The sequence below is a fragment of the Colius striatus genome, chromosome 13, assembly GCF_028858725.1.
Source record: "Colius striatus isolate bColStr4 chromosome 13, bColStr4.1.hap1, whole genome shotgun sequence".
Classification (NCBI taxonomy): domain Eukaryota; kingdom Metazoa; phylum Chordata; class Aves; order Coliiformes; family Coliidae; genus Colius; species Colius striatus.
The window spans coordinates 6342505-6455807 of NC_084771.1; the positions used below are offsets into that span (position 1 = coordinate 6342505).

General features: G+C 47.8%; 8 protein-coding genes across 13 annotated transcripts; 4 read left to right on the plus strand and 4 right to left on the minus strand.

Moving 5' to 3' along the window:
• The first annotated feature begins 1825 nt into the window (after nucleotides 1-1825).
• On the plus strand, nucleotides 1826-31780 carry SEPTIN6 (septin 6). 6 transcript variants are annotated; one of them, XM_062006380.1, is made up of 11 exons: nucleotides 1826-1894; nucleotides 8374-8488; nucleotides 15574-15769; nucleotides 16867-17053; nucleotides 17274-17435; nucleotides 22304-22400; nucleotides 22638-22806; nucleotides 23310-23442; nucleotides 24100-24290; nucleotides 26206-26249; nucleotides 28709-29408. In XM_062006380.1, exons 1-10 carry the CDS (start codon nucleotides 1868-1870, stop codon nucleotides 26207-26209), a joined length of 1281 nt encoding a protein of 426 aa, XP_061862364.1. In that variant the 5' UTR covers nucleotides 1826-1867; the 3' UTR covers nucleotides 26210-26249; nucleotides 28709-29408. The 6 variants fall into 6 exon arrangements, with proteins under 6 accessions (XP_061862364.1, XP_061862361.1, XP_061862363.1 ...); XM_062006377.1 differs by lacking the exons at nucleotides 26206-26249; nucleotides 28709-29408 and adding an exon at nucleotides 29807-31780; XM_062006379.1 differs by lacking the exons at nucleotides 26206-26249; nucleotides 28709-29408 and adding an exon at nucleotides 31269-31780.
• A 784-nt stretch (nucleotides 31781-32564) lies between these two features.
• NKRF (NFKB repressing factor) lies at nucleotides 32565-40990 on the plus strand. The gene is made up of 3 exons (XM_062006937.1): nucleotides 32565-32957; nucleotides 35936-36057; nucleotides 38236-40990. Exons 1-3 carry the CDS (start codon nucleotides 32758-32760, stop codon nucleotides 40221-40223), a joined length of 2310 nt encoding a protein of 769 aa, XP_061862921.1. The 5' UTR covers nucleotides 32565-32757; the 3' UTR covers nucleotides 40224-40990.
• Nucleotides 40991-42889: 1899 nt separating this feature from the next.
• Nucleotides 42890-51982, minus strand: UBE2A (ubiquitin conjugating enzyme E2 A). Its single transcript, XM_062006938.1, has 6 exons — nucleotides 51644-51982; nucleotides 51282-51362; nucleotides 51160-51185; nucleotides 45686-45775; nucleotides 44623-44711; nucleotides 42890-44337 (listed from the first exon to the last, which is right to left on the minus strand). The coding sequence occupies exons 1-6, from the start codon at nucleotides 51685-51687 to the stop codon at nucleotides 44209-44211; spliced, it is 459 nt and encodes a 152-aa protein (XP_061862922.1). The 5' UTR covers nucleotides 51688-51982; the 3' UTR covers nucleotides 42890-44208.
• A 1570-nt stretch (nucleotides 51983-53552) lies between these two features.
• Nucleotides 53553-56266, plus strand: STEEP1 (STING1 ER exit protein 1). The gene is made up of 7 exons (XM_062006649.1): nucleotides 53553-53760; nucleotides 53865-53982; nucleotides 54083-54124; nucleotides 54213-54351; nucleotides 54781-54870; nucleotides 55019-55111; nucleotides 55799-56266. Exons 1-7 carry the CDS (start codon nucleotides 53637-53639, stop codon nucleotides 55859-55861), a joined length of 669 nt encoding a protein of 222 aa, XP_061862633.1. The 5' UTR covers nucleotides 53553-53636; the 3' UTR covers nucleotides 55862-56266.
• Nucleotides 56267-58123: 1857 nt separating this feature from the next.
• Nucleotides 58124-60072, minus strand: SLC25A5 (solute carrier family 25 member 5). Its single transcript, XM_062006519.1, has 4 exons — nucleotides 59899-60072; nucleotides 59319-59805; nucleotides 59061-59201; nucleotides 58124-58508 (listed from the first exon to the last, which is right to left on the minus strand). Exons 1-4 carry the CDS (start codon nucleotides 60007-60009, stop codon nucleotides 58351-58353), a joined length of 897 nt encoding a protein of 298 aa, XP_061862503.1. The 5' UTR covers nucleotides 60010-60072; the 3' UTR covers nucleotides 58124-58350.
• A 1591-nt stretch (nucleotides 60073-61663) lies between these two features.
• On the minus strand, nucleotides 61664-81025 carry SLC25A43 (solute carrier family 25 member 43). The gene is made up of 5 exons (XM_010203464.2): nucleotides 80711-81025; nucleotides 77623-77864; nucleotides 76422-76594; nucleotides 64956-65090; nucleotides 61664-63907 (listed from the first exon to the last, which is right to left on the minus strand). Exons 1-5 carry the CDS (start codon nucleotides 80980-80982, stop codon nucleotides 63704-63706), a joined length of 1026 nt encoding a protein of 341 aa, XP_010201766.2. The 5' UTR covers nucleotides 80983-81025; the 3' UTR covers nucleotides 61664-63703.
• A 6232-nt stretch (nucleotides 81026-87257) lies between these two features.
• Nucleotides 87258-95831, plus strand: LOC104552590 (uncharacterized). The gene is made up of 3 exons (XM_062006415.1): nucleotides 87258-87324; nucleotides 93522-95037; nucleotides 95614-95831. Exons 2-3 carry the CDS (start codon nucleotides 94218-94220, stop codon nucleotides 95748-95750), a joined length of 957 nt encoding a protein of 318 aa, XP_061862399.1. The 5' UTR covers nucleotides 87258-87324; nucleotides 93522-94217; the 3' UTR covers nucleotides 95751-95831.
• Nucleotides 95832-102288: 6457 nt separating this feature from the next.
• PGRMC1 (progesterone receptor membrane component 1) lies at nucleotides 102289-107363 on the minus strand. The gene is made up of 3 exons (XM_062006416.1): nucleotides 106936-107363; nucleotides 104734-104889; nucleotides 102289-102629 (listed from the first exon to the last, which is right to left on the minus strand). The coding sequence occupies exons 1-3, from the start codon at nucleotides 107255-107257 to the stop codon at nucleotides 102529-102531; spliced, it is 579 nt and encodes a 192-aa protein (XP_061862400.1). The 5' UTR covers nucleotides 107258-107363; the 3' UTR covers nucleotides 102289-102528.
• Between the last annotated feature and the right edge of the window lie 5940 nt (nucleotides 107364-113303).

Here is a 113303-nt window from a genome sequence, read left to right on the forward strand (position 1 = left end):
AAGCAACAGATGATTAGGTGCTCCAGCTCATGAGAGGCTCCAGGGCTGAGACAGTGAATATTGTCTTTTTGTTTCCTGTGCACACAGTAGGAAGTTTAAGCATTGTTAAAGCCATTAGAAGTGTCAAAAGAAAAAACAGATTTTGGCCACTTTTGTTCAAGAAACTGTAAAAAGTAGAAATTACCAATCTGCATTCCCTTTTCTCCTGCCCTAAAGGGTGTTTATTTTCCAATTTATCTAATATGAAAGATATTCCATATCTTAATTTACCCAGTTCTGCCAAAAGACTTAATTTTAATATAAAACCTGTCTTCCTGCACACACACTACAGAGAAGCAAAAATAGGATGTCCTACCGCAAAACCTGAGAAACGGTCTCCAGAGCATAAGCTTTGTTAGAAGTGCAAAAGAATGAAGCAAGGAAGAAATCAAGTCAGTGTCTTGGTAATATTCTCCATGGCCTCACGGAGTTTGCAGAAACAATTTGGATACATGTGACACATATTCACTTTAGCAGCTGTCAGTTCGTCGTGATTTGGCACACCTCTGGGCCAAGAGGGGCCGTCCTGCCGCGGGACGACTCGGCCTGGCTACGGCCGCTCGGCTTCCCAGGTGAGCGCGAACCAAGCGCGCAAAGCGCCCAGGACTTTGATTTCACTGCTCAGGCGGGGATCTTCTGAGGCTGGGAGAATGTGGGGCGTCTGAGCTAAGCCACCGAGTCCACCCCGACCTGGCCACGGTGCCAGACGGCTCTGCCCGAGCCACGTCCAGGGGCGCGGCCCGTGTGCCCGGAGAGGCCCCGGGGCAGTGGGGCGGGTCGGTCCACCCGGGGCTGCCCGAAGTCAGCGCGGGGCACGCCACTGCCGCGCCGCGAACGGGCCGGGCTGGGCCATAGGCAACGGCCGCCGGACATATCGCGGTCTGGCAGCTGCTCTGGATCACCTCGGACAGCCCCGTCCGTCCCTCCCGCCGCCGCCCCGCGCTGTCCCCGGGCCCCTCAGCCCCATCTCTCCGGCCGCCCTGCGCTGTCCCCGGGCCCCTCAGCCCCATCTCTCCCGCCGCCCCGAGCTGTCTCCGGGCCCCTCAGCCCCATCTCTCCCGCCGCCCCGCGCTGTCTCCGGGCCCCTCAGCCCCGTCCCTTCCGCCGCCCCGCGCTGTCTCCAGGCCCCTCAGCCCCATCTCTCCAGCCGCCCCGCGCTGTCTCCAGGCCCCTCAGCCCCATCTCTCCCGCCGCCCCGCGCTGTCCCCGGGCCCCTCAGCCCCGTCCCTTCCGCCGCCCCGCGCTGTCTCCAGGCCCCTCAGCCCCGTCCCTTCCGCCGCCCCGCGCTGTCCCCGGGCCACTCAGCCCCATCTCTCCCGCCGCCCCGCGCTGTCCCCGGGCCCCTCAGCCCCATCTCTCCCGCCGCCCCGCGCTGTCCCCGGGCCCCTCAGCCCCATCTCTCCCGCCGCCCCGCGCTGTCCCCGGGCCACTCAGCCCCATCTCTCCCGCCGCCCCGCGCTGTCTCCAGGCCCCTCAGCCCCATCTCTCCGGCCGCCCCGCGCTGTCCCCGGGCCCCTCAGCCCCGCGCCCGCCACGCTGTGCCTGCGAACCCGCCCGCAGCCCGGGCTGCACCACGGCGGGCGGCCGCGGGGAGGGACTGGCAGCCCCACGCCTGCCAAAGCAGAGCGGGACGGAGACAGCGGGCCGGTACCGAGGAGCCCGCGTCGGGTGAGGGGACCGCGGGGAGAGGTGGGAAAAAAAGGGCGGGGGCGCTAGGGGCTCGAGGCTGGGCGGGGCCGGGGGCGCGGCAGGTTCCCCCCGCGCGGCGCCGCGATGGGCGCGCCCGGAGCCGCCCGGCCGGGGCGGGCTCTGTGGCGGGCTGGCAGCGATGGCGGCGGCCGAGGTGGCGCGGCAGGTGAGAGCGGGCGCTACCGTCGCCACCGCGCTCGGGCGGGCCGGGCACGGCCGGGGCGGCGGGCGGGAGCGCCGGGCATGGCCGAACGGGGAGGGCCGGGGCGAGCGGGACCGGGCCGGGCCAGACGGCGTGGGCCGCGGCCTGGGGCCTCCCGCGGGCTGCGGAGATCGGCCCGAGGCGGCGGTGGATTGCTCAGGAGATCGGGGTTTGCGGGCCGCTCGAGCCCGAGGTCCCTGGGGAAGGGGAGGTTTGCCCCCCCCATCATCCGCGACCTTGGGCTGCTCGCAGCGGAGTGAGCCCCGGGGGTCCTGCCTTGCCGGTCCCTGGGCTCCGCCGCGCTGCGGGGCCTCATCTAGTGCGTTCTCCCGGGCTGGGGGCCCTTCACCAGGCCAGGGCGCGGGAGCAGGCAGAGCGAGCCTCGGCATCCCCGCCTCTGCAGGGATGCTCTGACTATGCCAAAGAACTCCTCGTCCCGTGCTCGTCCGAGCGCGATATGGGGAAGGTCGTCGGTCCAGTGCCGTGTGCCACGGGGGAGACATGGAGTCCGCACCGAGCATCGGCACCACATCCCCACTGCGCTTTGTCCCTGTCGTGGCTACCCACGGGCACACCCGCCACCGCTGCTCTCCTGTGCCCCCAACATAGCCCAGAGATCTGTGTGCCTGTGGGGAATTATCCAGAAGAGGAGCAGAGGGAGTTGAGCCATCTCTGCCTTTGTTAGAGAGACGCTGAGGAGGTATCTGTAAGGCGTTTGGATGCAGAAGTGTTTTGTCTGCCATTTGATGGGCTTCCAACTTTGGTGTCCGTGTGTTAGCATGGAAATAATACTTGAGAGGAATGCTTGCCCTTTCGTCTTCAAAGCCATAGGCTTGAGTGTAGGCCCAGTCTTGTTGAACGGGTAGATGCAGCCATTCCTTGCCAGGCAGTGATGTTATTTCCTCCTGGACATACCCATTGCCTTGTCTGTGACTGCCAGGGTATGCAAAGTGACTCACTTGCTCCTCTGTCTTTCAAAGAAATTGAGCTCTAGGTTTTACTAAGATGATGTACAGGAGTTTCAGACATCTGCTTGTAGCCTGGAATGAATTATGATGCAGCACAGCCTCTCCTCAGAGGCAAAAGGGAAATCCAGCTTTGAGACAGATGTGAACATAGTGTGCTGCAAACTGAAAATGTCCAGACAGATGATTTGTCAGCCCAGGTCTTGGGCATCCAGTGTTTTGGGGAACAGTCAGCCAAGCTATACCATCCTGATGGTACAGAGGGCTGCTCTAGGTGTGCTGACAAAGTCAAATAGTCAAATGTGTGAGAGCTGGGGAGAGTACGTGAGGGAGTTGAGGTCATCACCCTGCCTCAGTCTTAGCAAACCCTTGTTCTAAGCTGGCATTTATTGTGGAGATGGTCAGTGAAGTCCCCTGAGCAGGCAGGGCAGCCTTTTCTGCCCAGCTGAGGCCCCTCTCCTGTCCTCTGCTGGCATGGGGGGTGTGCAGGATTGAAATGCTGGGACTCACAGGGAATTTGCCAGCCCTGCTCCCCATGGGGGGAGGACAAGCGCAGAGAACTGGCTTGCTGGGCACTGTCTTAATTCACAGTCTTTCTAGCACAGGTCAGAAAAATCTTTCAGGCTCCTGATAGAGAGATGTATTTTTTTTTTAATTGCCGGAGGAGACTTCTCCTGGGAAAGTATCCAAACAGTGTGGTGTTGCTGCAGCCCTTTGGCAGGGGCATAAAGAAATGTAATCTTAGGAGCTGTCAGAATTTGAGATCTCCGCAGCACTTGACCATTTGTGAGTGTTGAATGGTTGAATGATGCAGCGTGCCCAAAGAGGGTGGTTAATGGTCAGGAGCCTTGGAGAGACATTTCTTGCTTTCCATAGTGACTGATTAAGAAATATTTCTCTCCCATATTTTCTGATGTTTTTCTTTTATCTGCTTCCTCACGATTTATTATCAGCTGAGCAAGGAAAAGAAGTAAAAAGCCTTTGCCTACACTTTACATTCCTGCTTTGCATCTGTCTCATGGAGGATGTTTATACTGTCTACTGGATAATTCTCCCAGTGCATAAGAGAGTTACACACTTGTACAAGTGAGAAGTAATTGGTACAAGTGTTGTTCTAATTTGCTGTTTAATCAAGAACAAATGCCATCTGGGGAAGTGGATGCCATAACACCAAGGTCAGGAGAAGGGATCTGGCTTAAAGATAGTGTGACAAACTGTGATGTAGAAACCTGAGTTCAGGTTCTGCCTTGCTTTGCAATTTGTCATTCAACTTCTTGTGCAAAGGTTGTCTGAAGTATAGGGGTTAACCCCTATGGGTTTCAGCTTCACTGGGTGGCAGAGGGGCAGGGCAGTGGCTGCTGTGAGTATTGGGAGCAGTGGTGGAGCTCTGTGAGTGTTGCTTGGTTTGTTTCTGTTGAGGGATGATGCTGTTGTGTTTGTTGCAGTCATTTGGAAAACTTCCGAAGGGAATCTCAAAGGCCTTGGCATTTGAAGTGGTTCTCGTGGGGAGAGATGGGAGATTGTGTTGGAAGTACTAAATGTCAGCTGTCAGTGTCCTAAACAGAAGCACTTTTCAATTAGATGCAGAATTGTTGTACTACAGTCCTTGTGAGTGGTTTCTTGTTGTGCAGGCCTTGTTTGGACACAGGGCTCCTGGAGTTCAGAGCTGTAGCGTTCTTCATTTGCTGTGCTCTGCCTGAAATAGCTAAGTTTTCCTTTGCCTCGGTGTCCTTTTTCATTGTTCCTTTAGTCCAGGCCACCAGAAATTGTCCTGAGTATGCAGCATTGACATTTGCAATGAGCAGCACCATTGCATGTCCCTGGTAGAATGTTCTGCTTTATCTGCACAAAGCAACAACAGCCTCTCTGGGCTCGGAGGACGTGGGGAGGTGGTAGCACTGTACCTAACTGTCGTGTAAAGCAGATCAAGGCAGAGATGCACATTCAACACAGTTCTCCTCTGATCATTTTTTTCATCCCAAGGACTCTGTAGTGGTTCAAACACCTGGACACTTAAGTCTTGCCAGTCTGATATAAGCTCCTATTTAATGTGCAGAGCATTCAGGCTTGGGGTCATTTTTTAGAACATCTTTGTGTTTTCCATATATTTCATGTAGTTCTCTGTAAAAATTAGAGCAGTGGTTTCTGTGGCATGGAGAGGTCCTAACAAAAGATGTGTAAATCCTCCAAAGAGAAAGGAAAGAATAAGATAACCTGTCCAAGTGGCTAATCCTTATTTTCTCTCTGCAACAGCCCTGGCTGGTTATGCAGCAAGAGAGTGTGTTGCTCTTTTTGTTCTTGTTTGTGACAAACACACTTTGCTTCCTCCCAGGCAACAACAGCCCATTCTATCCTAGGGGGTCATTCTGTGTACATGTAGGGGGGGAAAAAAGCATCTGGTATCTTGGTGTGGTGCCAGCATTTGCAGTGACTTCCCAGAGATCCCATCTCTGTCTTCGTTCCAAGAAGATGGAAGGAGCACTCTCAACCATCCAGTGTTCACTGATGCCCATGGAAAAAGCCCTCACACAGACAATAGTTAGACCTTGCTTACCTTGTTGGTACCTCTGTATGTTTTAAACTTGACCTGAAAGATTTGATTTGAAGATAAATAGTAGAAGGTAGCTTTTGAACACTTTTTCAGCCAAAAGCTTAGAAGCTTAACACATTCTCCTTCAGTGTTGAAGAAGGTAATCCAAATCTACATTTAATGTACAGGCAGGATGACTAATGGCTGTGTTCGTATGTTGTTTATGGTGCTGCTGTTTATATATAGCAGCATTCTGGGTACAGAGACACTCCTTGGTGTGTGAAGAGGTGGCTGACTTGTGCTGTTTCTTGGGGTTCGGATAGAAAACATTTCTTTTCTCTCTGCAGGTTTGGTAATTGTTGACAGGTTTCTGATGTGTGTCCAAAGCAGTCTGACCTTCCAACTTTTTTTTCACCACATCTGATCTCTTGATACTTTGGCCAAGCAGGCTTTGGGTTTTTAGCCAGAGTAGCACAATATACCTCATGGCCATGTACTTAACATGAAGGCTCAGCTGCTGTGACTGGAAATCGGATTTTGCAGTACTTGTTTCCTGGCCTGTAGCAGATGTGAGATATAGTTTAACTGCATTATAAAACCACAGGTGACTAGAAAAAGAGGCTACAGGAAATGACTTGCGGGCTGAATTCAATGCGATGGTAAATGCCTTCTCTCAGCCGAATGTGCCTCAACTTCTACCGTTTATTTTGTTCCATCTGGATCACACTTATATTTAGGGATGAGGAGAAGATTCGTTCTTAATGAGAGCCTACACTCCCACCCACACTTCCTGGGGAGAGCAGTGTTCAGTCTTCCAATGGTGCAGTTTTAAGGCTATTAAAAATACACTTGATAGGCCTCCTTCCCCAGGAGGAGGCTGCCTGTGGTTCTCTCTCCTGCCTTTACGGACTCCTCTGTCCACTCCTCTATTCTTCATCGAGGCCATGGTGCTCTTGCTGCAGATCAGACACTGCCATGAGATCGCTCAGTGGTGGAATTTTGTTTAGGAGAGTTTAGGTGTGTGGTCACAAAATCTGTGTGCCTGAAGGTCTCCCTTTCTTCTGCTTTAGCTGTTTGTGACTTCTTTGGCTTCAGAGCTGCATCCTCAAATGTCAAAACCAGAATCTGGTGGGGCATTTGAGTGTCTCCCTGGTAAACATGTTGTTTGGAGGCAAGGTGCTCAGTTAATTGATAAAATACCATATTTGTTGAACATCTTGGCAGGAAGAGTCAGACTAATACACAAAATATGGTTAAAGGGAAACATTTACACATCACAGGGTGGTAAATATGGTTAATGGCTGAAGTATTTGGAGTCTTATATTGGGGAAAGAAATCCATACCAGCAAAACAATAATAAGGCAAGTAATTTTACTCTGACAGGTTTCTATACCTTGGAGATGGTTTCCTAGCCTAAAATACCAATGTCATTAACAGAAGAGGGAAAACCAGTATGCCTGTCCCTATGAACCTGCTTTCAAGATATGTGGAAACATGATTCTGAAAGAGCAAGTTAAAAATTACACCCTATAAACTATTGCCTTTTGGCTCTAGTATTTCTTGCAAAGTGATAAAAGACCAGGGGGGAATTTTCCAGTTTTGACATTAAAATACATTGTTAAGAAAAGCCTTTGCTCTGGGGAAGGAAGTACCTCAGGGTAGGGGGCTGCAGGAGAGGAACTTTACACAGAAATACTTGGGGTTAGCACCAGCTCTCTGTTTTGCATGATGCTATTTCTGGGGCTGAGCCTTTGCGTGTAGTTCATCACTGTCTGCTGTGCAGGTTTGGAGCTCGCAGTGCCTGGGTGTACGTTGGCTGTTGTTCAACAGCCAGATGAGAATGTGTGACCCCTCTGCAGCCATGCTGGCTGTGGAGCTGTGCAGGAGCTGGAGCTGTGCCCTCCTGCTTCCCTGGGGCAGAAAGGGGACACCAGGCCGGGGAGTCGGGGTTAGTGGTATCTGGCAGTGGAGAGAGCTTCTTATGAAGGCACTTGGATGACTGGACAGGAGCAGCTGCTGGCCCCTAGTAGATAGGTTTGGGTACCCCTGCTCCCAATCCCCTGCACAGGCTCCTTTCTGCAGGGGCTGCATGATTATGAGCAGCTCAGTTCTGGACACTTTTTCTCAAATCTGTTTTCCTGTTCTGTTCCTGGCTGTGAAAGATGTGCTTGGAAGCTCAGACAGCAGTGCTTAGAACTGGAGAGGACCTGCTACCTTGCACAGTCAGGCCACCTGCCTTTGCAAGCAGCTTCCCTGCAGCTTCCTTTAATGATCCCTGATTTTCTGGTGCTAATGGCCGCTTTACAGATTGGGACAGGCTCATGTTTGCAGCCTGAGATTTTCATCTTGCCAACAATATGGAAGATACTGCTGCGTTTGATGGCTTGAAGACTATTCTCTACTGTTTCTGTGGACTTGAGCTTTGCAGAGGCAGTGTGCTGGAGTTGTTCAATTACTAGATGTAGGTAGAGTTTTCCTAACTGTTTCTAGCTAGTTTCTGTAATTGCAGCCATGAATGTGAATTCCATGAGTCACAATTCCCCTTAAGAGCATTGTAACGGGCTTCTGGAAGGAGATATCATTAATAAATTCCTTTGCACAGGGGATTCTTCTTGTTCTCAATATAAGATGAGACTTCAGCATCTACGTAATTTCTCTAGAAACAAATGTTTTGCTGCCTGTCTTTCAGCAGCTGTGTTTGGGTATATGTTTTGCACAGTTCAGTATTTTTCTGACAGGGCTACTTTGTAATGTGTGGCAAATGGAACGTTCTATTTGTGCCTTCTGGGTCTGTTTTGGAAAAGAGGGAAGCACACCAACACAATTTATGGTCTATGTGCAAATCTCTGCTTGGACTATGCAGTTGATTGGACTTGGGAGGTATTAAGGGTTTACACAGATAAGTGTATTTGGCTTGAAAATGACATATCTCTTTCATTGTCTTTCAGGGTGAAGGCTGTCGTACTGTCCCACTTTCTGGACATGTAGGATTTGACAGTTTGCCTGACCAGCTGGTTAATAAGTCAGTTAATCATGGGTTTTGTTTCAACATCCTGTGTGTGGGTGAGTATTTCCATTTTGGGAAGTTCTCTTGCTGAAAAGCGCTTCTCTGCAGCTGATGTAGCTCGTAGGTAACAGCGTTAACAAGGTAGCTTTGATTTCAATTTCCTCAACTGTTCTGTCTGTTTTCAGTAACAAGATTTACTGGTGTCTTGGGAAATCCCTGCTGGGATTATGCAGGATGTCTTTCTACCAAGCTGTGAAGCATAGAAGCAAAATGCCTTTTTATTTTAAAAAGCCTCCCAGGCTTTTATTACAAGCTTTATTTTCCTAGTGTTTCTGAATTTCGTGTTTCTAAGGAAAAATAGGTACCCAAGCCAGAGAACTTTGTTCCAAGATCTTGTTTGGTTAGGTATTGAGTTGTTATTATAATTAACAAAATACCAGTCATGGTCCTCTTAAATCACTAAAAGCTATTTTTTTTCTCCTCCCTTCTGTGCATATTTGAGTTAAAATAGTCTGGCCAAGCCTTAGCTGATCAGAAAATTATCCAGGCTGCCATGTGGTGTGGATCTCAGCTAGGGCTTGGCACTGGAGTAGGACCTGGTGTCAGTCTCTGCAGCGTCTGCCCGTCTCGCAGGTCTTCCCCGGCATTAGGATCCCAAATGGTCCCTCTTCAGAGGCCAGTAAAGTAAAAATCCTGTAGGGCTTTGATACAGTACTTTGTAAGGTGGCTAAGGAAATTAATAATGGGGGACACATCATTGCATGGTAGGTCAAGTTTGATTCACTGATGCCAGTGCCCTGCCTCTGAGAGCAAGAGGTTACTGAGGGGCTGTGGCAGCAGATATTCCCAGCAATGCCTGGTGTGACAGAGGGGAAAGCTGCAGCTGTGAGTGGATACCTCCTGGGGACTCAGCTGGTGGTCATCTCTGCACTCAAACAAAGGTTGTCTGTCCTCTCCCATGAGAGATCCAGCCCATGATATGGACCCAGTGTTTGCCCAGGACAGGGTTAAGTCTGAGAGGAGTGAGGAGAGGGGAGCTGGGCCCTGTTAAATGAAGCTGAGAAGAAAACTTTCCCAGACAATGGTGTTCCTATGAGATGATAAACTTTGCTGACAAGTGGAGGTCACTGTCAGGCTGAATTGCTCGGTGATTTCCAGAGTAGGTGAATGTGATGTGACCTACTGAAAGTCTTGTCTCAAAGACTGAGGTCTTAAAGTATTTCCTTTTGCACTTATCGAGGTACTCTGGGTTTTTTTCTACAAGTTCTAGGTGTAGCCCTGGGTGCCTGCTGTGGTTACATGTTCACTCCAATGTGTGGAGAGGAGCTGGATGCCTCTGCTTTCCTTTCTGCAGGACAGAAATGGAATTCATTAATCATTTGTTGATCTCAATAACAGGGACTTGCCAAGATCAATGTCCATTAGTTATTAATGTCAATCTTTTATGAATAGCAATAGCACAGACATGCTCAATCTTGTAATAAAGAAACTTTATAGAAAAATGTAGTAAGCTGCATTAGAAAAAGATTTTCAGATCTTGAGTTGAGGAGGTTGGCCTTTGAAATGTCTTTTAAGAGTTGTATGGTGCCTCTGATAACTTGTAGCAACTCTTAAACATCCTGGAGGAAAAATACCCAAAACAATAAGTAGATCAACGGATCCCATAGTCAGTCCACTAAGCATAATAAAAAGGCACTTCCTTGCCCCCATTTTTTATCTGTATGTGGCATCTGTTGGAGGAAGAATTCAATGACAATTTTGCTCTGCATTGTACTGGATCTGAGCCACTGATTCCTCCAGTTCTTGGTGGAGGAGCCAAGGAAAGCTTCAGAAATAGCTCTCAGCAGCATATCCAGAGTGGAGCAATTTTTAGCTCTTCTGCTGAAAGCTGTCTCCCCTTTGAGACTAGAGCCAAAGATAGAATAAAGGAGCAAACCTTTCACAAGAAGTGAGGAATTGTGGGTGGTTTCTCTGATACTTTTTATTCTTCAGCACAACCATTTTCTTCCTAAAGCTTCTTTGACAAAATATTTGTTTCTGCTTAGTTTGGTGCAAAGGCTGGAGAAATATTTGATGCCTGAGACCTTCTGTGCTGACTGTATTTCTCAGTGAGATGGAGGAAAGAAAGAGGAAGACTAGGCTGACATTTGGTGAGGTCGCTCACACCAAGCAAGCAAGCCCCTTGGTGTGTGGGAGCTCTCACTGGCCAGGGAAGGGAGGGATGTGCACAGGATGCAGAGCTACCATCTGCTCTCCAGCAGGCAGCTTTCTGTGGGGTGATGGGCTGTACAGCCTGGAAGTTGCCCAGTCATTGGTTTTGTGGTCACTGGTGCAACAAGCTGAGGAGAGAACAGCATTTCTCCAACTGAAAAGCCACCAGTCTTCTGCTCTCCTGCCCCCTCCCTGCTGATCTGCTGGGGCAGAGGACCACAGCTGAGAGCTGTGTAGTCCTCTTGAGGTGCTTCAGCATCTTCTAGTGAGCTGCTGTTGCTCCTTTTGCCCCCACAGCACAGCCTTTGCCTTGCAGTGGGTGAATCGGGCGGCTTCTCCGTACGCCTGTCAGACTGAAAGAACTATTTTTTTCCTCTCTCCATAGGAGATGGTCTTGTCAGCCTGAGCTGCCTCGGGGCTTGTCCAACAAACCTGCCACGTTGGATTAGCTCTCATTTCTTCACATGAAAGGGCAGTGCATGCATGGGCATTTTCTTTAAGACTGAGTCCTTTGATATCTGGAGCCACGGTTGTTAATCTTGTGGAGGACAGGTGTTGCTCTCTCCTGAAAGGGTGTTCTTGTGAGAGCTGCTATGTGCCTTTCAACAGGGAAAATTTCAAAGGCTCCTCTGTCCTCCCACAGAGTCAGTGGAGAATGATATGACTGAGGCTTCTTAAATCCTGAGTAATATGGAGAAGGTAGCCAGAAAAGAGTTGTTTGTTGTTTCACTTTTCATGTACTAAAAAAGCAAATTAAATTGCCAGGCACAAAACAGGAGGTACAGCTTTTGTGGTGTATTATTCAGCTTGCTGCTGCAAGGGCCTTAGGATGCCACAAAAAATCTGTGGAAGGAATAAGCCCTGAAGGTGCATTCAGCACAAAGATAGCCATTTGCTTTGGTTTGAGAAGCTGAGAGCTTCCTAAAGGAAGGAGCATTTGTTGTGAGTGCAGCTTCTTCTGTTCCTCTATATGTCAGAGACAGGTATGGTAGCACCTCACCTCTACCTCTCACTTCATCTCATCTCCATCTCACCCAGAATAAGGGGTGCTGGGGAGCCCTCATGTTGCTTGCCTGAGCAGTGTGACATGTCTCTTTGCAGTACCACCAACTGGATCATTCACTCCTTCCAGTCCTGCTGGTCTTTTGGCATGGGCTCTGCCTGCTCACCAGCTGGAGAGCCCTAGAGAGTGTGAGCCATGTCCTGCCCAGGTGGAGTAGGGAGAGCAGTCTGGTCCTTGTACAGAGCCTCTCTCAGGTAGCTGAAGGGTCACAAGCTGAAGCTTGCAAAACACAGCTGTGGTTTTGCAAGTGGTACCACTGCCCCATCAACGAGAGATTTGATGAACCATTTCTGCAGAGCACTGGAGAGGCTTTGTAGTGAGGCAGGGAGCGTGTCTGAAGAGACTGAGCAGAGGTGCCAGGAGCCCAGCACAGTGTTTGTAGCCTGACAGGCTGTTGGGTATTAAGAGTGGGTTCCAGGCACTGATGTGGTTTTACTGCATGTCCAGAAGTGTGGAGTTTCTTGACATTTTTTTTCACCTTGGCTTTTTTTTTTCACCTCTCTGAGAATCATCAACAGCAAAAATCTATCCCATGATGACAGGCACAATGCTACAGCTTTTCAGTAGCTGTCAGTGCTTCCTGGTGCAGAACTCCAACAATAAAGGTCAGTCTCCCTGCTCCTGCTCCTGACAGCTCTTTGTCATCCCTGCTTCCGGAAAGCAGACCACTGCCAAGGTGTGTAACCCCGAAGTCTAGTTGTGGAGATCGAGTCACATATGTGCCTATCAGCCATCAGGAAATCTCCCTGCCATGGATGCCTCTCACTTGGTTTGCATACACTGCTGCTTTTTCCACAGTAATTCTGGCTCCCTTCATCCCCATTCATTGTTTCTGCTTTCTGGAGAAGATTCCAGCGCTGCTGGCTTGAACAAGCACAGACTACTTGTCCTTTTCATCAGACCATCTGTTCCATCTGGACTCCTGTCCTTCCAAGAAGCGCTTGGCACCGTGTACATCTTCCAGCCAGCAGAAAGTTGCCTCTGCGTGAAGCAGAACTCAAAGGAGATACAGAAATCCTTTCTGTTGTTTTGCCCTTCAGAGTAGCACTGATCCCCAGCTCTGGTCACATTTAAGACCGCAAAGCACTTCATTAACACCCTTCAGTCTCCTACCATCTCATGTCACTCCATTGGTGTTAATGTCATGTTTCTTTTAGCTGAGATAATCATTCCTCTCTCATCCATCCTCCTCTCCCCTGGCAGGCTTTAATGCCATGCCATGTCAGTGGGGCTACACAGTGTGAGGATGGGTGTATCTGCTGGCTGAAAGTCAGTTCTGGTGTGCAGACTTCACATTTGAGATGCTGTGTCAGTGGCTGGTTGTTTCTTGTTTTGCACATGAAACTGTAGATGCTCGGATGAGCAACTCCCACCTATGGAAAAATGCTTTACCAGTTCAGCTCTTCCCCTCCCAAAAAGGATAACCTCACTGTGTGAATTCAAAGTTGCCCTTGCTGCCCCTGTGTAGGTGGCATGAGATGTCTTAAAAATTTGCCTGCATCTCCTATGCACTTTTCCTGGCCCCTCTGACAAAGTCACTCCTGCTGGAAACAACACAATGGATGGATGTAAAGTAGGCAATGATTAGCAGGTTCAGGATGCATTTAGACAATAGTCTCAGCCTCATATGAACAACTTTCACCCTAAAGAAGGGGGGTAGGAATGAGAGGTGGCTTGTGGGGTGTTTTGTCTGGCCGGAAGCCTGTGTGATTCACAGCACCTTGTGTATCCGCTGCAGAGAGCAGCTCCCTGCCCTGGTCACTGCTGCTGTTCCTCTCTGTCACCCTGCCCTGCAGCCCTGGAACTTCAGGGCATGGACTGTTAGATCCTACCCTGGCGAACAGTACAGGAAGAGGCTTTGCAGGCTGCTGTGTGGGCAATGCTCCCACTCCCCTGGGCTGGTGAGCTCCCCTGTTATGAGATGCCCCATCAGGGATCCTGGCATTCACCGGCACCTAGCCAACTCCTTGCTTTGTCCCACCCATCCTTTGGCAGGGGCTCTGGAAATGCTGCAGCCTCCTCAGGCTGTTGAGATTTTTGTCTTTTTTAATGCTGCTATTTTCCTGGAGTGCCTGAGAAAGGCCTGGCAGGTTGTGCAGCCTGTTGCTGTTAACTCTCACAATCCCTATCCAAACAGTGGGGATGCTCTCGTCAGCTGTGCTTTGTGCACCTGCATCCCAGCAGCGGCAAACATTACCCCAAAAGCCCAGACTCTGAAATTCCAAGTCATCAAAAGGCTTGTTGTGCTCAACCATCAGTCTTCTGGGTGGTCCAACTCATTTTTCCTGTGACAGAGATCACCTTGTGCTTTGCTGGGCCCCCTTGTGTCGGTTTGCTCTGGTCATCGGTGCTGTACATACGGCCAGAGTGTTAACGTGGCACAGGGGATTGCAGCAGTGCCAGCTCCTGGGGCTGACTCTTCAGATTGCAAACAAGGTTGGTGTGAAGAGCAACTGGGCTTGTGGCTGTTGTGGCTGTAGCTGGGATCAATCCGGGACAGAGCAGAGGCTCTTAGCTGGCTCCCGGGCAGCTGCAACTCAAGGTGTACGTTGACTTTCAAATGTTAATGAATCTTGCTGCCTGTGGAAATCAGAGACTACTCAATTCCCAGAGCAGTGGATGTTTGTCCTGCCCTGCCTGTCATGTACTTCATGAGAGAAGTCCCTTCTGAGGCTGAGGAAGGAATTTGCCTACTTGCAGGGGTGAGGCTCAGAGATTTGGACGGGAGGAGGATGGAGAGGAGTTTCCCCATGTTGAATTAGGCATTTCATGCAAGTTTGGATCTGTTGCAGAGTTCTAAACCTACAAAAACAAGAAGCTTTTTTCTTCTGAGCAAAGTAGGAAAATGATGAAGTTGTCTTGGTTGAGAGCTGAGAGCTCGGGGAAGGAGGGGAAGGCAGCTCCAGCCAGATGTAGCCTCCCTGGGGTCCTGCAGCGGGCTGGAGGAGCAGCCTTTGCAGCGGGTGGGGTTTGGCCAGCCTGGCAGCTCAGAGATCAAGGTTTCCATGAAACAGAACAGCCCTCACAGGCAGCAAACCAGACTGCTTATGCATTTAGCACAAAGTCAGGTCCTTTGAGCTCGGAAAGCTGGCTCTGCTGTCGGTGTGGTAAGGGAGGCTGCCCTGTAGGATGAGTGCACAGAGTGTTTTGTTCTCCCTGGGATAGAGCTAAAACAAATTTAAGTCCAATCTCTGGGATTTGTCTCTTCATTCCAGACAAGGAAGTAGTTCCCTGTTGATTGATGTAATCCAAATAGCCATTCAATGCAGCAGAACTTTTGGAGGCAGATTTTGTTGTAGAGCTTTTGTAACCCTTAAGGTATGAAAACCAGATATTACAGAAAATGTTCCATCCCAGTCTAGAAGGCTCATTCCCTACCTCAAGTCTCTTGTGGGTACAAGAAACTGACTGCACAACTTGCTGTAAGGCTGGAACCAGCTCTGTGTTTCTGCACAGGAGGCTGTTCCAGTGGCTGCTTATTAGGGACATATTGATTTGGAGAATCTTTTTTTTTTTTGAAAATGGCAACCAGCCCCATCTCCCCTCCCACTTTTTAATGAAAACAGCATTTTCTGTAATGTAGTTGTGGCTTTATGCAGGATCTGAACAATGTTTTTCCCTTTGCCTTTTCACATCTTTCTTTTCATCTCTATTTTCTAATGATATTAATGACTATTAGACTGTGAAATGTAATTTGCCTGAAACACAGACCTCCTGTTGTAAATAGCATTCTGCTTGCCAGACGGTCCCTTTGGAGCATGAGATCTGCTTTCATCTGCTGCAATTTCGCTCCTGTTAACATTTGGAAGCTAAAGGCCAAGCCACATTAGTATTCAACAGAACATTTCAACTCTTTTTCTCCAACAGGGGAGACTGGCCTTGGTAAGTCCACCCTCATGGACACACTTTTCAACACCAAGTTTGAAGGTGACCCTGCATCTCACTCACAGCCTGGGGTCCAGCTGAAGTCCAGTACATATGACCTACAGGAAAGCAATGTCAACCTCAAACTGACTATTGTGAGCACAGTGGGCTTTGGGGATCAGATCAACAAAGAGGACAGGTGAGTGATGGGGGAGATAGGCTGTATCATGACCTGGTTTATTTTTCATGTAGGGTCTCTCATTGTGCCATAGTTGGGCCAGACTGCACTGTAAAGTTTCCCTTCTTCCTTCCTATATGGGTTGTTATTGTCATCACTTTGGGATGGCACAGGTAGAAGAGGTGTGTCAGCACTGCTCCAGCTATTAAAGTAGTTTTTCTCGTGCTGTCAGAGCAATATTTGCCCTGCTGACAGCCTTCTGCCCAAATTAATCTGGTGGAGAGCTCCAGGACATTCATGCTTGTTTTCTTGTGCTGTCTTTACCACAAGCTGCTGACCAAACATGGTCTAGTGACCACTTGGCTTAACAGCCACTTCTGGCAGGGCTCTCCTGTGGTGCCAAAGGAAGCAACCATAGATGTGCAGTGAGATACCTTGGGGAAGTATCTTGGCAGCTCAGGTGCCAGCTTGGCTGGAGCGTGGTGGTTAAGGCATGTGTGATTCCACCAGATCATCTCCAAGGTGCATCTTCCAGATGAGATTTGCTTTGTTGTGGGTCAGTTGGACTATTGTTTAGTTTCACAGTGCACCAAAGTCCTTTCCATCATGGTCTGACAGGCTCTGTATTTCAGATGGCCATGCAAGGCAGTTGCAGGGATTTCCTACCACAGAGCACTGGGCAGAGGCAATGCTGAATGGAGATGTGTCTTCCACCTGCAGGACTCAGGGCTGTGAGAGCAGCAAGCCCTTTGCTCCCCGAGTACACACAAGGGTTACACACTCCTGCAAAATTGCATTATCCCTCCTGTTATAAACCTCTCACCCTCACATTTATTGAGAATCCACTCTCCCTGGAGGGGATGGTGTGTCCTGTGCTCTGCTGAATCTCCACAACTGTCTTTTTGTCAAACAGGCTGCTAGGAGTCTGATGTAGAACCACATCTCCTTGTCAGTGGTGCAACCTGAAAATTTCTTATGCCTGGGGAGGACCATTGAGAGAATTGGCCTTGGGAAGTGAAATCTAACAAGCAGCTTGTTTTTTCAAAGCAACAAAGGAGCACTGTCTGTTTACCTCTTTGACTGCAAAATATTAAACGATTTGTTTCCTTTCACCAAAGCTATAAGCCCATCGTTGAGTTCATTGATGCTCAGTTTGAAGCCTACTTGCAAGAAGAACTGAAGATAAAAAGGGTCTTGCACAACTACCATGACACCAGGATCCACGCCTGCTTGTACTTCATTGCTCCCACGGGCCACTCTCTGAAATCCCTGGACTTGGTAACAATGAAGAAGCTTGACAGCAAGGTAGGCACCTTTCACTCTTACAGGGCAGGATCACAATGTGCATGGTGGAAAGGCTGCTGCTTCTCCAGAGCACCTCTCCCCACCTTCTGTAGCCCCTGTGCTCGTGATGACGGTTGGCAAATAAATCCTGTGGATTTACTGAGCACTTTCAGGCTTTTGTAAATTGTATTACAGGTCTGGAGCAAAGCTCAGGACTTCTTACCACTTTGTTCCTTTCTAGGTGAACATCATTCCCATCATTGCCAAGTCTGATGCCATTTCCAAGAGTGAGCTGACCAAATTTAAGATTAAAATCACAAGTGAGCTGGTCAGTAACGGGGTTCAGATCTACCAGTTCCCAACAGACGACGAGTCAGTGGCAGAGATAAATGGAACGATGAACGTAAGTGACTCGGTGCTTCCTGCTCTGCCACAACAGCACTGTCACTGGGGTTGGGGTTGGTGGCCTGTCCTGTGCTGCTTCTTAAAGCTATTTTCCTTTTTATTTTGTGTCTTAAAACCAGAAGGTTTCACAGTGATTGCATCCTTGGGGTATAATCCCAGGCTAGCACAGCTTTGTGGTAGGCTCTCTGGTAGGCTTTTCTAGTCAGAAAACAGACTGTCTGTAACCCCTTCCTTGTGTAATGCTACTAGGAAGAAATTTATCCCAGCCAAAACCAAGACACTAGGTCCTTAGTCTGGTTTGGCCTTTTGGCTCTGCTGCTGTTGGCCAGAATGAGTGGACAGGAGAACACAAGGAGGATGGTGAGAGCAATGGCTTCCCTTGAGCTGCATCCATGTGCTGCTGTGAGAAATAACACACAGGGGTGGGAGCAGAGGCCCATCCAGCCCATCAGCCTTTCTTTTCCCTCAACATCTGGTTTTGGTCACTTTTGGAATGTATAGAAAATGAATGTGTCATACACATTCACTTCCCCCAAATCCTTCTTCTGTCTAACCCCATTCAGCTCAATGATTTCTTTAGATTTCTTCCCATGAATCACCTGATGTCCCTGTCCCCAACCCCCCAGGTGACCTTCCAGGATCATATGGCACAGAGTTACACAGCTTAACCAGCAACATGTGAAAAACAGTACACAGCTTGGGCCAAACATGTCTCAAGATACCTGCAGGTGCTCTTTCTGTCTCTGGCACTCCCAGAATCATGGGTGGCTGTCTGTGGCTCCCTAAAGACAGAGCAAGTTGTCCCTTGGCCCCTCTGGCAGCACATCCTGACCATGCACCCATTTTCCAGAAGGCACTTTATGGGAAAGCAAATAGTGAAAGTTGCTTGCTTAGCTGCTGTTGATGAAGTACAGGTCTATCTGACATGCTTTTATGGCATTTCTTCATCTGTCAGTGGTGACTTCTTGGTCAGAATAGTTTTGTGATGGCATCTTTCTCAGTGCTCAGTGATCTCACTATGTAGGAATACAGTTACTCCTGGAAACAAAGATGCAACATCACACCATCCTCAAGGAACCGGAGATGTGACAGTAAGGAAGAGGTCCTCTCTCCTTGGCTCTTCTGAGCTTCTCTGGATTAGTTACTGGGGTTTTTTTAGTATTACTTAATTACAGAGAAAATTGAGGCTGGTCTTTTGATTACCTAATATTTTGCCTATAACCTGCATCAGTTGTCTTTAGCATGAAAAGTAAAATTGGGCTTTGAAATATGGAAACTCATATTTTCATGTGCATTTTACTTTCTTATATCTGCTTGTGGTGGCTCACTATTTTTTCTAGGGCACTTTGTATTCCAAATTGGGGGTTGGACTAGATGATCTTTTAAGGTCCCTTCCAGTCTTTAAGATTCTGTGAAATTGGCTTATTAAACAAATTAAATACTGCCTGATCTGTCAGGAATTGATCAGCTGAAGGATTTAAGATCTGTGAAATAAAAGTATTTAACCATGACCAAAGGTAGCAAGTATTTAGAAAATGATGAGATTAAACAAATCTTCAGAACAAGACACCTGATCTTCCCTTTTTGAGAATCCCACCTAGCATATGTTTACAAGGTCAGAGAAGAGACTGTCCAAAACTCTTAAGATCTCTTCCCTTCTAGATTTATTCTTAAATAATAAAAACAAGCTTGCCTATTATTTCAACTCACTATTGGCTTTTCCATTTTGACTGAATTAGTCTAATTACTGAAGAAAATATTCTCCCTGCACCTGCTAGTTAAATGAAACCATGTGCAGCAATATCAGCTCTCTCATGTAGTAGGAGCTGGAGCTTCCTTGCTGCTGGAAGAAGGCAATCATGAGCACTTTCTCCCTGGCAAAGACAGCAGCAAACAGCTGGTACCAGTGGAGGATGAGGCTGCTGTTGAGGGTAACTGGGCCCACGGACAGCTGAGGCTCAGGCTGTGCCTGCATGGCCATGACATGGTGTTTCTACCACTATCTCAGGTTGCTTCTCTTGCTCCCATCACTCGCTTTGTCCCTTGGAAATCTCTTTCCTTCACTCTCCCAGAAACCTGGACACAAAACAAATAAAACAGCTGTGGGAGAGGCTGACCATGGGATGCTCCTCATGGACAGTCTGAAGAGGACAACGGGGAGGTCTGGCAGCTCTCACCCAGAAGTGACAGGATGGGAAGAGAAGAAAAATGGGCAGCTCTGGTGAACTGTGGGAGGAGATGGTCACTAGTGGGGAGCATGTAGGCACTTGATTGATTCTGTGTCCTGGAGGGGGAGCAGCTGTCCCAAAACACCAGGCACCACAGAACTGCAACAGCTTTTCCTCTGGAAATAGCACTCTATAGACCTGAGAGGAGGTTGTAGCCTTTGTGGGGCTTAATATCTGGGGCATTTCAGAGTTTCCAGTGGTTGGACATGAGTACAGACCAGTTCCACTGCATCCCAAAGTGAGGAGCCCAACCTGCAGTAGGTGAAGAACCCACCCATGACAGTAGCCACTATGTCCCACCATGTCCTGTTCCTCCTGGAGCAGCTGAAGGTGGCATGTGGCCCTTGCTCAGCCCTGGGCTCTCTGCTTGCCCTCTTTCCCCCATCTTCCTCTGCCCGAGGGTGGCTGCACAGCAGGATGCTGTGGCACATGCAGGGCCTGTTTGCAGCTGGTACAGAGGCAGTGACCTGATGATGATTCTTCTTGATGCCATGTGGAGAAGTGTTTGTGGATAATGCTGCTGCTCGTTTGTGACCTGTTTTGAAGGCAAGAAAAATTACAGCTTGTACAAATGAGGCAGCATATTATTCCTTTGAAAGCTGGCTAGAGGAGTTTCCCTCCTGTTATGGTATGGAGGCTGTTGAGACAGCTCTGCTTTCTTGCCCTCTAGTATTTGTATCCCCTGCCCGTTGCAATTAGACAGCCTTCTGCTAAAATCAGATTACTTCAACCTGGGAGACACTTTCCTTTTTCTGCTGCTTGGCCTGTGCTGCAGGGAGCTCTCTCTGAGCAGGGCAGAAACAGATCTGTGCTGGTCACTGTCCCTCAGGCACCGGTGTGTCAGTGTGATTGCAAAGGTAAGTCAGCATGGAGAGTGACCCGGGAGACCCCAGTGCCCAGAGCCTCTGCATGGCCCAGGATGGCCCCATCAGACTGACCACGAGCACCACTCACTCTGTGTGTGCCCCATGTGAGAGCTGGGAGGCCAGGAAATGCAAGCTGAAGAGCCCACGTCTGTGAGTGCTTGCAGGCAGTTCTGCTCTTTGCACTTTGTATGAGCCACACTCTGAAAGCAGAAAACATCATGTCTGAAATGTACCAGCTGTCATCAACTTGTCCAAGTTTTCAGATAACCTGTGGAATTAAAACTTCACTGTATGCTCTCGAGGGCAGTTCAGGGTCATTGGTCTTCCTTATAGTTGGCTTCCTGAGGGTCTATTAATTGTCCAGAACTCGGAGCCCTTTAAAGCCCTTGCTACCAAATGTCCCTGCACAGAGCTCAGAGCAGGGGGTGCAGGGTGCTGGTGACTTTATTTTTGAAGTGCTGAAACCTTGCACTTCACTTCTTGGCAGCATGCACTTGGTTCCCAAGAGCAAGTGGAGGTGGGAAGAGAACTCACTTATTGCACAACAGAAAAATGCAGCAAAGTACGATAGCAGTGTCTGGGGGGTTCTTGGCTGCCTGGATTTGGGGAATGAGGAGAGTATAAGGTGAGGTCTGAGCTTAGAGAGGTGTTGGAATGGGTTTGTTCCAACTCTGCTGAGCCTATGCTGGGTTGAGTCTCTTAGTCTCTGCAGAGGGCAGAAATTATCTTCTTTACTAAGCAGTGACTTTTTATTTCTGGGTTTTTTAAAAGCAAATCCCTGTTGTTCTTAGTCAGCCTTTGGGTGCTTGTAACAGCTGCACTCTGAGGAGTGTGTCTCGGCTTGTAGAGCGTAACAAGGCATGGCTGAGTGAGTGGTACCGCTCTGTCTGCTCTCCCCAGGACCCCTTCTCATGGATGTGATCGCTGGATTAGGCCTCCTTTGTCCTCTAGCTGTGCAGTCATCAAGTAATGGCTTCAGATAGCATCAACATGAATCTATTTGATAAAATCAACAGGATTTTATAAAGCCATTGGCACTCCTTAGGGTTTCTCAGAACCAATTTTGATGAAGGAGTGCTGTGGGATTTGGGAGAGGGGGTGTTGAGGGAAGACAGCCATAGGAAGCCTGAGGCACTGTGGAGTGTTAGCACAGGGCAAGCTCGGCACAGCCCTGGGGAACAGAGTGCTCCCCAGCTCAGCCTGAAGGTGGAGGCTGACCCTGTGCGGGGGCCTGTTCAGCCCTTCCTCACCAGGGCTGAAACGGTGGGGAGGAAAGAGCTGTTACTCTGAGAGCAAAAGAGGGGCTTCAGTCTTGTGATCCAGCAGAGCTGTCTTGTGCTTCAGCGTGAGCTGAGGGAGTGGTGGGGGGAATAAAGTCACGAAGGCTCCAAGACTTCTTGTATTGCTTCTGTGCCTGTGCAGATGTTCTCCTCAGCCACGGCAAGCCCCGGACAGCACCGCACTCAGAGCCGCGCAGCACCTTGTCCCAGCTGTCGTTCTGATGCCAGTCTTGCACTGGCTCACCTCACCTGAGACCTTGTGGCTGGGAGGATCAGCCAGGTAGAGGATATAGAGCGGTAGCACTAACAAGGTTTCCAAAAAGGACCTTCCCTTCTCCCCCCTTGTCTTGGGCTAGTGACCAGTGACTAGACTCCCTCAGATTAGTGTGTGCATAATGACTGTCTTGCTCAGTGGCTGTGCTAATCTCTGTGTGCTGGAAAGTCAGTTATAGTGGAAAGGGACTAACGTGGGGATCGTGAATTGTGTTCCAGGCCCATTTGCCATTTGCAGTGATCGGGAGCACGGAGGAGCTGAAAATAGGAAACAAAATGATGAAAGCTCGTCAGTACCCCTGGGGCACAGTGCAAGGTGAGTTGAGCCCTGGGATTTTCATGGCATGGATGGTGACACTTATGCCAGGAGGCAGTGGGCTCTCTTAAGAGGAGCAAAGGCTTGCTGGACTTATATATCTCACTGGGAACTATAATGAGAGGTTTCTCTGCTCGGAAGGGCTGTTATATCTGTTGGAGGAGTAGACAGGTGGGCAATGAGGGAAGATACCTTTGTTTCAACCCCCATCTTACTCCTTATTGTGTCTCCTTACAGTGGAGAATGAAGCTCACTGTGACTTTGTGAAGCTGCGGGAGATGCTGATCCGTGTGAACATGGAAGACCTCCGTGAGCAGACCCACACGCGCCACTATGAGCTGTACCGGCGGTGTAAGCTGGAGGAGATGGGTTTCAAGGACACTGATCCAGACAGCAAACCCTTCAGGTGGGATCCTTGGAGGAGGCAGGAGAGCTTGAGAGAGGCAATGTGTGTGTGCTCCCATGTGTGTGTGTTTGTGTGTCCCTTGAGAGAGCATGTAAAGAACCAATGCAGCAAGAAAACCTGTCAGGACAGATAAATCCAGACTTAGTAAAGGTGTTGGTGGAGTGGGAGAATGTGAAAACACATGAGAGCTTGTGCAGGATTGACTATGAAACTGCAAGTACAGGAGTAGAAATATCTGTGCTGCAGGGATACAGCAGTGTCCCTCTGAACTAGTGTTTATTGCCAGCTGGTCTCTGAATTGCCCAACATTCAACATACAGAAAAAGGCAATAACTTACAGATCCCAGAAACAGTTGGATAAAGAAGACCTTGGGCACACATGAATGAATGACCAGCAAATGTGCTGTGAGCAGGCAATATTCATGTTGAGGGCCTGATTTCAGAGGCTCAGGGGAAGCAGAGTTTGTCCCAAGTTACATCACTGGACCTTCCTTTCTTTTTAGCTTGCAAGAAACTTATGAAGCCAAAAGAAATGAGTTTCTGGGGGAACTGCAGAAAAAGGAAGAGGCAATGAGACAAATGTTTGTCCAGAGGGTCAAGGAAAAAGAAGCAGAGCTGAAAGAGGCTGAAAAAGAGGTAATGATTGCAGTGCTTGGCTCTTCATGGGTTGTGAGTGATAGATCTACTCCCAAATAGGTTGCTGCTGCCAAAGCGCTTTCTGCAGTGAGTAGTTTAGGGCTTTCTTAACAAGAATTCTAAAGTTTAACTTGGGATCATGGGAACATTAAGGTGTTCATCTTGTAGGATCAAACTAGATCACAGTGCTTGTAGTGTACAACTTAATTGAACCATGAAAGTGCCATACTCTTGATTCTGATGGAGAGTGGCAAAATTCAAGGAAACAACCACTGATAAAAGCTTGTTACATAACAAATAGACCCACACAGCTTCCTTAGTGCTGTGAAAAATCTGATCATTCCCTGCCTTTTAAAGAGGCAAAAGACCCCTGGAGATGGATCAAAATCTGTTCACGATTATGCTCCCCCAGTCCTCTATTGTTAGTCCGTGCAGTGGTGCATCACTAGCACACTGCCTGGTCTGCAAGCTGTTGTGGAAGGAGGCTGTTTGCTGCCCTTTGTCTGTGCGGTGTCAGCTCAAGAGGCTAGAAATGATGTAGAAACCAACGGGGACTTGGAGGCTTAGATCTCATGGGATCATTCCACCTTCCTCTTTTCCTGTGAGCAGAGTATCTGGTAGTGCTGGGCTCTGCTCACCTCTCTCCTTTCCCTCTAGCTGCATGAAAAGTTTGATCGCCTGAAGAAGTTACATCAGGATGAAAAAAAGAAGCTAGAGGATAAGAAAAAGTCTCTGGATGATGAAGTAAATGCGTTTAAACAAAGGAAGACAGCAGCTGAATTGCTCCAATCTCAGGCTCAGCAGGCTGGAGGATCGCAGACTCTTAAAAGAGATAAGGAAAGAAAAAAGTAAGTTGCTAACACAATGGTATTTGCTCTTTGATAACGGTTTTCCTTTGCTACCTTTCTGGATATTCACATCTCTCTCCCAGCCCAGCCAGTGCTTATCGGGGGAAGGTTTGCAAACAGAGTGCATCCCTAGTAACACCAAGCAGTAGCTGGAAGCATTTTACGTTTAGCTGTCATCCTGAAGAGCAGGGAGCAGTGCTAACCTCTCATTGCTTGCTGACAGCATGGGAGAGGATGAAGTTGATTTTTATTTCCTGAGATTCCCTGCTCCTCCCTTGGTCTGGCAGTGCTTATAATGGAGGGGAACAACATTGGCTGCCAAGGCTACAGTGTGGGTAGCGGGGAGTGTCCTGCTGACCCCAGAGAGGAACATGTCCTGTCTCATGGTCTTATTTGTTTAGGCTGGGAAAAAGCTTATACTGTGGAAATTATTCAGGGAAGCTAATAGCCTTGAATTCTGGAATCTGCAAAATGTGAGGCTGCAAATGAGGGGCGAGGTCATAGTCCTTTGTTAGTGCCAGCACTCTTCTCCAGACCTAAACCAGCTTTTTATCCTCCACAGAAACAGTGAAGGATACTGCGTGGCTTTAGCAGGAATTCCCTATGCCAGGGACTGGTGTGGCAGGAGCAGGCCCTCTTCAGGGTCCTGCGACCTGGACTGCCTGCAGTGCCCATGCCAGGCCCCTCATCCTCTGCAGCAGGTCAAGAGCTGTACAGCTGAAGCGGTGCGCCCGCTTCCTTTAGCAATGAGCGCTTCCTGTAGCACGTTTCCCAGGATGGAGTGCTGTGCCACTTTAGCATGTGTACAAAGAGAAGTGTGCAGATAAACAAGGGTCTGGCTTCTATACTGCTGCCATAATCCCCTCTCTGCACATCCCTGGAGCAAATCAGGAGTAAATCTTGCCCGTGCTACACAGTCGGATGTACCTGGGGAAGTGCTCTTAATGTGAAAAATCTGGCACATGCCCAGAGAGCTGACAGGACTGTGTGTCAAGGAAAATAGCCCGTGACTGTAAAGCTTGGAATCAAATGAGACAGGAGAGGAAAAATCCAATAACCAGAGTGAGATCCTGTTTTAGTCTTTTTAGTTTTGAGCTGGAGCTGCTTCAATGTCAACATTCTTTTGCAATGAGCAATTAGCGCTGCCCTTCTCTCGCTTGTCTGTTCTTTTTCCACTGCGCAGTTTGATTTGCTCTTTTGAATTACCTTCAGGGGGTTTTAGTATCTTTTCATACTGAGGAGCCTGAGACTGACTGGGGACAAACTTCTCTCCCCAGCCTGGACTGTGCAAGGAGGACACAACTGAGTTCTTTCATGCTTAGAGCCCTCAGACATCTGCACACTGAGGACTGCAGACCCCAGCCCTGAGATCAGTCGGGGTCAGGAGTGCAGAACAGGGAGTCAACATGCCCTATAGTATGAGCTATCAGTCACAGTGGCCCAGGTCACACTCTTGTTCCTACCAGCACTTCTGCTCTCAGAAATGCTCCTTGGCACCAAGTACATTCAAACAGAAAAGCATTGCTGCTGTCCTTTTTAGTTAAGGACACAGAAAGCTCCATCAAAGAGGTAGGTCAGTGCCTGAGTGAGGCTTGGAAAGATACTCAGAGGACTCTCTCTCCTCCAGGAAAATAGCTGTGTTAGCGCTGCTCTGTAACTCTGTAACTTCTCCAGTTGTCCTTAATCACTCATTTCAGTATTTAGATCATAAATATCTCTAACAATTCATGAATTTTCACAAGCTGTAGCTTAATTGTATCTTGTTTATTAGTATCTGGCCTTTTTCTTTCACAGGTGGCTTTTAAACACAAGCTCTGTAATTTGCACTAATCATGACTTGGTTTCTTTTTTTGGTTGTTGTTTTTGTTACACCATTATCATCATTATTAGCTCTTAAATGTGTGCTGTTTTACAGTTAGCTGCTGTTTGGCTGCATGGTGCATGGGGCACATTGTCCTGGTAAGCGTCATTAACTAATATAGACCTCACAGTGGGATCAGTTACAGTTCCAAAAAAAGCAGATCCTGTCCAAGTCCAGAAGACTAAAAGAATTATCTCTGTCTCTCTTACTATACATGGTCTACCAGTCTCTCTTTATGTATGCAGCCGTAGAAAAAGGATGCAAAGAAGTTTGTCTTTAAAGATTCTGCAAAGTAAAGTGCAGAGAGACTCACTATTAGAACATGAAACATAGAAAAATAAGAATTAGGTCCAATTCCTTCCTTCCAGCACTTTGCTGGCTCCATTTCCTTTATTCCATCGCCTTCAGAAATAAATTATATTCTTTAATCACGTAGGCCATGTTGACACTATGGCAACAATTGCTATGGAGATGTGGTGCTGATGATAAAACCCAGCTAGCCAGGAAAATGTTGTTTCCCTTTCTCCTCCTTCCCTCCTACCCCTCCAAGTTGTAGAATTAACTTGGGGTTACAGTGCAGGTGAAGGTAGATGAAAGACCGGTTTCTGTCCTCCCTTTCACATACTAACAGATGGTAAAATCTCCCAAACTTGAAGCTTTCCTTTGTCCCAAAGCACCACAGAATCACCCAACTGTGTGTGTACATGAGAGTGTTTGTGTTTGTATCTGTATGTGTACATGAGTGTGTGTGTGGTCACTCATTGTTATTTGCAGATAATGAAGGCTCTGGAGAAAAACTCAGGACTTTACAATATTTTTAACAGCCAAATGGGTCATCTGTGGGTTGGATGGTCAGTTGTAGCAGACAGACACAGACCTCCACATTCCTGGGAGTCATGCTAAGCATGCCCACAGTTGGCATAAAGCTAGGGGTAGAAGAGGGCTATATTCAAGATATATCCAGGAAGCTCTTTGCCCCTGAATAAGGCCAGTGTCTGAGTTTCTGAGGTGTTTTGCCAAGGCATGGAGAGTTCCTACTGGAGCAGACCCTTGCCAGTGGTGTTACACTGTGAGTCTACTCACAGTGTGAGTCCACTTGCTGTGACTCAGATCAGAGTGTCTGCTTTTGTGTGAGCAGGGATGTAATGTGGCCACGTAGTCATGGGCAGGCTTGCAGAACAGATACGGGTTCCTGAAAGGGTTAACAAACCTGCCCATAAGCAAGTGTCAGCAGCGCAAAGTGCCAGCATCTATTGTAAAGTGAAGGCTCATTTAAACAAAGATGTGTAAGAAATGCACCTGCCTGGCAGGAGAAGCAGCATCCTCATTAGGGTTATTAGTTAAACTGATCATGACAGTGGTCTGCTTACAGCTCAATTGAGTGTGTTAAATTGAGGCTTTTTAATTTGTAGTTGATTCTCTGGTGAGAGGAAAAAGAAAGCTCCCACAGGAGTGTCTTGCTTCTCGACAGAGCAGCGATACTTACTATCCAAGGCAAGGATGACAGCAGCTCAGGCTGAGGTGCACAGGTCTCTTGGAGCAAGAACTTGTTGGAACAGCACCACTTAACTATAAAACACCCTAAAAACACAGCCTGAAGTCCACCCTTCCCTGCAGACAAAGCCAGGATTTACATTCTATCCAGGAAACAGTCCAAACTAACTTACGGTCTGCCCTTAAATAGGGAAAAGCTGATTCCAGGATTCCTTCCCTCTTGGCTCCACCAAGGGAAATGGAAAAGCAAGTAAACATCACGCTGGCAGTGAGAGGCATTTGAATTTAATTGCAGCAGGACATTCCACTTAACAGAAGAGCTTCAGAAGGGTCTTGCACTGACTTGAACTGGAGCTTGCAGTCATCTTGAGCAGCCTGTTTGAATGAATGTCTCTACTGCCAGCAGGAACTGCAAAACAATGAAAAGAACAATGCTCTGCTTATCTGGCTCTGAATGGGGCAAAATAAGCTCAAAGAATAACAGTGTTCACTCTGGTGCTGAGTACGAAGGCACAGCTAAAGTGCAGTTAGAGTGAACATTACTGATTTGTGTTGGGTTTGGATTGCTTTTGGCAGCCCTCATAAGTGTGCACTGTTGTGTGCTGAGCTTTGACTCCAATGCAGTTCTTTGTTCCCCTATATAAATGTAGACAGTGCCTTTTCAGTGAGCATTTGTCCTTGCTACATTAAATATGTATATATGGTACTTTTCCAGAATTCAGAAAAATACTCTCCATATTGACCCATAAAGTATTGCAGGGCTCCCCTGTTTCACAAGGATACAAACAGCTCTCAGTGATCAGTCCTGTAGCTCCCAAAACTGTGAAAGGACTGTTTTAGAAAACAAGTTTGCTTCATCCCACTGCTGAGAGTGTGTGAGTGTGTGTGTGTGTGTGCATGTGTGTGCCTGCATACAGCATGTTCTGTGCTCCAATTAAACCTCATTAACACTGAGCAACGTTTCTCTGTGTGTGTGTGTGTGTGTGTTAGGAAACATGCCTTTGTTTTGATTTTTGTCATTAATCCATAAAACCATTAATCTGCCTTTTTCTTTCATTTTCAGTTCGGGTTTCCTGTAGAACCTTTCCCTTCACACCAGAAGCGAATGCCCCCAGTGGGTTAACACAATGCAGCTATGCCATTGTGCCTGTTTGCTCACCTTTGCTCATTGCTCCCTTCCTGCCTCACCAGTTTGTTTTAAGCAAGAGTCCACACCCTTGGCCGTTCCGGGTTACAGTGGTTCTCGTGCAGAACTCAGCACTAGCCCGCATGGAACTGGCAAGAGGTGCTGATTGCTGACACCTCGGCCCCTTTGGGCAGCAGCAGGCTGCTCGCAGGGCTACTGGCCTCCTCTCAGCTGCCTCTGTTTTGCATGAGGGCTGCGTGGCCCTGCCCGGGACCACTGGGGACGCACCCCGCTGCTGCCGTGGGGTGGGATGTGCTGTCTCAAGAGACTGGCTGCCCCCCTCCCCTTTTTAATTTGCTGTGCCTAACCCCTCATTACCCCTGTGCTGCCCTGTGTGACTCAAAGCATTTTAAAGGACTTTATGCAAAACTTGCCGTCCTCGCAGGCGTGGGCCTGGGCCCAAATCTCTTGTCCCTCCCAGGCTTGGGGGATTCTCAAACTTGGATCCACGGTTTGCAACTAAGTGTTCTCTGAATGCTGCAGGGGTCAGGAAGGATCTCTTGCCTTGTCTCCCTCTCAGTGTGCTGGCCTGGATGCACATCCTGGATCCAATCTCAGGGAAAGCTGGACACCTTGCTGTACATATCAGTGTTTGTGAAGAAAGACGATGCTGTTTCTTTGACTTTCTTCTCAGTGATTCCAACAGTTTCTTGGTTTAATGCAAAAAAAAGTATTCACTTTGGTTTTTTTTAACGGCATCTGTTTAGAAGTGTACAGATGCTGACAGGTTGCTCCTCATCATTTCTGTTCAGCACAAGCCTTGTTTTACTGCAACATTTGCACTAAAAAGGAGGGTGTTTTGCCCACTGGGGCCAGGCATTCACTCTGGCCAAGTGCAACCGTGTTTTGCCTGCAGGTGTCTTCTCTGTGTATTTCTGGATGAGTTTTGTTTTTAAATAAAGACTTCATCAGACAGTGAACTCTGGTTAACATTTACTTCTTTTGTTTTTTGTTTTCTTTGCCCTTCTTTTACAGTAACCCATGGCTCTGTACTGAGTAATTACCCCTGAATACAATGGGCTGGAATGGACCTTGTTAAATCGGAGGGTCTAATAAAACGTGACAGCATTTCAGCTGTGACCTTTCCATGGTGTTACCCTTGCTCTCTCCTATCTCCTCATTGTGATTCTGTCTTTACTATGTGCTGGTGGTTATTGCTTTTATTAAACAATGTACAATTAGTCCTGGCAAGGTTTTGGATGCTGCAACTTTAAATCCTCCTTTTTTTTTCCCTTTTTTTTTCCTTTTTTTCACTGCAATGAATGGATTCCCCTTCCTCCTGCTCCCTCTTCACCCAGATAAATAAGGGCTGTGGAAATAAGTTCTGTGAGTTATTTTTGCTGGCGAAATAACAACGCAGTCTAAATGTATTTATTGGTGACGTTAAAATGACACCACTGCCTTAGTGTGATTGTCCCGTAGTTGAGAGACACAAAACTCTTTGCTCTTTACACTTGGTGTCATTTTCATGACATCATCTGTCTTTTATTATCATTATTATTATTATTATTTGCTTTTCTTTTTTCTTTTGCTAATTCCTGCTACCCAGAGACTGGCATGTAATCCATGTTTCCATTTCAGACTTGCTTGTCATGACTCTCATGTTTCAGTCACACTGTCTGTGGGCTGAGTTCTCTGTCTGTGGGTGAATTCACGTGGCCTCACCCTCCTGAAAGATCAGGATGCATGCTGCCAAGTAGTTTTTAACAAAGGCCCTTCAGATCCTGGGTTGGGGGAGGATGAACACACCTCAGACTTAGCCATGACAGGTGATGCTGGTTTTGGCACAAGCCACCGCTGAGGATGGGACTAGAGAGGTGGTCTGGGTTCTGCCAACGCCTCCCCAGCAGTTTCAGCATACAGCATTGCTCCGGTTGCTGCTCGAGCCATAGCCCAGCTCACACGGCGGCCTGGCCCCCCCTTGCCAGCAATCAAGGCACTTTAAACTCTTGATTGCAATTTGTTTTCTCAGATATTTTGTTTCACCATAAACAGTTTTATTTCCCATCTTCAACTGCTTTGGTTTGGGGTTTTTTAAGCAAGTTAAAATGATTTGAGCATTGATTTCTTCCACTGGTGTTAAATATCGGCCTGCTCCCAAAACCACTCAGGATCAGTCTATGTGATTTCTAGATCATCTGCTCAAAGATCCATTTAATGTGGCTTTTTTTTTGCCATATTTCAGCTCATTAGCTGTCCTTCCTGACCATTTGCCTCATTAGAATGTTAAAGTGATGTATTTAAAGCCTTGAAAGAAAAAAAACCCCTTTTTACTTGCAAGACTTCCTCGAAGCCCTTGAGGTACCCCAGGGAGGTTCCCTCTCTCCTCTGTCAGCTGTTTTCGTGTTGCATCTCTTTTTCCTGCTTTTTCAGTGTCTTTCTCTTTTTTGCTAATCTTCTTTTTTTTTCTCTTTTTTCCCCTTTTCTCTCTCTGTAGCTTTTTTTAATCTGTCTTCGCCAGCTGCACTGGGTCTGAGGGAGAAGACTGCCGCTTCTGCAACGAGTTTATAAGGGTCTGGGGAAGGGGCGGGACAAAGCTTCAGTGTTAGTGTCTTGGAAAGAAGCTCTTTTACTGACTTGCATGGTCTCTAAAATTGAAGTGTCTTGTAATTCGTGTGACAAGACAGGGTTCTACAGGGGAAACCGATTGTTTGCCTGGAATTGTGAAGAGCAAGAGTTGTGATCTTTGGACTAACGATGTAGCGAATACATTTTCAAACATTGGTATCTGGGCACATGTGTTTTTTTTCTAATTTTGTCTTTAATAATATAAATGTCACAGGCTTCCACGAGGTGCGAGGCCTAGGGAGTATTTTCAATATGCTGTTGTATGATTGGTTTTGGAAACCGTGCATTTGAAATCAAAGGAAATATAAACATGGTGCGATTTGCTCTGTTGGCAGCCACGAAATATTTAACAAAAACAAAAATAAAGTGAGAAGAAGCGTGTGTGTGCGTTGGTGTCCTGTGTCTCCCCACCTTGTGAAACGAGCTCCAGCAGCTGCTGGACATAAGGCCAGTGGTACTTTTTTTTTCCCAGCTAACCCTCTTGTTCTTTAAAGTTAGAAAAACAGTCTGGTGAGAGAGAGGGGACGCTGGCAGCCGGTGTTAACGACGGCACCGGTGGTCGGTCGGTAAGCAGCGTGAGCCGGGTGCAGTGTCCGCGGCAGCCCTGGCCCTGCCCGCTCTCCGCCACCGTCCCTCCCGCCCCTCTTCCCTTCGCGCCACCGGCCGCGCGGGACAGCCGCACCGCGTTACGTTCACACGGCGGCCGGTGCCGGGGCCGCCTCGCGCCTTTCCACCGCGGATGCACGTGCGCCAGAAACGCCGCGCTGGCTGCCGTACGCGCTGCCCTCCGCGGCTGGCCCGGCCCGGCCCGGCGGCTCGCCGCACAGCTGTAGGCGGTCACGGGGACACAGGGGCGGGCGGGTTCTCCTCGCCCCTCCTGGGCGGCCCGGCGGGGGCGCTGGCGGCGGCGTAGCGCGGCGCGGCCCGGGGGAGGCCGCACAGACACGGGCTGGGCCCCGCTCCGCGGCCGCCGCCAGGGGGCGCCGCAGCGACGGCCGTGTCTCGCGCCGTCTCGCGCGCTCGTGACGCGGCGGCACGTGACGCGGCGCCGGCCGGGCCGCTGCGCGCGACGGGCGGGAGCGCTCCCCCTCCCTCCCTCCCTCCCCTCCCCCACAGCGGCGCGGCGGGACGGGGCCGGGCCGGGGCCGCGGCGGGGCGCGGGCGGAGCGCGGCCGGGCCGGGCAGGGGGACGGCGGGCCGGGACGGCCGCTCCCCGGACGCAAGCAGCGAGCCGCGGCCTGGTCCGCACGTGGGGCCTGGTCCCCTCCGGCACGCCTGCGCCGCTTCCGCCGCCCTGAGCCGCTGCGCCCGGCGCCCACCGGCCGGGACGGCCCCGCGGCGGCCGAGCGTCGCCCACCATGCCGCCGCCGGAGGCGCCGCCGGAGCCGGTGCCCGAGTCGGTGCTGGAGCAGTGGCGGCAGTACAACGAGACGGAGCGGCAATGGGGACTGCGCCGCCGCTTCATCCTCCGCCACCTGCACGGCTACCCCGGCGCCGCCATCGACCAGCTCCTCTCGCTCTCCGTCCTCTGGACCAACCACGTCTTCATGGGCTGCAGGTGAGGCCCGGCGGGACGTCCCCGGCCCCAGGGGGAAGGCCGCGGGGCGGGGTGCGGGGAGGGCCGGGCCCTGGGGCGGCTGCCTGCGGCGGCCCTGGCGGGCCTCGGCCTCTCGGCCCCGCTGCTCGCCGGGGCTCGCCCGTCGTTGTCAGCCTCGGGGCGGCCCGGTCTGCTGCGAGAGTCGGGGCAGACTCGTTTGCAGCCGGTGCCTGGAGCAGGGACAGGCTGCCTCCGGCCGCCCGCCTCGGTCGCCTGCGCTCCGGGGCTCCCGGCGCTGCTCGGCTGAGGCTCGGTCTCCACTTGCCTTTTTAAAAGTAACCTCAGAAGAGCTTGGATGGAAGCGGCTCGTGCGGGAGAACTTCGGTTCCAGGAGCGTGTTCTTTGTTTGCATATCTATGTATATCGAGGGGCTGGACTGGATGATTCAACCCAGCCATTCTGTGATTTTCCCGTGGAGGGGAGCAAGCTGCTGAAAAAGTATCCATGTGTCTTGAAAGTAGTTCTCGATGTCCCACCCCTCAGGACTCGTTAAGCCTGTGGTGTTGTGCTTTGTAACTGAAGTGAGGTGTCTTTCTAAGCATAAAGCACCCTCTGCGATGGCCTTGGAGCTCAGTTTTCCCCAGAGAAGCAGGCCTGGTGAGTGGAAGGGCTTTCCCTTTGTCAGGTTTAATGTGCAGCTCGTGAACCCTGAAGGGCATGTGGTGTGGCTTTTGTTAATGTTACTGTCCCGAAGCCTCCTTGGGCAATATTTTGTGTCATTTTACAGAGCCCAGGCAAGGATTTTAAATGTAGATCTGCATGTTTATTTCTTTCTGGTCCAAGTGCTGAACTGTTCTGCTCTGCAAACACCAAAATTGAACATAGTATTTAAACAGCTTTGACTTCCAAAGCTTGAGTAGTAAGTTAAAATTGAGCATATCTTCTGGAGATGTAATGCCTTTGGTCCTTTAGCTCATTTCAGTGTTTATGTGCTGGCTTAACGGAGGCCTTCTTGGGAATCTTGCAGTAATACAGGTGGCTGATAACAGAAGTGAGGAACTGTGTGGCAAGATCTCAAATCCTAAAAAAAATGATGCAATTTAAGCCTGTGAGCACATGCACTTTCCCTGATGAACATATCTACCTGCTCCTGTCAGGGGAGACATGAGCAACAGATTTAGGCAAGATGAGGTGCAGAGAGAGGTCAGTGAGGATGTTTCCTTGCATTGGGCAGGAAGGTAACCACACTATGCTGTGTGAGAGCACTTGGCAGCTTTACTTAGAGTTGTCTGGGGAAGGGAGGGAACCCACAGCTTTCTCTGGAACTGCCTTTTGCTGCTTGGGAAGAGCTGCTGTTCCTGTACCGAGTGAATAACTTCAAAGTTGGTGGGACTGTTGTTTTCTCTTAAGTTTGGTGGCGTTTTTTAACACTGATCACTTGCTAGCTGAAGACAAGCTGTTTGTCAGAGTAAATACAAACCAGGGTGATAATGACATCTGGAGAATGTCCAGAAAACATGGTCTGTGAGGAAAGAGTTAAGTAACAGGATTCATGTAGTTTAGGGGTTGATGAGAGAAGATGAGTGTGTTCTCAGATACATTAAAGGTGTCTGCAGAACTGAGGGTGGGGGATAAGAGGTAACATATTTAAGTCACACCAGGGAGACTTTAGTCATCAGAGGGATTCCTCTGCCCCCATGTGCCAGTCTCCACAACTTGAGATTTCTAAGGACTGGTTGATCTTCCCCCAGGCAGAAATCTGAGCCTCAGCCATCTCTGTCCTTTGTGAGGAGTGACACACTCATGTCACTCATGCTGGCAAAGGGCATCGTCCTTTATGTTCCCATCACGGGTACTGTACTGTTCACCCTGAGAGCCAGAGAGGAATGGAGGTGCCCATCCTGCTCCCCTCTGACTGCTGTGGGAGGATGAGGGTGGCCCAGCTGCCTGCCTTGCTTCGATCCCTCCTGATGTTTCCATCCCATGTGGGGTCAAGGGACCACAGCAGTCTGTGTTCACAGCTCTCAGACATGTGAATGTATCTCATTTCTTCCTAGCCCTTGAAGTTAGCAATGGGAAGGGTATTTCTTGAGTGCAGAGTACATCTCCAGAGCCCTTGGAACAGCAGTATTTAAAAGCTGGTGCCAGTTAGAGCAGCACTAGCTGTTGGGATAGTTGTGGGCTCTTGATTGTGAGCATTGACCTGATACTTTCTGACTCTCAAAGGCAAGTACATCATGGAACAGGTGCCCTAATGCTTTTCCTCCTTCCTGGACCACAGTGCAAAGCTGTCCGAGGCCAGTTCTAAGCTGTGTCTGTAGGTTCTCCTTGGTTAGAAAGGTTTGGGTTTTTTCCTTGTTCAATTTCAGCATGCAGATAGCTTGAAAAAAAATACAGTGGATCCCCAGGACAGTGGAGAACTGAGCTGGTGAGGGCTGTGAGGCCAGGAGAGATGGGGTTCTGCAGAGCCCTGTGGGCAGCTGCAAGCAGGTTGGAGTTTGCACTGAGCCAGATCCAGCCACCTCACCTCTCATGGCTCAGGGACTGAAAAGGTCTCAGTTACAGCTACCGAGCCAGAAATTAACACGGCTCTTTCAAGAGTGGTCGATAACTGCTGAGCAGGGCCCCTGTCATCTGACAGCCCTGCTCTCAGATTGGTGACGTGCTGACCCAGACGGGGCTTCAGTGCCAGGCTCCTGCCGAGGCTCCTCCTCCCCACCCCTGTGCTCCTACCAGATGTTGTGTTTGACAGATAATGTATTTACATTTCAATGTAAAGCACTGTCAGTTGGGTGGCTGCATTGTTTGTGGTTCACAAGGTTTGGCTGAGAGGCAGGTAGGGGGTGTGGGCTGTCTGCCAGCACGGGGCTAGCCACTGCAGGAGCCCACTGGTGCTCAGGGGAGTGTCTCCCCTGCACCAGGGGCTGTGTCTGAGGCAGCTTTAGTTTAAAAGTTTGTGTGTGCCCAGCCCTGATGTGTTTTGCTTTGGGTCCCTGCAGATACGGTGTGCAGGTCATGGAGAAGGTTCTCAAGATGGCTGAAGGCATCGATGTCGGGGAAATGAGGTCATACGAGCTGGTCCCCAGCAAGAAGCTGAAAAGATACCGCTCTCCATGCGACAGTGAGTACCTCTGCCCGTGTGTCACAGCAGCCACTCTCCCCTCATGCTCTTTGGGGGTGTTTGCTGATGGGATGTGGAGAGCGGAGTCCCACAGGGCCGCTCCCAGAGCCAGCACGGCCAGCTGCCGTGGTGCACTGTGCTGGGCTGCAGCCGGCTCCCCTCCTCTGTCCTGCCGTGGGCTGCATGGCATTCAGGCAGAGCTCTCTTTTTGCTTAAGAAAATATCATTTTTCAGTGGAATTGCCAGGTAATTGGTTTTCCCTGGTCGAGTGTGAAGGAATGAAATCTACATAATGAAATACCTGTTGGCCCTTCGTCCCTTAGCTCAGGGCCAATGTCCTGACCTGAGAAGGGATTGTACACGTGCATGGAGGTGTGCAGCTCAGCAGAAGGATTTTGAGTTGGGACCTGCCTGGAGCATTGACAGGGGTGGTGGGGTTCAATTTACTCTTGCCCCACGGTCTCAGAGGTCAGCGTTCCAGCTGCAGCTTTCCCAGTGGAAGGGATGGAGCGGACAGGCAGCTCAAGGGCTCCATCCACCATCTGCCTAGGGGAGGCCCAGGGAATGGTCCCAGTTCAGGCTGTGGCTGTGAGCAGGCCTGCTTTCTGAGGCAGCCTCAGGCAGTGCTCTGGCTGTTTCAGGCAGGAATGGTCAGAGAGCACAGGACTCCTCTAGACTTGGATAGAATCCATAGCTCTGCCAAAGTTCCTTCCCTTACTGTGACACCCTTTCTGTGCTCCCATGGGACAGCTGCAAAACAGAAAAGTCCTACTTTTCTGCCATGTTTTGTCTGTCAGGCATCAGCTCTGAGGGGAAAGGTTCTCTGTTGTGTGTTGCACTGACAGCATAAAGAGCTGTTCTGCTGGTGAGAGCCTTTAGGTGCTGCTGCAGTGCAATCGTCAAACACCAAAACAGCAGGAAACAGAAACCTGCCCTGATTGAGAAGTGCCCACTGGAGGCTGCCAGGCCTGTGGAAGAGCTTTGGCACTGGTGTAGGTAGGAAGGCCTGCTCAGGCTGTGGGCAAAGTGTTTTTTTCATCTGCAGTGAACTAGTCTATAAGGAATACATGATGGCAGTGGGATGTCGGGACAGATGTGTTGCATGAACTGTGTTACAGTTGCACACATTGGCATTGGATTAGGCTGCTTGTTTGGAGGCAGCCAGGTGGCCTCTTGCTCCTCTGATGACAGGACACACAGGTGCCACCTCAGTGAGGGGGCGGGATCTTTCACAGGAAAAGTGTTGGGTAACTTTCTTTTCTGTGCAACACCGTTGCTTATCACCTGTTGGATTCTCATTTCCTACAGTAGCTGCACGTCAGGGTATTTTGCATCATTTGCATCCAAGAAACAAGAAAGAAGAGTCTGTGGGTAATGTGTAATGGACCCCCAGCCACTGCAGCTGGCTCCCAAGGCTCAGGCTGATTCCTTTCTGCTGTCCTTTAGCCAAGGGCAGTTACATTTACAGCAAATACACCTCTGCTAGCGCTATCATTAATAGCCCTGTGTGTCTTGGAAAGGAGAGTTTGGTGTCACCATGCTCCTCCATCAGATGAGAAGACTTGGAAGATGAGGTAGTTTATCTGAGACCACCCTGCAGCAGTCAGAGCTGTGGCTCAGGTCCCACCCTGCTGTTCTGACTTATTGGCCATAGTTGTCACTTGTTTCAGGGCTGTGGCAGTGTTGGGATAATGTTGCACTCCATGATCTTGAAAGTCTTTTCAACCTAAATGATTCTGTGATTAACTTTAGCCATGATTGGATAGGTTCAGGTGGGCAATGTTGAATCATAGAATCATTATGGTTGGAAAAGACCTTTAAGATGAATGAGTCCAATCACTCACCTCACACTGTCAGGCCCATCACTAAACTAAAACCATATCCCTCAGCACCTCATCTATGAGGTTGGGAGGCACAGCAAGTGGTTCAGACCTCAGATCCCTGTAACTGAATATTTTGGTATGGTAGCTGTGGAGCTGGGAGTCCCACTGTGGTGACCTGCATGAGGATGAACAGCCTTCTTTGATATTTTGTGAATGTCTTCAGAAGGGAACCTTTTGGTTTGTGGGTAAGAAGTGTGAATCCCGTGCTGCAGGCTCCTGGAGACACCACTGTGTGAACATTGTCTCCATGCCATGGCACCTGTTGGTGACCCTGTCCTTTCCTTCCGCCCCACAGGTCCAGAGCCTGAAGGGCTTTCTGAGCCCCCCAAGAAGATAGCTCCCAGGTTCCGGGTGCGACCACGTTTTGAACCCATACACTTTGTCACCAGTGCCGAGAAGGATGACAAGAAAGAAGATTCCCTGGATAACCAGATGCAGGAGGCGAACCAGGAGGCAAATACAAACAGCGTAGTGCAGCCAGCTGAGAACTGTGCAAACTCCTTTGTGAGTGCCCAGGAGGTGGATCCCCAGCTCTGCGGCTCTGCTGGCTTTGGCTTCGCAGGCCAGGCGGCAGCTGCCAGGAGGGCTGCCAACACTGTGGACTCTGCCACAAGCAGTGCCTCGCAGGCTTCTGTTTCTCCTTCCACCGTCCAGTCTGCATCCGAGACTTTCCCCCCATCAGCTATAACGCTGAAGCAGAGCTTTATCGAGAAGCTGTCCGCAGCTGTCTGGAAGAACCTCGCCAACCCAGACACGAACACCGGGACTGATAAAATTAACTATACCTATCTTTTGACACGTTCCATTCAGGCGTGCAAGACAAATCCTGAATATATTTATGTTCCTCTCAAAGAAATCGCCCCATCTGACCTCCCCAAGAGCAAGAAGCTCCTCACAGATGGCTTTGCCTGCGAGGTGCGGTGCCAGAACGTCTACCTGGGCACCGGCTACGCCGGCAGCAAGAACGGCTCCAGGGACCGCGCCGCAGAGCTGGCGGTCAAGCTGCTGAAGAAGTCCGTGGAAGTCAGGGTCGTGCAGCGGAAGTTCAAGCACACGTACCACGAGGACCTGGTGGTGTGCGAGGCCGGCGTGGCCTGGCCGGATTTCCCTCCCGCTCTCAAACCTCACGAGGAGTTTGTAGTTGCCAACAGGGACTGTGTCCCGATGCAGCCCGGCTCCGAGTCCGTGAAGGGCCCCGCCAACACCAACAAGCACTGGACTAGTTTTGTGCTGACGGAGAACGCCAGCGACGCCATAGGAATATTGAACAATTCTGCCTCCTACAACAAAATGTCTGTGGAATACAAATACGAACTGATGCCCAACCGCTCGTGGCGTTGCCAGGTGTACCTCCAGGACCACTGCCTGGCTGAGGGATTCGGCACCAAAAAGACCAGCAAGCACGCGGCAGCCGAGGAGGCCCTCAAAATCCTGCAGAAGATGCAGTCGAATATCGCGGCCATCAAAGTGACCCAGGTGCAGAAAGTGGGCTGCTCCTCACGGGGCTCTGGGAGGAAGAAAGACCTGAAGGACCTGGTGGTTTATGAGAACTCGAGCAACCCCGTGTGCACGCTCAACGACACCGCCCAGTTCAACAAGATGACGGTGGAGTACGTCTTCGAGCGGATGAGCGGTATGCGGTGGAAGTGCAAGGTGCTGCTGGAGGACGAGTTCATCGCAGAAGCCGTCGGAGTGAAGAAATCCGTCAAGCACGAGGCAGCAGAGGAGGCCGTGAAAATCCTCAAAAAGACTCAGCCGACCGTTGTTAATAACCTGAAGAAAGGCACCGTGGAAGACGTCATCTCCAGGAACGAGATTCGGGGTCGGTCGGCAGAAGAGGCTTTCAAACAGAAGATCAAAGAGGACAACATCGGGAACCAGATCTTAAGGAAGATGGGCTGGACGGGCGGTGGCCTGGGGAAGGACGGGGAGGGCATTCGAGAGCCCATTTCGGTGAAGGAGCAGTTTAAAAGGGAAGGACTTGGGCTGGATGTAGAAAGGGTGAACAAAATCGCCAAGAGAGACATCGAAGAGATCATTCGCAACTATGCACGCTCGGACAGTCACATCGACTTGACTTTCTCTCGAGAACTGAACATGGACGAGCGGAAGCAGATCCATCAGATCGCCCAAAAGTACGGTCTGAAAAGTAAATCTCACGGGCAGGGGCACAACAGGTACCTGGTGGTGAGCAGGAAGCGGCGCAAGGAGGATCTGTTGGACCAGCTGAAGCAGGAGGGCCAGGTCGGGCATTACGAGCTCATCATGCCGCAGGCGAACTGAGGGTGGGCGTCCCCCTGGGCCCAAGGCTGAGCTGCCCCCGGCTCAGACACACACACACACACACACACACCCCCCCGATGCTGCATTTGTCCTGTCGTGGGTTATATTAACGTTGGAACCTTTCACTTCGTTAATATAATTTCTGAGGTGTTGTTAGGCGTTTAGAACTGCCCTGGTTCTGGTGGAGTGTCTTAGCACAACCAAGAGCAGTAGTGCTGTTGCTGTATGTGTCTCTGGTATGACTTGTTCCTTCACATTTTACTAGTTTTGTATTAGCAAAAACACACGTCCAGCCAGAAGGAATTTGCCGTCAGTTCAAGTTTTAGTTCCCATATTCTTCTTGATCAAGGAAGGGAAAAAAAAATATGCCTTTTGGTTTTTTTACAAAACAATAATGATGAAGTGCAGAGGAAATGCAGTCTGGGGGAAGGAACCTGGATGTAAAGGTGGGATTCATGACAATGAGAATAAAGTTTTATTTCTGGAAAAAAAAACCCAACGGGATTTGTCACACTTTGTAAAAAGAAAAGTGTGAAAACTGCTTGGATTGATAAACCTGTCTAGTGGAGTCTTGTCTCTGCTCTGTGTGTGTGTGTGTTTAGATGCCCTTAACCCCATGAAAGGTGCAGCTGTATTGACAGGTTCCTACCTTGACTCTCCCACGCCGAGGACGGCCGGGCACCGGAGCGCTCGCTGCTCAGCACATGCCAATGCCACGGAAGGGAGTGTGGAACACCAGAACTGGAGGTAAGCACAGAGCCCACGCCTGGAGACACTCGTGGGGCTGGTGGTGACTCTTGCATAACTTTCTTTTTTTACTCTGAATACAAGCTCTTTAATCCAGAGCAAAACCAAACTGTGCCTAAATCTTGCTGTGTTCCACTGCCATTGCTGTGCTCGGGAGTGCTGGGGCCGATGCCTGAGTGACACGGGGCCCCCGGGCTGGGCAGGCGCTGCCAGGAGGCTGTGGGTGCCAGCAGTGGCAGGGCTGTGGGAGCTGTGCAGGAGTGCTGCGTGGGAGCTCAGTCGCCATGGGGGTGAGCAGGTGACCTCGGCAGAGCCAGCAGCCAGGCTCTGCTTCTGTTGCTGGTCGGATCTGCTGGTGTTTCTTTAGTATGAAGCTGGGCCTAATGAAGTGGTTTTTTTGTCCTTTCTCCCGTTGTCCTGTGTCTCAGCTATGGCTTTGGAGGTTTTTTTCTGCAGCCTATATTTGCCGCTCCATCTTTTTAAATCATCCTCCAGCTTTTTTCCCACCTCCTGTCCTGTTTTCATTTAACAACTCTCCGTGCTGAGGGGAGGGTAACCGCCTCTGCTGATGAAGCAGAATGTCCTGGCACTGTGCAGTTAGAGGCATTTCCACATCCTCAGAGGGAAAAGGAAGCAGCTGCCATGGCACTGAGCATTCCCTGCTGCCATTGTAGAGAAATAAGCTGGCAGTTAATTCTGGAAGTGTTCCTTGGGTTTGTTGTTTGGGGAGGGTGTTGTGTGCTGTTCCCTCTCCCTGCTTTTGCATTCCACTCTCTAGAGCGCTGGACTCTAACAGATGGTGCTGTAGGAGGGGAAGAGGCCTAGTGTGGGGATTCCTGCGTGCAGGAGTGCAGCTCCCCCTCCCTAACTGGGATCTGCTGCAGGACTGCAAAGCTTGGTGCTGCTGAGAGAGGCAGTGAGCCCCCACTGCACTATTTGGGATGAAAAATGCCTCTTTTAGGGAGGGTGGGACTGGCTAAACGTGGTACTGGAGGCGCCGAGCTGCCCAGCCCATGCTGGTGCGGTCGTTGCTTTTCCTGCTGCCTTGGCCAAGTCTGGGGCCTTGGTGCAGGGCCCAGCTGGTGCCTCCTGCTCCGCTGCTGGCTGCCTGGGTGTCCCCAACCAGAGCTAAACTGCCAGCCCCTCCCTTGCAGGTGTCTTTATACAGACTTCACCTTTTGGGAGAGCCAGGATATAGTTTAAGTTGGTGCTGCTTTTGCTCCCTGCTGCCCTGAGAGTCCATTCCATCCTCTTTTTGTTTTAGTAACTAGCAAGACAGATCCAGAAACGGAGTGAGTTTGACACAAGAGCTTCTGTGACAGTAAGAGTGACACAGACCCCTTTGGAAAGGGTTGTTGTGCCTGCAACAGCCTGCAGCAATCCTTACAGCGTCACAGGGGTAAGAGCCTTGGCATCAGCCGTCCCTGACAGGCAGCTGGTGGAGTTGGGGTTTCATTCGCACTGGTAACTTGGCACAACTAAGGTGCTCATTGCTCACCTGGCTCTGCCTGTGGGGAGTCTGGCAGAGGGAATGTTTAAGAAACAAATGCTGTTACTTGAGGCAGACTCCCTGTCCTGCCTTCTCCCTGCCCAGCCTGTACAAGGGTGCAGTACAGATACTGTCCTTTAGGCAAAGCAGCAAGTGTGACTTAGATAGGACCTGGGTGGTAAAATCTGGTCTGTGGGTTCTTCTTGTGCACAGGCTGAGCTTCCTGCCAGCACTTCAGGGGTTTTACCAAATTTGTGCCTGTTTCTCCATTTCTCTGCTTGCTCTGGGCCTGTCCTTGCTCCTTTGCCCCTGCTCCTGCTCCCCCCTCTCTGGGCAGGGCCAGAGGGCAGCTCCACACACCCCTGCTTGGAGCAGCCCCGAGCCTGCTCCTGGCCCCGTTAAATAACCACAGTTCTACAGCTCTTGCCTATTTATACAATAAGCACTAAGGTTACACTTTATTTACAACTTCTGAAAAATGTACAGTTTCTTACATGGGTTACTTGTGCAAAGTTAAACTTCTCAACTAACAGACCAATGTGCACACAAAGGACACTGGAACAGTGGACAACACGATTGTAGGTCTCATCCCACGCTGCTGCTGAAAGTCCTGTATCCAAAGGTACAGACTGAGCCTTACCAAAAAAAAGTGCGTCTGGACTTACAAAGATTTGAGGGTTTGGTTTTTTTTTTCCAGAGTTGAAAAAATACTTTCATAAAACTGAAGGGCAATGAACTCAAGCATGCAGCAGTAGCTCACACAAACCCAAGAGCAGAACCTGCAGATGCAAGTGCCTGCCCCCTGCTTGATTCAAACTTTCCACAAAGCAAAGTTGGCTCCAAAAGACTTTCTCAGTGAAAGATAACTGGTGGGAGAATGACACTGAAGGAGAGTAACCAGCCATGTAACCCTTCAGGTTTTACCTCATCCTTAATGCAAAAGGTCTTTTGCTGGGAGCACCACAGCTCCACCTGGTTTTGTCCAGCAGTGCCTCAGTGACAGGTCTGTAGCCACCCACTGAAGCAGTGTCTGCAAGCATGTCCTTTAAAAGAAACTTAAAAAAAAGTGAGGGGTTGTTTCTCACCCTAAGCAAAGGCCAAAGTACCACAACTGCAGGGGTTTGTGTAGATCTGTACACAAGTCTTGCATGTCCAGTGCAGCAGTAACTTGCATTCCACAGTCACTAAGTATTTGAATTGGAATCAGTTGAAGAGTTGTTGGTTTAGTTTGTTTTCTTCCATGATTAAGGAGCTGATAAACCAACACAAAAAAGGGAAACGAGAGGCTATTTCTTCACTCGGTACAAAATGCAGTGGGGTCTAAACCAATAACAGAGGTACATGACCAGCCTGGACTCATCAGCACACTAGCTCATACCAGTTAAAAAATGTGTGTGTACAGAAACATCCCTTTTATCAAGCTACACATAAGCATCACTGTGTATAACACAATTACAATTAAAAGCTTAGTGTACACTACGGAAATGCACAATACTGCCCTAAGACTGGAGAGGGACCACAGGAAATGGATTCGGCATCAGTAACTCTTTTGCAAGTAACCCAAGTACAGAACACTTGACTTCAAAGTGGGCGCTTTCGGACGTCCAAGGAGAAGAAGCTTCAGCAAGGGAGGGTGGCAACAGCACAACAGCTATTCTGCTTTCAAAGGAAATGCTAGGAGGAAAAAGATGACTTGGACACTTTGTTTATTTTCCTCATCAACAGAGTGTTCATTTGCATCATCCTGGGTCAACAGTCACGCCAGCTCTGTTCTACTATTGCAGAAACCCGTTTTTCATATTCCCGCTTATTCTCTTGGTATAGCTGAGCTGCCTGGCTGTTTGCTGGGCTGTTGGGGTTCGGCTCATCCAATAGAGACTGCGCAAAGAGAAAGAGATGCTGAGGCACCTGGAAGCGTGGCGAGTTCTCCAACACAGTGCTTAAGCTCTCCCCACTAGCAGGGCTGCAGGAGTCAGGCCAGACCCCCGTGGGGGGCACGGCCGCGCTCCCCCTCAGGCCCACGCAACGAATGCAGCCAGGACAGGCCCTGCCAGCCACCACCCGCTGGCACCCGGGAAGCATTCACACCTCAGCAAATCCCAACACAGAGCACTTCCTGAGTTGGTTTTGTCAAAGCACCCTAATTGCATTCTGCCTATTTACCTGTATGGATGTTAAGATGGAGGAGACATCGTAAGTGGGGCTCCAACGATTCTGAAGGATATCCAGACATATACTACCATCTGCATAGACTAGAAAAGGTTCAAGAACAACAGCTTAAAACAGAAACTACTCAGTTTTTCCTCCTAGTACTGCCTGATCCTGAAATCCCCCATACTGACAAACACCACAGAGGCCAGGGGTATCTGACAGCCTGCAATCCAGCACACAGGCCTGCAGGGAGCCAGAGCTCAAGCTTGTCCAAGGGATTTAAATGCAGCCTCTGCTTACTCTCCAATATTGAGCTTCTCTCTGACACTGCAACTACCACTATAGAACAAATAAAAAACCACAAACAGATTTTAAGGCAAAAGAAAAAAAAAATAAGCTGCCCACAAGTGAACCAAAAAAAGGACATGAGCAAGAAGCCATTTACACTAAGATTTCCCCAGAAAGGATCTAAAACAATCAGTGTCGCGTCACCTCTCCCAGCAGCTTCAGAAGAAGCTTCCCTCAGTGCCCTTGACCCTCCCAGGCTCACTTGCTGCACTGGAAAGGTTCAGGTAGTTCTGCACAAGTCTAGGATTTGTTTGGAGGCAAGGAATACATCTCCAACCTTTAACTACCAAGGAAGGGGATACTGCTGTCACTGGCTACAGTTGGAAACTTAGCACTGCATTTCAAGGTGTGTCATTCTTACAGGCATTTTGGGGAAGTGGCAAAAGACGACTGCATTCAGCAGTGCCATTATGCTACATCAGCAGTACATACACACAGAAGCCCAAGGCACTGCTATTCCAGTACAAAAGACTCCTCTAAGGTTTAACAGAGGCAGTTGTGAGGAGTGTCCCATCAGCCCTAGGCTGCACCACCTGGGAGGGAAGAGGCTTCTCTTCTCACCCCTTTCACTTCAAGCCCACACACTGCTCATGTTCACCCTGACCAAACCAACAGGAGCTGTGCTACCTTAGTAGATAAGGGAAACTTTTATAACCAACAGACCTGTTTCTACAGCACTAGAGCAAGCTGTAACAGAAACAAAGCAAAGCATTGTCCAAGTACTTACCATTTGGATGAAACATCTTAGAGACAAATCTAACAGTAGGTGGCTTATTCGGATATTCTTCCGTGAATTCTATTGTAAGTTTGAAAGTTCCTGGAGTTGACAGAGAGATAACTTTTATTCAGAATGGATTTACACAGGGGATGGTTAAGTAGCATCCCTCCACAACCACAAACTAATGTCACTATGCTCATACATGCATGTGGATATGGAATTCTCCTCTCTTTGGAGTTAATCATTAACTCTGCAGCCCTAGTTCCAGTACGAGAGTTTCTCTTGGAACTTTTACTTCTAAAGCCACCAACCCAGCCAAAACATTTGTGTAAGGAAATCAATCTGCCCTTCCACGAAGCCTAACCCCAGTGCACCGTAAAACACCACAAGTGAGTGTGTAACCACCTCTGTGAGTGCCAGGCCCTGATTTAGTCAGCCCTAGAGACTGGAATACACCATCATGACAAGGACCTTCTGATTTATTTCCTGTTTTAATTTCAAGAAAATACTTAACAACTGTGAAGTAAGCAGCTCTCATTGCAGGAAAACAGTATGGAAAGCAGCATCTTTAAAATAAACATCTGCTTATTTACTTCCCACTAACCACTCCTCCTTTGAGAAAGGCTGAGTAAGCAGAAACAAAGCTGTAGTTAAGCCCCAACCCAAACACTCTAACAGCCAGGTATTGTAGCCCTTCTCCTCAGGCTAGGACAATCTGAGAATTAAGTTGTCTGTCAACTAAGCTGCATAAACACGGGACTAAGCTTTGCTACTCTACATACTCCACGTCAAAACATGGGAGCTCCTCTTTACCACGCTATCGCCTCTGACCAGCCAGTCCAGGAGGCACTTTATGAAGGTCTCATAAGGCCTCAGTGTGCATCAAGGAAGGTTTAGATTAGAGATGGGAAGAATTTTTCCCTGAGATGGCTGTTAGACACTGGCCCAGGCTGCCCAGGGAGGTGGAGTCTCCAAACCTTGCAACACCCTGTAGCTAAGTGGAAGGCTTGGCAGGGGGAGATCAGGGGTTGGACTCAATGATCTTCAAGGTCTTTTCCAACCAAAACTAGTCTATAATTCAAAGGTCCTGGGGTATGCCCAGAGAGGGGTATCTGAAGCACCACCATACAGGTATACAACTCTCCTGTAAACACTGTCAGGGCAGATCATTGCCTTTTTGGAAAAGGCATTCTTACACAGCAGGGATGGGGTTCCTCCCCCTCCAGCACTCATGCCCAAATTAAAACTCAAGGGCTCAGATAGAAAGCTCAGCCTTGCTTCCTATTGTGAGGGAGTTTTTCAGCACCAACATCATGAATGTGTTCCTTCATTTGACTGATAAGCATATGCCAACGGTTGGTAGTCAGAACACTGATTTTTCAACCCATTGTCCTTATTTTCAGATCAGCAAGGACCTGCAGTATTTCCCAGGGACGCCTTCCTTTATGAGATCAACTGCAACATCGGGTTGCAAGTAATGAAGGTCATTGCTCTGACGTTCCAGTTTGCATCTGAAGACACGGTACAGATGCTTCAGAGCTTTCTGTACAGCAGGGGGAAGTCTCAACATCCTAAAAATAAGGTTTTGCATGTTTGTTTATTAGCAGCCTAACAACATAAGAGCAGAGCCAAGAGCACACTATCCCAGTGTGAAACAAAAGGAACAAGAGGAGTAGAGTTAGTGTTAAATTCACAGAAGTCAGCAGTGGGATTTTCAAGCTTTACTCCAAAGGCTGAGAGCCAGACCTGAGGTCAGTTTGAAAAACAGCACTGGTGAGTTAGTAACAACTGGCAGCTGCAAACATGAGCTCAGGACCACCTTTCCTTCCCTACATGGGGACAATCCCAAGCAATAGTGGCCCTTTAGAATCAAAGGCTTAAAAGATTTGATTCTAAATCTTGACAGACTCCCATCAGTCCCTGCCCCAGTTCTGGTTCTCAGTAGCCTCCTTATGAGGCAGGAAAGCAGGAGCTGTCTTCTGCAGAAGAGTGACTAAGCAAGCAGTAGGCTGAGAACTGAGCACAAACCACAGAACAGCAGAGTTCAACAAGCATACTTGAGAAAGTGAATGTAGCTCACAACACTGACTGAAGTGGGAACAGAAGGGAGAGATAAGATGGCCAAAAAGCAGTAATGAAGGCAGCTGGGTCTTAGAATCCCTTTAAAGCTACTGAAAGGGAAGCTCCCTGTCCCACCAAGGAAGGGACAGCATTACTTTGAACATAAATCTGAGCAAGTGTTAAGACAGCTTCCAGCTGCAGTAGACTCCTACTTGAATTTCCAAGACAACATAGAGTGGAGACATCTCCTTGAAAGGGCTCCTCAGCACACAGCATCTCATAATTGAGCTTTAGTAAAGGAGAGCTCCAGATATTCATGCACCAAAGTTCCAGGGTCACTCACACTGAAGGCCCACCCAAGTCAAACAGGTATCGTAACACCCACTGCTGGGGATGAGGCCTTCAAGCCCAGTCTCTTCTGTCACTCATTTTAAAGCTTTCAGTGGGGATTCCTTGCAACCTACCCTAGACAGCCAATTTTAAAACAAAGTATCATATTTACTGTCATTATTCATTTTAGGATTATCACTGGATAATCCTAGGAGAACATTTTATTTCCTCTCTTGTACATACTTATCTCTTTGACCTGCTTCTGCTATCTTGGGATGCAAGGCTCCCAGAGGAGAGAGGACACTTCTCCATGACCTGGACCCTCACCCAGAGCAGCACCCATGTTCCTGCCAAGCTCTCCCTGCTGCCAGGAGCACAATCTCCCTCTGTTCCACTGGCCATAAAGCAAAGACAACCGCTTCCTCTCTCAGGTGAGGATAGGGAATCCATATCAGGGATTCTGCAAGCAAGGAACAAGCCATAGAGAAAGCAAGAGCCTTGCTTTCTGTTTCAAGCTTCCTCCACAATCTCTGCAAAGCAGGACATGACAATAGCTGTGTTACTTAACTCTCTCCAAGCCAGGAATCCTTATGCTAGCCACAGGATCATTGCCCACCTCCAGAGAAACATGTCTGAAGGGCTGGGAGAGCCTGGCTTTCCATCACTGTGTCAGCACTACCACTTCAGATGCCACACACAGAGATTCTTAGAAATAGGGTGAAAGGCAGGATAAATATCCCAAGGGTCCTACTGCAGACACTGCAATCCAATCCTCTCAAACCAGAAGATGGAAGTTATGCTGCTGATCTAAATTAGTAGTTGCTCCTAGGCCGAGTCAGCCTGCGCAGCGAGTTGTGAAAACACCCTCTGAAGGCTGGGGGTGGAGGGAGGGTTGTTAGCTGCATCCTGCTGCACAGCAAGTAAACAAATGTGTTTCAACTTCAGGTTTGCAGTTCAGACAAAGCTAAGAGACCTCATAAGTTGAGACTGGAGAAAGGCTTCATCAGAATGAGGATAAAGAAATGTAATTCTCACAGAACTGTTAAATATCTAGATCAACAACCACCAAAAAAATCAATTCACAGGCTGCTTTCCCAAGAACTCGGGTATCTGGACTCTGACAGTATCACCAGGAACTGACAGAGCCTAAAACCAAAAAGGCCTGCTGAAGAACACTGCCCTGCAAAGGTTTCATGAGAAAGATCACAGAGCTCCAGCATACCTTTGACTCATAAGGGCCTTCACAGTTACAGAACAAGCCCCAGCACCTCAAGACTGTTAAATGAAAACTCTCTTATTCTTCCCTCCATTCAGCTGAACTGTGCTACTCAAGAGAAGAGCACAGCCAAGGCACCAACGTGCCCCTATCTCTAGGCACCACTTAGTATTTTATTATCTAGCACAATGTAAGATATGTCTCAGAGAAAAGGAGATAAGCGTATCCTGGGACACAAGACAGATCTGTTTTCCTGAGCACACAGTGTGAGCACACACACACACTCTGCTAAGAAGACAGCAATCCATCACACCCTGAGATTACAGTATTAGAGGGACTAAAGCAGTAGGACAGCAGCAGCAGACCTGAGCATCTGTTTGAACTTCCAACTGCTGTGAGTGCAACCTGTCCCAAGTATTTGAGATAAACACACAACCCTGCCCCAGTGGAAAGCACAAAGGAAATCAGTATGTCAGGGCTCTCAAAAGTAGTCTCCAACCAAATGGAAACACATGAATCTTCCCCCCCCTTGCAGCATCTGTTAACCCCACACTGAGCTGGAGGAGCCTGAACACAGAAACAATCTGCATTTTAGCACACTGCAAGCAGACAGCTTTCTGCTCCAAACAGTGAATCACTCTGTTAGTGGCAGTGCACCAAGAAGCAAAGCAGCTCCTGCAACCCTCACAGAAGTCTAAAGGAGCCTTCTTAAGGTTTACAATATGAGGTAACAGAAGACATTTAGTCTCTGTTCTACTATGTGACGTTCTGGAATATCCATGTTCTAAACATTAGACTTCTGAAGCAGCTACTACAACAAGGCTCACAACTAATCACACAGATTTTTAAAAGTAACTGGAGTCTCTGGAGTTTTCTTAGGCCTGAAATGTTTTACATCTTCAAAATCTTCACAGAAAAAAAGAAAGATATCTGCAATTACAGGCCTGCCCACAGGTGCTACCCCCGAGGATAAACAGAGACAAAAAGAGTTAGCCAAGAACAACATAAGGGTTAAGGAATTCTTCCTATGCTTTTGTCATGAGTCATCCAGATCTAGGATTAATTATAGCTTGCACTGAAAGCATCTTTAAAAAACATACATCCCTGATTTCAGTTAGACAGTATTTCACGTCTAACAAGTTTTCACAAAGATGTTCAAGTATTCATAAAGGATCAGTAAAGCTAAAAAAGACAGCAAGGCTAGACTGAAGCTACTAGGACCCAAGTATGTTACAAGGACCTATTTAGTTAGTGTTTAAGAGTTCAAACCAAACCCTGAATGATACTGACTGAAGCAGAGTGAAGTAGATGCCAAGGAAAATAAAAAACCAACAAACAGAAATCAGTTGTGAACTTCCTCAAACATTCAGCCCATTTCCTACTTGAAATGACTCACCTGGGGACTTGCTCTCAAAACACTTCGATTCAGAAAAGCCAGAACTCCAGCCAAGTGACAACAGTTCTACACCAGCTTTTTGACAGTTCTCCAAAGGTAAGTACCCACAAAAAACATGACTCAGGGTTGAACAGAGAAGTTTAGAGAGCCTTAAAACTGTAGGTCAAATCAGGCTCAGAGCAGTCAGATTTAGCAGTTACAAACAGGCCTCTACAAGCTAATCTGCATGATTTTGGACGTCAACCAAGCAATGCATGTCCGTAACATTTTCCTGGAGCGGGATTAAAAACCCAACACAGAGTGTATGACAGAGTGCGGCCCAGGCCCGTGTGGCCAGGTGAATGTGCACACACGTGTCCCTTCTCTCCCCAGGCCCACACCTGTTGCCAAGCTCTCGGCAGGGACTCGCCGAGGCGCTATCAAACTGCAGCAGTTTACCCCCGGGAAGCCAAACACCAGGCCGGACGCAGCCGCACTTACCGTCCTCGAAAGGGGTCCCCTCGGGCCTAGAGGAAGGAAGAAGCAGAGCACAGCGTTACCCCAAGGGGCAGCCCAGCCCCGACCGCTGTCCCCGCCGCCCCCGGCCCCCCAGCACGACTCACCCGAAGATGACGGCGTTCCACACCATGATGTTGTTCTCGGAGGGGGCCCCGCTCACCCCGGCCGGGGGATCCTCCTGCAGCCTGCGGGCAACAGCGAGGGCTGAGGCGCCGGCGCCCCCCTCCCCGCAGCCCCGGCGCCAGCCGCTGCGCACTCGGCGTAACCCAGGCAGGAAGCTGCCCGCCCTGCGCAAACGGCGCAGCCCAAAGGCAGCGCGCGCCGGCGGCCGCTACGCAATCGGCGGAGCGCGCCCTACCCGGCCGCCATGTTGCGCTGCCCCCCTCCTCTCCGTTCGCGGCCGGGCCCGGCGCCCTCCTCCCTCCCGCCCGCCCTCTCCTTTCCCCGCAGCCGGCGGCCTCCGTACCTCTTGAAATCCCGCATGAGGCGCCTACGGGCCGGAGTGGACATGGCGGGCCGAGGGTTATAGATCACTCATACACTGCCGGCAGGAGCGCGGGGGCGGCCGGAGGCGGCAGCGAGCTGCGACCGAGGCAACGGCGGCGCCGACCGACAGGGGCGAGTGCGGCCTCTACCACTCCGCCGGACGCGGGGGGGGCCCTCGGCTACACCGACTCCTGCGCCGGCTGCCGGGCGATCCCGGGATGTACCAACGGCGCGGGGAGAGGGGGCGGAGCCGGATGTCGCTGAGTCCCCAGCCCAGCCTCTACCACGGCGGCGCGGGGGCGGGGGGCGGGGCCTAAGGTGAGGGTGGGCGGGGGACAACGACGTCATTGAATGGGCGGGGGCAGTGACGTCGCGGGGTGGGCGGGGCCGCGGGTTCGCGGCCCGGTGATGGAAGGTCCGTGGCAGTAGCGGGTTCGCGGCCCGGTGATGGAAGGTCCGTGGCGGCGGCGGGTTCGCGCCCCGGTAATGGAAGGTCCGTGGCGGGTTCGCGGCCCGGTAATGGAAGGTCCGTGGCGGGTTCGCGGCCCGGTAATGGAAGGTCCGTGGCGGGTTCGCGGCCCGGTGATGGCCGCGCGGCGCTCGGTGGCGGCTGGAGCCCCTTTGCTTCTTCACGGGGGCCGCGGTTTAACTGCAGACAGCAGCTCAGCCCCGCCGGCCGCCCGCTCCCCTCCACCGATGGGGGAGAGAATGGGAAGGGTAAAAAATGTGTGAAATGATGTGAAAGTTCATGTGCTGAGATACAGTTTAACGGGGAAAGCAAAAGCCGTTCGCACAAGCAAAGCAGAACAAGGGATTCATTCCCCGCTTGCCATGGGCAGGTGTTCAGCCATCCCCAGGACAGCAGGGCTCCAGCACGGGGAACAGGGACTGGGGAAGCCAAACGCCATCACTCTGAACATCCTTCCTCCTCCTTCCCCAGCTTTATATGCTGGGTGTGACCTGCGGGGTCTGGGGTGTCCCTGGGGTCAGTTGGGGTTGTCTGTCCCAGCTGTGTCCCCTCCCAACTGCTTGTGCTCCTCAGTCTCCTCACTGGTGGGATGGGTGAGGAGCAGAAAAGGCCTGGACTCTGTGTGAGCCCTGCTCAGCGGCAGCACAAACATCCCTGTCTGACAGCACTGCTTCCAGCACAAATCCAAACCACAGCCCCAGTCTGTGAAGAAAAACAACTCTATCCCAGCCAAAGCCAGGACCTGCAGCGCTGCTTCCACACAGAGCTTCTGCCAAGGGAAAAGAATCTATTTTCTACTCTTCTTATAGTAGCTTTTGGGAGCAAAGAATTTCTGCTGCTGCCTGGAGCAGAGTGGATGGGCTCTGTTTGTCCGGATTATCCTCACTTATAACTCCATGTCATAAACCCACACAGGGAGGGAGGCAGACCAACCGCCTTCCACGGCAGGTGAGGCAAAATAAAGATACGGCTTTTGTCCCACTCGTGACCTTTCCTGCTCTTACCCCGTATGAAACAGATGAGCCCGTGGTGCTTGTCAGGAGTTTGCTCAATGCCCGCTGTCGGCAGGCGTTGGACGGGGACACGGTGCCAGCGCCTGCAGCAGCTCGGTGACACCCGCCCGGCGCGTTTGCTGTGGGAAATGGTGTCAGGCCTCAGTCTCGCCCTTGTAATTTACATCCACCGCGCAGTCACGGCCTCACAGAACGGCCGGGGCAGGAACCGACCTCTAGAGACCGCCCGGCGGAGCGCCCGGCAACAGCCGCCGCTCCTCGCCCAGCCCCGCGCGGGGCCGTCGCTCAGTGGGCGGGGCCGGGCCTGCGGAGGCCGGGCCTGCGGGAGGCGGCGGGGCCGGGCCTGCGGAGGCCGGGCCTGCGGGAGGCGGCGGGCCGGGCCTGCGGGGGTTGGACCTGCGGGAGGCGGCGGGGCCGGGCCTGCGGAGGCCGGGCGTGCGCCTGAGGGGTTGGGTCTGAGGGAGGCCGCGCCTGCGGAAGGCCGCGCCGCCATGCCGAAGGTGGTGTCCCGCTCCGTCGTGTGCTCCGACACCCGCGACCGGGAGGAGTACGACGATGGGGAGAAGCCGCTTCACGTGTACTACTGCCTGTGCGGGCAGATGGTGCTGGTGCTGGGTGAGTGCGGGCGGGGGGCTGGGAAGGGTGTCCGTGTGCCCGGAGCGGAGCGCGGCGCGGCGGGTGTGCGCCCGCTGCAGCCCGGCCCTGCCGCTGCCCCGCAGACTGCCAGCTGGAGAAGCTGCCGATGCGGCCGCGGGACCGCGCCCGGGTGATGGACGCCGCCAAGCACGCCCACAAGTTCTGCAACGCCGAGGAGGAGGAGTGCGTGTTCCTGCGCAGGTGGGCCCCGGCCAGCCCCGGCCTCCGCCGCCCTGCTCTGCCCCGCGGCCGGGCCCCGCTGCCCGCCTGCGCCTCTCACTCCCGTCCTCTCTCCCCACAGGCCGGAAGGCATAGAGCGGCAGTTCAGGAAGAAGTGTGGCAAGTGAGTGGCCGTGTCGGCTCTGCGGTGCCTGTTGGAGTGTGCTGGTGAGGTAACTGTAGGAATGGACAACCCGGGTTTCTGTTTCCAGGTGTGGCCTGCTGCTGTTTTATCAACACCAACAGAAAAACGCTCCCGTGACGTTCATTGTTGATGGTGCTGTGGTCAAATTTGGCCAAGGTTTTGGAAAAACAAACATATATACTCAGAAACAAGAACCTCCCAAAAAGGTAATCGGCTTTGGGGAGGTAAAAAGGTAAAAAAAGGGGGGCCTCTAAACAATAACTCAGTGTGGTGTCTGCTGCCTGTCTGCCTAAAGCTTTCCTTTACACAAGTCACTGCAGCTTAGAGTCCTAGCACTAAAGGAAAGCAAAAGAAACTTGGAAATCTAGACCATGTCTGATGTTCAGGCTCAGTTACCACAAAGTTTCCCGTGTAAGTAGGTCAGGTTGATAGTCTGCACAGTGCTGCTCAGAATCTGGCTCAGTCTTGTTTCTGATAGTCACAGCTCTAAAGCCCAGAAATCACTAGGGATAATTCCCACAGAGTTCAGGTCATCTTGGCTTGTATGAGAAGCCTTGAAAGGTTTGGAGGGGGAAGTTATCTTGAGTGGCATGGCTGGTGCCAAGGCTTGACAAAGGACTCTGCTTCTCACCCAGGTGATGATGACCAAACGGACCAAAGACATGGGCAAGTTCAGTTCTGTCACAGTCTCCACGATTGATGAAGAGGAAGAGGAGATTGAAGCAGTGAGTTTTGTCTGCCCTCAGTGGCAGCCACACCTGATCTGGGCAGCTGTCTCAGCCGCTGCTGGGAGCCAGTGATCCTCTCGCCATGGGGATGAGGTCTTGTTTCTTGGGGGTTTGCTATTGCAAAGTGACACTGTGTGTGTTTCAGAGGGAGATTGCAGACTCCTATGCACAGAATGCAAAGGTGATAGAGAAACAGCTGGAACGCAAAGGCATGAGCAAAAGAAGGCTGCAGGAGTTGGTGAGTGTTGTCTTTGGTGTTGAATGTGAATCTCTGAGATCTGTTGGCTTTGTACACAAAGGTTATGGTGTGGTTCCAGATTACCAAGTGTAGAGAAGTCCTGGTACAGTCACAGGTAACTTGTAGCTTTGTGAGGATGTCTTTTCCTTTATAGGTTTTACAGAGATGTTCTTCTCATCTTCCTGGAGTTTAAATGATAGCTCTAACTGAAGAGCAGCCAGCAGAGCTTTTGCAGGGAGACTTTCTGTGACCCGTTGGACAAGGATCAAGGGAAGGAGGAACCAGGCCATGGCTTTGCTAACCAGAGCACCCCTAATGCTGTGCTCTCAAGCCTGCTGGGCAGAGCAGATCTTTGCCATGAGGTGTCAGGGCAAGCAAAGGCCCTTGAGGATGCACCAGCTCAGCTGCTACCGGAAGGGTCATTTGAAGCTGAGCTGATCTCACCTGTTGTGACAGGAGAGTAGTAGGTGGGGAGGGGAAAAGGTGCAGCTTCCACCTGAGGATAGAAAGTATGAGATTGTTTCCTGTGCACTATGTCTTGGGTTTTTTATGATTTCGAAGGTGGTCCTTGTTTTGTACCTCAGGGGAGCAGCTTGCAGTGGTCAGACAAGAAAACTGAACCTCATTGGACACTGAAGGGAAATGTATCCAAACCTTACTTCATTCTGTCTTAATTTTCTTAATCAGGCTGAGTTGGAAGCCAAGAAAGCCAAGATGAAAGGAACCTTGATTGACAACCAGTTCAAATGAAACTCTGTGCATCTGCTGAGTATTGGGAGACAGGAGGCAGCTACCAGGAGCCATCATAGAGCTGTCAGCAAAGCAGAAGTAACAGATAATGTTCAAGGGCAAGGGGCTGCAGCTAGCTTGGAAGACAAGTGCCTCTGTCAAAAGGGATCCTCTGGTAGCAAATGTAGTAACTCCCACCAGCACTGGAGGCTTTGCTGAACCTGCAGTTCTCTACAGACCCGGTGCAACACACAAGCTGTTCCAGCCAGCAGGTCTGCTCTTGGGAGCATCACCCAGGGAAGATGAGGTCAGGGGCCTTTTACATACCTGCCTTTTTATTTTGGTAGTTGTCAAGTTTAGTAGTTTTCCATAAATGTATTATAACAATAAATCAACTGTACAACAAAGAAGTGGTTACAAAAGTGAGCTCTGTGCCTGGTGTTCATTTGTTGTTTTCAGTGGGTCCAAAACATGCAGCAGCCTGAGGGATGTGCCATTCCAACACAGCCTGGAATGACTGGGCTGCCAGGCTGGGGCTGCTGCCCCTCACCCTGACCAGCAGACAGGCTGCCAGCACTCGAGTGCTCCTGTAGAACAGCAGCAAGCCACAGTTGTACAGAATTTCACTTGGTGCCAGCCCTGCACACCAGGCCCAGTGCAGAATGTCTAAGGACTTACAGGTGCCTCAGCTCATCTCCTTTGTAGCACAACAGCTTGGCTCAGCACCTCTGGCACCCACCACTCTAGCAAGGAAGAAACAATGCACTTACCTTCCTGTGCTAACAGCCCTGCAGAGGAAAAAGGAGGAAAAGGTGCTCCTCACTCAGCAACCAGCAGCATTTCTGAACAGCCCTTGAAACCCAGGGTAGCTCAGCAGCAGGAGGCAATAAGAGCCAAGAGCCCTTAATTAATTAGGCTGCACTTGTGCAGCAGGAGAGGGCTCTCCAGTAAGGCTGCCCCAAGGCCCAGCCTGTTGCCAGGCTGCTTCCCCCTAACACCTCACCCACCTCTGTGGCATTGCTCCATTTCTCATGGGGAAGCTTTCAGCCCATTTTGTTGCCACAGCAGGCACTGGGGGATCTCAAGGAGCCCAAGAGCAGCTGGAAAGCACCAGCAAAGGCTGTTGGCTCAACAATGTGGCATGAGAACCTCTGCTGTGAGGAACACACAGAGCCAGGCAGAGGGACCTGAGCATGCCCATGCAGTCTGTGGTGGGATGGTGCTGTGCTCTCAGGCCCAGCTGCCCTGCTTTGGTTTCAGCAATAAAAACAGCTACTGCCCTTTGTAAGACAAGGGCTCATTTATCTGCCTCAGACAGTGGTTGAGATTGGTTTCGGTGATTGAGATGAACTGCTCTGAGCAGCCTTGGGCAGCCAGAAAGGACCAAAGGTGTGGAGGCAGTGAGGACTCACTGCTCTGAAGGGGAGAGGACCAGGGGAGCATCCATTCACCACCCCAGCTCCCCAGGCAGAAAGCAGACAGCCTCACTGGGGCGGCTCACAGACCCACGGCAGGGTCTGGCTAAAGGCCAAGCCACACACATCGCTCAGTCTTGTGGTGTCTTCCCCAAATTGTCTCAGCAGGGTGAAGAAACCTCAGCCCCAGAAGTGGGGACAAGCTTAACTTCCCAGGGGTACAGGATGAGCCTGGGGATGCAGCCCCCTGCCTGGCAAGCACAGCCCTGGCACAGGAGCTGCCACACACCTTGTGTGAGGGCAAGGGCAGGGCAGCCAGCAGCTCCACAGGACAGCCAGGTACCTGCACTGGTGCTCTCTGGATGGGTTTTAACAGGCCTGAGTAGCAGCTTCGTTTCTAAGCCAGAGTGTATGAGCAATGCCAGCTCTGCTCCTCCAACAAGCAGCAAACTTCCCTTAGACACTTGTGCAGCCTCCCAGGCACTCAGCACTGTGGGGAGTGTGCTTTGCAGCCTGTGCTTTGCAGCTTTACACACTGGGCACTTCCCAAGCAAGTTTTCCTCAGCTCCAGGGACAAGAGCGGCCAGAGGCGGGATTGGTGGTGCATCAGCTCTGGTTAGCTGATCTCAGAGATCAGCTGTGTGAGTCCATCAGAGCTGCTTATACCCAACCCAGCCTGGCCTCCACCTGGGAAGAATCACTGCACAGCTTTCCTCGGCAGCCTGCACTGTGTTCACCTGCAGAGGCCACAGGCAGCAGAATGGAAGTGGTCTGTCTTCCTCCTTCTCTACAAACACTCGAGACCCTCACACCCCCCTCACGCTGCAGCTGCTCCAAGAACAAACAGGAGACAAGGAAAGTTGGTTTGAGATTTTTATTTCTTTGTACACTTTGAGCAGGAAGGACTGAAATAGAAACCATGGTGAGTCCCAGCGAGGGGAATAACTCCATAAAGACGGGGCAGGCGGCCAGCCCTGCTCCATGCCAGCCTGTATCAACATCAGCCATCGCTGCTTAGTGACTAGATGGTTTTCAAACAAGTCCATGAACGGTCATAGACTACATACAACATGCCAGTTCACAACAGGAAACAACTTATGTGTACTTCTTGATTTCATCATAGAGGACTAAGACAAAAGCGCCGCCCATCCCTCGGAGCACGTTGGACCAGGCGCCTTTGAAGAACGCCTTGGAGCCCTCGTCCCGGGCGATCTTCCGCCAGCAGTCCAGGGTGCCACTGTACATGATGTCACCTGCGGGACACAGACAGCGCGAGCCATCAGCTGCCCACAACCCCTCACACACAGGTTGGGAATGGCCTAACCCATCTGCCAGCTCCATAACCTCACATGCATCCCACTTCTTCCTGCATCAGAAGACAGTATTGTCTGCGAGATACGCTGCAGCTGCTGCTGCATTACCCCTAGGAGACACTGGAAGGACCAGTTTGAGCTGAAGGCAGCCACTATTTGCTGTGACACTTCCAGACCCAAAAGCTATTGCACAGTCAGAAAGGCCATGTCTGCAACCAGGAATGTCTCTTCTTGGCCCAGAGACGGGGGTTTGCAACATCTTTGGGCAAGTTCTGCTATTTCTACCCCGTGACAGACACCTGACTTGCACATGCCACCTTACAGGTGTGCTGCAGAGACTCGCCCACCCCACCTGAGATCAGCTTCCACAGCCCCTCTGGCACCTCGCTGTTCACAAGACACCAACATGGCTTGGGGAAAGCCAAGCCACTCTGCCTTCAGCTCAGCTCCACCACCAACCGTCGATTCCTACCCAAGGAGATGGAAACTTACTTCCTTTACGGCCAGACTGCATCATCATGCGCCGCCGAACCGTATCGAAAGGGTAGGAGGTCAAACCGGCGACAGCGGTGACGGTCTGAGCGATCATCCAGCTGACCACGATGTGGGTGTTCTTTGGGTCCGGAAGCATGCCTGAGGGAGAGAGGTTTTGGTGAGAAGGGCAAGGGAGCCACCGGCACCTGCCACAAGGCACGACAGGCCTCGCCGCAGCCCAGCATCCCCCTTGTAGTGCCGTTTCAGTCAGCCTACCCTTGGCGGTGTCGTAGATGCCAAAGTAGGCAGCTCTGTAGATGATGATGCCCTGGACCGAGACGCTGAAGCCCTGGTAGAGGCCCCTGAGGCCATCTGAGCGGAAGATTTTGACCAGGCAGTCCCCCAGGCCGCTGAACTCGCGGTCAGCCCCGGCTTTACCCACATCCGCGGCCAGGCGGGTCCGGGCAAAGTCAAGGGGGTACACGAAGCAGAGGGAGGTGGCGCCGGCGGCCCCCCCCGACGCCAGGTTACCGGCGAAATACCGCCAGAACTGCGTGCGCTTGTCCACGCCGCCCAGGAAGATCTGCTTGTACTTGTCCTTGAAGGCGAAGTTGAGCGCCTGGGTGGGGAAGTACCGGATCACGTTGGCCAGGTTGCCGCGCCAGAAGGAGAGGACGCCCTGCTCCCGGGGGATGCGCACCACGCAGTCGATGATGCCCTTGTACTGCTTGTCGGCGGCGATCTGCTTGCTGGCGTGCTGCACCTGCGGGGCCGGGCCGGGCCGTCAGCGCCGCCAGCCCCCGGCCCGCCGCCCCCCCGCCCCCCGCGCCCGCCTTGGCGAGGCCCCGGCGCTCACCTGCAGCAGCAGCTTCACCCTCTCGATGGGGGCGACGGCGGTCTTGGAGATGGCGGCCGCCACCCCGCCGGCGAAGAAATCCTTGACGAAGGACACGGCCGCATCGGTCATGGCGGGTGCGGGCGGCGGGTGCGGGCGAGGCGCTGCGGGGCGGGCGGGAGGGGGGGGGGGCGGCTGCGATGGCCGCTTATATAGGCCGCGGCTTATATAGGGGCGGTGGCGCGCACGTGGGCGGGGGCGCGCCGCATCCCGCCCGCCCATTGGCTGCGGCACACGGGGGCGGGGCCGCCGCAGGGGGGCGGGGCCGCCGCAGCAGCCGGCAGAGGGGGGGCGCGGGCTCCGGGCTCGGGCTGGGGGGCACAGCCGCGGGGCGCGCACACACACACAGACAGACACAGACATACACACACAGACATACAGACATACACACACACACACAGACAGACACAGACATACACACACAGGCACACACACACACACAGACACACACACAGACACACACACACAGACACACACACACAGACACACACACACAGACACACACACAGCCGCGGGGCGCGCACACACACAGACAGACAGACACAGACAGACACACACACACAGACAGACACACACACACAGACACAACCGCGGGGCGCGCACACACAGACGGACACACACACACACACAGCCGCGGGGCGGACACACATACACACACACACAGCCGCGGGGCGCGCACACACACAGACAGACAGACAGACACACACACACAGCCGCGGGGCGCGCACACACACAGACAGACAGACAGACACACACACACAGCCGCGGGTCGCACACACTGGCCACTCGCCCCGGGGCCCTGCCAGCACCCCCAGTATGGGGGAGTGGGCTCTGGGCAGGCTGTGTGGCAGTGACAGGGCCTTCCCCCCCAGCCCCTCTGTGCCATACAGGTGCTATAGAATCATTTTGGTTGGAAAAGACCTTAAAGATCATCAAGTCCAACCCCTCACCTCATACTGCCAAGCCCACCACTAACCCAGGTCCCTCAGCACCTTATCTATGTCTCTTTTCTCCCTGGGCTGCCCATTCCAATACTTAACAAGCCTCAGTGAAAAAGTTCCTCCTAATCTCCAATCTAAACCTCTCCTGGTGCAAACATTTCCCCTCGTCCTATCACTGGTTACTTGGGAGAAGAGACCTATCTCCACCTTGCTACAGCCACTCCTCACCAGACTTGTTCTCCAGACCCTTCAGCTGCCCTGTTGCCCATCTGTGGACACACTGCAGCACCTCACTGTCTTTCTTGCATCATGCAGGTGATGCAGAAGACAGCTGCATGACCTCGGTTTAGGCAGGAGTGCGGGGAGGCTCCTAATCTGTTTAGTCTTCAGGACCGAGCCAGACAGCTCCGTCTCACCGAACCTCAGCCGAGCCTCTTCCTCCAGCTCTCCTCGGGTTACCTAGGCTGGGAGGTCAGCGATGCTCTGGGAGCTCCCAGCCCCGCCTGGATTCCCCACACGGGTCACAGCGCTGAGCTCAGCAGGGGATGCTCAGGCAGACACACACCCACCAGGTACCAGCTCTATGGCAGGGCTGTGCACACACGGCACGTGAGCTACAGGTCACCTACCTAAAAGGCAATTCAGCCTTGCTATTAACTCATTCTTCAGGATCACACACCATTTTATGCTGAAGCACTTTTAGTGCTGTCTGAAATATCTCAGTGTTACCTTCTGGGGGATTTCTCACGCACAGATGTGATGAAGCAAAGCAGAGGCTCAGCTGATAAAGGGTAAGTGATTTATAGGTCGTGGGAGTACATTTCAATACAAAGGTGTTATTAGCATATCAGAAACAAGTTAGAGGTAACTTTTTGACTCACCCTGACTCTTGCCAGGTGGGACAAGCTGATCAGACTCACATCACTCATATGCACCTGTCACTCAATCTTTAAAATCCATTTAGAAACACAAGATCAGTAAAAAGCAGCCAGGTGTGCTTGGACAAGGGAAGGGAATTCAGAAATCTGTTCCTCCCCAGCACGTTCACACAACCCTCAAACATCTCAAGCAAGTTTCAGTATTATTGCCTGCACTGTGCAGATGAGGAAACTCAGGCACAGAGAAACACATTCACTAGACAGGTTGATTAAAGAGACAAAAGCACTTACAGCCCTAGCGTGATGCACGAGCCACCAGATCTGCTCTCTACCATCTCACTTTTGGCTATCAGTGCTTTCACTTCTCTGAGAAGAAAACAAGCATGAAGCACCACTGCAGTAGAAGTGAGCAAGCCCACTAAGAGGGATGCTGCAAGACCTCAGCTGTAGGATACATCAGTGTTGAGTTCTAGGTGCAAGACAGGCCTTACAGTTATCCCAAACCTTTCTGCACACCTCTCTCCATAGTCACAGACTGTTCCTGCATCGCTCTGGCATTGCCTCATCCTGCTGGGACCTGACCTAACCCAGCAGGTTCTGAGATTTACTTATTTCCACCCAGCAGGGCCATAAACAGTACAAAAACACACAAGAGGCTGTGAAAAGCAGCAGGTAAATGCTGTGCTGAGCCCAGGCTGCTGCAGGCAGGGCAGGAGCACCACTGCTGTTCAGATCCCTGACACGCTGCCAGGGCCCGAGGCTGGTGGGACACCCACCTTCCCACATGGACATGGGGTTAAGGGTCTCTGTCAGAAGGCACTCGGATGGGGCTGTTCCATAGCTGTACTTCTACAGAGGAACCAGAGCAATACCGAGGTTGTCAGGTACAATACCAAGACGATCTTTTATTGTTCAAAAGCTCCCCAACGTGGTCAGAGGCCCCTTAGTTACCTTGGCACTGGCAATAACCTAGTGGTCTTGCTGAAGGTTTCATAGCTGCAGAAACTCTCTGTGGCTCCTGGAGCACAGCAGTTATAGTGGAAAAAAAATCACAGGTTGTGTGCTGACAAGTTCTCAGCTGTACAGTGGGCCTGGGTCTGTGCACATGAATCCAAACACAGTTTGATACAAAAATAGAGCTTTAGGAATACCAAAACAACATGGCAAGGCTTGTGGCTCTGAAATATCTAACACATTTAAAAACTGCATTGTTGAGGAAATATTTCAGAGAACTTCAGGAAAACGATTTTTCAAAGCCTGAAACAATTCCCATACACACAGTAACAACAGATGGGAAGGAGGGGAAGGTTTTCTAGTGCACACTTCAGTTCAAAGGATTGTCATTCCAGTGTATTACAGTTCATTTTGCACATCACAGTTCTCTCTTGGCAAAAGCACAGCTGCAGCAGCACATTTGCATCCTTAACACCAAAGATCCATACAACACTATGATATCCAAGTAAGTCTCAAAAACTGAAGGGTGGATTCTGGAGTGTGACTGAACTGTGACTCTGCATCCACAGAAGGCCATATCCACACTACCACTGAAAAAGAGACTGCAGAAGGAATTGTTGCATGTTGTACATGCTCTAGTCTGTCATTTTTGGCTGACTCAGTACCTCAGATGACTTCAAAAAAATCCATTTGAATTTTCTTACCATTTTTACACTCTCATCTCTGTTTTCTTGCCTTTCTGCAACATGGCTCTTCAGCATGGAAAAGCTCCCAGAATAATATAACTTCAAGTTCCAAATTGGTTGCATCTCCCTTCTTCAGTATATGCTCACTATTCATATTCTTCATACCCATTCAGACTTATTAATTCCTGGCATTGGTGTCTCAGCATTAAAGCCCTGCACTCTGCTGAGACACTGCTACCTGTGCTTCAACATGTCTTGCAAAGTTCCATCAGAAAGGAAGTGTGTGTCTGCAATGGCCACTCCGATGTCAGTTCTCAAGAGCTGATTTCCTCGGCTCAAATTTTTCCCTTCGGAGGAGCTTTAATTCTCTCAGTTCCTGTGGCTGTAAACTCTGGTCCACGCCAGGAGTTAGTTTGTAATTTAAAGGAGATTCAATGTAACCGTTTCTGTAGAGACAGACCCTCTTGCAGAACTCAAAGGTGCTGAACATAACACCAAAGTAGGGGACAATCTGGGAAAAGGAAGTTGAAAAAAAACCCAACAAAAGATAAAGCAGAGCAGCAAGATCAGACTCACCAGTAGCATCCTTAGCTTGGGTGTTTTTAAAAAGGGAGCTCCTAGGACTTCAGTTCTGGTCTGATCTGCTCATAGAGTTGTGTATATGAAATCAGTCTCACCTCAAACTAGGCTGGCACCTGCAGCTTGCTAAAAGTAGGAGTTTATTATTGGCACATAACTAATTATAACAATATTGTGAGGAACAAGGTGTACTGGCCTGTAGATTATCACACTTTGTCATATTATCTAGGCAAATCCTAAGCAACCTCAGCAAATCCCAGTAGGAAATGTGGGATTTATTCTACAGCCAATAGAGAGACTGAACACTCTCCTTCTTTTGCCCCACGCAGAATGAGCAGCCCTGGTGCCAGGTGGCTTTACAGCAACCAAGACAGGGCCAGGCACAGGCAGGCCATCACAGTCAATCAAATTGTCACTCAGTTACCACTCATTAGCCAGCCTGTGGTACTGCACACAGGTAAATCCTCACTGCAGCACAGTAAAATGTATTTAGGTAAATGACATTGCTTTATGTCATGTTTTCAACTCAGCCATGGCTGTAGTATTCAAAAGCTGGTCAAAAGTACTTCTGACTTCTGGGGAAGTGGCTTATGCAAGCACAATCTTCTTTACAGCTCTGTACAACATGTAAATTACTGGAGCTCAGCTGAGAAGTAGAACTTGTTTAGCTGTGGTAAGTGGATCACATGCAATCCCCCACCCATACTCTACCTTGTGTGTTGGCAGCATTCCCTTCTCTAAGGACATTCAAACGAACTTGGAAGTAGTGACATCCAGAAGCCAGGCTTACATTTGGGGAAATATGACCAAAACAAGTTCCAGAGCTGGTTTACAACCTGCCTGAGGTTATACCTGTCTGTCATCTATAAGCTGCTAATAAATACAGAGGCATAGCAATAAGCTTTACAACCCCAACTGCCCAAAAGTATGTCTTGATTACTTCAGGATAGTTTTTGACTGTGATGAAAGCAAAACCTCACCTTGAGCAGACTGGGTGTGAGTCCACTCCAAAGTCCAAGCACACCTTTGTTCTTCACGGTTTGCCGGAAACAGTCAGCCATGCCAGTGAAATGGACATCAACCGCTCCATAGTGGGGAAGCCAAGGACTCTGGGCCTGCTCCAGAGACACCCGTGGGGATTTAGAACAAGCAAAGGAAAATCAAAGTAATTCAAAACAATTGTTGTCTCCACTCTGGTAGATAAGGAACACTTAATGCCACATTTTGACAGACTGATCTGGATTATTCCATCATCCCAAAAGAATAAGCTATTTGGCCTTGCAACACAGACTGAAAAAGGAGGGAATTCACTCTCTGATAGGTATGAAAGAGAAAGAGAGCAGGAATTTCACACAGCACCTCCTTTTGTGCCATGGCACTGCTAGAAACAAATCCCACCCTTGTGAAGACAAATCCCCTGAACCAGAGCTGTATAAAGCATCAGCCCCACATCTGCCAGCTGCTCAGGTCAGGGGAGAAGGATTTCACATCCCTGGCAGTGCAGCACTTTGGGGAGAGAAGTTCGGGGCTGGCCCCAGGTCCCACACTGCCTTCCTGTCATTGCCATCCAAACACTGCCGTCCTTGGCTCTGGCTGCTGAGGCTGTGTTCACACTGCAAAGGGCAGTACTATACATTACTCATAGAATCATACAGTCATCATGGTTGGAAAAGACCTTTCAGATCATCAAGTCCAACCACTCACCTCACACTGCCAAGCCCACCACAAACCCATGTCCCTCAGCGTCTCAGCTATGTGTCTTTCCAGTATCTCCAGGGATGCTGACCTCACCACCTCCCTGGGCAGCCCATTCCAATGCTTAATAACTCTCTCAGTGAAAAAGTTCTTTCTAATACCCAATCTAAACCTCCCCTGCTGCAACTTGAGCTCATTTCCTTTTGTCCTGTCATTCATTACTGGAGAGAAGATATCTACTTCCACCTCATTGCAACCCCTTTTCAGATAGCTCTAGAGAGAGTTGAGTAGCAACACTACAGCAGAAATGGAACAGATTCCAGCCCAGGCTGTATAAGCCTGTAGGTGTACAAGCCCTGCAGGTGAGCAGTTGGTGCCTCTGCTCCCATGTCTTTGCTACGTGGTCAGTTGATCCAGGCTGGTTAAAGTTAGTGTGGGAGCATCCTGCTGGAGTGCAGCTACATTTCCAGGTGCAGCACAGGCAGTGTCTGTTCACATGGAAGAAGTGTAGTGTGTCATTTTTAACAGCAAAATCCTTCCTTCATTAATCTCCTACTGCATTAGCACAGACAGGATAACCTGACTCTGAATAATCCCATCCTCATCCATCTGTGCACATGCAGCCATGGGTTAATTTTGTATTGGCAAATCAGGGTTTCACTCAAACACATGGCAAGTGACACTTCTCAGTCAAGAGTGTGTGGGGAACCCAGGCCACAGGCCAATGACACATGTGTGAAAGCTGATCACCACAGGGCAGGAGCTTGATAAAAAATGGTCTTGTTCAGTTACCTGATTGGTACACAGGGCTATCATTTTACCCCCTCACTCATCTGAAACACCGTATGGTGCAGCATTTTTTCACACCTTGGCCAGACTAACCTACAGCTTCTCAGAGCTGCTAAGCCTACAACAAGCCTCTCATAAACTGACAAGTGGTGATGACATTTTCTAGATGCCTCAGCTATAGCATCTCAAACACTTGGCAACTTGGATGCTGGGAATGGAAATATCAAAACCCATGCTCCAGGTATTTGCTGATCAAATAGTTGTAATGCTGTTGCATCCCACTGCATTACTGGCAAGTTTACTGCTAAAATTTAGAAGGTAACAAAACCCCTTAATCACCCCCTCACTAACTGAACTTTCTCTATAGTGTACCTGATTTATAAGAGAGATGACATTTGTGGGGGAGAAGGTATTTCAACTGTTCTAATTGCTGGTCCTCTGTGTGTCTACACTGGCCTTGCCATGTGCATGGGGCTACATCTGTTTCCAGAATTCCTAACTGTGGTGCAAGTTCCAACAGCTTCCTGTTTAAGGACTCAGAGAGGCAGACCTTATGGGGTTTAACTGCTGTGATTCTATGGTATTACCAGCCCTGCCTTCGCAGGTAGTTGAAGGTAATGGAGCTAGTCTGGTAGCCAAGGGTCATGCACACGTTTACTTGTGCTCATTTGCTCCAAGGAAGCTCAGTTATCTGCTTGGCTCTGTTACTTAAGAGGTGTAAGGGTTTAAAAAGTAATAGCTGAACCCAACAGTGCAAAAGGGAGAAATTACTTTTCAAGTCTTAATCCACAGTACTTCAGAAACTCCTCCACAAAGACTCTCAGGGCTGTACTGTAGAAGATGCCGAGTGCTGCAACTGAGACTTCAGGGACCAGTTCCACTAAGAATGATGATATTATCACCAGGGATGCTTTGAAGAGCACTGAAATTATGTGAGTATCCATAAAAATGAAACAGCAGTCATAAAAGAGCTGAATTCAAAACCCTGTTCAGCTTTCTGGACTAGCAGCCAGTTTCCATCAGCTTCTTTGGTAAAGGAAGTCATAGGCAGCCAAGCAGTGAAAAGAGACAGGTTTCTACAATGCTTCTGGAAAGGCCGAATGCTGTTAACACACCACTCCCTTCATTTTTAAGGCCCTTTGTGGTAGGCAGAACATGACCTGGCAGAATTAACAGCATGAGCTTGACGTAATCCCTGTCGTTACTGTACACACTGTAAAGGCCCATATCAAAGGGGCTTGATTCCAGTATTCCTACCTACACCACCCAGACAGGTGACAAGCACACTGCAGCTCTCAATGAAATTCTGTATGCAGTAAACACTTCCAAAAGATAGTGAAAAAGGAGCAGGTAAGTCAAACCCCAAGTTTTCCTATTTGGCCTCAGATATTGACCTCTTAAGACATTTACTGAAAGATTATTTTTAGCAACATTCACCATAATTAAAGCCATTTTCAAGATTCCAGTTTGTGGTTTGAAACATGCTTTGCCAGTCTTTCTGCTTGACAGGAGCAGTGTGTTTCTAGGACCCCACACACAGTATTTAGATAGCACTTGTCCACGGAATCTCAAATCACCTCCTGCAAAAGGAAAACTACAAACTGTATCAGTGTGCAGTTTAAAATTCAGTATGTTGGAATACAGCTGGACAAAGGAAAAATGTACCAATAAAAGAAAAAAATAGGCAGGTGTTTCATTTGGCATTGTTTTTAATGAAATAAATGGCTGTGGGGTTTGGGTTCTGCATTATCTGATCCTCACAACCACCCTATGGCACCAGAGCCAGAAAATTGAACTAACAAAACAGATGAGTTTTTTCTACCCCTTTTTTTCCAGAAACCTACTATGACATACATCTAATCTTACACCAAAAAGATCAGGTTTATGGACAGAGATGCCATGCACCTCAAAGTAGTTCCAGTTCCTTTCTTTTGACACCCCTTGACACTATGGGCTGCTGCATGCAAACTTGTTTGCTATGAACACATAGAAAGACTTCCTTCCTGTCCAGTTATGGCTGTCCCATACTGCAGAGGGCTGGAGATATAGTACAGCTCACCGTGCTGGTAACAGTGCAAAGTCCTTAGTCCTAGTACTAGCTGGGCTGCTAATCTTTTCACCTCTGATGGATGATGGGTTCTCTAAATGATTAAAGCACATAAAGTGCAGAACTGGCTCCATCTGCTCTCTCACAAACACAAGCCTTTCAGTACCCAGAGGCAGCCAAGTCTAAGTCACTGTGATACATCCCCAAAGTCAGCACTCTCTTCTAATTCAAAACTCTAAACCCAAGAGAGACAGATGTATAAAATAACCCCAACTACCTGCACTTACTAAGGGTGAAGTGTCATGACAAAACTCAAGTTAATTCTTGTTACCTGAAGGCTCTTAAGACACCATCTCTCCCTTGTCTCCATCATGAGGTGACTGCCAGAACAACATAGTCTCATTTTGGGAACTAATCTTGCAGACCCTCATAAAGATTTCCCCTTCAGTGATCTCCCTTGGTCCCTCTCCTCCTCCTCCTCTCAGGACTAAAGGTTGGATGTAGCTCACCACAGATGCAATGGGAACCATGGCCACTTGCACTTTTTGCAAGGCTCACAGTAGCCCCAGAGGCACCAAGCAGAGGCCACTGGGTCAGGAAATGGCAAACACAGTGGTTAGGCCCCTTCAGCCTGAGCCCAGAGCTGTGCAGGTAAAAAATGCCCCCGGCTCTTTAGGACATTTTGCTTGGCAGCTATCTGAGTTTACACATATCAGAGACTATCTGGAAATATTTCCCTTTCAGTTAATGTACTTTTCCCCTCACTTCTCAGTTCATAAAGTTTGTTGGTAGAAAGATTTGCTATTTATTCCTGTTTTGATAATGCAGTGCTGTTGGCACAGAGTATGGAAGACACCTAACAGTGAGTAGCTGCCATAGTGTGCTGACCTGATGGCAGACATAGTAAAGCTGCTTGGTACTTGCACATTTTCAATAGATACAGGCGTCCTACACTTCTGATCAATTAAAAAACAAAAGTACAGGAAAGCACTTTACAACACAGTTCAAGAGTTCATGCTCTTAATCTGGAAGCTAAAATAAGCCTTCTTTGCCGTCTGGGTTAAGAAGGACACACATAACAGGCAGGCCTAACTGGTTCAAAGGAAACTGAAGGACAAAGATTGCAGGTTTCATTCAAGCTAATGCCACTACAGCCAACAGAGATTTCACTAAAGTGATGGCTGAATGCTTGAAAGAGTATTTCATTTCACTCAAATAAGAAAGAACTAAAATGTAAGGAAGTATTAATATTGGGGGAAAAAAGAGCACTCATCAGTCCTTTCTCCTGGAGGACAGACTTACTTGGTAGTCATTCTCTCTCCTGTGTCAGTGGTTTGGTAATGCTGACCTACCCCTGGCTAAAGGCCACCAGAGGTATTCAGGCATGTCAGAAGGTAAACGATGACAAGCTATCAGGAGACAATCAGTTCCAGAGCAGCACAGCAGAGCAGCTGACCTGCAAGGGCCTGCATTCTAGGAACATGTAGTCCTTTCCTCTGTAACCTGAACTGGGGCCAAATCATCTCACTTTTCCAACATCAACGGCACTGAACAAGCAAAACAGTTTGCTGTTTGCTCAAACATTTCTCAGCTTTACATTCATTCTGTACCCCAAAGCTTCATGGTTTGTGGTAGAATCCCTCCTTTGCTACCCAAGCTAAACCTTTCCTGCTTTTAACACCTGCAGCATGAAGAAAACTTTGATATGGAATATAAAGGCCTTTTTCCCAAAGGCAGTGCAAACCTCTTGCAATGACACCTCTGGGTGGTTTTTGAATGCCTTGTGATGGTTTAGCTCCATCCTTATGAATGGGTGCACCATTTTCATGCATATCAGCTCTAATTTATGCCTTAGGCAGACTGGCTCTTTCTAAAACTTCACAGGATGAAAAGCAACACTAGCTCCCACATCTCCTGCTTTCTGGGTAGGAACCAAGGAGAAAAATAACATATTAAAGGATTGGGGCTTTACAGAGGACATTTTCATTGACTTTATGTGGATGAGATAAGGAATTACACTAAATAAGAAATACAGAAAAGAATGTGTCCATGAAGTTTTGGCTCCTGTGTATTTTACATAACTAATCACCTTACATTCCACAGGCACATGATTCTAAACACAGAAAAACAGACACAAGACTCTCCTGAGTAACTGATCTAAAAGTACACATGTTGGGAGTAACAGTGACAGCTGTCACTCTGGAGGCATCACTGTCTCCCTGATGAAAATGACAGCTACAGTAGTTGTGTGCACAGCAGTGTACCCTAATCCAGGTCAGGCCATGTCAGTTGGCTGAGCTTACAGAGTTTAAAAAGGTGGGCTGAGTTAGCCCATCTGACTTGTCTCAAAGTAGATTACAGAGCTCTTGCTGATAGCACACTGATCACAGAGCTGCAGAGGCTGTAAGAGGCCAGCAGCCATGCTTAGCTGGCACTACCAAATCTAGGACTGGGAGTGTGGTGGACACTTCAGTGTCTGGGAAAATCATTCAGAGAGAATTGCATTCTGCCCTCCCTCAGACCTCTTGTATTTCAAAAGGGTACCACGTGTTTTCCTGCTTTTCTTTGGCACACCACTCTGCTGCAGCACTAAGCTACTGCTGTAATCCACCTCAGAGTGAGTGAAAAGAAAGAACTCACATTGCATCTCGCCTTCAGATGAAGTATTTTTGGTGTTTCATCTCTATCTGTACACTTGTTTTCACAAAACTTGAAGGAAGCTAATATATCTGAAACCTCCACTCCTCTGTCAAGTTTAGCTGCAGTTGAACAGTAAGATCAAAAGTTATTGAGGGCAAGGACAGATGGCTAGTAACTATATAAGCCTTACTTTCAGGGGAAATCAGACTGAAGGTAATATTGCTCCTTATTTGTTTCCATACTATGGATTTGTCACTCCATGTGGTCAAATGGCTCCACTGCTAAAAACTTTCAAGGCTCAGGCTCCCATGCTGTTCACTATTAAAGGCTGTCCCTGCACAAAGTCTCAGAGCACATATGCTTCTGAGATGTTGTGTGAACCACAACACCCAAAAAGGATTTCTTATTCTTAAACCAGGTCATGCCTCCACTAGCTTCCATATTCCCAGCTGACAAGGACACAGATCTCACAAACTGCAGGGACATCACAACTTGAGAGCTTTTGGAGGCTGCCACACCAGCATAGGTGACCATTTCCAATAACAGAACACTCTACAAGTTGCTCTACTGAAGCAATGCAGGAGTACTGCCTCCTCACTTCAGCAGGGAGAAGGTGCTTTTCTAACTAACATTCACCATGTTCTTTTCCAAACCTTTGTTTTTAACCCAGCCATTGGCTTCTTGCTAGACTGACTTTTACCATGCAAGGAACACAGTTAGGGGACTGTTTTTAAAGAAATAAATAGCAGTACTTTGAAAGAGAGACTTCAGTATCTCCTTTAGCTGACTTCAGACTAGAAAAGTGCCTACAGGGCACAAGATGCATTTTCTTTAAACAGGCTACCTCAAAAAGCTTTGTTTCCTCCAGGTTACCAAGAAATCACAGCATTCACAACAGATTTCACACTTGCAGAGTATCTTGTGTTCCAAAGAGCAAAAACCTCAAGAAAAAAATCCCAAATGCATTGCACATCTATAGGCAGCTGAGGCCTAACTTACTTTTGTCACTGAAAAGAGGGCACTTCTTGGGTGATGCCTGACAACAGTCTACACTAACCAAGCACAGTGAGCCTGTCTGTGTCAGCAGAGGAAATTAAAAGCCTAGACTTCAAATAAAAAGGATCACTGCTGAACAATGCTTTTCCTGGAGAGATGTCCTTACAGCTTGAGGATGCTGTGCAGTCATCACAAAAAATATGCTGAATCCTGCAGTGTACCAAAAATATGCTTATTCTGTGTTACAAGAGTTTGATGGTAAAGCTATACCTGAGTAGCACTTCCTGGCAAAGGAGAATTTCAGACAAGTTGTAGTCACAGAAATGAAAACAAATGACACCATCAAAATACAAGGACAGGGCTGAGCTTCTGCAAGCCATGCAGAGTTTGCTCATGTGAGCAAGTGAGGACTAACTGTACAGTCAACAAAGTATCTGAGAAACTTTAGGGTCATCTTTGTGCATTTTGCCTAAGAAAACTACCAAAGTCACATGCTAGTTTGGAGGGAAGTCTGAGAAATGGCAGCCAGGGGTATCTGAGCCTATCTCTGAGGGTCACGTGCACAGAGGGAAGAGCCAAATTTGGGTATTAGGTTTGTGCTCCTCATTTGCATGTTTGTACATTTTCAGCTCTACACATAGCCTGAGACTGGCATCATTCTAAGAATAATCTGTATGGCAAACACCAGCTCTACACTTTTCCCTTACTGGAGTGCCAGAGCTCAGTCCAATATGTACTCGGGAGGTCATCACAGGCAAAAAGATGATGTGGGGAAGCGGAAACATATTGCCAGTGCTTCCCTTGATCCAGACTCATTCATAGGCAGATACTTCCCTGCTTAAGGTAAAAAGGAAAAAAAAAGGAAAAAAGAAAAGAAGTGTTCTTGTAAGCAAGTGTGCAAGGTAACAGAACAGTACTGGAATATCACTTAGATACCGGATGTAACAAAGAACATGATATTGTGAAGTAAGAAAGCCAAAAATAACAGTCAGAAGGATATAAAGATCAGTAAATTTTTGTTCAGAGACTGATGTAGAATGAGTGAGCCAGGAGCATTTGACATGGAACACTGCTTTGAATAATCCTCTCCTTCACTAATCCCCCTCTACAGATGCACAACAAAAGCCGTATTCCCATGCTGAAACATGCATACAGTACCTCTTAATTCTCTAACATGCCAATCAGAAGCAAAGTGGAAAAAGGAAGACAAAGGAATAAAATTAGGACAAGCACAACACAGAGGACTCACAGATTCAGTAAGACTCACTCATATTAAGTAATGTTTCTCTTAAGAAGAGCATTCAAGTATATTTAGCAAACCCAGCATCTTTGTAAACATTATAAAGGTAACTCTAATAGCAGAGGGGGAAGAAGCCATGGTTACAGAGCAAATCTGACATCATAAATCATCACCAGAACAGCGAGGAAACAGCTGTCACTGACAGTCAACTCCTACTCCCACAAATGTCAGTGACAGAAGCTGCTGACGTCAGAAGTGTAGGATTCAGATATGTAAAATGAGAAAGGATGAAACAAAATGATTACAACTGAGATGAAAAATAGTACCTTATCCTTCCTCCCACGGCAGAAGTAATCTTCTAGTCAGTGCAAACAATTCAAGCATTGTCTAAGGGATGAGATGGATGGAGCTAACTCTTCTAAGACAGCCCAACGTGTTAGGTAAAGACCTGAACTGAATGTTCTGGTCTCAGGCTTATACTCCATTAGAGATGGTGTCCTAGTTTTTCAGTCTTTGAAACTCCTAAGAGTGCTTTACAATGCAGGTTCACTGAAAAAGGTCTTTGTCACTACACTACCTCCATCTGTCAGGTCGCTGGGACAGAAGGGAAGGAAAAGGAATCTGATACTGACCTCTACAAAGTGCTGGGTTCCAATCTGTACATGAAACTATTGCTCATTGCTTCAAAACAAAGGCAGCATTTCCCTATGTGCACTCCTGTCAGGCCTGGGGGTAGCTGAAGGCCTGTTTCCATCAGCTACAAAGGTAAATTACTGAGTGAAGGTTGATCAGAATATGATGCCTAAGAAAAACTGTGAGCAGAAGTATGTGCTCCCCTGTTTTCTGTAGAATACTGACATGTCATGGAAGCTCTTTTTTCCCCCTTCATTATTCTCATCCTTTTTAGGTCCCTTTGCATACCTTCCTGGTGCTGTCCTAGACATTTCCCTTCTGACCACCACCCTGCAAACTGAACAGGCACTGAACAGAGTTGATCCCTGCAAAGCTGGGCTACACCCTGTAAAAACAAACATCTTGGGTGACCTTACATGAGTTCCAGTGAGCTCCTGATATCAGCTTGAGTGTGATTTTCAACAAGTCTCTCTTTTAGACAAGCCTCCATGATTTATGTCATTTCCAGTACCAAATGATAGGCTTTCACACCTGGGCAAACAGTTCTTCTGAAACACCTTTGCCCTCTCCCTTGCCTTCATAATAAATCACTGTACAGGAGGTGTTTCTCTAAGCTTGGAAAATCACTATGCAGTTGTCTCAATGCCTCTATGAGGGAAAAAGCTTGTTGTTGAACTTTTTTCTCTCCAAAGTATTTTTAGCATCTTCACTTCCTACATATTTAGGTAATAAATCCAGCTCCCTTATTTCTGGAAGTGCTGATCAGATGTTTTAAGCATCCCTTTGGTGAAAGAGTACAACCTAGTGGCAGGGAAACAGACCATGGGCCTGTTCCACTTGTCGACTTGCCTGTCAAGACAAACCTTGACATGGAACTTAATGTCACACCAATTAAAATGAAAGGTTACTTTTGAACTGATTATGAAAACTGAATGTTCAAATAACTGATGTTACAGTCAGAAAATATCAGAAGGCAAACAACACAGTAAATGCCTTTCTTTTCTTTGCTGTGAGCCTCAGGATGTAAAGAAAAGGACTTTAATTGCTTTTCTTAGACCTCGATATAGCTGAGAAAAAAAACCCCAAGTTTTCATGCTCAGAGTCTCTTTGTCAGCTGAGACATTTTTGAGATAGCTGGTGAAAGGGCTCAGTCTAAAGCCTCACTTCTGAAGACATCAGCTACCTAAGCTGATATAGCTGAGAAAAAAAACCCCAAGTTTTCATTCTCAGAGTCTCTTTCTCAGCTGAGACATTTTTGAGATAGCTGGTGAAAGGGCTCAGTCTAAAGCCTCACTTCTGAAGACATCAGCTACCTAAGCTGGTCTAATAAAAGACATCACCTCTCTTGCTGAGGTCCTCTGTTATGAAATGGAGAGAGGGCAACAAAGACTTCTGTGCTACTGGATCTGAGTCCTGTCTACAGAAGGGAACCTGAGAAGCCAGAGAGAGGAATGAACAGTTTCACTGACATTTTGCTACCTTGTGTCTACCCCTTGAACAGGGGGATGGGAACCTATAATGCTGTCAGACCAAACAACTGCTTTTATTATTAGATCCCAAAAGCTTCCCATAAACTTGCAGTCCCATGAACTAGGCTGAAAGAACAAACCCAGTCAGAGAGCCACCAGACAATGACAGTTATTAATTTTCACTTCTAGTGATGAAGTCCTAAGGAAAAGTCAGCAGCATCAAATGAATCATGTCAGTGAGATGGCAGATGTAGGGTAGTGGGGTTTTTTTGTGGTGTGGGTTGCTTTTTTTCAGGTTGTTATTACCAAACTTTCAGGAGGAAGATATCAGCAAGATAATATAAAATGATACAGAAACTTGATATAGTAACTCTTGTGTTGCTGATGCTCCATGAAAGCAGCAGTATCAGCAACTGGGAGGTCACTTGTTAACCAGAGGAGTCAGAAATAAGAATGGGGATAGTTCTGAGCCTTCAGACTCAGAACAAGTTTCTTGTAGTTGCTGGTACACAGGTCAGGCCTAAATGGCAGACACACAGGCTCTGAAAATGACATGGATCTCATTCATCTTGCCTACCATTAAGGGAACTGAATGCCTGTATTTGATTGAAGGTTTGCTAATTCTGAACTGTGAGAATTTGATGGACTTGCTATGACAAAGAAAAGAAATAAAGCTAAAGACACAGAGTCTGAGAGTATACACACGTCCCATGATAGTACTTGAACCTACCTTAAAAGTGTAACAATAACTTGTAACAATAATTTTCAGACTCTAAAAAAACCCACCAAAAATAAAACCCAACCAACCTAAAACAAAGTCTGTGTAGCCTACCAGTGAGAGAAATAAAGTGGCACTCATGAACATCCAGCTGGTCTTGTCCCAAGATCCTGCAACAAGCATCTATAACTAAGTATTTGTAACATGAAAGTTCTGTACCTGCATCTTCCTCTTGACAGTCTCAAAGGGGAAAGAAAGTGTCTGTGCCACAGCAGCTGCTACACAGCCATTTATGAAGTTCTGTAGAGGAGTAAAATGAACTATGGGTTCTCGCCAGATTTTGTCCAGATTGATGTAAACAAAGAATGAGCCTGCAGAAAATGGGATAGCACCTAGAAAGCAAACCAGACAGGTTTATATCAACACACTGTACACTAAGAAAACAAGCTGCTCATCACATAATCTAGAAAGACAGGATGAGCCTCGGACACTTTACACCTCACATTGCTCAAATCTGATCAATATTTTGAAGAACTTTCCTCTGTAGTCACTGGTTTACCACCAATCACTCATATTGTAGCTTCTAGATGTGCTGACAAGGGCATATATTAACATATTAAAATATGCATGTTGTTAGAATTATTAACAACAGGTCAGTTCTTTCTCTAGGTTGTCTCTTTTGTGACAAGCTCTTTCTCCAGTCCAACCCAACCCTAGCAATTGTACAGGTAAATAGAGTTGCCTCTTCAGTTAGGCTGATGAGGGATATTTCTGTCCTCTTTTGCTTGTTCCATGCTCTCATCAATTTTATAGTGGGATTATACACTATGATTATTATACACTCATAATATATAATTATATCTATTTATATTATATAATGTATACAAAGTCACATTGGGAAAAAGTGAACTTGAAGTTAAATGGCATTTTTAAAAGCTATGAGGAATAAACTAATTAAGAAGTCATTTAATGTACAGAGGGAATATCCCTAATCTTCACTTTCTACATCAGTTGTACTTTACTGCACATACTGGCTTCACTAAACAGCTAGGGATACACTCTCACATCTAGACAGGAGTTAGGAACACTGTGTGTGTGTATCTATCTATCTATCTTACTTAGGTTTTGTTAGGAGTTAAATCACACAAATCTTGCATCTGAGCACAACTAGATGACCTATCTACAAAAGAAAGACAACTCTGTTGAACACTTAAACCATACATATAATGTGACACACTTGCTCATAATTTGAAGCAACAAAGCTGCAGCACAGGTAATCAGTATTGCTGTGCCTTATAAATCTCAGCAGCTTCTGCAGAACATCAGTATTTGCTCCTGAAATCAAGTGAGCAAATGAACACAGCACATAGCTGCAATAAACAATGAGCACCGAAGCGATCTTCCCCCATTAGTATTTTACCTAGTATAGCTGGTGAGACGCCATGGTAGAGTGCCAGGAGGCCCTCTTGATGATAAATTTTGTAGAAAGCATGCAGAATTCCCCTGTAAGATGGTTCCAGCCGGTTCTGCACAATGAGACGTGTTTTAATGACATCAGTGGGGTAAGTCACGATGGTTGCAACCATGCCAGCCAGACTTCCTGCCATGATGGCTCTCCAGTGGGAAATATGACCCAGCTCATCCGTGAAAAGAATAACAAGTCTAGACCAACACATAAGAGGGACTATTAATGCCAGTACAAACAGACATGAAAAACTAAGGCAGATTATTCTCAGTGTAATTCGTTCTTGTGCCCATGAGCTGTTTCAGCACTAGAGCTGAAACTTCAACATGTATTTAATCCAAAATCTTGCTATATATAACACCACATAAGCATCAGAACCTCTGTGAAACAGAGCACATGAATGGGTAAATGTGAGCAGAGACCAAAAAACACGTAAGAGCTCAAAGAGATCTTGGATAAATCCACACTGCACAGAAGTGTGCAAAGGCAAAAGTTACAGTTACTAAGTCAGGGACTGGTATACATAACACTGTAAGTGCAGTTTGCTTGGACTTTAATGTTACTGAGCTAAAACACTTCCAGTACCTGAAAGAATATTTTAGAGGCAGCTTGCATAGCTCTACCTGCAGCACAGCTCCCAGCACAGACTAAGCTCACACAGCCTGAGCTGTGCTCCTGTGCTGGAGGTCTCGAGCATCAATTCAGCAATGAAAAAAAAAACCTCCAAAAAGGACAGAGAGTAGTTACTCAAACAATTTACTTGTTTGCTTTGTAAGAGACTTTGAAAGTATTTTTGATCACTTAATCTTAATCTCTACTTCCATTTACAGGATGAAAACTACCATGACTCCAAACATGTCTGAAAGATTGTGAGTCAGAAACGTGATCCAACCCCCTGCCAAAGTTATCGTGTAAGACGAAATCCACAGACAACAACTTCATCAGAGGCCTTCCAAGAACAATTGACCCTTGCTCTCAGGAGGTTAAGTCTAATTTGAAACTTTGAAACTGAAGCACAGTTTTAAAGGCCAGTTAACCTACAATGCCTGCATTTGTGATGCACAGAAGGACCTTCCTATGTACACAGGACATTCCTACATCAGCTAGAAATGTCACAGAGGCAGCAAGAAGCAAAGAAAAACACCTGAGAGAAGGATCTTAGCTGGAGGTAAAATGTTTTTGGAAGCATTAACTAAACAGTTTCAATGGCAGATTTACATTTAAACTATATGGCGTTACCAAATCCAGAATGAAATAACGTGCAAAAATGTACAAGTCACTGCTTGCTTGGCTGATGGTTTTTCACATGAATGTGCATTTTCTCCTACATGGCTGATCCCTGCATCTACTTGTCTCCTGCCCTGGGGAGAGCCTAGGTCAGAAAGACCAGCCAAGCAAAAACAAAAACACATAAACCTTTCTGCCATGTGTCTTGGCAGTCCCTAAAGCAACACAGCCTGATTTTCCTGTGTGTGCACAAATGCATCTGGTGGGTGGTGGGGTTTCTCTAGGCACTACCCAGATAACATTTAAAACTGCCACGGAAATACAGCCTGTGCACAGTAACTGCAGACAGAGCAGAGTCAGTTGAATCTCTCTTTCCCTAGACAGTTCCACTCTGCTGTTCCAAGGGCTGCTGATTGTGCTCAGCCCAGGTCCTTCTCCAGTTGGCATTACTATTTACTTGTTACCGTGTAACATTTCTCTTTTTGTGTTTCTTGCCTTTTCTCCCACTAGAAAATACATGTAATTAAATTGCTCCCACTAGAAAATAGCTGTCATTCAAAGGAACACCCCTTACAAATTAGAGACAAACTTTAGTCTTGTGAAGGGAACACACCGTTTGAAGCTTAACAAACAGTGAAGTTATTTTGCTCAAAATGAACTGATTTATACTGTTGTGACACACTGTCTCTCCTGTGAACTTTAAATTACATTTAAATCACTGTTTCTGCCCTTCCACTGCCGTTACCTCTCCCCTTCTTTGACCACCATGTGCACTACAAGCAGCAGGTCACAAAAAAGCTGCCCAGTCCCAGGGTCTCCCTTTATCTATGGTTTCCTGCAGGGTGAAGGCAGAGCTGGGAGGATGACTCTCGCTCAGCCAGAGGAATGACAGAGCCCAGCGTGCTGCGCAGCGTCAGCAGGGGTGAGAGCCGCAGCGGGCTGGATTGGCCAGCGCAGGCTGAGCCCACACATCTCCCCACCCAGCACGGCCCATGAACTGCAATAACCCATCGCTCAGCTGGGCGGAAATGTCAAGTGCATACCATGCACACAGCTGAGCTTACTGGAGAAAAAAAAGGAAAAGAAACCCAACCCTCCAAGCAGCAAAACATGCTGGTGCGTGCGAACAGGCAGGCACTCTGTTCCACGGCTAAAAGATACTGGCAGCAAAAGGGAATCCTAGGAAACAGGGCGGGCTGGCAGAGCTCAGGTAGCACTGCTCTGTGTTGATCCTGCTGCAGTCCTTTCAGAGTTCACCTTAATTTAGTGGCTATGTCTTATCGAAAACAAGACCTCAAAACAAATAATGTCACACATCAACTTCAAAAATGATCAAATTTGCATAGCAAATGCTGCATAACAGGGTAAAATAGCTGAATCATGATTCTGTTATTATTTTCTTGGATACAAACAACATAACTACTTAAGAGCATATTAAGTGCATTGTTTGCAAAGAACAGATGTCGCAGTCACATTTGTACGTAGCACTATCACTTCATTTCTAAAGGAATCTATCTGACCGAAAAGATTTAACAGACTATCAACGCTTCACTATCTGTAGAGCACCTACGACTTTACAAGCAGTTGCGGGCAATACCAACAGGCCCAAGGAGTTGCTGCTTGCCGAACAAACTAAATAAAAGAAGTTATCAGTCCGGGGATGGAGTCTGTGGGGAGAAGGGACACGCAAGCAGAGACAGGAAAGTGCCCCTACGACTAAGCTCCACTTTCCGTCCGCTCCTCCTGGGCAAGAGGAGCGGCAGCGCAGCCCTCCCCGCGGAGCCCCGTCCCGCCCGGACCGGGGCCGCTCGCTTACCGGCGGGACGCGGCGAGCTGCAGCGCGCTGTACGGGAAGAGGCGCAGGCAGGCGGTGAGGTTCCCCTTCCAGAGGGCCCGCACGCCCTCGGCGCGGCACAGGCTGTGCCCGGCGCCGCGCAGCCCCCGCCGGCAGTGCCAAGTGCCCACCTGCGCCAGCACCGTCAGCAGCTCCAGCGGGGCCGTCAGGCTGAGGCTCAGCGCGCCCGCCAGCCCGGCGCAGCCCAGCCGCTGCACGGCGGTCACCCGGCCGTCCCGCCGCCAGGTGGCCATGGCCCCGGCCCGGCCCGGCTCGGCGGCACGGCGGTTACCCGCGGCGCGGGCTGGGCTGGGCTGGGCACGGCTCGGCTCGGCTCGGCGCGGCCCGGCGGGGCGCGGCCAGCGCGGGGGCGGCGCCGCCACGCTCGGCCGCCAGAGGCCGCTGTGCGCCGGGACCCCGCCCCGGCAGCGCCGCCGGCGGTGGGAGGGAGGAGCCGCGGGCGGGAGCTGCGCGGTACCGATCCCGCCGCACGCCGCGGCCCCGGGCCGGGCAGCGGGCCCTCTCCGGTCTGCACCGCATAGTGCGCTGCCACAGGACCCTCTGCAACCTGCCCCGGGCCAGCCAGCACGGGTCCCGGCCGGAGCTATGTAAAGGCAGCAGCAGGCACTCTGCGTGCTCGCTGCGCCTGCTTGTAGTTCAATTCCCCTTGTATTATGCTGTTTTCACGTGTGTAGCATAAAAACAACAAAAAGCCCTCACGACAGTGACCTAGGTGCATTCAGGACACTTGCCATCGTCTTTAAAATTAGACATGCTTCCACAGTGATCAAATGCATCCATGGGTAACAGCTTACTGCCTGCACCAGCCAGAAACACTGAGTCCTAACTAGTGACTTCAGCAGAAGAGGTGCTCTCAGAGGTGCTGAGATTCTGAAAGTGAGGAACCCTCAAACACCACTGATAAGATACCCGAGGTCAATTAGTTCAGGCTTTGTTGATGTGCTACCAGAGCAAAGGATGAAAAGGCATAGGAGGAGAGCGAGGAGATACAGGTAGTGACCAGGATCTACGAAGAGAGGACACATCACCTAGCAGGAAGGTAGTAGCAGTGATTTGTTCCAAAACAGCGTGTCTGCTCTGTTTCCTGTCATATTTAAAAACACAACTAACACCCAAACCACGAAGTCAAATCGAAACCTTAGTCTATAATCTGTACCTTATTACAGTGCATCCAATGAAAGAGTAGAAGCTGAGTCCTTTGCAAGAACTATTCTGAGCATATTTTTTACTTCCTAGAAGATCGCTGTGTATTTTATACTTTGACTTGCACAGTTGTAGTTAATAAAAAACAATGTAGGCTGTCTTTAAAGTAGCTACTAGATCATCCCTCCATTGACATCATTCTGCATTACTATACACCTTGTAGTCCATCCTGCCATCTTTGAAATTTGCCTTAGACATCCTTGCAGCGAAAGCATCAAGTTTTGGATTGGTTTTGGTGATGTTTTGGGGGTTTTTTGGTTGGTTATTTCTTTAACTCTACAAATAGTCTGGTCACTATCAATGAGTTGCTTCAGGATGATACAGCTGCGGCTAACTTCAGAATCAGGCACAGCACTGAAATCCCTTATGCACTGGTTTTGGAACATTTCCTAAATTAAATTCCATTCTACCTGCACACTGTCTTCCTCAGGCACATCAGTACCTAACAAGAATATGTTTAAAGTCTCTCTGAGATCAGAGGAAGAACAAATAAACCTGTTAAAAGAACCCACTTTTCCATCTGTGCCATCCTCACAAACAAGTGAGAAAAGCTCTAAATTTAGCACTGCTCTGAGGTGTTCAGTTGCCACTGCTTTCCAGGGCATTTGCTGGAGACTCCTAGAGCACAACATGCTCTTGGTCCATCCCTTTCTTGGCGGTGGGAGGAGGAGCCACTCCAGCAAGCAGCTGGGTTTTCCATATGACCAATAGTGAAAATAAGACTTGGCTATTATGTCTGTGACTAAGCTAGAAATAAAACTTCCCACTCCTGTGGCTTCCTTACAAGCCTGTCTTTCTGTACTAAAAGCAATTCACAGTGCTGTCTGGCTTTGTCAGTTGTAATGCAGGCTTCAGAACAAGGAAGCAACTGAGAAACTTCTTCAGAGGCTGTGTCTATAACAAAAAGCTGATGCATTCTAAGCAGAGCTCAGAAATGTTATAAACCAGAATTACATTAAGAAGGATTGTGTATTTTGGACTTTCTGTATAAATTCTTAAATTTCCTCTGTCTGGACATCTTATGTTCTGGAAAACTAATTCTCCTTGCACACAAAGCATCTTCTGGACTAAGAACTTTTTTCTTTTTCTTAATAGCCTCTAAGCAAAATCATCTACTCACATACAAAGTATATGTGAGGTAACATTGTTGTAGACCAAACCCATTGTCATACAGGCAAATTAGAAAGTCCTGACAAGGAAATTTAACATGTAAAAAAAACAAACCAAAACACCATCCAATACTGTTTAATATTAGCTTATTAAAGTTTAAGTTCAATAAGTTGGATGGAAAACTGAATACGAGCCAGCAATGTGCACTGGCAGCCCAGAAAGCTGACCATATCCTGGGCTGCCTCAAAAGCATTGTGGCCAGCAGGTCAAGGGAGGGGATTGTGCCCCTCTGCTCTGGTGAGACCCCACCTGGAGTCCTGCATCCAGCTCTGAAGCCCTCATCAGAAGGAGGACATGGAGCTGTTGGAGTGAACCCAGAGGAGGCCATGAAGATAATGAGAATGCTGGAGTCCTTCTCCTGTGAAGACAGACCAAGAGTTGGGGTTGTTCAGCCTGGAGAAGAGAAGGCTCTGGGGAGGCCTTACAGCAGCCTTCCAGTCCCTGAAGGGGCCTTCAAGAAAGCCAGAGAGTGACTTTTTACAAAGGCATGTCGGGATAGGACAAGGGCTAATGGCTTGAAGCTGAAAGGAAATCTAGATGAGATGCAAGGGAGAAGTTCTTCCTTGAAGTGCTCAAGGCCAGGTTGGATGGGACTTTGAGCAACCTGGTCGAGCGGAAGGTATCCCTGCCCATGGCAGGGGAATTGGCACTAGATGACCTTCAAGGTCCCCTCCAACCCAAACCTTCTATGAATATCAGTTTTCTGTGCAGCCAGCCAGTGGATGGCACTATTCAACCCACCATTCAGTAAGTTCTGGTTAGAAAGTGGTTGTGTAGGTGAGCTGCTTCTCACTCAGTAACTCATCACACCAGTAGCTATGGAAAGAATATTTCAGAAGTCCAAAAATTAGTTTAATGAGTCAAACCTGCAATGACAGCCATCCGCAATAAGCAAGGTTGTACCACTGTTATTTATGAAACAAAACAATGCAAGTTTCCTGCTGTGCCTTTGGAACAGGTCTCAGTGCTCTATTTAAAAATCAAATATGAGATGGAGTTTTGATTTTTCCTATAGACTGTGCAACCTAAAGATAGGGAGATATATAGTCTCAATATGGAAAGTATGTATGTAACATCCAGACTAACTCCCAGAATGACGTTACCAAGCCACAGGCAGAATCATAGCCAAGATGGTTCTTACTTGCACATACTTAAACATTCTTAATATCCAAAGCTTCTTCCAACCATCTCCCTCCCCAGTCTATTCTTGAAACTCCCAGAGAAAGCTTTATGTGCGCTGGTTGCCAGGCTTTAAACCAAGCCCATTTGAAATGCATTAGGTTATGGTGTTGCAATTTCTGTGTGAATGCTTCTGTGCAGTAAAGATGACTTACTTTAAATCCACTTAAAGAGCTGCCTCTACACAGCCCTTTGCACCAGTTTTCCCTAAACTTATTTTTAAAGACATCACATGACTTGTGCAGGAAGGGTTTCACCTTTCCTTGCTGTCCAGTTTTGTAAGAGTCGAGCAAATCTGGGGTCACACAATCTATGTAGGTAACAGATGGGATAAAGCCTAGGAGACTGCAAGGTTGCAGAGAAAAGTGGAATTATTCTGTAAGGGGGAGATGTGGCATAATTTTGTCACTCAAGATCTCTTTCTAATGTCTCACACATTATATCTTTTGCATAAAATGACGTAGCTAATACTGGCTCAAAATTGTATCTGCAAAACAACTCCGTATTTTCTTGTTGCCTATAGAAGCATCAAATCCACTTCTGAAGCAACATGCTCAGTCTCCCATATATTTAGCAGTAATCATTTCCATAGTTTTATTATTCACTGTGTAAAAGTGAATCCGTTCCTTCATCCACTTTCTCAACATGAATCATCCTTCCGTCAGTTTTGAATGTGGTACTTTTAATTACCTTCTTCTCAGCATGAGAACATTGCCAGAGTGATTTCCTTAACATTGGTTTTCCCTGTATCCTTTGCTAGAGGAAATACAACATACTGTTTATTCAGAGAGTAACTCACCATACTGCTTCAGCAACATGCCCGAACCTTGCAGGCAGGATACTCCACAACTGCAAAATAGCACAGTTTCCAGCTGTTTGCTCCCTGAAATACAGAATACAAACCTGAGTGTATTTACATATAATTTGCTTAATTACAGGCAAGAAATTGTTTATTTCCTGCAACCAGGAGGCACAGTATGAATTTTTGACTTATTTGTGTGAGTTAGTACTTCTGGTAGCAGAGGTGTTAAGAAGTAACAATGTTGGGCTGGAATGCATTGCTCTTAAAAAGGAGGCAGTGTTCTTACACTAGTCACATGCCTAAGAAAATGAAACCTAAAGCTTCAAAACCACTGTGCTGGCCACAAGAAAAATATAAATATTTGTGGCAGACTTTAGCAGAGTTCAATATAAAAAAAAATTAGACTCTATTCATTGTTTGTCTTTTCATTACAACAAAATAACTGCCAATGAAATGAGAAAATGGAAATGTACTTCTTGTATAAGCCCTCCCATAACAGGAAAAACTAAATATGAGCAGGTGCATATCTTCTCATCTCCTATTTCTGTACCTTGCCCTCAGATCTGAAAGAAAAAGCTTTGTATGGCTACTTTAAACTATTTATTTATGAGCTAAGTTTCTCAATTCGTTGCATCTTTGGAAAAGCAGCAGGGGTGTAGTAAATGAAGAATAACCCTGCAGTTGCAAACTGATCTCAAATTCCAGTTTTGCCTGTTTGGGTTTGGAAAAGTATACATAGAAAGGAAAAAAAATTAACATCACTTGGTGACAATGTCTTTAAAATGTAACCTTTTGTACCATCAAAACACAATTTTATCTTTTAAGATAAAGAAAAAATGCAAATGTGTCAAGTATATAACAGCCTCCTGGAAAACCTTCCTAATGCAAGGAGAACCAATAACTGTGGAGAAGGCAACTAGACCCCAAAAATGTTTGTAGGTAAAGGTATCTTTACCCTAAGGTAGGGTATCTTACCTTATCTTATCTAAAGATACCTTAGGGTAGGGTAAAGATAGGTAAAAGTGTCTTTATCGTATCAACTAGTAGAGTGAGAAAATGCAGACATGCTTTTTGGCACACGAAGTTGTGATGGGAATAGACTCCCACACTAAATATACCTGTAACAATCGTTCTCAGGTTATAATTGCATACATAGCAATTAGACCATCTGAGAAAAACGGTGCTTGGTACACACTTCTGCCCACAGCCATAGCCTTGTGTGCATCCTTCAGTCATCGACCATCATAATCCCAAACCTACTACTGCAAGGGAAGAAATAAAGTGCCTCTTTTTAAGATGAGGGACAAAGGCTGTAAAACATACTATGTTTTATGGTTGTCTTTGGAAGATTGCAAGAGAAAAAGCCCCACTGAAACCTGAGGGTGTATTTGAGTAAACAACTGCCTTAAATTGAGTTACCTTGGGGACCTTAAAGTAAGAAGAATCAAGTGCCAGGAAGTGTGGATGGTACCTTCAACAGCATGCTGATGAAGCGCTGACACCCTTGAGCTGCTCCTCTGCTGCTGGGAGCTGACTGCCGTATGGTACCAAGAGACCCACGTACACACTAGCACTGGAACAGGGAAAAGCCAGTATTAATGCTCAATGCACATCGCTCAGATGAAGCAGTGCTGGACGTGCTACCCTTGCTATAGGACAATGAAAACCCTGGTATTGCGTTACATCCCCAAACTAGGCCTTTGCACCACAGAAGCAAGGCAACAGCCAAAGAAAGCACTCTCCTCATTCGTTTTGTTTTCATTACAAGGCACATACATGATGACCTGAGGCCGATGCTGGCGGTCACTAGCCGGCGGCCAGCATAAAGGCCTGCCGGGCCTCTGGGCCGAAGAGCAGGCCAGAAGCCGCCGAGACGGGCAGCCGCGGGCTCGACGGCCACCAGCACCTCCTGGGCCTCGGCCCAGCCCTGCCGTACGAATCGCCTCAGAACAGGCAGAAATCCCCCAACACCGCCTGGTCCGATCTCCCAGGGCCGCCTTATCCCCGGGGCCCGACCGCCACAAAACGGCCGCGGCGTGACAGGCGCCCTGCCGGTGCCGGGTCGAGGCGGGCAGCGAGGCCCGGCCCCCGGGCGGGAGGAGCGGGCGGCGCCGCGCCGTGCCCAGGAGGCGGGTCCCCCGCCGCCGCCCAGCGTGCGCCGCGCTCGGCCCCGGGCTGGCGGCGGGCCGGGGGGCCGGCGGGTGCGGCGGCGGCTGCAGGGGTAAGGGGAGGCGGCCCGCTGCAGCCTGTGCGAGCGGGGCGCTGCCGGCGGAGGGCGCTCCCGGGGCGGGCGGCTGGGCTCCGTGCCCCGCTTCTTCGGGCGAAGCAGCCGCGGCTCCCGGGCGCCACCCTGGCGGAGAGCGCTGGGGGCTGCGGCGCAGGGGAGCGGCCGCAGCTCGGCCCATGCCGGGAGGGAGCCGTGGCTGCCGGGCGGGCTGCCGCTTTCCTCCATGCGGGCCGGGCCTGGCCAGCGCCCACCGCGGCACCGGGGGGGTTGAGCGGTTCTCGGCAGCTCCGGTGGGGCCGCCCGGAGCCCGCGGCCCTGCCGGGATGGGCTGCCGGGTGTCCGGCTCGGCCCGCGGGGCGGCCGTGCCCCAGGCCTGGGTGGGCTCGGCTGAGGGAGTGTCACCCTCTCGCCGCCTCGCCCGGGCCGCGCGGTGGGTGCTGCGGGTCGCCGGGCCCGGGGGGCTGCCCGACCCGGCTGCAGAGGCGCAGGATAGCGGGTCGGGCCCCGCCGCTGCCTCCGTGGCCCGGTTCTCGCTGGGACCGGCGGCGGGGCGCTGGCCTAGGGGCGGGCGCCGGCCTGGCGGTGCCTGGGCCCGGCCGCGGGGCTCCTGTGGGCCAGGGGTGCGGTGGCCCGGATGGCGCTGCCCCCTGATCCGTCCCGCCGCAGCTCGGGCACCTTCTGGCCGAGCACGGCGACTGCTGCCTCTCGGCTGCCGCATCCGTGGAGATGGGGCTGGTTGCGATTTTCTTTATCCCCAGCTCAAAAGAGGCAGCATTAAGAAGTGACGCCAGGAGCGTTAGCTGGGGAAGGCGCCTTTTATTGCGATACTTGTGTGAGCAGCCGCACTTCTAATCATCTCTCCCTTTCACTTCATTTTTGTGCAGAGCAAGCTTACAAAAAAAGAGCTTACTCAGACCTATGAAGAGGCTTCGGAGCTTACTTTTGGATGATCCATTGTAGTAGTAGGAATATGATAGCAGCCACGATGGTATAAGTGAAGAAAGATTAGCAAGGTTAATATCAGTTGGTTTACTCAAAGTTGTATTTGCAAAACTAAACAAACTTTTGGGTACCACTGTGTTTTCTTCAGGCTTGACTTTCATGGCTGTGCTAGTTTCATCAGCAGTGTCCCAGATGTTTTAACCTGCTGCACCTCAAATCTTAGCTTGATGGAAAAATCATAGTTGATACTGACATTATAGATAGCTTTAGGAAGCCGTTTATCTTAATGCACAGTGGGCAGAAAGGGCTTTAGAGACTAATCGCTTTCTCAGGTTTGTGGTAAGTACTTTGGGTGTATCTGCTTTGCTTATATGAGATGTTGAAAGGGTGTCTATACATACAGAGCCTTATTCAGATATTAATCTTGATATACTCAGCCTTGCCTGACAAAGTTGTGGTTAATTCTGGGTGCATTTGGCAGCAGTTCCTTAACAGGAGTGAATCTGCACTGTAGCAGCTGCTTCCAGAGGTTCCTGGATATTTATTTTTAATAACACTAGGTTTTTCTTTGGTACATACCTTTTGGTTTTTCTTCATCATTCTGAGTATAGTCACCCTTTTTTACCAGACAGCTTCTTGCACTGCACTTGTCTACCTCTGCAGATTCCTACAGTGAAGGCAAGCAGTCTTTTTTCAGATAATGGCAGTAGAGCTTTTAACCTGTGGCAAACATCTTGCAGACCTTTTTTCATCTTGCTTCAGTGGCAGCTTTTTTGTGGCACTCTTGCAGTTCTCAGTGTATATGTGTATTTTTTTCCCCTTTGGTTTAGTCTGTATGTTAAAATGGTGACTAAAAAGAAAAAATATATACAGCAGATAGATGGCATTCAAATATATTAACCTTTCTTTGTTATGAGCTGCTGAGATTTTGTGGAAGAAACTGGCACAGATGGTGGTTTGGCCAATTTCTGCTCTTTTTTTTCCTTGAAGTTAGGCCTGAGAATTCCTTGCTAACCAGTGTAACCATCTCTCTAAACTTTTTGGGCACTTAAGCATATGAGGGGGAAAAAAACCCCCTTATAGTTATGCTGTTTGTACTGGGTATAGAATCATAGATTCTATAGAGATACTGATATACAAAGTTCGTGTGTGTGAACTGAAGTCCTTTGGGTAAAAAATGGCATTTTACTCTCTTGGTTTCCTGAAAAATTGGTATGAGTAAGGTAAAAGTTGTAATATTTTCAATGTGTTTGTCACTGAAATTAGGAGATGAGCTCAGGAGCTGGTAAGACTTTGAAACATTCTTCGTTTCGTATTGTTGATATGAAGTGGGTGCAGCAGTTGCCCTAATTTAGGTGGTTTTTGGCTAGTAAAGGATATTTTCTAAACAGTGACCCTAAAATATACCTGTATGCTGGAAAGAAAACTTCCTATTACTTATTTTTTCAATGTAGATAGACCTTGATGCAGTTTGCTTCAGTGTTTTCTTTTAATGTGCTCACATCTGGGCATTTGAAGCTGAAAGATTGCTGCACACATCGACAGAATTCAGAAGTTTTTAAGCAAGCAAGCATTAAATCCAAAAGATATTGTTCTAAGAGTCAGTGAACTCCAGCTTTGGCAGAACTGCATGAATCCTGCAGCTAGAAATGCTCTGCTGAACATACTGAACTTTGAGTGTCCAGAGGAGTGTGCCAGGAAGGGGTTTGGCCAAAGGTATGATGTCAGATTATGAGTCCCTGATGTCACAGCATGAGGAGATGTTTGGGAGTGGGGTGTTTGAGCCTAATTGCCAACTCAGTGTGAACTTCAGAAGAGGTATTCTGGTGTGCCAGGGTAGAGAGGGATTCTCGTGAGTGTAGTACTATTTGGTTGTCACCTAGAGTCTCTCATTTGCTCAGCAGGTTGTCTGTGTTTGTATAAACACACAGCAAAATGGACTGCTAAGTCTGATTCTGCTTCTTCTGTGACAGGTGACTTTTGATACAACCAGACATTTTAGTGAAGGAGCCATAAGAAAGAGAAGCCTGGAAAGACTAAAGCTGCAAGAACAGGAGCACGTTCGAAAAAGAGGGAAAAAAGAGAGGGTTTGAAAGGTGAGAGTGTATTTTTAGAGAATATCCCATTTTCTTGAGATTCGTTACACTATCTCATACCAAGTCAAATCCAGGAAGAGTGGTTACTGTAAAATTCCAGGGGAAATGGGAGTCAGAGAACTTGGAGCACTACTATGTAGTTTTTAATTTATGTGTTACTGTCAGAAGAAAAACGTGATTCTGTGTGTAAAGCCTCATGTAGAAGGTTCTGGATTGTGAGAGAGGTTGGACTAGAGACATCCTGTTTCAGGATCCAATTTCAGATTGTATGATTCTAGGCTTCTGTGGGCCTGGAGTGCCTAAGATTCTGCATGTGGGCCTGTTATATTGCTCTGTGCTGCAACATTACAAACTAATGTCTTTATGCCCTGAAGTAAACTTAATATCATGTGCATTTCTGTGTGCCTCCCAGTTGATAGGAAGGTCCAAAGCTAGATACACACACTTTCAACCCTTTCTCACATGGATGTTTTTTTTTGTTGTATCTTTAAGCCAGTGTTCTTAAATTCTGTATATGAGTACTAGTAGTATTTTGAAGTTTTAGTATTGAGGTAGATCATGTGTTTGGATGACACATTGCAAATGGTAATTAATCATGTTACACACCTTCCTGTCTGAAACCCAACACTTAGAATGTGGAGCATAGTGACTCTAATGCTCAGTCTCCAAAGACATTGCTATGCTTCCATTGTTAATACCTTCTTATTCAAATACTTTTAATATCCCATCTTTTTAAACCCTTACTTGTGTGAACACTTTGTTCCTTGAATTTTCTGGAGTTTCCTGTGATGTGTCATGTTGGTTGTTCAGTAGATCTGCTTTCTACAGGACTACTACAGCTTGTCATGGTTTAACCCCAGACAGCATCTCACCTCCCTGGTGAGATGTGGGGGAGAATTAGAAGGGTAAACGTGAGAAAACTCCTGGGCTGAGATAAAGACAGTTTGATAGAGAGAACAAAAGCCATGCAAACAAAGCAAAGTAAGGAATTAATTCCCTACTTGCCATGGGCAGGTAGGTGTTCAGCCATCCCCAGGACAGCAGGGATCTAGCACAGGTAACAGGACTTGGGAAGCCAAAAGGCATCACTCTGAATGTCCCCCCTTCCTCCTCCTTCCCCAGCTTTATATGCTGAGTGTGACCCTTGGGGTCTGGGATATCCCTGGGGTCAGCTGGGGTTGGCTGTCCTGACTCTGTCCTCTCCCAACTGCTTGTGCCCCCTGAGCCTCCTCACTGGTGGGCGAGGAGCAGAAAAGGCCTGAACTCTGTGTAATCCCTGCTCGGTAGTAACAAAAATATCCCTGAATTAGTCTTGTAATATCACTTAAATGGGACTCTCAAAGCCAAGCTGTAGGGGGGAAACTTGTTAACTTAAGAATTAGATGCAAGTGATTAGACTTCTAGTTGTGTCCTTGGAGATAAAAGGTGATGTGACTGTCTCACCTTGGCAGTGCTTATAAAGAAAACCCTAGAATTCAAACCATTTGAAGAGACAAAGGACTTTCTCAATGTGTGCATCGGTTGGATGCATGTCATCTATGTGCCATGGTTTTTTAAACATGTTATTCTAACAAACAAGATTCCTTGTTAGCCACATGCAGATTCTTGGTGACTGGTTTCTTATTATTAGCAGTTCAAAGAGTTACATCCAATTCCCCAGGACTCAGAATGTAAAACAAGTGTTGTCTAAATTGTCCCATATTGATAATTACCTAGAAAAAGACGTGGTGCTGAAAAGAAGTTCAAGAAAGGAAAAAGAAAGCTAAGCTGGAGAGGAGAGAAGAGAGGCAGATAGATGGAGATAAGAAACATCCCCCAAAGCAGCAGAAGGTACCACCTGAAGAACAGCAGTGGCCAGAGAATATGCCTGAATGGGAAGAAAGGAAATCCCTGCTAGCTCAGAGAAGAGTGGAGTCTGTCAGACTGCTTACAGTGCTGTTAAACCGTGTGAAAGTAAGACTATTTTAAAACATATTTTAAATTTTGAAGGCTATTTACTAGGGCTTGCATAATTCACTAGACATTTGATGTTATGATGCTGCTCGGGAGAATGCCTTGAGACTGACCAAATGCTGGGAAGGCCTGTGGTCTAAGTCTTAGGACAATCTGCAGTGCCTTGCCCTGAAAGCAAGGGTAGTGTATTTCCACCCAGAAACTTGGCCTTTTATGCTTGTTCGAAACTTTGTCATTACTGACTGAAAATTGAGCTGGAAGGGCTGTGTCAGCTCTCCTGGATTTGATCCAGCTTTGCAAATGATGCTGTCTCGCTTGTTTTGGTCTCGGGTCTACAAGTGACAGAATTAAATTGACACAGATTATGCCAGTTGCATTTCTAGTAGACTCTCTTTTGTGGCCAACACTAAGCTATCTGTTTCATTTCAGTTTAATTCAGCTAAAGTCATGAGAAGGTCAGCAGAGGAGTGATAAAATTTGAGTGTTTTGCACACATGTTAATGTTTGGAGGTTTATTTCAGTCCTTTGGGCTAAAAAAGCCAGTTTTAGATGGAAACAGGGTTTTTTGCTAAGTAAAAATTTGCTTGCAGCTTTTAACGAGTGTTTGTTTTCCCCAGTCCTTAATGTTAACCACTCTGATTTACTAAAAGGTGAGGTCAGAGACTACCCTTGCCATTCTGCATGACTTTTAGGGCCCTGTAACACCTGACAATGGCTGCCTTAGTTCTGAAGGTGACGAGTTAAATAAACTTCTATTTATCTTGGTTTCACCGCTTGCAAAGCTTTAGGTTGATTGTGTTTGAACCCACTTCAAACAATGTGTAACAAAGCAATTTATTGTCAATAAATGATGTGATCCATAATAGTGTAGTAATTTTACCATTGCCTGCAGTACTAGTTGTTGTGATGCTGTGATCAAACAAGGGATAAATGTTTGCTTACACAGTTGCAGATGAATTGGTTGAGGGCACTGCTTTTCTCTTTTCAGTGAGAGTGTAGCTTTCTGAGATGATGAAATATCTGTAGTTCTGAGTTAGGAATAGTGGAATTGTGCAATTGAGCTGTGAACTAAGCCACATTTAACCCTCACCTGTATAATTGTTATGGCTGTGGGACTGCTTGCTCATGTGTTTGCAGCTTAGCACTCTTTATAATGCTCAATAAATGTACATCATAATTTTCCCAACTTTTTCTTTGAAGGATTTTGTGCAGTCGGCGAGTCATAAAGTGGATCCATCATGGGGCATAAGGAGGGACGAGTCCTTTCCTGAGACAGCATTGAAAGGCACGCATCAGGAACTGATTAACTTCTATTGTCATAATCACAAAGAGCTGAAATGTAAGGAAGAGTTTAAGTCCCTGTTAACCCAAAAAGGTAGCAGATTACATAGAGAGAAAGGAGATGGGAGTAACTTCCATGCATCTACTTGTCATATAGTCAGGACCATTTTAAATGATGCCTGTACAGCCCTAAGTTCTGACAGACTGCCTGGCAGAGCTGAGCACGACTTCTCTGGCTGTGGATCTTTGCTGATTACAGTTACAAGAGATTGCAGGGTCATCAAATCTCTGGATGCAAGGGACTGCCCAACACTGAATGTACTTCACCCAAAGACGGTGTCTGATGAAGATGGTTGCAAAAAGCAAAAGGTTTATGAGACTGATGAATTCATCCATTATTTGCTCAACTACTATCGGACACCGGGCTATGCACGTGTTTGCTTAGAGCCAAAAGCCACTGCCAACAAATCCTGGTGGAAGAGAGTGGTATCTGATCATGACAGCGGTTTTCACATCAGCTCGAGTAACAAACGTGGTCAGCACCTCAGAGAAGTGAGTCCTGTACAAAACTTCAACAAGAGAAATTGCGGTGCCAATGATAATTGTAGACTGGTGATGGCTGTTGGGGAGTTGGAGTCAACAGACACGGTGTTAGAAAACGAGACCTCTGGGGATGGGCTTGCAAAAAGGTCGCAAGTGGAGAGGAATGACCTGCTGGCTGTTGATAACTTACCACGTGCTGGACTGAATCATTCTTTGGATTGCACTGCTGTTACTCATGATAAGGAATACAAACAAGAAGATGGTAGTGATGACAGTACCATACCATACAAAGTATCTAGATCTGTTTGCAGATTAAAGGATGTGTTGGAAGAGATCAGTGATTCTGAGCATTTTAGAGAGGAACATAGCAGCTCCATGAAGAGTATAGAAAGAAGGTGTGAAGAACTTTACAGCAGTTGTAATGAAGGGTGCTTGCCTGCAAGAGCCAGGGAAAGAAAATTACTGGTTTACCTTAAAAATGTAACTCTGGAAGGTCAAGAGAAGGAAAGCAGCAAATACAGCTTCAGTTCTAACTCTGTCCATGAGGGCTTGGCAAGACAATGCGAACATAAACTTAAGAAGTCATACAAGAGGTCTAGTAGTAAATTAAGACATCGGCAGAAGAGTGAGAGACAATCCAGGGAGGAGGAGAGAAATGCTCACAAAATGAAGAAAAGACGGAAAAAGCTTTCTTCTGATCTTTTATCTGATGAATGTGGCTTTTCAGAGACAGACAGTTGCATGCAGCTGGAGTCACTCAGAGAGATACAAAGAAAGTGCAACAGAATGTTCCACAAAAAAGTGAAATTCAAGACTGTTCATGCTGCCATGTCAGCACCAGATGGTACCCCTTGTGATGGGACCCCACTTCAGGAGACCTTCCAGAGGACAGGTGAGAAAGGGGCACACCAGAACTAAGGTGACTGAATTTGACAGGTCTCTGAGAAGTGAGATTAGTTGCCAGAGTTCTTAGTGATGAGTGGTGATTTTAAAAAGAGTTTTAAGAAGTACAAACATGGCCTAAGAGAAGGTGCAACTTGTCTGCAGTTAAAGGTCAGTTCAGTGTCGTTCAGAGAACCACATGCAGCTGCGGTTGAAGAGCAGCATTTGTCTGCTTAATTGGATAGCAAAGAATCTCTCATGGGCATTAGCAGATGGGTGGTTGTGCTGTTAATAGCACGTGTCCTAGCAGCTCAACATGCTTTAGACAACTAAAATGTTGTTAGGGAGCTCAATGTGTGGTACTTCTGGGTGGGAAGCAGTGGCTGAAGTTAGTGGATTTATATCTAGGTAATCATCTGGTCTCTGTACAGGACTGCCATGTTTCTGCCTGTTGTTACAGCCCTGTCACAATTTACTGTGCTTTCAGTCCATTGGCAGATACCTTATAGCTACCTCCTCGTTGCCTTCCCCTCCCTATCTCCTGACAAATTAATTTCAAGTAACTTTTTCATATACTTATCTACAGGAGATGAGAGGAAATTAATGTTGAGAAGAGAGATGGATGCAGATGTCAGAGGATGCTCTCTCTTTCCTCTTGAGATAATTCAGACAAACCCCTGCTCAGATACTTTCTGTGGAGCAGAGCCCAGAAGAGGATGCTGAACAGCTACTGTATAATAGCTATTAAATTTTTATATAAAAGTGGGAGAAGAAAGCTCTTTCACCATTAAAAGGTACATGAAATACTGTGGTTTTGGGGTTGTTTTTTGCATAATTCCTTTGGTTAGAGCATCTAAGTGGTGGAGTGAACCACCAAACCAGAATCTGTGATTGCCTTTTGGATAACAGAGGACCAAAACTTTCCCTGGGGCCAGACAGACTTTCATGGACCAGTTGTTAAGAATTTGAAAGGACACAGATTGAGGTCTTGGAATATAATACTTTGATTAAATGTAAGGAACCATGTAAAAATCAAAGACTATTTAGTAACAAGCAATTGAAAAAAACTCCTACAGTTATGTAAATCCTAGAGCAAGCATATGAAGTGCCTCCACAATTGGATTGTTCGAATGATGGGACTGGAAAGTGTGGGGGACGTTTATACTCAGTTGTGGGAAGTAATAGATTTCCAAATATGAAAAAAATCCCATCTTCTGTAAAACCCATGCTGGAAAAAGGCTTGTTTTCTGTTCATGGTCCTAGACGTGTTTCTGAAAACTTGCTGGTCTTTGGGAGGAAGAATTTCACTGAAGTTGTTCTAGAGGTAGTGCTTCCAGGAATCAGAATGGTTGTCTAACCAAAGCTCTGAATGTTGGGTAGTGCAGGGGCAATGCCTGTCAGCATACTGACAGTCCCCATGTGTATCGCAGTATCACTGCATGTGGCAGGGGTTGGAAGGGACCTCCAAGAGATCATGTAGTCCAACCCCCTGCTAAAGTTAACCTGTATATGCAGGTTGAAATCCAAATCCCAGGTATAACCCAAATATGCAGGTTAAAAGTTTATTGACAAAACTTTGAAGGGGTGGGTAGTGAGATGGCTGTTTAGTATGAGTTTGCTTCCAAATAATTTCCAGAGGCATTGTGAAATGTTGTCAGACTTGTGCTGCATGTAGGTAAAATGTGAAAATGCTGTCTAGGAGCTTGAGTTATATCCACATTTATTTGGCTGGCTATATTTAGATAGCCACAATTGCTTTTGGACAAAGTCCCTTAGCAATATGTAGAGGGCTGGTTCCACAGTTTAATACACTGATTACTTCAGCTTTCATTTTATTGTGCTTTATTTATTACATGTCAATATACTAAGTTAATGTAATAATGTTGCCTTAATTACATAGAATCTTACCCATGTTTGTAACTTCTGCTCTAATAAATAGTAATAAAACCTCTAAATTGTAATTGTTCATGGTAGATAGGTTTTCCTCCAGTGTTTCATGCTGGCAGTTCCCACAGGCTTCCAAACCAGGTTTTATCAGCCTTCTCTCTTCATGTGTTCACATGTTGAGCACCTTTTCAGGGTCATGAATAACAAATGGTTGGCAGTCAAAGTACTGTTGATCTATTACTTTTATCTACAAAGATCTTATTTTCTTGACAGAATATTTTCTGACTCTTTTGGAGAACATTTGTGCCTCAAGGCGTCTTGTTATTATTTTATACAGTTAGCATGAAGATCAACGATTGTATTTGTTGACTGCGGAACATTTCAGTTGCAGTGATATGACATGCCAAGGGTGTTTTTTCTCTGTGCAATATTTGCGGATTAAAGGTGACAAAACTTCCCCCTCTGTCAATCTACAGACAGTTCTGTGTCCATGAGTAACCATTTCCCATGAGGCAGGCCTTTAGATTACAGGTGAGGAGGTATTTATTTTTGTTAATCCAGGGGAGCAGGGGCTAAAGTTTTCCTTTGCTGTAAATTCCCAGTGTTTTATCAACATGTCACTATGTTCAATAACAAATAAATACTCCAGTTCTGCAATTGCTTCTGACATCCAATATTGAAACCTCTAAAGCAAGTGTTCTGTCTCCAAGTCCTCATTTGGAGTAAACCATTGTTAGTAAATAACATACTCATGCCCTTTAAAATGTGAGATGCCATTGTAGTCTTCATACTGAAACAGAACTTTTGTCTTTGCTATTTGTTTCTAGGTGCCATTATTTTTGAACCCATTTCCAGGTGTTTTAATATTAATTCCTTTCCTATCAATACACTGAATTGGAACCTCATTCTTTCGTACACTGGACTGTTGAGTGTAATTTTTATTATCTTGAAGGTTCTCCCGGGGAGGTTTAGATTGGAGATTAGAAGAACCTTGTGAGGCCACACCTTGAATACTGTGATCAATTTTGTGCCCTTTACTACAAGAAAGACACTGAGGTGCTGGAATGTGTCCAGAGCCAGGCACCTGAGCTGGGGAAGATTCTGGAGCACAAGTCTAATGGGGAGCAGCTGAGGGAGCTGGGCGTGTTTAGTCTGGAGAAGAGGAGGCTGAGAGGAGACATGATCACTCTACAACTACCTGACAGGAGGTTGTAGTGAGGTGGGAGTCAAACTCTTCTCTCCAGTAATGAATGATAGGACAAGAGGAAATGGGTTAAAGTTGCACCAGGGGAGGTTTAGATTGGAGATGAGGAAGAACTTTTTCACCAGGAGGGTTATTAAGCATTGGAATGGGCTGCCCAGGCAGGTGGTGAGGTCACCATCCCTGGAGATATTGAAAAGATGCATAGATGAGGTGCTGAGGGACATGGGTTAGTGGTGGGCTTGGCAGTGTGAGGTGAGTGGTTGGACTTGATCTTAAATGTCTTTTCCAACAGAAACAATTATATGATTGTAATATTTAAAGATACATAAACCAGTTTGCTTTAAAACTTTTAGAATACTTAGCATTGCAGATTGATTTTTCAACAATTACAGGAGGAAATGTCACACCTCAAGTATAAAAGTTACAAGATGTTTACACAATTAGAACATTTGATATGTGGAAAGATGCGTTAAAAGCAGCACTGATGTAGTCTAGCCATGGGAATGTGTAGTATTGCTGACACGGTTTCACACCTGTCGGTTGGAGCCTGGTGTCTGCTGTGGTGCTCAGCTGGTGTTTCTAAGGGTGGCTTTTTATGGAAATACTGTATGCTGACACGGATGAAGTAGGGCCCTGAGACTACAGACCTTGCAATCAAATCTGATGTTCTGTACAGAACTAATGAAGATGCCTTCTTTTAGAGGTTGTGAGAACAGAAGTCTTCTCAGGAGAGCTGTCTGGCCTGAGCTTTGTTGTCAGGAATGCGTGGCCTGTTGGTTGTACTTCATGCTGAAGTCAGAATCCTATAGGCTGTTTTTAAAGCAGCAATACACAATGCCCATTGCTACATCAGTCCATCTGCTTGAAATACAAGAATACAGCGATTATGAGATAAAGCCTTTAGTGAATGCAGAGATTCAAGGCAGTGCATAGAAACACCTCACCTTTTATAAAACCCCTTGCATAACTTAGTGTAAGCATTCATTGCTGAACATTTTGCTTACCTGCAATGGCATGAAGCAGGAATAATACAGATGATAAGGGCAGGCAGAGTCCAGATAAAGCATAGCTGAATTTTTACAGAGCAGCTAACAACATGCCAGAACTGGTTGGAAACAAGATGCTACTCGATTGTTTTGATTTGTCCTCAGTATGCCTTTGTGACAGACAAAGATAACTGGTATCTGGACATTGAGATGAGGGAGATTGGTGACAGTCTCCACTCTAGAGTTGGTCATTGTGTCCCACTGGTTCATGTGCAGTCTGATAAGCTGCCTGGCACAGTTCTCTGCTTAGGTGTTGCAGCCAGCCACTGTTGGAGGAAGGGATCAAATTGCAATGAACAGAGTTAAAAAAGAAGCCAAAATCTGTCAATTTTCTCCAATGCTTTAGAGGAAAATAAAATCTGCACCTGCTGCTTCATGAAACCACTGTTTTTGTGACTTGCTACTTCCCCTTTCACAATAAATTCTCTTTGATAAGACCACTACTTTTTCAGAGAAAGCAAAGTGTAATACTTCTTCCCAAGAGGCATGGATGCTTAACATTAAGCTTTGTCTTGTGTTACTGACAGTTTTCTGTGTAGTTTTTATATGTTGTTCAGGGAAAGTTATGGACTAACTTGGGCATCAGGTGGTTGGGCAGGTTGTAGCCTGGCCTGGCTCTGCTGAACCACAGCAGAGCTCCAGATTTTGCTCAGTGTAACCAATTATTTGAGCCTTTTTATGCCTAACTCGTGTTTTTGCAACAGCAAAGCATACTACACAGTGTGAACATGTTCTAAATGGAATATTCTGTTAGTTATACTACAGAACTGCATTTACAGGCCTTCTGAACATATTATGCTCAGACCATGTGTTGGATAACATAAGACACTGGAGAAAGACCATATAAAACTGGAAGTGCTGGGGAAGGATTAAATATCCCATTCTATTGCAGTAAGTAAAAACAAACACTGCCATTATGCAAGAGTATTTTATTTTCTGCCTTAAAGAAATAAAAGTACATTCCCAATTTTAGGCAAACCATTAGTAGTAGCTGCAAAGAGTAGAAATGTCTCTAAAATAGCAACACAAAGGTCATGACAAGATTTACATTTGTCTGTAGACCTCTGTTAGGCAGTTCATACGGTACCACTTTATGCAAGCTGTCTGGCTCAACCAACCACACTCCTCGAAGGTCCAGTGCAACCAAGAGAAAAGACTTTGAGTGCATTGGGACTGAGGTTCAGTTGGTCCTTCTCACCACAGATGGTCTCAGGCACTTTTAACACATTGCATCAAGTTGTTCATGAAAGCTGCTGTTGCACAATGCACTCTACTTGCAACCAGCTCAGCTCTTCCTGCTCAGGACTCTTGTTCATCGTTTTGGTTGTTTTACCAATGGAAACTGCTTGGCCAGATGGTCAAACCAGGGACATTAACAGGGGGAACTAACCAATAGGCACCTCAGCAGAATCACCTGGGCAAGGACAGGACCACCTTTCCAAGTGAGCAGCAGATCATTCATTGTCTACTTTTTTGCAGGGGTATTTTGGATGGTGGAGTACATTTACATTTTCGCTTGGTCGAATCCATCTACTCGGCCTCCTCTGGTAGAAGACTAGGTTACATAGGCAAGACAAACCTAATAACTCAGCTTAGATGTAAGCTAAGAGAGCAAATAAGTAAAAAGCCGTTTAAAGGTCAGGTCCCCAGCCATAGCATTGCTGGTTATGCATGAGATTGCTGTTCCTTTTAATGGCAGCATTCCAAGGCAATAAAGGCCTCCACACAGAAGCAGCTTATACCATGTTATTTTCTACAGGAAGCTTGGGTAAGTTACATTGACTAGTAACGTTTTTCTGCTAGTTCAAGCTTCATGTGTAAGAGCACTTGTTAGTCATGCCATACCAGCAAGTCTTTTTTTAGGCCTAAGAATCAAGAGCAGCTGAGCTTCCATGTTTAATATCATTTAATTAAAATCATAGAATGGTCAGGGTTAGAGACCTCTAGAGCTCATCCAGTCCAATCCCCTGCTAAAGCAGGTTCCCCTTGATAAGTCACACAGGAACAGGTCCAGGCAGGTTTGGAAACCTCCAGAGAAGGAGCCTCCACACCCTCCCTGCACAGCCTGTGCCAGAGCTCCCTCACCTAAACAGTAAACAACTTTCTTCTTATGTTTAACTGGAACTTTTTGTGTTCCGGTTTGTGTTCCATTACCCGTTGTCCCGTCACTGGGCACTACAGAAAAAAGTGTCATCCCAACCTCCTGACATCCACCCTTTTAAGTAGTTTAAAAGTGTTGATGAGGTCCTCTCTCAAGTCTTTTCTAAGTTGAACAGCCCCAGGGCTCATAGCCTTTCCTCATAAGAGAGATGTTCCAGTCCCCTGATCATCTTGGTGGGCCTCCATTGGACTCTCTAGAAGTTCCCTGTCTCTCTTGAACTGAGGAGCCCAGAACTGGACACAAGACTGCAATGAGGCCTCCCTAGAGCAGAGCAGAGGGGTAGGAGAACCTCGCTCAACCTGCTGGACACACTCTTCCTAATGCTCCCCAGGATGCCATTGGCCTTCTTACTCACAAGGGCACACTGATAGCTCATGTTTAGTTTGTTATCAACTAGGACTCCCAGGTCCTTCTCCACAGAGCTGCTCTCCAGCAGGTCACTGTACTGGTGAAATATTCACAGAAGAGTTTTACTAAGAGGAAAAGTGAGTGAGCAGTAGTCAAATTGCACTTCATAGTCTACATGGTTTTTAGGGATGTCTGATTACACTCAGTATCTAAACCCTTGTAACACTCAGTTGCACCTTAAAAGTAAACAAGGAATATAAATCCATGCAAAATCATGCATGACTTCACACACAAGTATTCATCAGTCCTTATTAATTCTGTAATGTAAGAAGGATTTAACCTCTCAAAAATTCTTGTCGTTTTAAAAAGCAATTAGTGTTTCACCTGAAAGCTGCTGTGTAACTCCTTAAAAGCTAAAGTATGTTACATAATATTGAATTACCTTGCACCACAATTCATGGACAGCTAAAGTAGAGTCCCTTTTTAAAGGAATGGCAACCCAAGGGAATTTGTGTTGCATACATGATGGTATTCGTGTGCTTGTGTCCTACAGTGGTAGGTTGTTAATGAAAAAACTATATATCAACCTACTCTGCACTAAATAGTGACAGAAGAAAAAGATTAATAGTCCTTTATTGCCAACACTGCCATTTACAGACTTTTTTTGTGCATGTTTAAAGGAAGACAGACCTTTAGTAGTTTACCACTGAATTGGAAAAGGAAACCTTTGAAAAGAAACAATACACTGTTTACTCTGGACCTGGTGGAAGCATCACTGCTGTTGCAAGTTGTAAAACAGAAGTGGAATGTTACAAACAATCCCTTACAATCCAAAAATAGATTGTTCCTCACTGTCTAGTCTTTCTTTGCATCCTGGGCATCTTTTTCTTCTTCATCAGAGTATACAGTGGGTTCCTCCCCTTCCTTCAGCAGCTTACCAACATGGTGATACTTAACTGGGAAAAAAAGAAAAAGAATCCAAGTCATTAGTCTGGCCTGAAGATGTATCTGTTTTAAATTTCTGTGCCTGTTTCCTGAATTAACAAAATGCTTATATGTTAATACAACAGCTCTCAGTGTCTTCTTCCAAATGGTGAGGGGGAAGGAGAAAAGCCAAAATCAACTACCTGAACTACTATTAATGTTGTGGCAAGTGTAAGAATCATGCAAAGCAACTGTAACTAATTTTCCTTCTATTGCCTAAGCCAAAAGATGAGTGAATGTAAAGACACATGTAAACTGAGGGATTCATCCAGCTACAGAAAAAGAATCCTCTGTTATTTTTTTCTTTTGCCAATGGCAAAGCTAGTTTTTCAACCAATGGCATTGTTGGTCTTTACATCGTGTGTTATGCACACACAGCTTTCAAGGGGGGTTATTTTTTTGTAATATATGTGGAAATCATCCAATAGGACAGAAAAGAGAACCTTTCTCCCAAAGATAAAGATGGCTCTTACCTGATTATGCAGCTAAATCTGACTTACATCTCTTTCTGAACATGTAAAAACATGGAATCATGTAGACGTAAGAACTGAGAGCTATGCTGTGTTGCCCAGCTGTCAACTTCAACAAAGATGCCTCTGACTACAGGTATTTTGGACTAGTATTGTTAGAATTAGTAAGAATTTAAAGCAAGTAACTGCCAAATTTATTAGGAACATAGTAATAAAAAAGAGTGCAGTTCACTGTCAGTCCTGCTGCCTGTCTCTTGAAAAGGCATTTGGCAACATAGTTCTGGTTTCAGCAGTCTCCTTCTACAACACAGCCATTCAGCGTGGCGTGATTAACAGTCCTGATTAAGACAGGAAAAGTGCCAAAATAGTAGTGGCACATCAGGTCAGGACTGAGACGTTCTAATGACATTACATGGAGGAAAGCTCTGTTCTTGCTGGTAATAGGAAATCTTTAATACTGAACTCCAGATTTAAAAAGAAACCTATTTGATTTCCACTATAGTACTTCTTTGTATATGCAGTTTCCATCATAATTATATACACATGTAAGAATTCATCACAACAAACAACTGACACATTTCTTTTTTGTCTTACCCACGTAGAAATAAACCCCTTGATGTTGACTTGCCTAAAAGGCATCATGAGATATGGAGGAACTCTTTCTCATCAACAAGATGCCCAACAGGATTTAAAAAAAAAGAAGAAAAAAAAATATCCCAGCAGCAGGCATGCCATGGTGTGCCATGGTACAAGGTCAGCACAGTCACTTCCATAAACTCATGGTTCAAAGTTCACCTTTTTGAGTGGCAAGTTGAGGCACATGACACAAAACACCTGGAATTGCCCTTTTTAAACTTTTAGTACTAGGCATAGAAAAACAAGGCAACTACGAAAGTGACTTCCTTCTGTTAACTTCAGAAGAAACACCTCAAGCCTGCCAGCTGCCTTTTTTCCTCTGCTACTCTGGCCAACCATAAGGCTGCTTGCAAGTACAGAGGTGGCATTTATTCATTCCCAGTCACCTTCTGGGGGAGAGTGTCCATGAATCTGATAAAGCCACCAGCGAGGCCACGCAGAAAAACTTAGGTAGAGTAAAAAAAAAGTTCTGTCAAGAGCATCCAAGGGGAAAAGGTCTACCTTAAACCAGCTTCAAGACTCAAAAAACCCAAGAAGCAATAATGCAAAAGTTATTGTCATTTCTGAGAAGCTGAATGGGGCATAACCTTCATCTTTCAGAGCATCATCTAACCATCCCTATAGGTGGGGTCTTAAGTGCATCAAAGACATGCTCTTTATTTCCAATTCCTGACAACTTTGTCCTGACAAGTTCGTGGGTAGTCTTAGAGATCTTATCCCATGACAAGAGTGCTTCCATCTTTCCCACTGTTCTGTAAGGAGCAGAGGGAGGGAGAACACAGAAGGAAAATCTGACATTTCTCTTAATTCTTTTGAGCAACAGCCATTGTAGTAATAGTAAACTGAGGTATTGACTCAATATAAGTTTCTAGCCTCATGCCTCCAGCTGGTAACAGGAACCATAAACCGTTGCTTCCCTTATTACACACTAGTTTGCTACTTCTTTGTAAACAGATTTAAAATTCCTTACAAGTGAATTGTGACTCCCAGTCCTGCAGGGTCTCTTGCTGTGTAGCGTTGAGATCAGAGAGGTCATCATAGTCATCCTTCAGAGCCTCCTTATCCAGGCAGAAAGTGGCAAGACCTCGGGATGCATCTCTTCCAGCAAAAATTCCATATGGGCCCTCTTTAAAATAAAAACATAAGCAGCATTATTACAGAGGTAATGGGTGCTGTGTGATCTTCATGGATCAGTCCCCAAACTGAAACAGATGATGAGTTCCTGCCCTGACCTGTGGGTCAGAGGTGCCTCAAATTTCTGAAATGTTTTAAAGTTTTATGCCACTTGGTAACAAGGGAAAACAAGAGGAAGGGGATAAAAGACAAAACCATGGGAAGATACTGAGCTTGCTGAAATAACAGGACAAGGAACCACACAACAGTGCACAGAAAACACAAACGGGGTAAGAATAAGCATACAATCTGGGGAACACATCCTCAGAAAGAGGAACAGAGGAAGGATTTGCAAGTCTGAGGTGAAATGGAGGTTTTTTAAGATAAGCTTCTGACTTGAGCTGAAAGGATGACTTGACAGAAACTGTGGTGGAGATATTGTGCATGATGAACTCGGATGACAAAAGCATGCAACTCACGGTTGATAGAGACACTTTATCAAGACAGATCCTTGCTGAACTTAATGATTAACTTGCTTGCATGAGAAGCAAGTTAATGCATTTTTGCATGAAAATGGAGAGATCACGTTGCAACTAGACTTTGAAAGTTCTTCAGGGAACTTAAAGAAGTTAGATGTGAACTCTGGTTACTGCAGAGAACATGCCATCTCTCACAGCTCCTGAATGAGCTTTTTCCTACATTTGTCAAAAATAATCTTACTTTTCCATTAAAATGAAAGCCAGATTAACCAGACACTGTGATGAACCAGTCATCGGTTACCAAATTAGATTCAACAGGCAGCTTTTACTGTTGTCAAGGATACATAGTCCTTAAATCAAATGGGTTTTAGTTTGCACAAATAAAAAACTGCATCTAACCTGTCTGTCCACATCATCCAAACTGCTGCAGAATGCAGTTTCAGTCCAGCACCACTCAGCAACTCCATTCTACGTTTGGACCAAAAATAACAATCCCATGCTTCCAAATATGTGGTGTCTCCTGCGCTCTTCTTGTCATGAGTAGCACTGGCAGCTCACTAGTGAAGCTACCAGTAATCTAGACAGCTCAAAAGTGCTTATACCAGACAGATCCTGGTACAAATCAGCAAGCTCCAGAAGGCTTTTAACAGGAGACCTCTGTTAAAAATAAAACCCAGTGGTGTGGTGGAGGTGATTAAACTCTTACACATACTGGGTGCACATACTCCCAACCCCCCTTCATCCCTAGCTGCTCTATAAGCTTCTGCATAGCTTATTCAATCTTTGCTCATTTGAACAGCCCACACTCCTGATAGGAAGCTGGTTTAATCTAAATTGCTAAGTATTTAGTATAAATGTTATGCAAGAATGATGTCCACTGAAAGTTGGAAATGGAATGTAAACACTGCGAGAACACTTCTGCTGCTGAGCATCAGGCAAAGGCACCTGAAGCCAACGATGCCACCCAGGCCAACAGGCATGACCCTGCACGGTACTTGCAGTATGTGTAGCTTGCCCCAGGAGAATAAAAAGAATAATGAAGCAACGTAGGCTGGCAAAGTCAAGAGTTGTTACAACATCGAGGTCCAACTTTGGAGCCCAAGCAACAGCTGTAATTCTGCCCTCTGCCTCACCCGGGGAGGCAGGTCTCCTAGTGCTGCGTGATCTTGTCCCAAGACGAGCTCTGCACACCCTTCCCAGCTCTAAGAAAGCCGAATCCTTTCCAAATCTCCGGATCGTAAGCATGGTCGAGAGGGCACGGGCAGCTTAGCCGAGCGTTTATCCCGCAAGTCGGGAAGCGGGTTAGGCACTAACGCCGAGCCCCGCGCCGCAAGCAACCAATTCCCCATCCCATCACCGGCCCCGACCCTCCTGGCCCCCGAGCCGGGGCTGCGCAGGGCGGCGGGGGGAGCTGGCCGTCCCACCCGCGGGGTCCGAGCTGCAGCCAAGTCGCCGAGGCCCCCGTGGTCCCTGTGGCCGGCGGCCTCGGATGGATCCCGGGCACAAAGCGCCGAGGGTTCTCGTGCTGTGCCCGCCCTGATCTCGCCGCGCCGCCGACCCCCCCCCGCCCCGGCCCTCACCGGGCCCGTAGAACTTCCTGGCGCGGGTCACGTCGAAGACTTTGCCGTTGACGGCCATGAGGATGCGGGGCTCCTGCACCCCGTTGTAGGGCCGCAGCTGCGCCAGCGTGAAGTCGCGGCGCTTCATCTTGGGCAGCGGCTGCGGATCCGCCTCGTCCGCCGGCGCCGCCGGCCGCTCGCCCCGCACGATCTGGTAGAGCAGGAAGAGGCAGAGGCCCAGCAGGCTCAGGTTGAGCGGGGAGCCCACGATCTCCAGCAGCAGCCCGCCCCCCTCGGCCGCAGCCACCTCCTCGCCGGCCACCGCCACCTCCTCGCGGGCCATCGCGCTCGGCTCGGCTCGGCTCGGCTCTACCAGGGCGCGATGCAGCGGTAGGGAAGGGCGGCCGGCCAGCCTCAGCGCGCGAGGGGCGGGACGCGGCCGATGGGCGGGATGAAGGGCGGGACGCGGCCGGGTGGGACCGGCGTCGGCGAGAGGAGGAGGGGGCTGAGACGCGGACGCGGCTGAGGGTGGGCCTAGGGTGAGGGCGGGCACGGCTGGGGGTGGGCCCGGGCTGAGGGCGGGCCCGGGCTGAGGGCGGGCCCGGGCTGAGGGTGGGCCCAGGGTGAGGGCGGGCGCGGCTGAGGGCGGGCCCGGGCTGAGGGTGGGCCCAGGGTGAGGGCGGGCGCGGCTGAGGGTGGGCCCGGGCTGAGGGTGGGCCCAGGGTGAGGCGTGGGCCCAGGGTGAGGGCGGGCGCGGATGAGTGTGGGCCCAGACCGAGGCGCGGGCCTGGGCTGAGGGCGGGCGCGGATGAGTGTGGGCCCAGACCGAGGCGCGGGCCTAGGGTGAGGTCGGGCAGGGCTGTGGCTGCCGCCCCCAGGCTGAGGGAAGCTCAGCTCAGCGCCTCGCGGCCCCTGACGCGCCTTCGGCAGTAGGGGGTACTGTGAGCCAGGCGATGGCGGGCGCCGGCAGGGGAACTGGCGGCCCGTCAACTGACACTGCGCAGCTGAGGTGAAGACGGCTCCGCGGAGGGCTGCCAGCCGCCATTCTCCGCCCAGGCGGCTTCAGGTCAGGTTAAGCACAGAGTTTCAGAGACATTTTGGCAAAAGTAACCTGGGAGTTGCGTTAGACCCGTGTCAAAGCTGATGCGCTGGGCAGCTGGGACCAGGCGATCCCGTCCCTGTGCTCCGCCCTCCTGTGCCAGGGCACATCTTCACTTTTGAGGCAGTATCTTTTCAGGAATGCTTACTAGCAATTGGGCCAAACTCAAAGTAGGAGAAAACCGAGGAAAATACCAGACTTAGAGGTTTTTTTTCCCTTGAGTAATATCCCCTCTATTCCCCCCCACCCCAGACAGCAACCAGATGGCACTATTATAACATGAAAAAGAAGTGTCCAGCCGTGGACTTCTTTATTCAGGCTTCTTTTCAATGGAAATGTTGATGAAGTAACACTTACGATGAAAGAATTGCTAACTCGATGTATCTCCTCGATATGGGGTTCACATGGAGCAGTTGGAGCCCCGAATGCAGCTGAGTACTACTAATGTCACGCACTCCTTGGTGTGAGAAAGCAGAAGTGACGTTTCAGGCCTGAGTAGTTGTCTTTGCAATGTGTGTTCTCAGCATCCTTCAAAAAGAACACAAACCAATGCCCTGTTAGAATATGATTGTCTCCCCTATGCAAGTTATATCACTCAGGGTGCATATGGAAATGAAATGCAGTGTACCAAACCTCATCATGCATTGGAACGTGGCAGGTGACTTGTATCAGTGCTTCAGCAAATGAAGGCTGCTATTACTGAATCTAATTGGGACATTTAGTTAAATAAAATCAAAAGCAGTGCATTTCATTTACTTTCTAATTCTCATTGTTAGCAAAACTTTAACTCTGTGGGACACCAGGAGAACTGATAGAGAGTTTTGCCTTTTAGGATATAGTTAAGACCTCAGTACTAGTGTTTTAACACCTTGACTCCTGCAAGGTAGGGTGTTTGGTTCCACCTGCTGTCAGATTTAGGAAACTCTTATTGATCAGCACTTGGGCCTTAAGCTTTCCTTCTGTGGTATACACTGATTCTTGTCTTCATCTCCAGCGTTAACTTGAAAACCTCTGATGACTTGAGATTTGTATTTGGTTATAAAATAGGTCTGTGGTTTGACCCTATTTAGGGAAATAGCTAAATCTCTGAAACGTTAGAATTATCCAAACAGGAGCTGTGTTGCCTAGATGACAGTTCTGCTGTTACATTTTGTTGTGTTGATGTTACATGTTAGGGGCATAGTGGTAGAAAAAAAGGAAATTTGGAGGGAGATCTTTCTTTCATTTTTTACAATACATTTTGTTCAAGAGAAAAGTCAGACTCTAAAACACCACCAACCCTGAATTTGACTGTGAACCAGACACTGAAGGGAGACAAAAAAGAAGCTCTGTTTATGCCTAGTATCCTAGAGAAACCAGCCAAGAACAGTTCATTCTTAGATAAAGAAGGGCCAGGAAGCATTGCCAAGACTGATAGAATCTCAAGTTATCTGATGCATGAGCACTGGTACTGCAAGTTACTGTTGCCCAAATTCAAGCTCTTTTTTTTTTTACCTTGCAGCAAATTAACAAATATTCATGTGCCTCAGAAGGCATCTTACTGAAGGAAAAATAACAACAGACATTTAGAAATAAATGAGCATAAATGAAATTGATATATCGGCCAGAATTAGAATCATAGAATGGTGGGGGTTGGAAGGGACCTTTAGAGATCATCTAGTCCAACCCCCCTGCAGAAGCAGGTTCACCTAGATCAGGTCATATAGGAACATGTCCAGGCGGGTCTTGAAGACCTCCAAGGAAGGAGACTCCACAACCCCTCTGGGCAGCCTGTGCCAGGGCTCCCTCACCCTCACAGTGAAATAGTTTTCTCTTAATGTTCAAGTGGAACTTTTTGTGTACCAGCTTCATCCCATAACCCCCTGTCCTCTTGCTAGCTACAATAGAAAAAAGGGATGCCCCAATCTCCTGATACCCATCCTTTAAGTATTTGTAAATGTTAATAAGATCTCCCTGCAGTCTCCACTTTTCTAGACTAAACAGCCCCAAATTACCCAAATTACCTAAATTCATGATCTCTTTGCTATACATTTCTTGCTAGCAAACTTACTTGGCAATTCCTTTAAATGCCAAAGCTTTAAATGGAGCTGAGGTTTTAGTTGGAAGTTGGCCCCAGCTCCAGTTAAATACCACAGGCATTATCTGTGCTCCCACACAGGTTTCCCACTCCATTCTATAGACAACAATAGTTTCCTCTTTGAAACCATTCTGTTAACAACATCTATGAGATGGGTTGATAAAGCAGTTCTAATATAATGCTCTCTTCTTATTAATTGAAGAAAACATTGGAACTCAGATAACTTCCCTTGCAAATCCTAATTAAGTTTAAAAATATTCCTACTGTATTATTATTATTATTATTATTATTATTATTATTATTACCACCATAAATCTCTTAGAGATGCAAAATTAGCTCTACAACATCTCAGCATTCATCTTACTACTGTTCCATTTTGGAACTTGTCTGGTAGATTTAATGAACCTTTTAGAGCATATTTAATGCTTTTAAACAAAGTGTATTTTGCTTAAGTTCTACAATTTACCTTGGCCGAGCACACAGGGATCACTGTTGCCAAGTTGGTTTTGGTCCTCGCATTCTCTCATTGTTCTTTTGGAAGACCTCCACAGAAATTCTTTTCTCTAACTTACCTGATTAACATTTTTACTTCAAACTATGACTGCAAGAAAGTTTTCAGAAGTTGGCAAAGATGCCTGATTTGCATTACTTGTTAGGAGATTCGCAGAGCTGCTGGTCACTTGGAAATGTTGCAGGCTTTCATTCAACTTGCAAGGATCCAGGGTTTCTGAAGTAGAAACGAGATATCTTAGTCTTTGAGCTTACTGAGAACTGGTGATGAATAAACCTCAGGCAAGTTAGATCTTTACTGTCCAGCCCAAAGTCTGATTTGTAACTCCTGCCCAAGAATCTGAGAGCCATCACTAACCTACCATAGAATTGCATTACAAACAGCTTATAACATCAAGGAGCAGCCACAGAGAGTTTTTACCTTGTGATCCAATGGCCTCCTGGAATTCGTAGAATTCTCTAAATAAAGAAACTAAAATGCAAGATTAAGTGTGCTTTACAAGGATGCAAGGAATTCAAGGCTTCTATGGAGAGACAACATATTATGTGACACCATCTGATAAATTTAAGTAGGCAAGCTCTGTCATACCTGCCTGTTTCTCACAGCTGGTGTAGTGTGGCTATTACTGCCCCTTCTTTTTTTTTTTTTTCCCCCTCTCTTCACCCCAACCCCTTTAATTTAACACTCTAACAAGGGAAAGAAAGGAATGATGAGAATCTGTAATCTCAATCTTCTACTGACTAGTGCCAACATTTGCCAAGAAACAGAACCTCTCCCTAAACTGGAGAGGCCCAGTAGGTCAACTGTACTCCTTATGTTGGCAGCAGGCCTTATATGAAGCTGTTGTTAGAGTGGGTCTGTTCCAGATGCAGAGCAGGCACCAGACTGAGGAATGCCCCGAATCACATCTAGTCAGTACCATAGACCACCTTTCTGCTGGACTTCCTGGGTTTGGGTTTTTTTTTTCTAAATTGTATTTCCATCTCCATCACCTTTCTGTTTATTTTTCAGTTGCATCTTCCGACTTTCTAGCTGTGGTCCTCATCCAGCTAAGTGCAAGAAGAAAGAACTTTGCCATGTGAAGATGACACTGTGTGCTGAAGGCTATCAAAAATCCTGTTGTTCCTGGAGATACATGTGTAAACATCTGCAGCATAAACCAGCTGCAGATGCAAAGTTTTACAAAGTTTTAGAAAATGTATCAGAGAAGGGGGCTGGAAAGGCAGAGACTGCTCATGGTGGAACATTACTTTCCTTGGAAACATAGTGACATGAGCTTGTGACTAAAATCTATTCCCCCTTCATCCCAGTCTCACCATCCCCTTGCTTGCTTGTCTTTTAAGCTGTCAGGGCTACAGTTTTGGATTCAGTCATGCTGAACGGGACTGGCAGTCACTGTGACAAGAAAACTTGCTTGGTCAGTATGTACAGCAACTACACTAGGAACTGTTGGAGATGTCTTGTCTTTTAACTGTAGATGAAAATCTGTGTGTGAAATCTCAGTATGGGCTCCTCTTTCAAAAGGCAAATGCCACAAACAATCAGGACAAGCTGTAAATGCTTCTGGAAGAGGCAAGGAACAAACAAAACATTAATCCGCATGTGATTCTTGCAATGTAACAACAGTCTCTGTATCCCTAGAAAGTACACTGATTGCCACTGAGAGGAAATAAATCCTCTGGCTTCCTGAAAATAACTCCTTGGGTTTGCTTACAGGTCTGATATGAGCCAGGAGGGTTTTATGTTTCAAAAATAACTTGATGACGTGAAGTAAACTTGCTGCATTCACAATCTGAGTCTCTCTGTTGGAGGGTGCAGGAAATGTTCTCTCTGCTCCTTTAGTGGTATCCATTGCATGCACGTGGCTTCTTCACAAGGACCAGTTTTTACTTACACTGGAAACAGTTGCTTGGCGCTTTGGGCATGTGAGCTGTCTTCACTCATGTCACTGTATCCCCTCAGCAGGGCCTCTTATTTCGCAGATGCTGTGATGGAGTGCTAGTTCTGCAACAGAGTGGGTCAGCTTGTTTCAACATGAGTTGACAACCAACTTCAACATTAACAGATCCAAAGGTTAGAAGGGAGGTATCAGTAAACTCAGATGGTTGAGCTTTCTAAGTGTAATCTTGCAACATTTTAGTTTCAAGAATGCAACAGGATAGGCACAGATTCACATCTCAGTTTGAGTTTTAGCTGAAATCTGTTTCTAACTCCCTAGCTGATTACAAGGAGGGCTTCTGCTGCCTTTCTTTTATCTGCTTTAGTTTGCCAGTAAAATTCAAAGCAGGACAGACAAGATGGGGGTGACTGAGCAAAAAGAAGAATGCTTTAGTAGGAAGACATGTGGAAAGAATATCACTTATTTCCCAAATAATCTAGATGTCTAGTTCAATTAGATATCCTTCCAGTTGCAAGCCAAATTTCTGTCTGTTCTGCAAATGGATCCTTTTATCTTTGTGTTTCTGACTTTATCGAACAGTTAAAGATGATTCAGTCATGTTTGATTTGACACAAAGTTAGATTGCCAAGTATTGATTCAGTGGGATCCAGTTTTCATCACATTAAGGAACCACTCTGCTAATCCCCAGCCTGACGCACTCCCAGCTGTTCAGCTGTTCCTGTTTTGCAGCATCCTCAGTGGGAAAATCTTTCAGACTCTCAAAGTCATCTCACAGCCTTTTACACAAATGTTACACAAATTA

Coding starts and splice junctions, on each gene's coding strand:
- UBE2A (XM_062006938.1), bottom strand. CDS start 51,687: ATGTCCACTCCGGCCCGTAGGCGCCTCATGCGGGATTTCAAGAG. Junction 51,363..51,643: donor CTCATGCGGGATTTCAAGAG/GTACGGAGGCCG, acceptor TGTTGCCCGCAG/GCTGCAGGAGGATCCCCCGG. Junction 44,338..44,622: donor CCATCTTAACATCCATACAG/GTAAATAGGCAG, acceptor CTCTTTGCGCAG/TCTCTATTGGATGAGCCGAA.
- SLC25A43 (XM_010203464.2), bottom strand. CDS start 80,982: ATGGCCACCTGGCGGCGGGACGGCCGGGTGACCGCCGTGCAGCGGCTG. Junction 77,865..80,710: donor CAGCTCGCCGCGTCCCGCCG/GTAAGCGAGCGG, acceptor GTGTTGGTCTAG/ACTTGTTATTCTTTTCACGG. Junction 76,595..77,622: donor CGTCTCACCAGCTATACTAG/GTAAAATACTAA, acceptor TTTGCTTTCTAG/GTGCTATCCCATTTTCTGCA.
- PGRMC1 (XM_062006416.1), bottom strand. CDS start 107,257: ATGGCCCGCGAGGAGGTGGCGGTGGCCGGCGAGGAGGTGGCTGCGGCC. Junction 104,890..106,935: donor CAGGAAGTTCTACGGGCCCG/GTGAGGGCCGGG, acceptor TTTATTTTAAAG/AGGGCCCATATGGAATTTTT. Junction 102,630..104,733: donor CTGGGAGTCACAATTCACTT/GTAAGGAATTTT, acceptor TTTTTTTCCCAG/TTAAGTATCACCATGTTGGT.
- SEPTIN6 (XM_062006375.1), top strand. CDS start 1,868: ATGGCGGCGGCCGAGGTGGCGCGGCAG. Junction 15,770..16,866: donor CAGATCAACAAAGAGGACAG/GTGAGTGATGGG, acceptor CTTTCACCAAAG/CTATAAGCCCATCGTTGAGT. Junction 23,443..24,099: donor TGAAAGAGGCTGAAAAAGAG/GTAATGATTGCA, acceptor CTTTCCCTCTAG/CTGCATGAAAAGTTTGATCG.
- NKRF (XM_062006937.1), top strand. CDS start 32,758: ATGCCGCCGCCGGAGGCGCCGCCGGAGCCGGTGCCCGAGTCGGTGCTG. Junction 32,958..35,935: donor CACGTCTTCATGGGCTGCAG/GTGAGGCCCGGC, acceptor GGGTCCCTGCAG/ATACGGTGTGCAGGTCATGG. Junction 36,058..38,235: donor ATACCGCTCTCCATGCGACA/GTGAGTACCTCT, acceptor TCCGCCCCACAG/GTCCAGAGCCTGAAGGGCTT.
- SLC25A5 (XM_062006519.1), bottom strand. CDS start 60,009: ATGACCGATGCGGCCGTGTCCTTCGTCAAGGATTTCTTCGCCGGCGGG. Junction 59,806..59,898: donor GGGTGAAGCTGCTGCTGCAG/GTGAGCGCCGGG, acceptor CCGGCCCCGCAG/GTGCAGCACGCCAGCAAGCA. Junction 59,202..59,318: donor CATCTACGACACCGCCAAGG/GTAGGCTGACTG, acceptor TCTCTCCCTCAG/GCATGCTTCCGGACCCAAAG.
- LOC104552590 (XM_062006415.1), top strand. CDS start 94,218: ATGGCTGTTGGGGAGTTGGAGTCAACAGACACGGTGTTAGAAAACGAG. Junction 95,038..95,613: donor GGAGACCTTCCAGAGGACAG/GTGAGAAAGGGG, acceptor ACTTATCTACAG/GAGATGAGAGGAAATTAATG.
- STEEP1 (XM_062006649.1), top strand. CDS start 53,637: ATGCCGAAGGTGGTGTCCCGCTCCGTCGTGTGCTCCGACACCCGCGAC. Junction 53,761..53,864: donor GCAGATGGTGCTGGTGCTGG/GTGAGTGCGGGC, acceptor GCTGCCCCGCAG/ACTGCCAGCTGGAGAAGCTG. Junction 54,125..54,212: donor TTCAGGAAGAAGTGTGGCAA/GTGAGTGGCCGT, acceptor TTCTGTTTCCAG/GTGTGGCCTGCTGCTGTTTT.